Source organism: Erythrolamprus reginae, chromosome 3, assembly GCF_031021105.1.
Source record: "Erythrolamprus reginae isolate rEryReg1 chromosome 3, rEryReg1.hap1, whole genome shotgun sequence".
NCBI lineage: Eukaryota > Metazoa > Chordata > Lepidosauria > Squamata > Dipsadidae > Erythrolamprus > Erythrolamprus reginae.
The window spans coordinates 110624666-110768844 of NC_091952.1; the positions used below are offsets into that span (position 1 = coordinate 110624666).

The following is a 144179-nucleotide window of genomic DNA, read 5'->3' on the forward strand; positions in this document are numbered from 1 at the left end:
AATGAACGTTGGGCTATTCTACGCTTGCGCAAGCCCCTATTTTGACAGCAACCATTTGAGCTGAGTGAGAGGAGAGAACGGTTGCTGGCTTATTCTGTTGGTTGATCAATAAATCTGTGAGTAGAATGGAAGATCACGCCGCTCTGGAGGCAGTGTCTTCTCCTGCTGCAAGTTCCAAGGAAAAGGTCAAGGCCAAGGCCAAAGATAAGGCCAAGACATCTCACGCCCCCTCATCTTCTTCCCTTAAAGAGGCGGAAAGGCGTATCAAGGCCTTGGAACAGAAGCTGGAGGCAGCTCTTCATGTTCCCCCACCCATCCCTTCACTGTCCTTGCAGCATTTGGGCTTGGTCAGAGAACCCTCAATTCTTCAGGTCATCTCCAGACATTCAGAGGCCTAATCTGAGAGGGATTGGTCTCCAGACAGACAGACATCATCCATGCCTCAGGTTCTTCCTTCTCCAGGCCTCAGCATACCTAGGCCAGGCTCTACATCTCACTCAGTGAGGAGCATGCAAGGCCCAACAGCAACTTTCACACCTACAGTGGCAGGGCTTCGTGTACAGCCAGAGGCCTGGCAACAAATGTCCCCCATGCTGCAGGACATTATCACAAACGCCTATTCGCAAGGAATGGCAGCTGGGGTGAATCAATATAGTCAACCAACTTGCCCATTACAATCTAGGAACTTGTGGTCTGCTCCGCCCCCCTCAGGTTTGGGGTCTTGGACTGAAGAGTCTCCCTTTGAGGAAATTGAAAAGGAATATGATTTATCTGATGATGAAATGACCCCTGAACAGCCTGTTACTGCGGGGTTGTTCAAAGCATCAGTTTTTAGAGTTCTACTCCATAAAGCCAAGCAGGCAGTAGACTTACCTGGGCCTACCAAACCTGATGAGACCACTGGCGAGGCCAAACCTTCTGTGGTGTTATTTAAGGAGCCTCAACCCGAGTCAGACCACATTCCTTCCTCGGAAATTTTCTGTCAAAGCGTGAAGCGCCCCTGGCAATACCCGGCAGCTGCTTAAGGCCCCTCAGCCATGGAGAGGAAATTTTACACCTTCGATGAAAAGGTGGAAAAGCTTTTAGAATTTCCTCCCATAGATCAGCCAGTAATGCAGCTGATTTCCAAGGCTTTAGTTCCTTCTGAGATGGGTGACAGCCTTAAACCAGAGGACAGAAAGGCTGAGGTCCTCTTGCGCAAAACGCACCAGATGGCGAGCTGGGGGTTTTGAGCGGCGGCTGTTGCATCATTTTTCAACAGGGCATCGATAGTGTGGTTGCAGGAAATGCAAGCCTGACTAGGACCAGAGGACAGCCGCCTTCGGCAAGACCTAGGTAAACTTCTGGCAGTGGCAGAATTTTCAGCTGATGCCACCCTCCACGCAGCCAAGTTTTCTGCCCGGAGTATGGCAACCACACTCTCCTCCAGGCGTCTCCTCTGGCTGAGGAACTGGCCGGCTGATTTAAAATCAAAGTGGAATCTGGCCTCATCGTCCTTTCAGGGAGATAAGCTTTTTGGGGAAGCCTTAGAGCCAGTCCTCATTGAGGACAAGGACAAAAGAAAGTCATTCCCCAAGGCTTACAGACGCCAGGAGCGCCGGGCAGGCCCTTATGTGCGCAGACAGTACTTTCGGTGGGACACCTCTTCCAACGCAGGTCAGAACGCAAGACCCTATCCTCAGAACCAATACCACCAGAATACGTTCAGAGGAGACCGTGCGTTCTCTCAAGATAGGCAAAGAGGATTTCAACAGAGGCGCTCCTTTAGAGGCGGTCAGAGGGGCTTCAAGCGTACCAAATGACTTTGCACCCCAACCCTTAGGAAGCAAACTCCAAAACTTCAGTGCCTCCTGGTGGACCACATCCTCCGACAGATGGGCGTTGGCCACCGTATCTCAAGGGCTGCGCTTGGAGTTCCTCCATCCCCCACCAGCAAGATTTATCCAGTGCCCACTTCTGCGAGATCCACAGAGGAAAATTCAATTTCGTCAAGAGATCACTCATCTTTTAGATATTCAAGCGATAGAAAAGGTGCCAATACTAGAGGAAGGTACAGGTTTCTGCTCAAGAGTATTCCTGGTGCCAAAGTCATCGGGAGGTTTCAGAATGATCCTGAACCTGAAACATCTAAATACTTATATCAAGTACCGAAGGTTCAGGATGCATTCCCTCCAAACCATTCTGCCCTCTATCCGCCATCAGGATCTTATGACATCGATAGACTTAAAAGAGGCTTATTTGCATATACCAATTCTTCCAGCTCATCGCAGATTTCTCCGCTTTTACCTAAATGGATCTCATTATCAATACCGAGCCATGCCGTTCGGCCTATCATCGGCTCTTCGGACATTTACCAAACTGCTCGACATCTTGACAGCCCATCTGAGGTCTCAATCCATCAGACTACTGGCGTACCTGGACGATATTATCATCCTGTCCAGGTCCCACACCAAAGCGCTAGAGGATCTAGCTTTGACGAGACAAATTTTAGAATTCCATGGCTTCACCATAAACGAGGAGAAAAGTCATCTTCTCCCCACAACCAAGCTACTCCATCTGGGATCTATCATAAATACAACCGAAGGTATCGTAACCTTATCCCCAGACAGGATAGCAAACATTCGGTCGTTGGTTTCCAACATCCAACACCAGGATCGAGTATCTCTGGCCCTACTTTCAAAGGTGTTAGGGACTTTGGTGTCATCCATAGGAATCGTGCCTTGGGCTCGGCACCATATCAGGGCCCTTCAATGGTTTCTCCTTCCTTCGCAGAGGGCCAGAGTGAGTCACTCGCACAGATGAGTAAGGATTCCACGAGTGGTCAGGGAATCACTGCAATGGTGGACCTCCCCAGCCTTACTTCAGGGTTCACTTTTTCATGACCAGGACCGCCTTATTCTCATCACAGATGCGAGTCTGTCAGGCTGGGGGGCTCACATGGGTTCTCATTTGGCCCAGGGACTTTGGACACCAGAAGACATGAGCCCTGTAAATATCAATTACTTCGAACTCAAGGCAGTTTTCCTGGCCCTACAAACCTTTGCACGCTTGGTCCAGGGCAGACATGTCCTAGTATTGACCGACAACGTGGCTACCAGGGCTCACCTAAACCATCAGGGAGGAACAAAGTCTCACCGACTCATGACCTTGACTACGGAATTGTTCAACTGGGCCGAACACAGGTTGGCCTCATTGACCACAGAACACATCGTGGGGACCAGCAACATTCAGGCGGACTGGTTGAGCAGATCGGCCTTGGATCCCTCGGAATGGAGACTGGACCCTGGCCTATTCCAACAAGTAGTTCGCTGCTTCGGGTCTCCAGTGGTGGATCTCTTTGCAACCAACGTCAATACACAATTGGGGAGATTTTACTCCCGTTTTCCGACTCCGGGGGCAGAAGGGGTCAATGCTCTTTTGTCACCCTGGCCTCAAGGTCTGATGTATGCCTTTCCTCCAACATGCCTCTTGCAGAGAGTGTTGGACAAAATAATTCAGGAACGGGCAGAAGTGGTTGTGGTGGCGCCTCACTGGCCTCAACGCCCATGGTTTGCAGACCTGACGGCCCTATCAGTGACCTCCCCTTGGAGGATTCCAGATCAAGACATTTCCCTCAGCCAGGGGTCCATTCAACATCCGGACCCCCAGTGGTTCCAACTAGCCGTCTGGCATGTGAGAGGGATAGACTGAAATAGCAGTCGCTACCAGATAAAGTCATTAGCACAATGCAGGCTGCCCGTCGTCCCTCAACAACAAGAGTGTACCAAGCAACGTGGGCAGCTTTTTGTAGATTCTGTTTGGACCATCATGCTGATCCTAAGGAGGCGTCCATAATTTCAGTGTTGGAATTCCTACAATCGGGCATTGAACAAGGACTAGCTCCTAACACACTGAAGAGGCAGGTAGCCGCTCTTTCAACTATCATTCGATTGTCAGAAACCTGTTCTCTGACTCAACATCCGTGGGTAAGGGACTTCATTAAAGGTGCCATTAACACGCACTCCCCTCCAATACGGAGATTCCCGACATGGGATCTTTCTCTGGTCCTGCGGGCGCTTACCGGACCTCCCTTTGAGCCCATGAGATCTATTCCACTCCAATTGATCTCGATTAAAACCTTATTTCTAGTGGCGATTACGTCGGCCCGATGAGTTTCTGAACTATCCGCCCTGTCTATTAGACAGGATTTATGTATCTTTCATCCAGATAGGGTTGTATTGAGGTTGGATCCCTCTTTCATTCCAAAAGTGAATTCTGGGTTTCACAGGAAACAAGAACTTGTGCTCCCAGACTTTTGTACGCATGGCCAACATCCTTCGGAGCTCAGGTGGCACAAGATTGAAGTCAGGAGAGTCTTGAAGCTCTACATTAGGAGGACAGCACCTTTCAGAAAGACCGAGACACTATTTGTCTCTTTTGCCCAGAATAAGATGGGACTGGGTGTTTCATCTCAGTCTCTCAGTCGCTGGCTTAGAGATTGCATCGAGGAGGCTTATAAAGCACGATTCTTGTCACCTCCAGCGGGGGTGACAGCACATTCTACCAGAAGTGCAGCTGCATCGGCAGCTTGGGTGACTCAAGCATCCATCGAGGACATTTGCCGAGCAGCGACTTGGGCTTCTCCTTCTACCTTTATCCGCCACTATAAACTGGACTCTCTAGCTTCGGCGGAGGCTTCGTTTGGCAGACGTGTCTTGCAGCGAGTGTGTACCACTCCAACGACCTTGACGCAGCCTTTTCCCACCCAAGGGTTTTGATCTTTGGTATATCCCATATTGGACTCTCCTTCCAGTAGCACTGGAGAAGAACCGTTGTACATACCTGAACGGTCTTCTCAATGCTCTGGAAGGAGAGTCCAAACCCACCCGGCATGGTTTTTGGCCAGTCGCCGGAGTATTTGGGTTGTTTAAAGTTATATGTTATTAATGTTCAATAAATTCTTGTTGTCCTTACATTGTCTTTGTTTTTAAAACTGAGCTCTTGGGGGCTACTAGGGGGCGGTGCCTGCTAATTATTTAAATTAACTCAGTCTCTACCAATAGGATTGGATTTTAACCCATGTTGGAATCTCCTTCCAGAGCATTGAGAAGACCGTTCAGGTATGTACAACAGTTCTTTTAAAAGGTGACAGCTGGGCGGCGCCGCCCAGTGAAGCACCATTTGGGGATTTTTTCCCCCTTGCACACATTAATCGCTTTTACATTGTTTCCAATGGGAAACATTGTTTCGTGTTACGAACGGTTCGCCTTACGAACCTCCTTCCGGAACCAATTAGGTTTGTAAGATGAGGTATTACTGTACATGGCATTGCAAATGTTTAACCCCAATCCACGATCTGGCAACTGTTATAATTGCAGTAAATATGGTCATTTCAAAAACCAGTACAGGCCCTAGGAGGGGGGGGGCGCCCAAAAGCAACGCTTTAACCCTAGCACAGCCAAACCACACACTCTTTGTCCCAAATTCAAGAAACGGTATCATTGGGCAAATCAATGTAAAGTACAGCCTCAACCTCAGCCCCAGGACCAGGGAAACTAGAGTGGGGGCATTCAGCTAGCCCCGCACCAAAGGCTGAAATTTTTGATTTTGGGCGTATGCTTCTGAAACTGTGTCTATGATGACCCCTGGCCTTACTTATTTTTTACCTCTTGAACCAGAGCCTGATTTTTATTTTCCGGAAGCGGGTGAGGATGATCCATCTGGTCTGCCCCCCCATTGCCATTGATTGTATACCCCAGGAAAGAATTTATTACCCGTGGAGTCATAGCCTCTCCCTTTTTGAGAGATGCCGCAGACCTTGTCACGCTGAATATTGACAGCCCCAAAGACATTCAGAGACATTCAGTAATTAAATAGTTAACTGCGTGTGTGTTTTATTAGCTCCTCCTACTATGATGTAAAATCCTGCCACGTCATTATAGCTCACATCCATCTTTATCCTCCTCTCCATTTTAATTAAGTCAGTCCTGTGTTAGCAGCCATAATGTGAAGATGTATTTTTTATTTGTCTCTCATGACATATTTAATTTTCTACTTTTATGATAAAAAAAAATCTTGCTCTGACAACAAATGTCTGCTCTCTCAATCCATCACCTCCAGAATGATTTAAGGTTCAAACGGACTTTAATTCCCCTCATTCTGACATGGCAGCAGAGGTCAGTTAGTAATCTCTTTTAAATCTAAAAGCAACGAATCTCTGTAATGCCTGCCAAGCGTAAAAACAAAGAATTATTTACATAGTCCTTCTTCACCCAAATGTCAGAAGATCAGATAGAAGACATACAGTCTCTCATAAATAAAACTAAAGAAAAATGGTCTCCAACCATGGAAGGACAAAACTCTGATGAAAAGGAAACTGAAGCCGAACAAGAGCTTTTCTCTGCAGGAGACGAAGAAAGTGAAACACTCCAAAGTGTAAGATTTATAACCCAATTTCAACTGCTATTGTGAATGCTGAAAAACTAGGAGACAGTTCAGGTCAGCCGATTTATGACCCAAGCAACTTAGAGGCTGTCATGATCCCTTCTGAGTCATGTAGCCAGGCAATTTCCGAAAGCAGTGCGTCCGTTCAACATGGCGCCTCGCTAAAAGCAAAGATGAAACTGAGACATTCTGATGAACGAGAGTCTGTAAGAAGTTTAGCTAGCAGTCTGGATTCAATCAATGATATTGACAAAGTAAATAGCAGAATAGCATGCTTAGAACAATCTCTCCAAGATACCCAAGCCTGTGTCTCAGATTTTTATCAGCAGAGAGGAATTAATCTAGATGAAAAAGAAAAGCAAACAATGCACAGTTGTCTGCATGACATTTGTAAATATAGAAAACAATTAAATAAACTAAGAGATATTCAAATAACCCTATTAGAGAGAGAGCTGGAAATTCTCTCTGTCAAGCCACCAGTAAATGTAAACAAACCAGAAATCGAAAGTCTAAGTGCCACGTTTATAAACAAAGAAGAAAATCTCAAAAGTTATGCCGCAGCACCATCTGGTGGCCAAATTAAAAAAATTGCAGCCTGTTCAGAAAATAAGTTCAGAGAAATCTAAAAGTTATCCTGCAGCACCACCTAGTGGAATATAAGATACTAAATATAAAACTGTTTCTCATCTCAAACAAATACCATGTTTTATTCCAGATCAATCTTTGAAATATGGACAACACGTTGTTCATCATTATCCTTCAATTAAGCCACAAGTACCGCAAGCAAGCCAAGGTGCGCAGATGCAAAAGGACCAACAATAAGTTCCAGTTCTTCAGATTCAACCGCCACCGGTCCAAGCACCCCAGATGCCACAACCAGCAGCAGTACTAGCTGCAGCTCAAAGGCAAGCCGTTACTCTATCACCATTGAAAGGTGAGTCAAGATTTAAAAATAATGGACAAAATTATAAAACTTGGTTGCATGAAATAAGATTGATTTTACTTGCTGAAGGGGTAGATCATATGGCTTTTGATTCACCCTATAGACAGTGGACTGAAGAAGAAAGCTTTTAATACTAGAGCGACCATCTTGATACTTATGTCTCTCGACACAGATCTATCAGTTTGATTTCCACATGATATCACTGCAAATGACTTGATCACAGCTCTAGATGAACTTTATAGACCAGTTTCAGCTGAAGGAACATGCTTATTGTTTACTGAATTTTTTACTTCAAAATTAAAGCCTGGAGAGAAAATTGCTCCACACTTATCTAAACTTCTAGCAATGCAAAAGGATCTGATAGAGAGAGGCTATCAAATAGAGGACATACAGATGGCAACCGCAATAATCACGTCTTTAAATTATGAATGGAAAGATGCTATTACAAAGTATAATAACATACCTTTAGCTCAAAGAACTACATCCAGAATATGTAAGCTGTTAACAGAAGAAGAAGTGATTATGCAAAGTAGACTCAAAACTACAGCACCTGGTTACAAACCTACAATGAGTCACAGCTACCAACAAAGGGGCTACACTCCAAGATATCCACGGCACAATCAGCCTAGAAGAACAGATTTTCAACGCTCTCAATCTGGTGATTTTCAACGCTCTCAATCTGGTGATTCTCAATGCTCCCAATATCCTGCTCAGCTCAGAGGAACAGATCCTAGGGGTTCCAAAAGCAGAAGCTCCAGCAACTACAGATCATCTCAACGAGGTTCTAGAGGTGAGCCATGTCCTTACATCAATTCTTTCATCCTGAACAATGTTTGACAAAAGAGTCCACAGTACGACATTCAACATTTATGGACATTAGACAGCGGAGCAGCTTTTCACATCACCTACCAAAAAGAACTGTTCATAAAATTTTATAAGACTGATATTAAAGAATTACATGCAGTGTCAAATCACTTATGCAAAGTTGAAGGAGAAGGAACTGTCTACATAAAAGAATTAGACCAGATGATTCCACATGTTCTATATATTCCACAAGCTACAAGCAACATACTCAGCACATATCGCCTAAATGAAGATATAGGTTCCGAAGTGACTTTTAAACTAAGTGAAGGCTACATTGTCAAGAACAGAAGAGTCATTGCTACTGCTTTTCCAATCAGAGGTGTTTACTACTTAAAGCCAAATCCTCATGTAAAACGTGGTTTCAGCAGTTTTGATTTTGATGGGGGATCCGAATTTAGCCTATTTCTAAAATACCAGCTCAATTAATTTTTAAAATTAATTTTATCCCCCGTTTACAATCAAAACTATCCTTCCTTCTTTCCTCCTCTTTCTTTCTTCTTTCTTTCCTCTTTCATTTCCTCCTCTCCCTTCCTACTTTCCTCCTCTTCTCCTCTCCTTTTTATTTCTCTCCTTTGCCATTTCTATTTCTTTTCTTTCCCTCGCTTCTTTTCCCTCTCTACTTCCTCCTTCCTTCATCCTCTCTTCTTTTTTTGACCTTCCTCCTCTCTTCTCCCGTACTTCTCTCCAATCCCCTCCATTCCTCCATTCTTCCCACTGTTACTTTCAGTTATTTACCATCAAAAATTTATTTCTCAATATATTATTAAAGCAAGCAGATTTAATATAAATTAAATTGACAATAATAATCATCCTCATTTCTTTTAGTTTTATTTAATTTTATATTTCTTCTTTTTTTCAATGCTCACCTTATTTCTCCTCTTCTTCATAAGTTTATTGTGAAAAAGATGGTGCCCTGGTCTGGTCTTTTAATTTCAAGAATATTTTTTCTTTTTAATTTTTTTAATCTTTACTCATTTTATTTTTATACAAACCATATCACTAAAGCCCTTAAATTCTCATCTCTTACTATGTTAACCACTGATAAAAACCTTATACCTCTGTATTTCTATATAGTTTATATAAAAACCATTCAAGATAATTATTTAAACACAATTAAAAACATTAATACATTTAGTTTTTTTAATATCTATGTTATTCATCATATCTAAATCATTAAGAAGCCATAATCCTGGTTTTCATCTTTCACATTTATATCTTTTTCTTCTTAATTTGAGTATCAAAATTTCATTTTATTTTTAAACATTACGACTATATATGCCAATCTTATATGAAAACCACTTAAAATAACCAAACAGAGTTAATCACATTAGTACAGTTCAGTTCAATCAACTAGAATGCCTCTTCAATCTTTTTCTTTTGGTCCCTCCAAAATTCCATCTCTCATAACTCCCCCCCCCCATTTTGTTGATTTCTCTCCCCCCCCCCCGTTATTTCTGTATCTATACTTCCTTTTCTTTTTAATTCTTTTATTATCCTTTAAGTATTTGATTAAGTTCCCTCCAACCTCTTAAGATCTTCCCACTATTATATCTTTTATTTCTAAGCATCTAGAGGGGGAAACATCCATCCCCAAGGTCGACCATCAGATGGCCAATGTGCAAACACGCACTGGAGCTGACATAGGACAATGTCTTGTGTGCCCTCTGATATGGTTCTATGTGCCACCTGTGGCATGTGTGCCATACGGTCACTATCATGGGTATAGAGTCGCCTGCTTGAGGCAGCTGGATTAGAACAGGGTTGTCAAAAGGGTGGCCCTCAGGCCGGAGGCATCACTTGCAGTTCCGCAAATGGGCAATTGTCCTGAAACGTCATAAGCCCTTCACCATTCCTTCTCTTATTACTTAATAACTACAAATAACTGAATAAGTTTCAGGCCAATGTACTAAACTCTTCAGGCATCAAACCAATCAGGATGCTGTCCTGTTCAGAAGGGATCTCATATAGTTATTTTCCTTCCTGCCTGCCTGCTTTCCCATCTTAAAGCTTTGTCTAGATTATCACTATTGTTGATAATAAGTATTCATTGGTTGTGAATCACATGTTGCAATAGCTTATTCCATTAGATATGTCACGTAGTATGTCACTCATTTCAAAATGGCACAAGAAGTTCTGCAAACCACAACTGCTACTGATATGTTCCTTCTTTGTTTATTTGATGAGCGTGAGGCTAGTAGCACTAGAAGCAGCAGAAACAAGAGAAGGTTTTCTTGGGAAAATTGTATCTACCTCTGTATCCCCTTTAGCCAAAGAATTCAATTTAACTCAGTATTTTATTATCACAGTTGTTGAAAAAAATGAAAGAACATCATCAACATAGGAAATACTGTGGATTTTTTTTTCATTTTTTGTTTCATTTGCAAAATGAGATCCAATTGAAGGGAATCTTTGTATCTCAGGGCTGAAATGTGGAGTCCTTGGTGCTCTCTGAGGTTGGTTCTTTGCTTGCAGACATTTCATTAACTAACATCATCATCACCCTCAGTATGAAGGTTGGATCCCTATACCTACAGGTAGTCCTTGACTTTTTTTTTTTTGAAAAAAAAGTATTAGTTTTCAAATATATTTTTAAAACAGACAAATACCGACAAAGGTAGACAAGGAAAAACAACAAAACAAACAAACAAATAAACATTTTTTTTTATATCAGCAAACATTAAGTATTTCTGCATTGCTACATCAGATATGTCATTAAATCCTATTATAATATACATATTAATTAATTACAGTTATATTCATATTATTTCATACAATCACAAAGTCCCTATTCAAATCATTCATATTTACATATTTATATTCTTTATTTTACTAATCTTTATATCTTCTGTGATCTTTTTATTTCTATTTCTTAACTCAATCAATCTGTGCCATTTTGCCCATATTTCATGATATCCGGAATAGTTTTGTCCCCTTAATTCCATCATCAGTTTATCCATTTCAGAACAATTATATATTGTGTCAATTACTGCTTTTTCGGGGGGGGGGGTTCTGTATTTTCCCCATATTGGGCTAAGATAATTCTGGCCACAGCCGTAATATGTAATATTAAATATTTTTCAGCTTTACTATATTGTTTTTTTAATTATTCCCAATAAGAACAATTCCTGTTGTAATCATAGGTTCTTAGGCACTGAACGCTGGGATAAGATATTACTGGAGGGTGGTGTTTTAACCCAGTGGGTGCTGTGTATAAAACCTTTATTTCTCCTCTTTAGAAAGGCAGCAAGTCCAGGCTGAGTGGCAAGCTGCAGAATCCATGACCACGTGGAAAATAATTAACTTGATATACAGCATGAAGATAACGTAGAGTTAACTTACCATATAAGGAAAACATATGCCTTACAGTCATCCCCCAGCCAATCACCAGTAAATACACAATCCAGGCAAACGCTGTGACGGAGCTTCCATGTAATCATCTAAAGGGAAGTCACGAGGAGGTTGCCTGAATGGTAGTTGGGGGATGGTTTAATGTATGTGGCATTCATGGATTGGTTATTTTGTTCCACCTGACATAAAAAGTAAAATACAATAAAAGGAACGATCCCGATTCAATCGTGGTTGTCTCACTGATAAAACTTTCCCTGTTGCTTCCTTTTGATGTGGCAATTACGGCATCCTGTGCCTTCCTCAAGGTTGACCCGCTGGTGAAGGGCTGTTTTCCTTCAACTGGTGACTTTCCGACATGATCCAGATAAAGGACATGTTTCATGGTTTGTCCTGACTCACCGACGGAGAAGAAAGAAGAAAAATAATAATAAAGCATCAGCGCACTGAGGGCCGGCTCTGAGCCTACAAAGCACCCTCTTCCGTGAATATGGGATCTGAATTTTCTAAGTTGCAGATAGAGCATTTTAAGGAATTCAGGGAAATAACCAGGTCATCCATTTTAATTTTGAAAAATAATGGGAAAAATTTGCCTTTGCCTTCAAAAAAGGATTTAGTTCATTTATTAAAATGTTTACCAAAATTGTCCCTCTTATCCGGAAAGTGGCAGTTTAAAATGTTCAACCTGGATTAAATTAGGGGCGTATTTTCATGAGTCTCCTTGCGCCCCGCCCAAAATTCTTTCTACATGGCGGATAATAATGGAATGCCTCAAAATGCATGAATGTACTGTGAAAGGGGAATCTGAGCCCCCTCTGCCATATCAACCTGACTCTAAAAATCTCTCTTTAAAATTCTCCAATGAATCTGATATATTACTGGTTATGTCTTAAAATCCCTCCACTCCGCATGTTGTTATTCCAGTTCCTGCTGGGGCGGTGGCCAAGGGTTTACAGGAGGCTAAAGAGAAAGGAGACATAACCTTGGAGGAAATGTCACTTTGTGCACTATTGCAGACAGATGAAGGTGGCGCGCTTTTTGTACAATCATTGCCCATTAAAATAGTTCATGAATTAGAACAAGCAATTTCACTTTATGGGTTACACATATTGTTGCAAAATATTTCCGGTCTTTATTTAATGGGTTCTAATGACTGGAAAGACCTTATGCGAATGATTTTAACACCCATGCAGTATGTAGTATGGGAGTCTGAATGGAAAAGGGAGTGTGAAAAACCAGTTCTTACCCGGGGGGACCCTTACCCTTGATGAAATTATGGGATTGAAAGTTTTCTCTAGCTCAGTGTCTCAGATTAATTTGCCCTCTTCTGCCTATGGCCATAGTGGCCGTGCAGCATTAGACGCTCTTAAAAGAGTGGATGATGTTTCCCAAGCTTCCAGAAGTTCCTTTGCAAAAATTCATCAAGGACCAAATCAGCCCTATTCTGATTTTTTGGATGATTTTAAGAAATCGCCAACCCGATAGCACAGGAGGAATTAATTAAATTAAATAAATTAAATTAAATTAAAAAACTACCCTATGAGAGTGCAAATGAGGACTAAGCGGGTTCTTCAACCTCTTTTTTCTCGCCCAGATGCGGGATTAGCTGATTATCTCCATGCCTGCCGCATTGTTAGCACTAATGTATATAATATGGAATCCCTAGCCATGGCATTGGAAAGGTTTAACCCCAATCCACGATCTGGCAACTGTTATAATTGCGGTAAATTTGGTCATTTCAAAAACCAGTGCAGGCCCTAGGAGGGGGGGCCGCCCAAAAGCAATGCTTTAACCCTAGCACAGCCAAACCACGCAATCTTTACCCCAAATTCAAGAAACGGTATCATTGGGCAAATCAATGTAAAGTACAGCCTCAACCTCAGCCCCAGGACCAGGGAAAATAGAGTGGGGGCATTCAGCTAGTCCCGCACCAAAGGCTGAAATTTTTGATTTTGGGCATATGCTTCTTTCTTTTGGTCTCTATGCGTCTGAAACTGTGTCTATGATGACCCCTGGCCTTGCTTATTTTTTACCTCTTGAACCAGAGCCTGATTTTTATTTTCTGGAAGCGGGTGAGGATGACCCATCTGGTCTGCCCCCCGCTTTGCCATTGATTGTATACCCCAGGAAGGAATTTATTACCCGTAGAGTCATAGCCTCTCCCTTTTTGAGAGACCCCGCAGACTTTGCCTATGTTGCCCTTATTTGTCTTGTGGACACACCTTTAACAGTGGAAAAGGGTGAACTTGTTGCACAAGCAGTCCCAGTCCCTTTAGAAAGGGAACCTCAGGACTTCCATAGAAGCACTCGCATTGGTGCTGCTCAAATGGACTGCCTTACTGTTGACACTTGCATTTCAAATTCCCACCCTATTTTAATTTTTCAGTTGAATGGATGTTCTTTTTCAGGAATTCTGGACACTGGGGCGGATGTCTCCATAATTCAATAGTCTGAATGGCCATCCCAGTGACCCGTCATTTCCTCACCCGCTGTCCGAGGTGTGCGGGGTGTTCAGAATGCTCAGGTTAGTAAGGATTGGCTTACTGTCACTTCCTCTGAGTGCTCTGTTACTGCCCACATCAAGCCTTTAGTCCTACCCCTTCACGTTAACTTGTGGGGGAGATATCTGATTTCACAATTGGCCGGACGCTTGGTTTTGCACTAATGCCTCCCCCTCTCACTCACCCTGCTTGACTCCTCCCTGGTGTGGGTGGATCAATGGCCTCTTCCCATGGAAAAGTTAACTGCCCTTACTGCACTAGTGGACGAACAATTGCAAATGGGTCATATCGAACCCTCTGTGAGTCTTTATAATACTCCTGTTTTTGTAATTAAAAAGAAGTCAGGAAAATGGAGATTCTTGCACGATCTACGGGCCATTAATAGAATTTTACAGTCCATGGGTGTGCTTCAATGCAGCCTGCCAAACCCCAATCTTATTCCCCGAGACTGGGATCTTATGGTAATTGATTTAAAGGATGCCTTTTTTCCCATCCCATTACAGAAGAAGGATTGACAATTATTTGCTTTTACGGTCTTACCATTAAACAATTCCAAACTTTCTTCACGATATCAGTGGAAAGTTTTGCCACAAGGCATGATTAATAGTCCCACCATGTGCCAGTATTATGTCAATGCCATTTTACAACCTTTCAGATTGCAACATAAACAGCTCTTAATTTACCATTATATGGATGATATCCTTGTGGCCACCCCAGGACTACTGGGTACCGTCCAGCAGTTTTTAGATTCTCTTGTTTCTCTCCTAGGAATTGCAGGACTTCATGTCTCCCCTGAAAAAATTCAGATCAAGGAGCCCTATTTATATTTGGGTCATAGGCTCTTGGCAGCCAGAGCTGCTCCTTACTTGCCACACCTTTTTTTTACCGGACACAATCACCCTAGTTAAGTTACAACAGTACTTGGACGCCCTCAACTGGGCGCACGCGTATTTGGGTGTTTAACAACAGCTCAATTAACTCCTCTTTTTTCTGCTTTTTCTCTCCCTCCCTCCCTCCCTCCATTTCTCCTTCTTTCCTTCCTCCATTTCTCCTTCCTTCCTTTCTCCCTTCCTTCCCTCCTTCCCTTCTCTCCTTCCTTCATTCCTTACTTCCCTTCCTCCTTCCTTCCCTCCATTCACAGTCTTCCAATTCTCTCCCTGCTCCCCAACCTAATTTCCCCCCACTGGGGGTGGGAGAGGCTCCGCCGCGAATTCCCAAAGAAGGTTAAGTCAACTTAAGGGAAAGTTGGAGAGGGCGAGGTGAGAGCTCCAGTGTAGGCAGCGCCATCAGCCAAGCAACAGGCACGATGCTATTGCCGCTTTTTCGCCTTTTGCTTCTTCGTGCAGAGACAGTCTATCATCCAACAAGACTCCAAGATTCCAGGCCACTGACACCAGGACCACCGAGCAGTCCTGTAGATGCATAGGTGAATATTCAAAAGTAGCCTCTGGATGATCAGACTGAAAAATCAGGACTTCAGTCTTACCCACATTCAACTTGTGGACTTCAACTCCCAAAATTCCTTCTTCAGTCACAAGCCTTAAACTTGCCAGATTTGAAGACCCTTGCACTCCTAACTCAGCAGGTCTTCCAACTTGGAAGTTGGTCTTCAAACCTCTCAGGCAGCTTGCTTCAGGCAAGGGAAGCAGTGGCGGCTCCTCAGATAAAGGCTTGAAAGGCCCGCAATGGCTGCCACCTGCCTATGCAGAGTGTTGGGCGCGAACCCCCCATCTAGACATTTCTGCAAAAAGACTAGTAAGTGAATAACAGAAGACGATTGGGGTCGTATCTCCTGAGCCTTACAAAATTGATAATAGGTTGCCCAGGAGGCCTGATTGATGCACTTTGTCGCTGGTCGACGGGCAGCCTGAATGGTATTAATGATGTTTTCGGGAAGATGCTCTTTCCTCATGCGATCCCCATCAATTGCCACATGGCAACTCTCCACCATTGAGGGTGTGGGTGGACTACTGACTCCTGAGTGAGGGAAACCCAATGGTATGGAAGAAGCCATGGAAGGGTGATTGATAAGTCCATGAGGTCCGCAAACCATGTTCGTATGGGCCAGTAAGGTGCAACAAGTAGGACCTCTGCTCGTTCCAGGAGTATTTTGGTCACCACCCTGGGGATCTGGCAAATCATAGGGAAGGCGTATATTAGGCCCCCCGGCCAGGGAGATAGCAGTATATTGACCGGTTCTGCTCCCGGGGATGGAAAGTGGGAGAAGAACAGTGGAACCTGATTGTTGTAGTGCGTTGCGAACAAGTCCACCTTTGGTTTGCCATAGCAGCGAACAATGTCCTGAACCAAATCTGGATTCAGGCACCATTCCCTCAGGTCAAGTGTTCTTCAACTCAGCCAGTCCGCTTGTGTGTTCGATATGCTGGAGATGTGCTCCGTGCGAATCGAGGCTTGATATAGCTCCGCCCAAGTAAAGAGAGTGTGGACTTCCTGCATTAGGTGGCCCGACCTCGTACCCCCCTGATGGTTCACATGGGCGCGTGTGGCTACATTGTCCATCATAATGAGAACATGTTGGCCCTCGACTAGTTCCGCGAAGCTCAGAAGTGCTTGGAACACCGCCCGGAGCTGTAGGAGGTTCATATTGAAGTCCAGGAGGTCTTCTGTCGTCCAGAAGCCCTGTGCTACGGTAGAGTTGGAATGAGCTCCCCAACCCGACAGACTGGCATCGGTTGTGATAGTAACCTCCCGATGGAACAGGAAGGGTGAACCCTTGTGCAATGCCTCTGAATTCCACCAGGGGAGAGAATAGCGGACTTCTGATGTGATCGCCATAGCTTGTCTGGAATGGCTGACCTGTGCTCTCTGAAAGGGGAGCAGGAACCACTGCAATGGCCTGATGTGGAGTCCAGCCCAGGGTACGATCTCTATTCATGAAATGAATGTTCCTTGTAGTTGGGATAGGAATGCCAAGGCTACCTTGCTGCGATATTATAGATAAGTCACCATAGTCTTGATCTTTTCCTGCCATTCTGTCGAAAGGTGCACCTTGCAGACCGATGTATCTATCATGGTACCCAGGTACAGCAAGCGCCTGGTTGGTTCTAAGTGACTCTTCGTAGTTGATTGTGAACCCTTGTATTTCTAGGGACCTTATGGTGTCTGTTAGGTCTCTGCATGCCTGCTGTGGACTCCTGGACAAAATGATATCGTCCAGGTATGCCGTCAGATGTAGAGAACGAGTCCGGAGGTCAGCTGTCAGCACATCCAAGAGCTTGGTGAATGCCCTCGGGGCGTTGTATGGGAAATGCTGATCCTTGAAACAGAAGTGGAGGAAACTACGATGTTGTGGGTGGACCGGTACATGCAGATACGCTTCTTTGAGATCCAGTCCTGTTGTTGGATAGATGCCAGGATTGTGCACAAGAAGTGCATCTTGAACCTCTGATAGCGGATGTATATATTCAGCTGTCTAAGATTCAGGATCAAGCGACATCAGACAGAGGTCTTGGGGACCACAAAGACTATGGAGTAGAACCCCTGTCCCTGTTGTGTCTCTGGTACCGGTTCGATTGCCCCAATGTCCAGTAAATGGTGGACCTTTGGAGATAAAAGAGCCTGTTTCTGTGGGTTGGTCAGTGTCGGGCATTGTAGGAATCTGTTTGGTGGAGTCTGTAGGAAATTTATCTGTAGGCCCTGTGCTCCAGTGTCCAACGCCCAAGCGTCTGTAGATATAGTTTCCCAAGAGGCGGTGAAGAACTGCAACTGACCTCCAATGGGAATATCGTCTCAGAGTCACTTTGACCTATGACATCCACCTCGATTTGTCCCCCAAAAGGATCTCCAGGGCTATTGGAACTGTCTGTTCCGATCTCCAAATCCAGTTCTATCTGATCGGTATGAAGCCTGGTTATAGGACTCTTGCCCGTAGGACCTGACGACCCGGCGGCATGGCAGTGGCTGGGTCAACCCAAAAGGGCTGTCTATGGAAATAATAATAATAATAATAATAATAATAATAATAATAATAATAATAATTCATTAGATTTGTATGCTGCCCCTCTCCGAGGACTTGGAGCGGCTCACAACAATACAATATACAAATTCAATATTAAAAACAATTTTTAAAGCCCTTATTAAGAACAATCATGCAATCCAAACAAATCACACATAAAGCGGAACAGCCAAGGGTATATCAATTTCCCCATGCCTGGTGACTATGTGGGTTTTCAGGAGTTTACGAAAGGTGAGGGTAGGGACAGTCCTAATCTCTGGGGGGAGTTTATTCCAGAGGGTCGGGACCAACACCTCTGGGTCCCACCAAACGACATTGTTTTGTCAACGGAACCCGGAGAAGGCCAAGTCTGTGGGACCTTATCGGTTGCTGGGATTCGTGCGGCAGAAGATGGTCCTGAAGGTATTCTGGCCCGATGCCATGTAGGGCTTTATAGGTCATCACCAACATGGGTTCATCCTCCTGTCCTGTCTCCGGGAGGTCCTCAGAAGGACTTTCTTTTTGTCTCTGTCCTTGATGAGGACGGTGTCAAGGGACTCCCCGAAGAGCTTGGCAGTGTTGAAGGGGTAGCAATGTCCACTGGGCTCAAGTGGTGAGTGGGGGAACACTGGCCAGCAGGTTAGTTGCAGCCAGTTTATATACCACCTCGAGCTGTTCCTCAAGGGCCTTTATACGTTTTTCAGCCCCTTTCAAGGCTGAGGAGGCCTGTGAGCTCTTACTTTTAGTCTTGGAAATCTGAGCTCTGTCCTTATCTTTGGGTACTATAACCATGGCAACTGTCTCACCCAGACTGAATTGTAGGTCTTGAAACATCGTTGAGGAATAAAGGCTAACTGTCATGAACTGTCAGAGGAAGATCTCACATAGTGTCATACCCAGCACTGTCAGAAAATGGCTGTCCATTGTTAAGAGACCATGTGCGTGCGCCCGCCAGGCTACTGCCCTCAAAATGGTGCCTATTTGCCCTGTAATGAGAGGCCTCTATGAGGCCAGGCCAGGCATCAAGCACCTCCTCCGTCCATCTCCTGGCAATGTCCCCAAAATGGCGGTCACTATAACAGGTGTCAAAACACCTTGTAAAAATGAGTGCTGTTTTCGGCATTAGAAACACTGCCCTGATATTGCCGAGGGAATGGCGGGCAATCTTTCTGGCCTGCAGGGGCTTGGCGGGGATCGATCAGAGGCTTATCTGGCCTCCCGATTCCTTATCTGATGCTCGCTTGAGGCTGTTGTGATGCAGAGCATTCCACGTTTCAGCCAGCCAGGAAGTACGTCTTCGTGATGTCAAAGCTCTGCCCATGAAATTCCCTATTGGGATTCTCCACCTCCATTTGAGCCTCCTGACCGACTGACAGCTGCACGGCTCTTCTGCAAAGGTGACAGCCGGGCGGCGACGCTTCTTGGCGTTCTCCCGAACCCGAACGCTGAACCCGAACTTTTGCCAAACTTCCGGGTTCGGCATTTGGGAGAACGCCGAGAGGTCCCCCGGCTGTTTTGGAAGGTGACAGCTGGGTGGCGGCGCCCAGCGGAGCACCGTTTTTGCGATTTTTTTTTTGCTTGCATGCATTAATCGGTTTTACATTGTTTCCTATGGGAAACATTGTTTCATCTTACGAACTTTTCACCTTACGAACCTCCTCTTGGAACCAATTAAGTTCGTAAGACGAGGTATCACTGTAGAAGCAATTTTTCCCATAGGAATCAATGTAAAAGCAAATAATGTGTAGGTTTGCAGAAAGAAATAAAAGCTCAGAATTTGGGTGGGAGGAAGAGAAGGAAGGAGGACAGTAGCTGCTGAAGGAAGAAGATGAGGTGAGGGGAATCAAGAAAATCCAAAACTTTAAGGATTAAAAAGAAATAAGAGGGACTCTGAGGCAGCGAGGAGGAGCACATGCCTCCCATACACCCGGTGTGAGGCTGCCTTCCATACACTGCACCAGAGAGAGAAACCCAGGGGGGATGGAAACTGGCCGGGCCTTTGTGCCGCTCTCAAATTTCCTGGGAAATTTTTCCAGGCTCGGGTTCTTAAATAAAAAAATGGTTCTTAAGAAGAATCTTGAACACCCGGTTTTTATCTAGAAAAGTTCTTAAGTAGAGACCTTCTTAAGTAGAGGTATCACTATATATTTTTTGTATGAGGTAGAGGAGCCGTTTAATAATAGTAGTCCTTTTTAATTTATCCAAGAGGGAACATCTGGATATTGAATCCAGGGCCTATTTAAAGTCAAGAAGGGCCACAAAAGGAGAATATGTCCTTTAAACGTATATTTTTGTATAGTTGGTAAAATACCAAAATATGATCAATTATTGACCTTGCTTCCCTGAATCCATTTTTTTTTTGTTTTTAATTATGCCCTCTGCAATTATCCAATCTTGAAGTTTGCTATTTAGGTGCTTAGCATGCAACTTGCTATCAACATCAGTAGATAGCAAGTTGCAATCAGGTACATAATTTTTATTGCTTTTTGTATATAGGTACTATAATTGCAATTTCCTAATCTCTTGGCATGCAACCAGTCTGATCTATAAATGTAAAGAGAGATGCTAATAGGGGTTTCTATCAGCTAAGGTTCTTTTTAATTATTTCTGCCAGAACATAATCAGCACTGGGAGCCCAATTAACTTTAAGGGATCCGATCAACCGTGATACCACTTGTGGTGTTACAGCAAGCCAGTAAGGGACTGGGTCCAGATTGATCTGACTCTCATTCATTTCACAGGCGGAGTCCGTAATGTCAAAAAAGGGAGTCTTCTACCCTATTAATTTGTGCCAGGACTCCTTCAATGCTGCACTTTTCCTTTCTTTTAAAAGGGCCATATATTGAGCCTTCAGACATTTTAGGTCGGTGATGACGAACCTATGGCATGGGTGCCACAAATGGCACACGGAGCCATATCTGCTGGCACGGGAGCAGTTGCCCTAGCTCAGCTCCAGCCACCTGATTTTTTGGCTCACATAGAAGCTCTTGGAGGGCGGTTTTGGCTTCCAGAGAGCCTCCAGGGGGGCAGGGGGGCATTTTTACCCTCTCCTCGACTCCAGGGAAGCCTTTGGAGCCTGGGGAGGGTGAAACACAAGCCTACTGGTCGCACCAGACGTTGGGAAACAGGCTGTTTCCAGCCTCCAGAGGGCCTCCATGGGTGGGGAAAGCTGTTTTCGTACTCCCCAGCAATTGAATTATGGATGTGGACACTCGCACGTGTGATAGTACACGTGCATGCTCTTCCAGCACCCAAAGAAAAAAGGTTTGCCACCACTGTTTAGGTAGTGAATTTGATCTTCAGATGGGGAATTTTTACTTTTTCTGTACTCCCTTATTATACACCTTGTTCAGTTGTACACAGTCTTGATCAAACCATTTATTCTTTATAACTTGCTTTCTGGACTGAGGCAGTGTTCCATTAGTGGGAACTGATTTCAGATAGGCAATTAAAGCTTCAAAACTATCTAAATATGATCCTTAACATTTATTTTTTATGATATTTGCATACAATTCTAGAGTTTCTGAGGCTTGCATCTATTTAATGACTGTAATTGCATTTTCTCAGTCCATTTAATTCTAACCTGGATATTATACTTATCGAGCTTTTGTGGATAGTTAGATCTCAGAAATTTCCAGTGGAATGTCAGTTACAATAACTGGATATTGGTCATTTTTTAGTTGTGAGTCTACCTTCATTTTCCATACAAAATTCAAAAGATCAAATGATACTATCCAATAATCAACTGTAGATTTTCTTCCTGCATTCCAAAAGGGTAGTTATATTGTCGGGACCCTGCTTATGAAGCAGTTAATTATATTAAGTGTATCGCTTTATTTACTTTAGTCTTTCTAAACATTTATCCTAAGATACCTTTAAGTGTTCCAAAAAACAGAACACAAAGAATTCTGACTCATTATAGAAAAGTGTCAACTTTATTACGATGAAATGTAATATAGTAATTTTAATGAAGATTTTAGCATGCATAAATAACCAAACTGATTAAATTTGTATTAGATATCACTATATTAGGATTTGCTAAAAAAATTAAATTCTTTGAATTGAACAAAGAACCTCTCATGAAGGGAATAATCAATGTAAAATGTTAATATCTGCAGATATGGTTTTATTTTTTATTAAATTTCTTGATTGCCCAACCCTATAAAAAACTGGCTTCCCAAAGATTAATAGAATCAATATTTTATGTTAATATTTGCTATTTAGAAAATCCCAAAGTTGCTACCAGTTTGTTTAACAGGGAAAAAAATGATCCAGTTTTGACTGTGCAGTACATGCTATGAGGACTGCTGGGCTGCTGTAAGACTATGCTAGATCTCTGATAGACCCTATTCCATGTTTTTGTCTCTGCTTTGCATAAAATCCCAATAGTTGAACAAATATGTATATGTGACAATGAGGAAGTTGAAGAAATATCACATCTTATTGCGCTACACATTTTACAGGGACATCAATGTACATTCTTCTTAGATTTCTAGAGAAATCAAATAATTTCTTTGCAACCACTTCATTATTTGAATCCATGGACCATTCGTGCTGTGGCAATTTTTTGTGCTTCTGCAATGATAATAAGAAAAAACTGCAGAAAAAGTAATTGCTGCCAACCTGCCTTTCATAGAGGACCTGTATGCTGTATGGGTCAAAAAGAAGGCTGTGTAAATATTTGCTGACCTCTTACATCCTGGACATAAACTGTTTCAACTTCTACCCTCAAAACGTCGCTACAGCGAACTGCACACCAAAACAATTAGACACAATAAGAGTTTTTTTCTTGAATGCCATCACTCTGCAAAACAAAAAATTCCTTCAACTCTGTCAAACTATTTACTAAGTCTGCACTATTACTACTAGTTTTTTCTCATCATTCCTATCACCCATTTTCCCCCACCAATTGACTGTATGACTGTAACATGTTGCTTGTATCCCTAAAATTTTTATTAATGTTGATTGTTTCCTCATTGTTTATTTGATCCTTATGACAATCATTGTGTTGTACCTCATGATTCTTGACAAATGTATCTTTTATGTACACTGAGAGCATATGCATCTAGACAAATTCATTGTGTATCCAATCACAATTGGACAATAAAGAATTCTATTCTAACTGGTAAAAATTCCAAAAAAAATATCCTTATTCTTATTAACACTTTGCTTAATTATTTTTGTTAATAATTTTTAGAGAACATATATTTTAATGTATAGTTTTATTATACACATGGTCCTTAACTTATGATAACAGAGCCCAAAATTTATGTTGCTAAGTGACACATTTGCAAAGTGAGTTTTGCCCTATTTTATGCCTTTTCTTTCCACATATGTTAAGTGAAGCACTGCAGTGGTTAAATTAGTAGCACGGTTGTTAAATGAATCTGACTTCCCCGTTGACATTTGCTTGTGAGAAGGTCACAAAGTATGATCACGTGACCATAGGACACTGCAACTGTCATAAATATGAGTCAGTTGCCAAGCATCTAAAATTTGACCAGGTGACCAGGATTGCTGCAATTGTCGTAAGTGTGAAAAATAATGTCATTTTTTTCAGTGTCATTGTAACTTTGAACGGTCAGTAAATGAACTGTTGTAAGTTGAAGACTACCTGTATTACTTTTATCAGTGCTAATAAAGGAGAACATTTGTAGTTCAGGGATGAAATGAGGGGGGTCCTTGGTGCTCTAGTTCCAGCTTTGATGATATTACCTTGTTAAGGTAATGAAACATCTGCAAGAAAACAAGCAAGCTCAGAGAGCACCATGGGCCCCTCACTTTTACCAGTGTTAGATAAATAAATGGGATATTATTGTAATAAGGTGTTTATTGAGTATATCATATTTGATTTATTTTATACTTGCTAATATATAATGCACTTAGTCCTCTTTATTGATCCTGGTTGTATTTCCTATTGTTGTTTTATATAACTCATTTTATTATTTAATGTTGCTGGTCATTGACCAAATAAAAAAAATCAAATAAAAAATTTCAAAATTTCTCATCTGAAGGAAGCCTTTGGTTGTCAGTGATAGTCTAACTGAATAAACTGAAGAGCCCTGTGTTTTTGGATTGATGTAATTATAATTATTTGAAAACATGCATACTGTATTACATAACTACATGCCATTTTCAAATGAGAAAAAGAGTCTATCATTGATTTAACACAGGCTTATATCTTACATAATTTTGTAGCAAAAGCAGAAACTTACAGAATCTACAGGTACAAGATTTTTTACAATGCAGTTTGTGAAAATGGAATAAGACAAAATTATTCTTAGGCTATAGGAAAACCTGGTCTCAACTTCAACTTTGCAGTCTATTAAACTTTAAGCAGAAAGATAGAATCTAGTATTATAATTCCTTACCTTGTTATCCACAATCACAGTATTTTCCAAAAGGATTTTGATGCTTTAAAAAATTCATTACACAAAGTTGGGTGGGCCTGAGCAACAAGATTTCCCCCCTTAAGATAGAATCTTGATTTCCAATAAATCACTAGAATTGTTAAAGGTCTAAGTTTTTTATAGATTACCAGCTTCTCTATAAAGGAGAAATTTTATTCTGATATTGAATCACCTATAACTTCAGTAATTCTGATTAATAAATTGCAATTTTCTCATTATATAAACAGACTTATACAATACATTTTGTATTGCAACGTATTTTCTTCTTGCTCCCTTTTCTTCAGTCATTTCATCTGCAAACATTTCTCCCGAGGGATGAAGTTTTCCGGCCATATAGGTAAGACTACATGGGCTATGTGACTCCACAAGCCACTCAACTTGTCTGTATCCATGTAAGACTTCGGTGTGTCTGAGTTAGTAAATTTAGCCCAGAGGAAATATTTCACTCTCTCCTCAACTTGCAATAAGGAAAAGCTCTTATTCAAGGACTCCCCATCCAGAAGAACGGTTAATAGTAAAGCCACATCTTTAAATGCTGCATTTTCATGGTCACAGTACTTGTAAAAAATCAGGGTGGAACCTGTGGGCAATGAGTCAAACCGATGGACTACCGCCGCTTTGTTACCATTCTCGAAAGCAGAGCTCAGCTTTTCATCGACATTAAGTTTGACAACATCACTATCTTGAGCTCTTGTGCTGGCCCCATCAATTTTAATCGTAAGTGCACCTTGAGAAGATGAGAAAGCATCAGCAATCTGGTTGCTTAAACACTTCAACACATCTTCAGCTGGTTCCAAATGAGGGTGAGAAGAATTTAGACGTTTCTCAAAAGTACCTTGGATTCTGTTCCAAACTATTGCGTCTTGACTTGGATAAGTGTTCCTGAGCTCTTTCATTTGTTTTTTTAAATGTTTGTAGAACTTTATAATCCATTTCAGAAACATGAATTGGTGAATGCCAAAATATATACCATCCACCAGCAGCAATACAAGTTGCAACAAATATCACAATTGCTGTAAGTGAGGATCTTCTTTCAGGTTTAGAAACTAGTACACATATGTAAGAAAGGAAGAAAAAAACCCTTCAGTAATGCATTCATATTTTATTATAATAAGTATATATCTTTATCTATTTGAGTCTTTCTAAACATTTATCCTAAGAACTTAAGAACACAAGTGTTCCAGAAAACAGACTGCAAAGAACTCTAACTCATTAGGAAAGTGTCAACTAAACATTTCAGTCAAAATAAAGTGTACAGTGATCCCTCGATTTTTGCGATCTCGATTATTGCGAAACGTTATATCGCGATTTTTCAAAAAATAATAATTAAAAAATACTGCACGGTTTTTCCCATCCAATGATGTCATATGTCATCACCAAGAGTCACTTCTCTCTCCCTTTCTCTTCCTTTTTCTCTATCCTTTCTACCTCTTACTCTTTCTTTCTCTCCCTTCTTCATTCAATTTTCTCTCCCTCCCTTTCTCTCTCTTTCCTTTCTCTCCCTCCCTCCCTGTGCCTGCCCTGCACCACCCAACAGGGACGGACAGCCCCCGATCGTCGGTTCGTCGCCTCCCCCACAGAGGGAGATTGGGCTGCAAGGGCAGTGGATCCGCGTCCCCAGCCACCGGCTTGGATTCCCCTCCCGGCGGCATTGGGCTGCCCTGCATCGCTCACCTTCTGGGGGGGCTGCTTTGGCGGGGAAGGAGGAGTTTGGGGAGAAGATGAAGGCAGCGGGCAGCAGCTGAGGCGAAGCGAGGCGAAGGTGGCGAGGAGCGGCGAATCCACCTCCCCAGATCGGGCTGGTGGGGGCGGCAGCCACCAGAGGGAGATCGGGCTGGTGGGGGTGGCGAATCCACCTCCCCAGCCGGGCAGTGGCCGGCCGAGAGAACGGGAGAGCGGCGAGTGAGCGAGCAGCCGTCCGGGCAGGCGGGCGAGCGGCGAATGGCGGGCGAGCGGGTGCTGGGGGGGACGGGGCAGCCGACATTGAAAGCAATCTGTCGGCTTCCGAACTCCCCGGCTCCACCATCTGCGCATGCGTGGCCATGAAAAAAAGGGCACGCATGTGCAGATGGTGTTTTTACTTCCGCACCGCTACTTCGCGAAAAATCGATTATCGCGAGGGGTCTTGGAACGGAACCCTCGCGATAATCGAGGGATCACTGTATAGTTTTTTCTGAAGATTTTAACACACATTACACAAATAACGAAACTGATTTAGAATGCAGTCCATTTATCACTATATATAGGTTGTTGCTAATATATTGACCAAAGAACCTCTGTCATGAAGTGACCTAAACCTATACCCTCCACAATCAATGTACAATATTAATATCTGAAAATACAGTTGTACTATTTATTACATTTCCAGATTGCCCAACCCTATTAACAAAGTGGCTTCACAAAATTAAAATAACTCCATAAAAACAACAATAATAAAACAACTACCAAAGAGAACAAAATAATCTCTTCAGTTCAAAAGGGCTTACCAATCACTCTTAACCAAAGCCTAGGAAAAAGCTGAGATTTTAAAGAACAATTGAAAATGGGCATGATCGAAAACATGGATCTCGGAGGGGGGAAAATGTTATCGCACAGCATAAATGGAGTAACAGAAAAAGTTGTCCCTGGTTTCCTCTTAGTGACACTATTTTGCAATGGGACCTGAAAGAGGTTAATGCTGTCAGTGCACACAAAGCAGATGGGCACTTACAGGAATCGTGCAGTCTCTCCATTATTATCTATAGTAAAATGAAATGGCTTTATAAGTGATATCTACCCAGAATTACATCCGGTAGCCAAATAAGGGCTAACTGTAAATTGCATTCTTCTATGCGCTTGCTGTCCCATATGTACTTCATCTGATCACTAGTTGCTTCTCTCTGGCAATTGAAATCTACTTATTAGATTGTATTCCTAGTCTTTAAAATAGAAAAAGAAAGTCATTCTGCATAACCGAGCATATACTGAATTTGTCTCAGTATAGAGAGTTCCAGATTCTTCAGATATTTCAGACATGAGTGCATGTAGATTATATCGGTTACCACCATACAGTGTTCTAAAGGATTAAAAATGAGTCTTACTTTTTAAAGCAGTCTGTAGATCCTCCTTCTGTGGAGCACTGAGCTTCTCACGCTTTGTGATTTTGTGATCCCTTAATATTATGTCAGCCTTTGCTATTTCAAAATCTGGGTGGAGCAAGAGATAAATACATCACTTTCAATAACTACTTTTGCAACTTTATAATATAAAAGGTTTTCATTGGAAACAAGCAATAGTAAAATCAAATTTAAAAATAATTTTAATTTGAAGCCATTTGAGTTCATTTTAACATAATTTGTAAAATCTTGTGTTTTAATTCTTAAAGGAAAGAAACTATCCAGCTTTGACTGTACATGACATGAGGATTTCTGGACTTCTGTAAGACTGTGCTAGATTAAAGTGACCAGATTTTAAGATTGGGAAAAAAGGACACCATTGGGGGTGGGTGGCTGGGAAGCTAGAAAAATTTCACCAAAAAAAAAAATCGCAAAAAAATAATAACTTTCTCTCTCTTTCTTTCTCCTGCTCTCTCTCTCCTATCTCCCTTTCTCTCTCTCCCTTTCTCTCTCTCTCTCTTTCTCATACACCACATACAGGGGTTGAAGTAGGAGTGGGAGGGTGCTGAGAGCAGCGGCACTGGGCAGTCAGCTGCGAGCAGGAGCTCTAGGGCGGAGGCACCGGGGGGGCGCGTCTGGACGTGATGCTGGACGCCATACATGCTGGTGCTGTGCTCGGCATGGGTGAGGGGCTAGCACTGGCCTGTCAGCATGTATGGCGTCCAGCAACACGTCCAGCTGCTGCCATCGGTGCCTCCGCCCTGGAGCTCCCACTTACAGCTGACCGCCCCGCCGGCGCTCCACAGCTACTGCCCAGTGCCGCTGCTGCCGGCGCCCTCCCGCTTCTACATAAACCCCTGCTTGGTGCCGCCACCAGAGCTGACCAGCCCCGCTCTTCCTGCCACCCGAGAGCTGCAAAGTTCACCTGCTGCCGCCGGGTGTCAAAGCTCCTTTGTTCAGCACCCATTTTCCCCTCCCCCCTCTGTTGCGGTCTCTTATCCCCGCAGGGTGGCAGGAGGAAGAAGTCCTCTGGGCATAACAAGAGAGGCAAGGTGGCGGCGGTGGTGGCTAGGCTCCTGAAGGAAAAGAAGGTGGGAAAAGTTCTCCCGCCCTTAAAATGCCCCTGAGGAGTCCCTGCGGTGCCCGAGCAGCTGCGGCTTCTGCCCAGGCAGCGGCATCCCTTCCAAGCCTCCCCGCTCCAGCCCGCCCGGTCCAGTCTGGCTCAGAAGCCCCGGGTGTCACCCGGAGAAGATCCTCCGAAACACCCCAGATGCCTGCAATGCACAGCCGAGGCCGGGACATGACTCGGCTGATGATATTTTGGAAACCCAGTGGGACGCGGAACAAATAATTTAAAAGCGTGACTGTCCCCCGGAAAGTGGGATGTCTGATCACCTTATGCTAGATCCCTTTCAGATCTTATCCCATATTTTCCTCTCTGCTTTATATAAATAATCCAACAGTCAGCTTGATTTGGTTGTGACAAGGTTCCAGCTTGTGAGATAAAGAAGGATTATTGAAAGAACTTGCTGCTACTCTGACAAGGTGGTTATCAACTTTTCAAAGCAAACTGGGGAGGAAAATGATAGTTAGTAGATAAATAAATAGATAAATGGGATTTGGGCCTTATTTGTCCAGGCAGAGGGGAAAAGATAGTATAAATGATCCTGCTTTGCAGAGGCTGACGCTCTTTAGGACTATTCTCTATTTATCCAAGCATAATAGGAAGTAATCCTGTTAAAATGTGGCTTTACATGCACAGGTATCTTACACCTTCTCAATCGTGGGCCCCCTCTCAAATATTTTTGTGTTTATTTAAGAAGTTGAAATAGGGGCCACATTTCGAAACATATGAAAAAGTTTTAAAAACATATTCTAATCCAACTATTCTAAAATCCAATCAGTTTAATTAAAAAGAGGCTTGTTTGAAATGTTATATATCTTACCTCTAATAGAGTAGTTTAACAAAGGAATCTCACAAACGCTGCTAGCCAGCTGTTGCAAAACTCTGTGATGTACCAAAACAAACTAGCAATCTTATTAGGCTTCCAGAACTACTTTGTGGTAAAAAGCATTGTAGACTTCCCAAGCTATATATGCCATACAGTTAAAAGACAACCAAAGAAGTTATACATCTTTTTAGATTATTGAGGGTAAAACCATAACTTGCTACGATTCAGACAAAACTGATATAACTGAGATTAGATAATCTGATGAATCATGGGAATTATGTATTTGTTTGTTTATTTATTTATTTCACTTCTATACCGCCCAATCCCGAAGGACTCAAAGCAGCTATCTAAAAAACAATAGTTTGTTTATTGTTATTGTTATTGTTGCTGTTGGAAGGGACCTTGTAGGTCATCTAGTCCAATTTAATTTAAGCATTTAACAAATCTGTGAATTTCCTTTAGAACAAAAAAAAATCTTCACACTTAAAATAATTTGGGGGGGGGGAAACAGACTTTTGTTTGATTTTTAAAATCTCTACTACACATTCCTTATGCCCATCTTTGAAACTATACCAGTGCAATACTAGAGATTTACTTTTGAAGAATTACTTCAAAACATGCAGAAAACCAAGAGAACAATTCATTAAACTGCCAGGATTGAACAGCTACTTTAATGCATATAACACACAGGATATCTTTGCATTTCAAAGATACTCTTCCAAAATGAACAACTATAATTCTTAGAAAATAATACTATAACCTCTAGAAATGAATGAAAATATTTTAGGACTGGATCTGCAGATAGGCATTTTTCAAGTTTTGAATTTACCATTTTATGATGGAACATTTAAGTTAATACAAAATGGCATTTACATTTTTTTAAATTTAGAAAATAAAGTTATAGCTTGTTATTCAATTCCAAAAATAAGTAACACAGAAGAATCAATAGAAGGCCTGCTCTTTATTATCATTTAAAAACCAGTCAACCTATTCTCATTTTCTCCTAATTTTTCAATTTTCTCATGGAAAAAATACTAAGCAAAGAAATTTTTAAAGGAATGACATTTTACCCTATAATGAAATATGACATTTTTGCCTTTCTTATCTTTTTTACATTAACTCTTCTTTCAAGGATAGGGAGAATGCAATTCCCAAATATTGAAAGCAAAACCACACTAAAGCAAAACCTTACTATTAGTACAATGTTGGGTTCAACCAATTAAAAAAAGCAAAGGGTACCTTTCAATACATGTCATTTAAAAAGACATTTAGAAAAGTACAGTAATAATACAGTGGTACCTCGTCTTACAAACTTAATTCGTTCCGTGACGAGGTTCGTAAGAAGAAAGGTTTGTAAGATGAAACAATGTTTCCTCTAGGAATCAATGTAAAAGTGAATAATGTGTGCAATCCCAAAACTCACCCCTATTGCCTTCTTCCTGGCCGCATTCAGATCCTTGTTCTGGGGCGGGTGGAGGGGGAGGGAGAAGACAACGCAGGCTGCCTGGAGGAAGTCTCGTTGGTGGATTGACACATGTGGGAAGCTGCCTGGCAGCTTGTCAATGGTGGTTTTCCACCCGAGAGAGAAAGAGAGAGGGAGGGAGGGAGAGAGAGGCTGACTGCCTCTCTTTTGCAAATGAGCTGAGCCAGCCCCTCCCCTCTCCTCCTGCCCCGCTGCCAAATTTGTCCTGAGAGGCACTGCAGCCGCCTTTTTCTCTGGGCTGGGGCAGCGCCTCTCCTCAAAAGCCCCAAGATAGGGCTGCTGGGTTCCGCTGCCCCTGGACGCGCCCGGTGGATTTGCCCGAGGAAGAGAGAGCAGCTGAGGAACAGGCGAACACGGGGTTCTCCGTCCGTCATACACACACAGAGAAGGAGGGCAAGAGAGAGGGTGAGAGGGGGAAAAAAGAAATGGGGAGAAAGAGAGGAAGGGAAAGAGAGAGGTGTGTGTGTGTGTGTGTGTGAGAGAGAGAGAGACAAAACCACAGTTCTCCCCTCCCCACCCGTGCACCAGCTTCACCTTGCTAAATAGGGTCTAGCACCTGAGGGAGGATGAAAAATTTAACGGCCGAGGTGGAGGTGGGGAGGGAAGGACTGAAATGCAACGAAGCGAGGCTCGTGAGGTAAACTCCAGTTTCTCAGCATGGACCAGCAAAAGGCAGCAGCGGGAGGGAATACAAAGAACAACTGGAGAGATGGAGCCACACTCGGATACCTAGGCTTTCTGAGAGAGAAAGAAAAGCAAATAGAGAGGAAGGAGGACAGAGAGAGACCCATTTTCAAGAGGGGAGAAAGAGAGAAATGAGTCCTGTTTTCCAAAGAGAGAAAGAGAGGCAACTGGGTAGGAGAGAGGAAGGAAAGAGCCCGGGCTCTCTTACTGCGCGTGCACTCTCTTACTGCTGCAGGGATTCCCCTGCCTTGTGACTGCCACCGCTGGGATTTCCCATTTGCTTGCCGCCCCCGCCAGGATTCCCTGCCTCTGGACTGAAATGCCTGGGATTTTCCCTTTGCTTTCCAGCAGCTGGGCGAGATGCCTCCTCCTCCTCCTCTCCTCCTCCTCCGGAGCCCGCAGGAGAGAAAGAGGGGAAAGAAATAGTCCCATTTTCAAGAGGGGAGAAAGAGAGAAATGAGTCCCATTTTCCAAAGAGAAAGAGAGGCAAATGGGTATGAGAGGGGAAAGAAGAGTCCTGTTTTCAAGAGGCCATTCTTTCTCTCTTTGGAAAATGGGACTCCTTTCTCTCTTTCTCCCCTCTTGAAAACGGGACTCTTCTTTCCCCTCTCCTACCCATTTGCCTCTCTTTCTCTTTGGAAAATGGGTCTCATTTCTCTCTTTCTCCCCTCTTGAAAATGGGACTGTTTCTTTCCCCTCTTTCTCTCCTGCAGGCTCCGGAGGAGAGGAGAAGGAGGAGGCATCTCGCCCAGTTGCTGGAAAGCAAAGGGAAAATCCCAGGCATTTCAGTCCGGAGGCGGGGAATCACGGCGGGGGCGGCAAACAAATGGGAAATCACGGCGGTGGCAGTCACAAGGCAGGGGAATCCCTGCGGCAGTAAGAGAGTGCACGCGCAGTAAGAGAGCCCGGGCTCGGATTCGGAAGGTGAAGATGGTTCTTAAGAAGAGGCAAACAAGTCTTAAACACCGGGTTCATATCCTGAAAAGTTCGCATGAAGAGGCGTTCGTAAGACAAGGTACCACTGTATTTCTAACCTAATGACAGACATAGTATTCTCAATCAGAACTATATATCTGCTATAATTTATAGTGGCAGATCATAAAAATAAACACATAATTAATATAAATATTAAACCAAATAACATACATATGACAGAGCCCAACATTAATAAATACCTTGTTTTCTGTGCTTTAATTCTTCCAAATTCTGCACTGAATCTGAAAAAGAACCTCAAAAGGAGAACAAATGATCATTTTAAAAGATATAATCTAAGAGGTGTCACGTCTTCTTTACTACAGTATGTCTAAATTCAAGAACAGATATTTATTAAAAATATTTATTCACCAATTACAAAATTCCATCCAAAACTAATTTGCTAGTTAATTAAACCAGCAAAAAATAAGACAAAACACAGCAACCATGTATACTTAAAACAGCTTTATTAAGATACAAAAAATATCTATAATATCTATAATAAAAAAAGGAAATCTTAATCTAGGAATTGCCAAGATTAATGACAGTAGGATGTCTAGCCATGCCCTACACTATCTTTATTAGTCGAATATTCAGGTATTTAAACTCTTTTTAACCATTTATTCAAGCTTTAAGAGAAAGTAAGTTCTGATTTATGAACACAACATGAAGATTGCATTTTTTGAACAACAAACAGAAAGCTCTACTCAAAGGAAAAAAGAGTGAACAGGATTGTAAGAAAAATAAGGACAAATAGATATTTGAAGTTTGTGACTAGATGATTTTAAACACAAGCACCAATAGTTTAAGCTGCTTCTGTCTTAAAAAGGGAGTGGTGGTGGTGGTGGGGGGGGAGATGGCAGGTCCAAAACAGCACTAAGATCAAGGAACAGAGAGAGGAATTGGGAACAGTTGCCAAGAGGTTATTGACATAATCTAGGCATGCACAAATAAAATCATACATTCCTCTGTGTCTCATAGAGACCACCAGCAATATGCATCTAGGGCAAATTACCTACTTTTGTTATCAGTTCAATAAGTGACTGCAAAGTCACCCAATTTCAGTTCCATAAAATACACATTGATTAAAAGAGATGCCGGGAGATGCATTATTTTCACCTCTGTTGTAATATTACAAGGGCTACAAAAGCAGTCTTGACCGATGACCATAATGGAACTTGCTTAACAACCTCCACTCCCTGCTCTTTTAGCAACAGTGCGGTCATTCAATGACTGAGCTGGTCATTCAGCAGGGCAAGTCTCAGGGTTTGGAGCCTCTGCTCCAGGCCTTCCCAACCCTGAGACTCTTCTGTGCTTCACTTCCCCTTCCATGCAGGATCCCCTCAGCTTTTGGGCACGCTCCTCCTCCCATTGGGTTCTCACAGGCCTTAGGCCTGCTTCCCATCCCACCAGGTCCTAGAACCTCCACTTTGCTTACCTATCAAAGATCTCTTGAGCTCAGGAGTTCAGGGCAGGGAAGGATAATTTCCTATATAATAAGTCACAGTTAGTGCAAGTTCAAAAAACCCGCAATATTCGATTTAGTGAGAATTGTAAATTGATACTAAGTGACATTTAATGTGATAAACATTTAATGAGAGTCTAGTGTTTGTGCAATTAAACCAAGCAAATGCATAGCGACAGTTTTAGATGCAGCTAATCTTTATTTGTGCAAAATGGGAGAAAAGAAAATTCCTGTCAGAGGAAAATAGTACAAGTTTAAAACGAAGAGGTCCACTATTACGTTAGAGCAAAAAATTGTGCATATGAACGCTGAAGGAAAAATCCATTGTGTATAAAATAATTTAAGTTTTATTTTAAGAATATCAATATTTGCTGTCTGTAGTTTATGTCTTTAACAAGATTAGGATTTCCTGTTTTTCCTTATCTTGTGACTGTCATTTTGGAATCTGTTTTTAACAAGATAAATGTTTGCTAATTAACAAGATAAATGTTTTCTGATTAACAAGGTAAATGCTTGCTGTTTACCCAATAAACCATATAAGGTGCTATTCATCTCCAGGAGAAAGAAACAGGATGTAGACCATATTTAGACAAGGAATTCTGTGTACCCCTATGATAGGTTGAGGAATTCTATGTACCTTTGTGATTTGTAAAACCTATATAATCTGCTCTTTAGCTTCTGTACAAGTGTCTCTTCCCTTGGGAAGAGTACCCGCTTTGCAAACAGTTTTTTGGTGTACCCAGAGAGAATAAACATTTCTGTTCTCTTTGTCCAAATGTTTCATGTGAACTTTTTCATAAAATTTCAGCGCACAACTTGAGGCTCTCCGGGATTCCATCCTGTTGGCTGTCCAGGGAGGAGCGTCTCTAGGTGCACCCTGTCCCATTTGGACAGAGGACGGCCCTCCATGGATAGGCAATTGGCTCTGGTAGACCCGTAAAATTGGCTAAACGAGATCACTAGGACAAGGAGACAGAAAGAGGAAGAGACAAAGAGAAATAATAGAAGGCCCCTCGAGGACCGGGCAACCCTGTGCACAGGTCTGGTAAGTACCTGTAATTTGCTATGGCATTTTACAACTAAGGGACTACTTACTCAGACGGTTATTGGGCCGGTAGGCTAGGTTGTTTGGAGACTATTGAGTGTGTGTGGTAAGACGTCCTTTTGAGGGGTCCTATTAGAGGATCTGCAGGACGATGTGAGAGTTGACTCCTGATTTGCGGTTCCATCCTCCCGTGAGGGAATTGGCCAGAAAAGGAGGCACGAATGTTGGTGAAGTGTGAATTGAAAGTCTCAATAGTGGGGAACTCCAACAGGGAAATCCTAGTGGGAAAACTACCATTAACGTCCAAGGGCAAGATAATTCTTTGAAAGGTGGGCTAGGTAGCTTGGAGACTAAAAGATACTCCAATCTCTTAGTGGTAAAACTGCCTCGCGTGGGCTAGGTAGCTTGGAGACTAAAAGATACTCCAATCTCCTAGTGGGAAAACTTCCTTAAAAATCTGAGATCAAGAATTAAAGAAAATAATGGGAAATAAAGAGTCTGCAGACATAAAGAGAAAGAGAGAGAGGGAGAGAAAAGAGTCTGGTTCAGACTCTGAACCTGAAGAGAAAGAGTTGCTAAAACTTTTATTTAAGGAAGTAAAAGAGTTAAAGGGGCAGATAGCCCAGAGTTAAAGAGTTAAAGAGCTCTGTAGTAACAAAAGGAGGAAAGTTAGATTTTGAAAATGCCTGGAATCAACAAAGTCTGAAAATGCAATTTTTGAATTGGTCATTTGATTTAGACCCTCCAACTACTATGCAGATTTCAGGAGAATGGAAATTCCCCAAAACATCAAGTTTACTCCAAGTAAGAAAAGAGGCTGAGTGATTAATAGGGGATTTAACATAATAACGATGTGTAGAATTGGATTGATTGTGATATGTTTTGGCTGGCCAGCAAATGAATGATGTGTGTGTTTGTGTGTAGAATAGAACTCATTAGCTTATGAAAAAGCTCCCTGGAATAATTGTAGATTGATTTGTATGAAATGGAATTTTGATATGAAAATGATGTATACAAGCAGTAAGAAAAAGTTGGTGTGAATGCATTTTTGATTCTTTAAAACAGTAAGCTGTAACAAAATGTATGTTATTTTCTAAAGCTAGAAGGGAAAAAAAATGTTGAGAGAATGATGAGTGGAGAAAAGTATTACATTTCTCTCTCTCTCTCTCTCTCTCTGTGTGTGTGTATATTTGTTTTCGTAGATTTTCACGGGTACAGGTATGACGGTCTTGGTATATTCGGGTCCAATATCCAACTTGAAAACCAGGGAGTTTATCAAATACCATGTAAAAACTGCCCAGCCACATATATTGGACAAACAAACAGGAGAGTAAATGCACGTGTTGCAGAACATAAGAATGCATTAAAGAAAAAAGAAAAAACCTCCTCCCTTTTCCAACACTTCAAAACCACAGGACATGAAATTGATTTTGACAGTACCAAATTAATTTCCAAAACAGAACACTACAGCAAAAGAATAATCATGGAAGCCATCGAGATAGAAAAACATCCCCAAAATATGAACAAGTGGGATGATACCTCTCGCTTACCAGACATCTGGAAACCAGCGCTCAAACATATCCCAGCCACAGAAACCAGACTCAGGACACACATTGTAAAGCAATCAAACAGCCTGCAAGTTCTAACTACTCAGGACATCACGCCTAATCTACAACCATTAACTAATCAGCATACCTCAGCTACATCAACAACCCCAATTGTTACCCCTCTGACTCACCAGGAAGTTTCTACACAGCAGGCAATTGCTGAGCCATCAAACCACACCCAGCCACCAGTATTTATAGAAGGAAGACAGCTAAGGTCTCGCAGTGTTCGCCTGAGAACAAGGACAGAAACACCAGCCTGAAGATGATGAGTGGGACCTCATCGAAACGTCGCCAGAAATTTCCAAATCCTACACGGGAAGAAACCCGAATATACCAAGACCGTCATATATATATATCCCAGTAAAGGAAAGGGTGTGGCTAGCTGATGAGGCCAGAACAAGGCCGAAATGGGACCATCCTAGTCTCCCTTAATTTTAAAATTCCAGCTAAAAAAACATTTAACATATATATATATATATATGTAACATTTTCCTTGTCAAGGATTCTTTTGTCTTGAAGGAGTAAGAGAGAGAAAGGATAGCCCCCCCTCCCCCTTTGAGTGTAGCTGCTCGCTTTTAACAGTTCCCCCCCTCACTCCCCCTTATCCTTGCTTGAGAAAGGAGGGGTCAATGGGCAGCTTATTCATAAAGCCTTTAACTGTTTGGATTTGATTCTTTTTTTTAAAAAAGATAATTTGAGGTTTTTAAAAGAATTTTAATTAAACAAACACACACACACACACACACACACACATTTATATGGAAAATATTTTGAAAATATTTTGATGTTTTAATCTATTATAATTTGCTTCCATTTGAATGGAAGTTGAATCTGATTCATTTTACTAAAAGCAGAGCATTAACTTAGAATACCTATTAAGATTGTTTTCTGAAAAGAAAAGAAAAGAAAGGCAAGGGCTGTTCCTTTTTTCCCCTTTTTATGTCTCTGTGTGGGACACATTGTTTTTAAAAAAATAAATTAAAAAAGAAAATAGAAGACCTGGTGCTGCACTTTAGGGCTTTTTTTTTTTGTTAACAGCACAAGTTGTTGCCCTTCAGAAATTGTTACAGAACTAGTTTAAATATTTTCAGTGTTACTGAAAGAAAGCATAAAATTAATTGTTGGAGGAGCTGTGGTAGTTAGCACCTCTCTTTTTGGTCTTGAACCGAAAAGCCAGTATAAGGAAGATGGATTGAAAGAGTTTGAAATATGAGAGAATACTTATGGAGCAAAAGATTAGTGTTAACTACTTATGTTAACTTGAATCCAGCTTAGTTTTTAAGAGGAGATTTGGAAGAATCAAATAAAATTAATGAGATGAAGTAATTAAATTACAGACCAGAGTTAGATCTAACTTGATGGATGTGTCCTTGAGAAAAGGAAGAGAAGGAGTTGCACTAAATCAGGGGTCCTCAAACCATGGCCTTTGGGATAGATATGTGCAATGAATGCTTGTGTTGCTGCAGAGTGTCTCCCCCTTTTTTCCAGAATGGAGAGGAACAGAAATTCTGACTTGGGGTCTGCTTCAGTCTCCTGGTGCAGGGCTTTGGATGGCCTGAAACTGGCTGACCATCTCAGCCCACCGAGCCTCCAGGCTCCAGTTTCTGGCCTTGCACATCTGCAGGTCTTCCTTCTGCTTGGAAAGCCTATGCTTGTAGTCTTCAGTGAGGTGCTTCTGCTGAGCCTCCTTCTTAGCCAGATCCAATTTGAACTGAGCCAGCTGTTTCGCCAAATTTTTCTTGTGGTGGCTGCTTAGCTGCAAAAACTGTTTCCTGTTGCATGGGCAGGTGAAGAATGGCTGGGAGGGAAGAATAGAGGCTGGTGAGTTGTCTCTTGATGTGAGTGACATTAAGTTGGCCACGCCCACCCAGGTGGTCATTAGGCAGATCATATTCATGGTCAGCAGGATTTAAAATTATGAATTTAGTTGTCCTTGAGGTCTGATCTGTTGGTGAATCCTGATCCAGAGCTCAACATGGAATAATGATCAAGCTCCAGATCTAGTTTCCTTTGGAGAAATGGCTGTGTGATCTGGAATTGGGAGAGCTTCCAGTGTCTTAAATTACACACTGATTATTATGGGATTATCTAGTGTCTCTATGGGTCCATTAGATTGGTCTGTCTTAGATGATGGATTCATAGGTTTCAGGGGAGCTGGGTAGTTGTTCCTGCACATCTGTTTTACAGTCCATCCAAAGACTTAGTCGGTTGAAATAAGAGAGGGGTTGAGGTAGGTAGCAACCATGCAATATCTCATCTTGGGAATTCTGCCATTTCCCATGGCTTATGAAAAAGCTGAGGGAGATGAAAGGACAAAAGAAATGTCTAGAATATTGCTGGCACTCAAAAAAGGATAGACTTGACTAAATATGGGTTAGAGCTCTATTAAGGTCTATCATGTGGCTGTGAGGATGACAAATCCTTCTGTACCCCTACTGCATGCACTAATAGTTGCTCCATGGTCATGTTTAGAATGGCACAAGACCTTTTCAATAAATGGGGTTTGAAAATTGTTTTGTAGAAACATAAAGAGAAATTTGTTCATAATCTGTTAGGGGAAAAAATGCTCAGATAAGTTCATAGTTAAATGCCAGCCTTGTTGCAGGTTCAGAGCAGATGCCTGGGAAGGAATCCTATTTGGGAGCAGTTTGAACTGTTGGACCTGACAAAGTGGACTAGGTACTTACGTTTGGGAGTTCAGCCATCTCTTCTATAAATCCATGTCCCTTCTGGCTCATTAAAGAAGCCTGTATGAGATCTTAGGCACTGCTTAATACTGGACAATTTTAGTCCAGTATTTAACCTTGGTTTGGAAATGTGGTTGAGAAAGTTTTGCATAGCTTCAGATGACCTTGTGTTTGGGAAATAGAGCCAGCTGCTTTCTGAATTGAAGGGAAGACTTAAAACTGGATTTCCCTGCATTTAGTCTAGTACCACTGTATCTTGCTGGCTCTCTCAGACATGAACTATGGGTGAATGATTATAATGAGATATGGTTATCTTTCTTATTGTTTATATTATTTATGTTATTTATTTAACATTTGTAAATATATGATAAATAGATTATTATTGAAAAGGTTATAGCTAATATTTAGAAATTACTGGAAAAACAGGGAAGAAAATTAAATAAACAATTTAATTATTCTACCTTTTTAAAATTTATATTTAAAAATCCAGTTTATGAAAAATAATTTAGGATTACAATACTTTTAAGTATACCTAAATATAAATGCAACATTATGGAAATCATCAGGAAAATATTCTTGAAGAATTGATTTAGACAATTGGATTCTTAAACTGATGCTTCATTAACTTACACACACAGCTAGGAACAGGTTCCCATCCTTTCTCAGTGCACACTATGGTTTCATCGATGGTATTTTTTGTAATTTCAAACCCCTCTTTACATTCCTAGTGAAGTTCATCTCCAGGAAAGAAAATAGATTTAGTTGTGGTGAAGGTAAAATCACATTCAGATGGCTTTAAGCATGTCTCTGTGGAATCAAAGAGTGGATATTATTAGTCTCACTGTTCTTTTCTCATGAGTCTGAGTCTTCTCACTAAAGAATGGCCTCTGAGATACAGGCATATGCAGGAAGCAAATAGTGACTTGCTATAAATAAGCTCTCACTGCTTCATACTAATGATTTTGGCAAGCAGGGTCAGTTGCTTTTAACCAGGTTAGTCGGGCACATTAGACAATTTGGTCTTACAGGCACTTCCATGATTCTAGCACCTGAACACATATACATAGTTTTTCAGGATTGTGCTGTAGTTGTGGCTACCTACACTGTAGACAGTAACTATGTGAGCACTTTGTGTTTTTCAGCAGTTTTTGCTTTTGAATCTGAAGTGAATTTTGTGCTTGATTATATGTTGTGTAGAGAACATGACAGGTGCTCAATAGATTTTCTTGCCCTTTTACAAGTTTAAGGATAAATAACTCCCTCTGTAAATGGAAAATCCATAATATATGTTTTCTGTTTGCATCTAAATGTTATTTGTGGCATCAGCTCTTGGGATGACAGGAAATAAAATGCAAATTGTATGTTTACAATAAAAGTGTACACATATTGAGATTGCAAGTTATTTTTTTCAAGTCATGAACAAGAACAATAATTTTATACAATGAGCCTAAACTTACAAATTATTATATCAGGCTATTCTTCATAGAATAAGGTTCTATGTCTTTGTTTCAATCTATCTTCCAATGGAATTGTATTTACTTACTGATACATTCAGGCTCTGGGCTCCATCCTTCTGCAAAGCACTGAATCTCTGCCTCAGGATCTCCTTTTGGCGTTGTATAACCATCATGACAATTATATTTGGCTTTAGCACCAATCTGAAAACTCTGTTGCCATGATCGAAAATTCCCATTCAATATAATAATCTTCTTACACATACGAACAACTTCTAATGGAAAAAGACAGTATAGAATGTGAATCCTTCTGTTTATAAAATGCAAAATCTTTATAAAAAATCTGGAAAATCAGTGGAGCCAGAGGAAGATTGCCTCTTTTCAAAATCATGAATAAATGGGCTAAAAGGCTGTTAAGAAAAGCTGTATAAAATACATTGAAAAATCCATAGGTAGATTGAGTGGGGAAATTAATGTATCTGATTAGGCAGTTTCACAGCTATTTTCTTATGGAAACCTAGGGCATTTAATTTGTCCTTTAATCATATAAAATAAATCATGCTGCCATATAAGATATATATATATATATATATATATATATATATATATATATATATATATATATATATATATATATTCCATATTTTAGTGGCTGATCTGCGTCTGTATTGGAATTCTTACATGTGGATCATGGGCTGAAGATTCTCACTTGTGTTTTGAATGTCCTGTATTCTGGTTCAAATCCTTTGGAGTTTAATGGGTGACAATATCAGGAGATTTGGAATTTATTTACTTATTTATTTATTTATTTATTTATTTATTTATTTATTCATTCATTCATTCATTCATTCATTCGGTTGGTTGGTTGATTGGACTTACATGCTGTCCCTCTCCGAGGACTTGGGAAGGTTTAATCTTTTTAAGATGCTGTTGACACCCAAACTTATTAATATGCAACATCTCTTGAAATTGATATGAAAAGATATATAATTTATATGTGAATCAGGAAAAGATTAGAATGCACAAGGAGAGTTTTGAAAACTCCAACTACATTCTATTTTATATGCTGTTACAGTGCCCCATCGCAAAGGAAACCACATATGGACTAGGGCAGTGATGGCGAACCATTTTTTGCTTGGGTGCCGAAAAAGTATGCACTCATGCTATTGCACATGTGCGAGTACCCACACCCATAACTCAATGCCTGAGGAGGGAAAAAACAATTTTCCCTGCCCCCTGGAGGCCCCTAGAGGCCGGAAATGGCCTTTTTCCAAATTTCTGGTGGGCCCAGTAGGCTTGTGTTTTACTCTCCCCAGGCTCCAAAGGAACCGGGGGAGGGCACTAATTCTCTCTCCCATCCCCGCAGAGGCTCTCTGGAAGCCAAAAATGCCCTCCCAGAGCCTCTGTGTGAGCCAAAATTCAGCTGGCCGGCACACACATGCATGTTGGAGTTGAGCGAGGGCAACAACTCACATGCTAGCAGATATGGCTCTGTGTGCTACCTGTGGCACCCGTGCCATAGGTTCACAATCACTGGACTAGGGTTTTTGATCCCTAAAACTGCAATGATATATTTTGGCTAGGTGTAGGGACACATACAGTAATAGAAATAACATGATACATTGCATTCTGTTCATTTATGTGAACAGAAGTTACATAAGTTAGCATGATGCAGGGGTGGGTTCCTCCTGGTTAGGACCAGTTCTATAGAACTAGTGGTGACTTGCTGGTGATGTCGTTATGAAAGAGAGAGAGAGAGATTCACCTCACTTACTTCATTTGCAAAACACATCCAGAGTCCACTTTCTGCCACACATTTAACCATAACTTCTATACATTAGAATATTACACATGCTTTCGGATGTTTTTCCCTAGCTTGCACATAACTGGAAGGGCCAGGAAATGTTGCCTTTAACAGAAAGGAAAATTTAATGCCTCTAACAGTGAGGAAAATTGCCAGAAAGGAAGAATTTACTAGGACAAGGTTGCCATCCAGAGGAAGGCAGAGATAGTCCTTGACCTATGACCACAATTGAACCTAAAATTTTGGTTGCTAAGCAAGAGCATTGGTAAGTGAGTTTCACCACATTTTACGCAATCCATTACATTTCCTGGCTCTTATAATAGTCATGTGCAAGCTAGGGAAAAAACATCCGAAGGCATGTGTAATGTTCTCTCACACTCTCTCATTCCCCCCTCTCTCTCCCTCTCCCTCCCTCTCATTTCTCTTTCTCTCCTTCTCACATCTCTCTCTTTCTCTCTCTGTCTCTTCCTCTCTCTTTCTCTGTTTCTTCACTCTGTCTCGGTCTCTGTCTGTCTGTCTGTCTGTCTGTTTGTCTCTCTCTCTCTCTCACACACACACACACAAACACACACACACACACACACACACACAAACACACATAGCCTGATTGCAGGAGTAGAAAATCATAGCAATAGTCTGAGTTATTCTTCTCCCCACCCTTTGCTTCTTTTTGCTTTCAGGGTGGAAGGGAAAACCAAATAAAAATGGGAAGGAGGGGAGGGAAATGGTGTCTAGCTGTAAATAGGAGAAAACCATTTTGTCATCCTATAACATATTGTGGTTTTTATGGATTCTCTCATGGATCACCATATCTGGTACTGAACAGTTGAGGGGACCCAAGCAGAGTGGGTTCTAATTTACCTCACTGCTGGCTGGCGTCTTCAAGATGGTGACCGCATGCACAGGGCCGGAATTTTATTTTATTTTTTATTTTTTTGGTTTGGCTGCATGTGGTGAAGCAGCTGCAGGAGGGATTTCTCCCCCCTGTGGCGGCTTTTTCTTTTATTCCCTGAGACCCTTCGAGGCACAGATCGTTTGGAGGATGACGTGGACAAAGAGGGACAATCCGGGCACTGATTGGCAAAGGCATTTTAAAATAGGTGCGAAGGACACCCTCCCTATCAGAGATCAAAAGCGCTCGTCTCAGCTATCACCAGTATGGCAGGCCCGAAATCACAGGGAGCCATGGCAGAGGGAAGCAAGTGAGACACACAGATCTTTCCAGCCCACTGTAACCTGATATCGTATGCTGTATACTGTGATTTTTCAATAGAACATTTTCCAACACTGTAAAATATAAACTTTGAAAAAAAAAAGGAAGAGATAGCTTCATAAGGAGATCGTGGGAAATTGCCTTACAAGTTATGAGGGGGAGGGGGAGAAAAGGCACTGACTTTTTACTGTATTTAGAACTCTGATCTCTCTGGAATAAAAATACAGATCTCCAAGTGGAGCTGAAAACTCTCCCCAGGGGCTTTTCATATCATCACACTGTACTATATAAACCATATAAATCTCAATCTGAAATATTTGAACTGCTTGATTTGTTTGAACTATCAGATCGGGTTTGCTCTTTTCTCTTAGCCGTGCAGTTTGACAGGCAGCTGTGAACGGAAGTGGCCAGGAACAGAAAGCAAATGGGAGGCTTTAAACTGCCGATATAAGAAACATTAAGATTTTGAGTTTGTCGTGTTGCATAAAGACTTGGAAGAGACTGTAAGGACTTTAAGAAATTAGAAGAAAATATCCTAAACAATTAAAAAAGGAAAGAACTTGACAGGAGAATTATACTGGAACTAGGTGGCGGGGATTGTCGAGAGGCACCATACTAACATAGATCACTCTGTGGAAGAGATCCAAAACTGAGACATTAGAGTAATGGAAGAAACATTTAAGCAACGCTTCGAACTATAAAACTAGAGAAGGAGAATCTACAAATTGGAACTTTGTTACTGCACTGAGAAAGGAATTTGGAACTTTGGAACTTTGAACTCTGAAACTTAGAGACCCTGAAAAATTGAAAAATTTGAAACATTGAAACATTGAAATTTTGAACTTTGAAACTTCACTGGTACTAAAGAAGAAGAAGTAATGACTCCTTTTCACTTTTGATTTCTTCTCTTTTTCTTCCTCTGTCTTATTATATAGAATAAGTTTATATACTGACATTTACATTGTTATTATTATAGTATATATTTATCTACCTTTATTAAGTTGTGTTTAAGATTTACTTTCATTTTGAGTTTATCACTGAATCCCTCCTTTGTCATTTCTTTTATTCAAAATTAATAGATTTATTTAGATATAAGTAAGATATACATAATAATTAGAATAACTTAGTCTTATATAGTCTTATATATTATAGCAACTTTATAAAGTATAGCAATTTTGGTAGACACAATTAATTATAATATATTGAAAAACTGTATTTACATTGTTATATATTGTTTATAGTATTTGATTGGTATTAGTAATTTTTATAAACTTTAATCTTTATATATTATTTTATGAATTACAAACCTAACTTTAGTAAGTATTTCTTATGATTATATGGAACAGAATCTATAGTATTTTAGAAAAACAAAACCAAATCATAAAGGAAATGGCCAACTACCAACCTAGAGGGAGCAAAAAACCAACCTCAACAACATCAGGGAATACAGCATCTCCAGCCTCACAGAGCCAAATAGATGAGATGTTAAATGCAGAAAAAGAAAAGGAGGGAACCCTATTAATGCAGAATATGAACAGCACTTTAAACATAATGCAGGAGACAATGATGAAACTGCAAGAACTTATTACAAATAATCACAAGGAGTTGAAAACTGATATATTAAGATTGGAAAACAGACTGGAATCAACCCAATTGGCAACACAAAAAAATGAACAAAAAATAGTAGTGGTGGGGGAAAAAATAGAACAAAAAGAAAAAAAATAGAATATGTTGATCAAAAAATAAAAGACTCCCACAGAGAATTAGAAAACTCCTTCATCCAACTCGAATTAGAGAGATGCTCATATTATCTGAGGTTCCAAAATGTAATTGAAATAGAAAATGAAAATCTAGGGGAAATAATGACAACTATTGTGACGGGGATGTTACAACTTAGTAAGGAAGAGGTAGTAAACGAGATGGATGAAAAAAGATGGCAGTCTTTATGGACCGGCACTGACCAATCCAGTTCAGTGACATCATCAGTGGGTCACTACTGGTTCTATGGAACTGGTCCGAACTGGGAGGAACCCACCCCTGCTTCACTGACAACAATTAGAGAATTGTCATATTTTAAGACTTCTATAGAGTTATAAAATTGTGAAAGTATTTAGAGCACAGGCGTAATTATTTTTATACAAATGCTATCAAACACACACACACAGAGATTTTTAAAATGTGTTTGATGCAGTGAATTGTTTTAGTTGCAAGATATATATTAAAATGTATTATCACATACCGGTAATTTTGATGTTTACTACCTTTTTCTTTTTTACTGTTCCTTAATAATTGCCATTTATTCATTTACTTTATATTTGTATACTTCCCAATACAATTTATACTAGGCCTCAGATATTTTTTGAAACAAACCTAAATCTCCTTTGCACATCAAAACACATCACCGTGTCTTCAAAAATAAGAAATATAATGAAAACATTTTTTAATTGTTAACAAACTTCATCTGAAATATTTTTCTTCAAATCAAGTCACCTTTTTATTGAAAATATTAAATACATCAAATATAAATATATTAAATATTAAATAGAAAGGTAGAAAATTGTAATATTCTTATTTTGCTTGTGCATTATAGACCTTGTCCCAAAATAAAATCATGATTTGATGTTAATCTTACAGGATAATTACTTTATACATATGTATAGGTATTATGATTAAACTGTTCATTATAAAAAAAGAAAATATTAAATATATCTAAGCAATATAAAACATTAAGTTTAATAAATAAATGATAGGCACATAGGCACAACTATATGTATATACATAAACTTTACCTTAATTCCCAGTCACAGCACAATTCCCTGTAGAAATATGGATCTCTTTTCCTCCCTGCTGCTAAATTATCACTAATTCTCATTTAGAAATACATACATACATACATACATACATACATACATACATACATACACACATACACATACACATACACATACACATACACATACATACATACACATATATATATATATATATCAAAAACATGTGACACATACATATACACACACACACACACACATATGCATGTGTGTGTGCAAGCATACCTGTGTATACATATACAGCATAAGTGCACATATACAGCATGGTAAGCAATTTCAAGTCAGGCAATTTTAGTTAACCTTCCTAAAACCTACCTGGCTGGATACATCTTGGAGCAGGTGACCACCCATTTTTTGTGCAAGTAATTGTTGATTGCTGGTTTGCAGGGGAATATCCACGATCACAAGTAAATGTAATGTTGTCACCTTCTATGTACTTTTTCCAGACATTATAAATGGTATGACCATGATAAAAACGTACATAAGGATCACACGTTTCTAAAAGCAAAAAAAGAGCAACATGCTTACATCCAGGGCCGCTGATACATGGGTACTACTGGGAGCCCCGTACCGGGCCCGGTGATTAGAGGGCCCCCGCATTAATGCCATCAATCAGAGCTTCCCTTTGGTAAAAGAAAAATAACCCGGATGAATGGATGTGAGGGAAACTCGAGGCGCCTTCCCAAAGCAAAAGAAGGGAGGTTTGTTGTCGTGTGGGGCTGGTCTTCAGAACCCGGTTGTAACTTATACCAGCATTTCCCAACCGGTGCGCTCCTGCTCGATGCCGCGGTTTTCGGCGCTCTCCTGCTGGGCCCCAAAGAAGAAAGGCAGGAAGAAGGAGAGCTTCATTCTTCGCGCCTTTTTCCCGCCTTCCTTCTTTGGGGCCCAGCAGGAGAGCGCCGAAAACCATGGCATCGAGCAGAAGCCGGGGGACAGCTGTGAGCAGGAGCCCCAGGACGGAAGTACCACCAGCGGCTCGCCCAGCTGGAACTTTCCTGGTGTCGGTGGCAAGTGTCCTTTGTGGCCCGGTGGGAGGGCACTGGCGGTAGGAGGGGGTGGCTTCAGCAGCCGCAGGCAGTCGCGGGGAGATGGCGGCGATGAGAGGGAGCTTCAGGTGGCAGCGAGAGGGAGTGCTCTCTCTCTCTCAGCTGACTGCAAGCGGGAGCCCTGACGTGCGGTTGGACGTGCTGCTGGACGTCGTACATGCTGGTGCTGCGGGCCTGGCATATATGGTGTCCAGCAGCACGTCCAGCTGCTGCCATCAGGGCTCCCGCTTGCAGTCAGCTGAGAGAGAGAGAGAAAGAAAGAGAGACATATAAGAGAGGCAGAGAGAGAGAGAGAAAGAAAGACATAGCAAGAAAGAAAGACAGCAAGAGAGGCAGAGAAAGAGAGATAGAGAAAGAGAGAGAGAAAGAGAGACATAGCAAGAGAGGCAGAGAGAGAGAAAAAGAAAGAGAGACATAGCAAGAGAAAAAGAGAGACTTAGCAAGAGAGGCAGCGAGAGAGAAAAAGAGAGACTTAGCAAGAGAGGCAGAGAAAGAGAGACAGAGCAAGAAAGAAAGACAGCAAGAGAGGCAGAGAAAGAGAGATAGATAAAGAGATAGATAAAGAGAGAGAGAAAGAGAGACATAGCAAGAGAGGCAGAGAGAGAGAAAAAGAAAGACAGACATAGCAAGAGAAAAAGAGAGACTTAGCAAGAGAGGCAGAGAGAGAGAGAGAGAAAGAGAGAGAGAGAGAGAAAGAGAGAGAAAGAAAGAGAGATAGCAAGAGAGGCAAAGAGAAAGAAAGAGACATATAGCAAGACAGTGAAAGAGAGAGAGAAAAAGCAAGAAAGAGATAGCAAGGGAGACAGAGAGAGAGAGAGCAAGGGAGAGAGAAAGACAGAGGAAGGGAAGGAGGGAGAGAGAAAGAGAGCAAAAAAGAGAGGAAGAAAGAAAGAGGGATGGAGAGAGAGAAAGAAGGGAAGGAAGGAAAAGAGAGAAAGAGGGAGAAATAGAGCGAAAGGGAGGAAGAGAGAGGGGTTTTTTGTCCAAACTTTTCTTTAGCCCGCCCCCCCCGCCCCCCTTTCAATGTTCCCCAGGATTTTGAAAATATGAATAATGTGCCGCGGCTCAAAAACGGTTGGGAAACACTGACTTATACAACGATAGAATCCCTGTATTATCAGAGGGTCTCCAACCTTGGTGACTTTAAGACTTGCGGACTTCAACTCCCAGAGTTCCCCAGGCAGCTTCACTGGCTGAGGAACTCTAGGAGTTGAAGTCTGCAAGTCTTAAATTCGCCAAGATTGGAGACCTCCTGCTCTATCTACACTGCTCAAAAAAAATAAAGGAAACATTAAACAACACAATATAACTCCAAGTAAATCAAACTTCTGTGAAATCAAACTGTCCACTTAGGAAGCAACGCTGATTGACAACTTGGAGTTTATATTGTGTTGTTTAAGTGTTCCCTTCACTTTTTTTTGAGCAGTGTACTTTGAAATTAACTTGGATACCACGGGCTCGTTCAGACCTGCGTTCACCGATGGGCGTAAAAACTAGATCGAAAAGGATATTGAGATGTGAAGCGATATGAAATTGTATTTGTTTGTTTTTTAACAGCTCCTATTTTAATACCACTGATAACTACACAACCCCCTGGATAATTAGAATAGAATAACAGTGGGAAGGCACCTTGGAGGTCTTCTTGTCCAACCCCCTGCTTAGACAGGAATCCTACACTACTTCAGACAGATGATTTTTTTTTAAAAAAGTAGTTATTATGTAAACATTAAAAAAATAAGATAGTACATAATCTATCATTTTACAATATACTTATTTGTTTGTTTAAATTTTGTATTTTCATTTTATAAAACAAGCAACAAAACAACATAACAAACACCCCCCCCCATCCCTTTTCAACTGTTATCCTCACAGTTCCTTCTTTATATAGTTATATGGCCTGTAACATCAGCGGTTATTACAGTGATCCCTCGATTTTCGCGATCTCGATCTTCGCGAAACGCTATATCGCGATTTTTCCACCCGATGACGTCACTCTCTTCCTTCCTTTCTCATCTTTCTTTCTCTCTCTCTTTCTCTATCTTGCTTCATCCTCTCTCACACTCTCTTCCTCCCTCTCTCATCTCTTTCTTTCCTTCTCTCTCTTTCTCTATCTCTCCCCCTCTTGCTCTCGAGCGGCGGGCGGTGGGCGAGCGGCGGGCGGGCATCAGCTAGGAGCCGAAGATCGGAGTTTCCCCTTTGCATGGGCGGCGGGGAAGACCCAGGGAAGGTTTCTTCGGCCGCCCAGCAGCTGATCTGGTCGGCAGCGCGGCGAGGAGCCGAAGATCGGGGTTTCCCCTTTGCGTGGGCGGCGGGGAAGACCCATCTTCGGCTCCTCGCTGCTGCTGCGCTGCCGAGCAGATCAGCTGCTGGGCGGCAGAAGAAACCTTCCCTGGGTCTTCCCCGCCACCCACGCAAAGGGGAAACCCCGATCTTCGGCTCCTCGCTGCTGCTGCGCCATCTGCGCATGTGCGGCCATGGAAAAAAGGGCGCGCATGCGCAGATGGTGTTTTTACTTCTGCAACCCTACATCGCGAAAAATCGATTATCGCGAGGGGTCTTGGAACGGAACCCTCGCGATAATCGAGGGATCATTGTATATGATTATTCTATAGTTCCAGTAAAACTAAGGTCAAGTTGTTGCTATCATAATCTTATGAATAAAGTTAATTCTGGGAACATCGGGTTTTATTTACAGCTATTTTCAGATGATTATCTAACATCTTCTTAAAAACTTTTAAAAAGTAGTTTTAAAATGGCGGGGGAGGGGCAGACACTTAGGCTGTATGGGCCCCCAAAATTCCTGATGGCGGCCCTGCTTACATCATTTATGGTTCTTGGAAGACTATTCATATTCTGCATGATATCTAATTCACAAAGATAACAAGGTGTGCAGAGAAGAGGAAGCTGATGAAGAAGAACCCTATTTTTCTGTTTATATTTTATCAGACTCTTTTACCTCTCTCATTTAAGGCTTTAGCACACTTTTTTTTTGTGCAAACTGTAGGCTTCAAAACAACCTTTAGAGTCGCTTGAGAAGAGACAGCAGTGCAAGCATCAGCCTAGCAGGCAAAACAACCCAAGAACAGGCTGACATCTCTGTAGGATGTTACTTCATTAAGGTTAAAGTAAGGTCAGGACAACATCTGACCTGTTTTCTTTATACTTGGCAATATCTACTACAAAGCGGAAGAATTACTTACTGAAACACTTTACTTCTGGGACATAACGGGAATTCCTGCATGTTGCTGTTTGCTTGTTTGCAGGCAGAAAACCAACAAAACAATGGAAATGAATTGATTGTCCCTCCCATTTTGGAAATCGGTCCGAAGTCATTCTTCCATTTTCTATATCTATATAATCACATCCTTTTCCTGAGGAGAAGGCATAGGGGGGGGGGAGTAAGGCACTCCCCAAATTCAGAATATTCTATCAATTCATTTGCTTTGCTTTATTCTGTGCTAGCATCAGAGATGAACCTGTTATTAAATGTTATAGTTTGCTCTAGTGCAATATCAGAATCTGATCTGGATTTCTGCCTTGGATCTAAAGAGAGAACAGAGAGTGACAACGAGTGATGTGGTCATAAAAGGCCCTTATTGCTTCTGCTTACAATCTGTGAGGGCTGTGGGGAGAATGGAATGATATTGATTTGACATCTTCAGTCTTATACTGTAAAATGGGACAGAACTTCTTTCTATTGTTTTATCACTGCACTTGGATTTATCAAGCATTATGATTCTTGCTGTTTTTGTTATTATTATATTTTCATCTTGCCTTTTCATAAATAAGTCAAGGTAGCAAATATAGCTATACTTGAGAGGTGGCATTCAGCCAGTTCAGATCAATTCAGGTGAACCTGAAGTGGCAACCTGCCCAGGAAATCCCATCCTATATCGCTGTGTTTTTGATGTTGCATGCATGTCTTTATGGCACATGTGAGGGAATTGCCATGCTGTTTGATGTTGCATAAATGCATAGATGGTGCAGTTGAGTGAATTGCCATTTTTTGTGATGCAGCGCGCATACACGGATGTGGACTGCACTAATATTTCTGGTACTGGGCGAACAGGTTGCTACTAATGTTCTGTCTAATATTTTTTTGTGTGTGGGTGGAAAAGTATAATGTCTGAGTGGCACATTTTCATGCCTGAGCACCTGATTTTTTTTCACAGATGTCAGCCAAGACAACTTATTGTGTAATTATTTGGGGCTCGGTGCTGGGGCAGAATAAGGTCCCTTCCCACTATGCTATTCTGTTATTCTGGTTGCCTAATTATTGACATCACTAGCTTACAAAGATTCCAACTGAAATTAGCATGATCAATAATTTAAAGAACAGAAGACTACAAACAGACAAACTTAGATCAGCCGATCTGCAGGGGGAAAAACCATGTTAAGCTTGTTTATATCTTATTTGTTAACCAAACTAATTTATGAGTGGAAATTATAGATTTAAAAGATATATTTGCTCCAAACTAGTATATTATGTTCACAGAAGGCTTCATTTTAACAGAAGGCTACAATAGTTTGCATGTTTCTTTGGCTATAAATGCCAATGTCTTGCTAAATATCAGTCTAGTCAAGTATCATACATTTGCTGATTCCTCCAGTTCAAAGTTTGGAAATGTAAATTAACATATTACTTAATGTTCAATTTTATAAGAGCTCTGTTTTAAGAGAACTGTCTGAGACAGCTTATCTACAATTTTGTTCAGGAAACTCTCTTTACTGCCCAAAAGCAATATCAGTAAATTTGACTAAGCCCAACATTTATTGCAAAAGCTGAGTATCTCAATATACCTTTTTGTGACAGTTTCCATCATTTTGCAACCTGGAAGTGAGCCTGGAAGTGAAATCTGAGGCATCTCTCTGGCCACCCCACCCCTCCCCAAACAAACTCACTTGGAGCAATTTCTCTGGCTCCACATTTTGTGCCCGGTTCCATGCTAAAACAAAGAGATCCTATCATTATTAATCTGAACTGGACAGAAGGTTCATCCAGATTGCAATAATCTGAGCTAATGATGGAAAAGTCTCAGCTATTTTCAATTGATAAATTATGGTTACTTTAGTCATGTTTTATTCAATTAAACAATTGGTTTGGCTCCGTGGGAAACTTACCAACCTATTCCATAACAATAACAATTGGGGGATACTTAATCATTAATTGTAAAATCTTTCTTCTACAAGATGATATTTATCTTGTATAAGAAGAAACCACACTCTCTCAAATAAAGTAAATATATTCATATTAATTATGTAGAACAAATGATAAATGCCAAAATTCATACTATTACAATATTATCCTAATCTTTGTATTGTTTTAAACTCTTGATTTTTATAAATCAAATAGTTATCATCAAATTTTACTATTGTTATGTGCAAACCAACATACAAACCAACATTCACTCAGTTCAAAGGGAGCTTGCCTTTAATCAAATCTCATATAACTAACTTATAAGATATATTTGCTTATTTCAAAAGGAAGCAGTATACAGAGAATTCACTAAAAACAAGAAAAACAATCAAAAGCCGAACAAAAATCTGCAGTACTCATAATATTCTGTTATATATTGTTATGTATTGCACTGTACAATTCCTTGAAGCAGTCTGGCTGTGTACAACTTTGCAGCATCAGTTTATGTGGCGCAGGGACATAAGGACTGGTTGGGGCACAGAGTTGAACATTTGAGCATGATCCCTGTATAAAAGAAGAATTCTAATGATTTGTGACATGTTGATTGTAAAATCATTTTCAGTTACTAAAACTCAAAAGTCAGCAGGACTCACATTAACAATCCTCTTGGATGTGATGATTAGTTGGAAGAAAAGGTTTAATTACACAGGGTTAAGTATGTTCCCATTTGAAGTAACAATATTTATTTTATTACAAAATTACCTCTTTTGTTACTAGAAATGAATCAAGTTTAAATAGGTAACTTATTTTACTTGTAAAATATATCGCCGGCTTGCTTGAAGGGACTTCTATTTCTAAGCAGTAGAGAAAGCCACAGCCACCTGAAGCATCTCCCTTTAAGAAAGATTTCATTTTCATGCCCTTTACCTTCTGAAAGTCCCTTCTACCCTCCCGCCCCTTCTCTCAGTGCCTCTTTTCTATGTAGAGGAGGAGCTGCATTCTTGTGGCGATTGGTTTAGCCTGTTGCCAACCGGGCAACTGAGGGGCGTGGCTAGGCATGAGCCGGCTAGGCTCTAGCAAGAGCAGAAGTGGCTGTCCAAGTCAAAGCTACATTGTTGCCAGAGACGTGATGTTTCCTTCCCTCCCACCCTATGCATCACGACTGTGCAGCATTAGAAAATGCTGCATGGCAGTTTGTTGTTGGGTGCACGGCCGCGTGTCCACACAGCTTACAGGGAACAGTGGTTGCTGTTTGTTTGTTTGTTTGTATATAAACAAACAAACAAATAAGCCCTGAAGAAAACCTGCACTCCAGAAAATGGTGTTAGAAATATTAGTCACAGTTTGCACAAAGTGAAATCTGTCAATATTAGCCTCAACTTGCACATAGTGGAAACTGTCATAGCGGAACGTGTCATAGTGAAATCTGCAATCAAGAATGCAGTTGCACAAAGGACTATTAAAGCCTAAGAGGTTCAATTTGTCTACTAGATACTGGGGAATGATTGGATTAAATGCCAAACTGAAGTCAACACATAGCATTTGCACAAAACTGTTACTTTCCTTCACATGAGCCAAGCCCAGTTGAAGAACAGAAGAAATAGCATCCTCCTCTGTGGAAAGATTTGAATGGTAAGCAAACTGAAATGAGTCAAATGCTTCAGGAAAGCTACATACAATAATGTCCTTTATCAGCCTCTGAAAACATTTCATAAAGATGGATGTAAGTGCAACCGGACGGCAATCATTCCAGTGGTGGGATTCAAATAATTTAACAACAGGTTCTCTGCCCTAATGACCATCTGAGTAGGCATGGCTGGGTGGTCATGTGACTGGATGGGCATGTGACTGGGTGGGCATGGCCCACTCGATGTCATTCACATTGAAGGGTGCCTGGCCTTGCATGGCCTCTCCTCTGCACGCCCATTCCACCCCTCCACTCTAACCCACTCCTTGTCATGCCAAGCTGCTGTGGAACCTCACTAAGTAGAACCATCATTCTTAGAGTGTAGGTCATTCTGCCAACTGTGAATCTTTTAACAATTGTGTTATCTAGCTCTTCTTTTACCATTTTGTGAAAGAGAACCAGACTGTTTGGAAGTCTTGTTATATTATGTCTGTAGCTAACCAATCATCTATTGCACTAACAACTTTATCAAAGGAGAAGATAAATCTAGTTTGAATGACATTAAAATTTGAGTATACTGGTTGGGTTCACAGAAAACAGTGAACCACAGACAATTATTTTTTAGCCTATTATAAGGAACCCAATCATAATCTTGTAACAAGTATTTTTTTACATTCATGATTTTCCCTCCCCATCTTTGAGGTGAACTAAATAGCTTTTCATCACTTGGTGATTCAAAGTAGTTTTGATCTTTCCCATACCTACTCTACTTCTAAACCTTTAACCCTAATCCTAATCCTGTGCTATATAACTTCCATAATCTCCAACCAATGTACCAAATAATGAACCAACCCACCTACCAGTTCTGGCTTTGTGTGATGAATTATACAGGTCAGCCAACCCAACTAATTTAATGCAAAAAATGATTTAGCTTAAAAAATACTAACAAATACTGCCATGGATTAAGTTATGCCTTGCAGCTCTCCTGGGCATGTTGTCTCTAGATATTCTCAGTTATCCAGATTGTCCCAATCATGCATTTTCAAAAGGAAACTTTGCTTCTAATCCAAGAAGCTTCTTTAGTTCTGACCTAATGGTGGAGGACAGAAGGATTAATATTCCTTGCAGTCATTTAGTTTAATAGGCGTTCCATACAGTGCTGCAGCCTCAGTATAGCCTCTATTACACCTAAAAAGCCTTATATTTTTGCACACAATTTTCACATACAAAAAAAGAAACCCCACCCACAGAGACCAGTTTCAAGAGAAACCATTTTTTGAAGATTAAACTCTTTTAAAGCAATCCTGCAGCGGCTCTCTAAATGGCCTTCCTTTCCTGTGCTGAGGATCCGAATGAATCCTGAAAACCAAAGGGCCTTTCTCTCTCCTTTTAGGAGCAAAAGGGCTAAAGGACAAGAGAGGTTGTTTTTTTCCCCTAAATGACGTGGTTTGCCCAGGACACTCCTTTATACTTTGGGGGTTCCCCTTCCCCTCAACAATATGTAGCATTGTGCTTGCATGCCCTGGAGCCTAGCTGCAGCTGGAGTAAATCAGTATTAGGTAGCTAAAAATGCCAAATACCTGGTAGACTACAATAAACCATACTATTACTAATAAAAACAAATACATACAAAGGCAGCATTGGGAGGACAGCATAAGTCTTCCGGCATACAAATCCAATTAATAATAATAAATAAGCTGAAAAAACAGTGATCCATGTAGTTAGCTGCTGCAAGAAGATTGCACAGATGGATTACCAACAAAGTTATGACAAAGTACTCATAATGATGCATTGGAAGATTTATTGATTTATTTACTTGGATTTCTAGGCTGCCCTTCTCCAAGGGATTCAGGGCGGCTTACATAATAAAATGAGTACAAAACACAGAGTTTCAAAAAGCCAAGTATAAACCTAAAACCTTTTATTGGCAATAAGGCATTTTAAAATGCTGGAATTACTTGTTAGAATTTTGATTATTTGTTTTAATAAATACCACTGAACCTGTTAGAATTTGTGCAATGTTGAGAGTTAAACTGAACATGCCACCTACTGGTGAATGGAATAGAGATTATACTCATATAACCCTGTGGAAAATACTGATAAGACAGTGAAGAAAGTGGAAATAAATAACACCTGCAGGATTGCTATGCTACCTACTGCTCTATATTATACTTATCTACTTCATGATTACTGGAACTCTAATGGTGAAAACACAGAAGATAAATTGACTTTCAATATCAGTAGTTATGTTTGACCTTATAGAGTGGATTGAAGGAGACATTTGGAAATCTTCCTGGATTCCCTAAAAAGAACTAAATTCACTAATTATGAGACATAAAGTATTCCCTGAGGAGCAACATCAAGATTGAGTCAACAATTTCCATATTGACTTTCTGAGATCAAAGATAATTGAGAAACTGGGGCTACTGAGCTATATTTAGACTTATCAAAGGAAGAGAAGATGTTTTAGTTGGGGGAAATAAGTGGGTTGCAAAAAAAATGGTGTCGATGTTTCAAAACATTTATGATGTTATGATAAGGAATCACAGGGAAATAAAGTATTTAATGCAGTGGTTCTGAACCTGCGGGTCAGGAGCCCTTTGGGGGTTAAATGACCATTTCACAGGGGTCTCCAAAAACCATGAGAAAAGACAAATTTCCCTTGGTGTTAGGAACTAAAATTTCTATTCTGGCACCTTGAAAGATATTTTTACAATCCGACCAATTAGGCATTTACAGTGGGTATGTCTCTCTCTAATCTTCCTGTCAATCAGCTTAAAGCTCTGTTGGGAGAATTGGCACTACACTTGTGGTTGGGGGGTCACCACAACATGAGGAACTCTATTAAGGTTTCACGGCATTAGAAAACTTGAGAACTACTGATTTAATTAATAACATAAGTGTGAAGTTAGAAAGTGTTCTACAAAGGATAATAAATAATGATCAGAAAGCCCAGGAAATAGAGGAAATAATAGAGAGAACAGGGGAAAAGATAGAACAGACAAATCAACCAATAAAACAAGAAGATATGGAGAAGGCAATAAAGACTTAGGAAATAATTCAGGGAAAATACATGCTAAAAGACCAAAACATGATTCTGGATGAACAGAAAGATATTCTTGAAAATAAAATAGAGCCTTGGGCAGATCCTCTTGAGGCAGTCAAAAATAGTAGAGATGGAAGAAATGCTTAGGTTAAACAGGAAAGATGTAGATAGAGATGAAGACCCAAGATAGGAATTTGGGAGACAAGTCAAAAACAAATAAGAATTAAAATATGAAAATAGGCAAGAAGATGGATAAATGGGCAATGATGGATAAAATCTTTTATAGCACAAGATTGCCCTTACTAGGAGTTAGAATAGAGACAGAAAGAAGAAATAGGGGGAATAATATTATACATATTTCTATATAATATATTAAAATTACCGTATTTTTGGAGTATATGACAAATTGAAGTATAAAATGCACCTTAGTTTTGGGAAAGGAAAATAAGGAAAAAAATTCTTCCTCTGCCTACCACTTATTTGTCTGGCCAATGTCCTTAGCCTGGTCAACTTCAACACATGAGTTTTTTGGTTGTGAGCATGCGCACGCCCTCTCTCACTTCACACATACTGCATTGGGTCTGATAAGTATCTTCAAAATCATAGCTAATCATTGGAGGGAGCTCGAGTGAGTAAAGCAGGTGACAAATGGAAGCAGTAAGACAAGGCATCAGATATAACGGGTTGCAATTTTGGGCTCTGCACCTCACATTTTCAGTCTCCAAACACTCTGTTTGAGAACCATTCAAGGCTTCGGGGATCACCAAATCACATTGCCGCCAATCGCCACCTGAAAATGCGATGTGACTGAGGAGAAAAATGGGGCACGTGGAGGCCTAAAATGCGATGCATGGGGGTGGCGATTGGCATTGATGTGCTTTGGTGATCCCTGCAGCCTTGATCGGCTCTCAAATGGAGCATTTTGAGGCTGAAAATGCAAGGCATAGATCCCAAAAGCACAAGACATTGTCTGTGGCAATCTCTACAGCCAGGAAGAGAATGTGTGGAGGCCGAAGGGTGGGGGCCAGTGGGTGGGTGGGGCTACATTCGGAGTATAAATTTTCAGCATGTTTTATGGGGGGGGGGGAGTGCATTTTATACTCCAAAAATACAGTAATAGCTAGATATAAATATTAGATTTTGAAAGATGGCAACACTATGAATGTTTTAATGTTATTGTTATTGTCATTAGAATGGTGGATTAAAATGCTGAACAATTAAATAATGAAGGCCAATATTTTAACACAAATGATGTAAGTAACAAATAATACTAACACTACTACTTGAATTCACTGGGATGATACCCTGATGCCTCACTGTTCATGTATAGATATGGATGTATGTTCAAAAATAATAAAGAAACAAAGAAACAAACAAACAAATAAATATTTTTTTAAAAAAAATAGAGTTGTAAGTAGTTTTGAGTGAAATTCTTGCATATTGGATAAAATGACCAAAATTGAATATCTGGTCATAAATGTCATATTGATATGCAAAGCACAAATTAAACAGCAATAATAATAGCTCTTAGACTTATATACTGCTTCATAGTGCTTTACTGCCCTCTCTAAGCATATTACAGAATCAACATATTTTCCCCAACACTCTGGGCTCTCATTTTATTGATCGTAGAAGGATGGAAGGCTGAGTCAACCTTCAGCTCATCAAATTCGAACTCCTGACAGTGAACAGTGAGAATTCTAACCACTGCACCTCCACACTTCTAAATGGAGAAACTTATGATCAATTGATGCAACTTCCTGTTACTCCCATTTGATCCTGAATATAGAATCAAAAGCTGCCTTAAGATCAGTGACGGCAACATACATTGTTGGTTGAATATTTTTCAAACAATGCTATAGGACCAAACATTGGTGCACATATCTTCTCTAATACCATTAAATAAATAAAGCAACAAGCAAATAAAAATTATTTATAAACAAATGTCTGTATACCAACGAGGAAATTAATTTGTTTGTGCAGTTGTAATACATTACTCTTTCCCTTTTCTCTGTAAAGCTATGCATACCATACTGTAATGATCAATGTTTCCAGCTGTTTAGCAACTTTAAGCACTGTTGGGCTGCTGCTCCAACCTGGTAGGAAATTTCAGGATGTGCACACAACTGCTGGTCCCTGAAGTGCACATGTGTGCCTCCGTGTGAGATTTGCCTTCTTCACATGCACAGCAAGCAAAATCTCAAATGAGGATTCTCACATAAGCGAGATTTTGGCAATTTTTGACGATTTTTGCTTCTGCACATGCGCAGAAATCTCACTCATGCACACATCCACGCATGAGATTTCACTTGCTGCGCATACACAGAAGCTAAATCTCATGCCAACAGACAATCCCGCACCCCCTGGAAGCACACACACTCACTACACCCTCGGAGGGCGCACCAGTAGCACTAAAGACAAGCAGCCCTTCACTGACTTTCATCCTTGTTGTTTCTTTTATTCAACAGAAGGTTCACCAGCCTATAATTTGTATTTATTATTTACCAAGTGAAAATAATACTGGCCATATATACCTCTCTTTTATGACATGTATATCTATTTGCCCATGAGTTGGCCTATAATCTTGGTTATTCTTCTTCATTTGATAAGCAAATGTTACACATTTTGTTTAGAGCATGTTACTTGCATGGTTCCCACATACTGTATCTAAAAAGACTCTGTTTAAGATAAATTTGTAGAAATGCAATGATGCAATTTTATCTATTCTGCTCTCAGAAAAAGTGATGGTGAACCTTTTTTTGCTCGGCTGCCAAAACTGTTAAGTCGGAAGGAACTGGAGTCAAAGTCGCCAACAACAACAGCTTGTTAACTTCTGACAGGAATGACATGGTGAGGAATGACAACTCAATATATAGCCGGCGCAACAGTAAGACCGGCCAATTGACTAGCCAGGAATCTCCCACGACTTCTTTAACAAGCCAGCAACAGTATAGCAACCAATCAGACTGCGCAGTAACCCCAACCAATTACAACTCAGTATGAACATAACACTCTTTTCCCCTTACATTGGCACATGCGAAATTGGCGAAGTAGGCAGGTCTACACCAGACTCGCTCAGATCAGCAAAGAGGAGACACGCCCTGGGGCCTGGCCAGGCCTGAACTGCCCAACTGGTTGTCAGCTGTGGGAGAAAATCTCTGTGTCACAGACTACCCCAAAACAGCTGGCATAAGGAGACACCTCGCATGCCCTCAGATATGGCTCCGTCTGCCACACTTTATACAGAATTAAAAATATCAGCCATTCTACTTTCATTGTAATGTACAGTAGTTCTACTTACTGCTACATTTTGGTGGAGGTGACCATCCATTCTTTGTGCATTCAATCACTTTTTCTCCATTATCTGGTTCAAAAGTAAATCCAGTGTCACAACGAATTTGAATTAAATCCCCATCCTGATACATAGTTCTTTGAGGTCGGAAAGTACCATTAGATATTCTTGGAGAGTTGCATGTAATTTCTAAAGAAAATAAATAATGCATTGTATAAAAAAGGAAAACTCATATTAGATTGTAGTTATTGCTTTCCATAAGTATAGATAACAATATCATTACTAGTTTTATTATCTATATACCGGTAGCACCAAAAGAACATGTAAATCAATAGACATACATACTGATGGGCACGAATAACTTAAAACTACTATTTTAGAATCTAAAATATACTGTGAAATTAGTCATTTTGATTAAAAGTGCTTTTAATAGCCTTGTATTTATTTGAAAGATCATAAATAAATTGAGAAAGTTGTTACTAAAGATTCCCTTTATAATCTCAGAAAATGTATCTCCCATATTTAACTCCTTACATAATTTATATAAATAACTATGGTTAATCTTATCAAAGACTTTATACACATCTAATTTCAAAATTCTCAATTTCCTGTTAGTTACATGGTAGCATTGTGCATCACAATGACAGCAGTTCTTATTGGTTCACTTATCTTCCTTCCCTTTACAAACCCATATTGATCTTCCTCAATGATTTTTGGCAAAATATTCTCAATTCTATTCTATCATAAATATTTTATAATCCTGATTTGCCAAACTGATAGGATGATAGGAACCAGGGTCCCTTAAATCCCTGTCCATTTTCAGGATGATGACAATCTTTCACATCCTCCATGTCTGTAGGATATTATAAGTTTGAATGGAACCCTTTGATGAATAAGAATTGCCACACCTTTACTATTTTGGTTACCCCAAAACTCATATATCTATTTCTAATTATTATCAAATATAAGTTTATCACTACTTTGATGTTGTTTATGTATTTCTGTTAAAACCATAATATCCACCCGATTATCCCTGGCCATCCTTAATATTTTATAACATTTCAAATTCGATCCCAATCCATTCATATTTAAAGCCATAATAGTCCAATCACTCCTTATCTATAATTATGTTCCTTTTTCCTATTTGTAATTTTCCTAATTTACTTATTTTTCTCCTTTTTACCCTGCTCACACACACCCACCCCAAGATCCTACCACCTTGATCCCTCTCTCCTCTAGGGAAGGGCAACAAGTTGAATACTTGTCCTTCTCTGAAGGCACCAATCCTGATTACACCTCCACCATCTGGCTCCCTTAATAACAATTTTTTAAAGTCCCCTCACTCCCTTCCTTAATTCTTCCTTTAACATTCAGTTCTTTTTGTATTCTGCTATTCCCTTCCCTCCATAAAAAGAAGAAGGGAAACCTGACAGAAAGAAGGCTCCAAAAAGCAATTACAAAAAAGAAAGAGTCATTGACAAGTCTTCACTTCAGCAATTTCTTCAATTTCTTGGTTTTTTCCCTTTTTCTCTTCTTAAAGCTGCAATATGTGCCTCTAGGACCCTCAGTTGTTCTTCTCTTCCCTTCTACTCCAGCTTTGCCTGAAGGGTATCCTCTGGAGTTCTCCTTCCACTTGAATCAGTTGTTATAGTAGCCCTTCTTCCTTCAACAGCTGCAACTCTTGCCCCACTGGATTCTCCGCTTTCTCCTCTTTGATCTCTCCATTCTTCAAATTCTATGCCCAGTTGTTGCAACAAATTTATTCCCTCCTTAAATGTGTGCGCTCTATACATCTGATTTCCTTAATACACCAGAATGGCTGCAGGAAATCCCCATGTAAATTTGACAACATTCCGGAACAAAAGAGTTATAATTGGTCTCAATGCAGTCCTTTCTGTAGAGTCGGCCTAGAGAGGTCCCTTAAAATTCTTATCTCATTTCCATCATATTTAAGATCTGCCATCATAAATGTTTATAAAGCTTTTCAGTTTTCCTTTCACTTGCAAACAAAACAACAATATCTCTTTGTCTTTGCGGGTCTCTGTGGCCGATACTTCAATGGGCCCGCTCAATGTCTTGTTCATCACTATCTACGTAATTTGCTTTGAGCCCTTGTTGAATTGCCTCAAGTAATCTCAGTCCTTCTCCAAATCCAGGCTTAAAGTCATGAAAATGTAAGTTACGTCTCCTCTGTTGATCTTCTAAATTTGCTATTCTGAAATTTTGTTGTTTTATAATATAGAAACATAGAAACATAGAAGACTGACGGCAGAAAAAGACCTCATGTTCCATCTAGTCTGCCCTTATACTATTTCCTGTATTTTATTTTAGGATGGATATATGTTTATCCCAGGCATGTTTAAATTCAGTTACTGTGGATTCACCAACCACCTCTGCTGGAAGTTTCAATCGTGTCCCCCCTTTTCCTTCTGTCCTCCAGACTATACAGATTGAGTTCATTAAGTCTTTCCTGATACGTTTTATGCTTAAGACCTTTCACCATTCTTATAGCCTGTCTGTGGACACCCCCACTGTAAATGCCAGATTGGTTGGATTGTAAAAATATGTTCCAAGGCACCAGAATAGAAGCTTTACTTCTTAACACTATGGGAAATTTGTCACTATGGGTTTTAAGCAAACCCTGTGAAATGTTCATTCGATCTCTAAAGGGGTCCCAACTGCCAGGTTGAGAACCACATGGATAATTCTACATTATTCTACATGGATAATCATGCTACAGAAATGGCATGTATGCATAAACAAACCAACATATCCACAAAGTTCTTCTGATACTTGTGGTGGAACTGCTGGTTCTGTGAAAGATGGAACTGTTAAAATTGTGAAACGTCCCTCATTAGACATTCACTCCTCTACTAGTACCAAGATCAAATGCAAAGCAATGTTTTCTAGCTGTAACTCAAAAAGTTCCTACATTCTTGTTAGCAACTACATTGGAATTTCTTTTGGTCTTCATATGTTAACAGTTTATAAATCTCTTAAAAACCGAAATCTGTTCTAAGTCAGGTCTGAAGTTTATTGTCGGCAAAACTAATTACTGATTACATTCAATGATATATCAGATTTTTAAAGAGATTAACAGAGTTGGAAGGGACCTTGAAGGTCATGCAGTCCAACCAATTTAATACCACCGACAATACTGCTACCCTTCAAAAAGACCTTGACCACGTAGCAGAATGGTCTAAAACCTGGCAACTTCAAATCTCCACCACTAAATTCTCTGTCTTACACATTGGTAAAAAGAATCAGAATACTAAATATAAACTTGGAGGAATTGAACTTACTGATAACCCTCAATCTGTCAAAGACCTTGGAGTACTCATATCCAATGAGTCCTAGAGCCCACTGCAACAACATTGCCAAAAAGGCTTTAAGAGTTGTTAACCTAATCCTATGCAGCTTCTTCTCTGGTAATTTTGAACTGCTAACAGGAGCTTACAAAACATTTGTCAGACCAATCCTAGAATACAGCTCACCTGTATGGAACCCACATTGCATATCTGACATCAACACAATTGAGAGAGTCCAGAAGTATTTCACAAGAAGAGTCCTTCACTCCTCTTCTCACAACAAAATACTTTATTCCACCAGACTTGAAATTCTTGGTTTAGACAACTTACAACTCCATCGTCTCTGTTCCGATTTAATTATAGTTCATAAAATCATATACCAAAATGTCCTAGCTGTTAACAACTACTTCACCCTCAACCGCAACAACACAAGAGCATGAAATTGATTTAAACTAAATGTCAACCGCTCCAAACTTGGCTGCAAAAAAATGACTTCAGCAATAGAGTAATCAACGCCTGGAATGCACTACCTAATTCTGTGGTTTCTACTCCTAACCCCAAAACCTTTAACCTTAGACTATCTACAGTTGACCTCTCCCCCTTTCTAAGAGGTCTGTAAGGGGCGTGCATAAGCGCACCACTGTGCCTACCGTCCCTGTCCTATTGTCTTCTTTTGTTACTTTTTATCATTACTTATCTAATGTTTTATTTGTACAAATTATCACTGTATAAACAAACAAACAAACAAACAAACAAATAAATACCCCTACCCAAGGAGAACCTACATCTGCCTTTACCTAGGATGAAACTCAGAATCTCCTCATTGTGAGGCAAGAGCTCACAGCAGCTGGCTTATATTATTATATTATTATTATATGTAGATATATTACCATACATATTGATGAAAATATCTCAAGGATACAATGTGGAAGTTTTTGAAATAATTTAGCCATGAAATGACCATAGGCGTGTCTTTCATTGCACTACTCCCTTTCCAGCAATCTGCAGTCCTTCAGGTTTCTCCAATTTCAACGATATCCTGAAAGTTTCCATTGGGCCCTTGCCAAATTGAAAAGTGCAGTGCATCCAGGGGTAGCAGGACTATGAAACTAAACTTTTTAAAGTCACCTTTGCATTTAGGAATCGCTGGTGGTTTCCCATCACAATGGATTACAAAAGTTGACTGGGAAGAATTTGCTGCCAGGACATAACCTGTTATACAGGTGAGCTCAATAGAATGACCATGTTGCACAAATATATTTTCAGGTGCATCTAGTTCATCTTTAACTTTTGTCTTCTGACTTTCCAGTTCAGTCCTGGGGATCACACAGGGATCTTACATGAAAAAGAAAGGAAATTCTGTCAGGTTCCAAATGCATCATATTATCATTGCAAAATTCTATTAGTAGAATTTAGCTTTCTTTTTCTTTATTTTTTATACATTTTTTTATTTTTTCACACTTCACACTTCACATCAATACATACATACATAATACATATATACATACATACATATATGTATATATACAGTACTTTATTATCTAGTCAGACATAATAATCTTACCCATATCAAGTTGTTTGTCTGTTTCCCCCATTATGTCATGTCACTCCCCTCTGTCTTACCTCCCTCCTGTTTCTCTACCTTCTTTCTCCTTCTCTTCCATCTTCTTCCTACTTCCTCTTCTCCTTCCTCTAACTTCCTCTTCCTCTTCCTCCTCCTGTCCTCACCTCTCTTTTTTCCTTCTCATCCTTACTTCTAATCTCCTTCTCTTTCCTATCTTCATTCTTCCTTCTCTCCTCCTCTCCTCTATCTTCTCCTCCCCACTCTTATTTCTTCCCTGAGTGTATCCATTTGTAATCTATTTTATGGTTAATAGACAAGCAACTCTTCTTTCGAGTTTTTCTCAACCTACCATACTAATATTAATCTTGTGTCTTTTCTATGTCAAAACCATTACACATATTAATTATTCTATATTTTATACTACTTTACTGCTACCTCCTAAATACATAATTTTGTGACCTGGTCTCACATCTTTCACCAATGAGAGTTTCCTCCTGTTTCAGTTGGTGTAATTTATCTTCTAGCTTTCATCTACTACCAATTTCACTTCAGAAACAGAAATGAAATTGAATATAAAGGAGAACTGATTCAGGCAAGCCCAATTAAATGATCTTTCCATGGAGAGAGCATGCCCAGATGCCGTGGTGACAGAGTCCCACACACTCCACAGGGAAATCCTGAATCCCTGTTGCCTGGGGTTTTGGTTCTATCAGAACCAAGCCAGAACTCCCTTGCAGGGGCAGTGAAGAAGGGGACGTTGTCAGTGATTTATTTTGGGATTGGCATACCCCACAGAAAGCCAGCTTGGGGACTCAACCAGCAGTGGAAATCAGCTTATTTAAGCTGTCCTAGTTGTGGTGGCTATGTAACGCAAAGATTGGATTGATTTTGAGAGTTGTAAGTCATCTGGGAAGGAAGGAGATTTAAGTGACTTAAGACCAAAACCATGAAAAATAAATTACCCATAAAAATAAGAAAGCTACAATCCAAAAAAAAGTTTACTGTGGTATAAAAATAAAGCAGGCTATGTTACAACATTAAAAGCCACTATAAAAATGTGTATCATCAAATAAAGAATGAATGTACCAACTATCACATTACTTATTTAGTTATGATAGGTTATAACTAAAACCCATGATGAGGAAATTTTGGACTTAAATAAACCATGAATTAAGAAGTTATTGTTTTAATCTATATGTATTTTTACTGTTTTATTTATGGAAGAAATATACGAAATTCTAAACAAAAAAAGAAGGAAATTTTTAGATTGTGTGATAATGCCATTTGCTGGCAGAAGATTTTTGTTTGTGAGAAGCTGCATATTGACTGCACACCAGTGTTTGTTTGTTCAGCTATTGACCTTGAAGTGAGAACATATCTGAATCAGCATAGAATACTGGCTATTTTGCCTCCAACTATGATAAAAAAGAAAGGGCCGTTATTGGCTGGAGGTTTGAACTCCGAACAAACTTCAAAGCTTATAGTAAACATCAAAATGCCACCCCGAGGCTTTGGAGAAAGGTGGCATACAAATCTAATCAAATAATAATAATAATAATAATAATAATAATAATAATAATAATTATTATTATTATTATTATTATTATTATTATTATTATTATTATAAAATGGTTACTGTATCTGGGAACGATTAAAGTGACTTTTACTAGGCTGTTGGAGAGATATTCTTAGACAGCTGGATTTATTGTAAAGGTTTGCCTCCTCTGATACGGATGGTATGGATATGGAGGATTTTATACCTTTCTTTAAAGACTTTTGTAAAGATGTAATGAGAGATCTTAAGGAATTTAGAGATGGAATTAAGGAAAAAATACAGGGAGCCTTGGATACAAAGAAGGCTTCCAAAAAAGATTGCAATAAGGATAATTGATTCGCCAATTGTTCAGTTCCGGTAGCAGCTGAGGAAGATCGGGGAAAAGGTGAGCACTGCTGTGAATGATGGCTAAAGCATCTATAAGACCCTTAGAAATCCTTTTATCTATTCCTTTTTTTATCTTTGGGAATTACCTGCTCATTGAGGATCTGGGTTTGGAGTTGGAGGAGCCTTAGCTGCCTAGAAACTGATCATAGATTTGCGTTGGTAGTAGTTGCAACTCTGCAGTGCTGGAAAGATGGCAGCCATGCAATGGAGAACAGCTGAGGAAACAAGAGGCAGTGAAGGAAGCACACAGAGGAGCTGAGAAAGACCGTGGGTATCTGAAAGACCAGGCTGCACCCCAAACACCCCCACTAGAGATGCTTCTGAGAAAGCCATTTGTGGGACCGGCAGGTGAGAGTGGCAGAAAGAGTGGCAAGGCAATGGCAAGGATGGCAGAGGTGAGTGGAGACACAGGTGAAGGCAGAAGACGGAGCTTGCGGTGCCCTCGCGGGAAGGAGGAAAGCCCCAGGCAGACCTGACCAGTGGGAGCAGCTGGAGGAAGCAATGGGGGCACAATTGTTAAACATTTATATGTTATTAGCAGAAAGTTTGATTATAAGTAAAGTAAAGGCATGGAAGCTTAAATGAGAGGGATTGCTGGGATTTGATTATTACGTAATAATTGATGTTTGTTTTTATTTTTGGTATTATTATAGGTATTAGCTAATGTAAGTAATATAATAATTGATAAAACATAAGACTGTTAGGAATTTATATGAAATAAAAGGAAGAAATATAGATAAATTGAATGGAATGTATCATCAAAGGGATATAAATTGATATAATTGATTAAGCTTAAAATTGGTAAATATCTCTAGGTTATCAGAAGAAAGATTGACAATAATGAAAGCAATTGTTATAAGATGTATAAATATATGTAATCTGAGTAATATTAAATGGATTTGGATTTGGATGAAATTTAGAATTAGTGAATACATATTATGCCACTAGGAGAAAGTTAAGCTAAAATGAAAATGAATGGAATTAAAATGAATGATTAATTTGGGAATTTGCTCCCCATTAGATATGTTAGTAAACAGAAATTACATGTAGAGAATTTATAATTTCAATATAAGTTAATGTGGCTTTATTATTGGCTAAGCGTTTTCAGTTACTAAGAAATTAAATAAGATTGGAAAGGAGATACTATGGCTTGGATTTAAGAAGTTAGAAATATTATATTAAACACATGAAGGAATATTAGTGGTAAATGTAATTAAAGGATAATTGATTTATCTGGATGAGGACTTAAGCAAACACATACTGAAGGTTAAGAGCAGTAGTGGGTTCCTAGCGGTATGGCTAATTGTGTGCAATTCCACAGCTCTGGCACACAAGCGTGCATTTGAGCGAAATTTTGTTTTCTGCACCTGTGCAGGTAGAAAAATCTCACACGGGGACACCCATGTGTGTATATTTTGGCGAGGATATTTGCTTCTGTGCATGTGGAAAAACACATATACATGCATCCCCATTTGAGATTTTGCTACCTGCATGGGTGCAGGAAGAAAAAATTCACTTGAATGTGCACTTGCGCGCCAGAGCCATGGAGCTGCGCACAATTAGTTGTACCAGTAGGAACCCATTACTGGTTAAGATATAATAGAATGTACAGTATATTCTTTTAATAATACTGTATTTAAGAAGATAATTGTTTAAGCTGTATTGAAGGTATATGATGTTGTAAGCATATTTTTTTAATGGTGGAGAAAAATAAAACACTTTTTTTTTTAAAAAAAAAAAGATCTTTACGCAAGAGAGAAAAAAGTTAGTGAATTTTAATAATTAGAAATGCTTCTGAAAATTGAATGAAAATTTTCTTTCTTACTTACCAAGGCAAACAGGCACCTTTGTCCAGGTCCCATTGTCACAAAAAGATCTCTTCTGGCCTTCCATGGCATAGTAGTTTTGGCATCTAAATTCTACTGAAGAGCCAGATTTATACTGCTTCTCAGATAAAGTAGTAATGTCTCCATTCTCAATCCTGGGTGGACCACTGCAATTTTTTCCTCTTTCTATTAAATAGGAAAAAAAAAACAATAGGCCAGCTGATTTGTTGCTGACGTTCCTTAAAATAACAATTGCCCAAAATATAGTTTAAAATTATTAGTATTTTTAAAGTGGAATCCTTTCATAAGTTATTACTTATTTATTGTATTTGTGAAACTCAGAATCTGCCACTCAGTAGAGCCCAAAATCATCCAATGCTCATGATCTCTTTCTCTCACACTCACTCTCTCTCTCTTTTTGCTGCACATTGATACATAGAGCATCGATTGTGCTCTATGTTGACCACGATCTTGACAGAAATATATGATGTAATAGTATGTAGAAATGATCTCGGGACAAAGGGAAAACCAATGCAGCCAAGGGAACCATCAGAAAAAGAATTAGCCTTTGCCAGGAATAGACAGGGACATGGTTGAGAAGAGACCTTCCCAGTTTCAAGGGCTGTAAAGGGCATTGTGGGAAAGGAATATACTTTGGGATTGCAGAATTCTATTAATGTAACTATAGAAAACTATAGACACATAAACACTCCCTATTAATAACTTAAAGGATTAAAAGGATAAACTTTAGTTAAAGGAAAATATTTAGTTAAATTAATAATTACACACAGATTGAGATGATAAAATAACTGCATAGCAATATTATTATTTTATGTTTTCTCATTCCAGTGGGAAAAAAGTAAATTAATACATGCAGGATCAGTAGTTCTCAGGCTGTTATATGTAAGTATTTCATACTTTATATTTTGTTGTTTCATTTGTTTTAAACAACATGCTAATAATTTATCTGCTTTTTCAATTTACATCATTTTACTATTATTTTATAAATATGTTTCTTAGAAGAAATGTTTCTATCAGATTGATAAGACACGGAATTTAGACTTCCATTTATAAACAGAAATAGCACTTAGACTTATATACTGCTTTACAGTGCTTTAAAAACCCCTCTAAGCACTTTACAGTCAGTATATTGCTCCCAATAGTCTGGATCCTCACTTCAGTGATTTTGGAAGGATGGAAGGTCAAGTGATCAAGTGAGAATTGAACTTTTAGCAGTGGGCAGTCAGCAGACATAACCTGCAGTACTGCATTCTTGTGTGTATGTTTGCTTTTAATAATGGGTTTTTTAGTGTTTTTTAAATTATTAGATTTGTTCTTACATTGTCTTTGTTATTGTTGTGAGCCGCCCCGAGTTTACGGAGAGGAGCGACATACAAATCTAATAAATAATAATAATAATTCTAATTCTAATAACTGCACCACCATGGCTCTTATAAATGATGATGAAAGGATAGAGTGACGATGTTAAAATGTAAAATGTGAAAAATACCTTCTGGACTAATTTTTTTGCAGGACTACAAAAATTATAATAATCTGAAAGTTAAATGTCTTCAAACAAGGAATAATAAAATATCCTTCATCACCCAAATCTATGGAATTATTAATTATCATAAATCATAACACAAGTCAGATAAATATTAACACGACTATATGATAAAGTCATCCAAGCAATTTCAAACAAAAGAGATTTTTCATCAATAAATTATAGGGCTCCTTTAATGCTATGACATCAACTTATTTTTGTTGTGAGTGATCCTCGACCAACTCTGGTAATGACAGATTCTGAGGAGGATGAGCCAGATGCATCTTGGTACCCTGGCCAGTGGTTGTGCCAGCTGATGCAGAGAGTAAGAGTGAGGGAGAGATGGATTCGGATGAACCTGGGAGACCATCAGAGGTGGCAGATATGCCAATGACAATAGGGTCTGACTTAGAGGAGGAGGAGGAGGAGGAGGAGGAGGAGGAGGAGGAGGAGGAGGATCATGAGCCTTTGTTATATGCCTGCTTTAGAAGACTAAGAAAAAGAAAAGAATACTTGTATGGGAAAAGGAAATAGTCTGTAGTTTTTTAACTCTAGGGCATTTTTGACCTCTCCCCATAGGTATTTAAGGGTGGCTCATGGGAAATTCAGGGTGGAGTTTCAACATTATTTCATGGAGTCATTTAAGGTTTGGGGTTCCAGCCATGTTATGCTAGCCAACTGTTATTTCTCTGCTAAAACCCTTGGAGTAAAAGTACCCTGCCTGCAGGGAGTCTGGAAAGCTATAACTGTAAATCAGTGGAACTGAAGAATCTTTATCTCATAAAGGAATGTGCAATTAGCTTTGATCTCCAGCAGCAGCTTAGCCGCTGGACTGTTATCTGTTAACTCCTCTCCCTGAGAAGCTGCCAAGATGAACTCGCATGCATGAATGTAGCTTGTATAAATGAAATAAAATAAATAAAAAGGTTGATTTGAAATATCAGTGAGTGGACTCCTCTTTTGTTTTCAATTTTTATACAATCTTTGACATTTTTGAAACATGTTCCTATGACTACCAGTATTATACATATAGGGAATCATAGTTCTTAGCTGAAGTTCAAGTTTTTGGATTGAACCTTAGACACAATTTAGAGGTTTTCAAAAATACCACAAAATCCTTCCCCAATCTGATGTATGTCAGGCTTCTTGTTTTAGATTACAACTACTAAAATTCTAAGCCAAGATGTGAATGATGTCAATGAAGGTTAAATCAGCTTTAAAAGAATGCAGCTTTAGAAACAAATGTTCATGTTCAATATATTAAAATTATTTTAATCAGTTACAATCCCATACAAATCAATCATATTGTTATCATGCTTACCAGAGATACATAAAGGCAAATCCATATAACCGTCAACACACTTTCTGACTGATGGAACCACAAGTACGCTGGGTGAGATCATCCAAGGGCATGGGGTGAGGTATCATCAGTATGCAGATGATACCCAGCTTTACATCTCCACCCCTTGTCCAGTCAGTGAAGCAGTGGAAGTGATGTGCCGGTGCCTGGGGGCTGTTGGGGTCTGGATGGGTGTCAACAGACTCAAACTCAACCCGGATAAGACGGAGTGGCTGTGGGTTTTGCCTCCCAAGGACAATTCCATCTGTCCGTCCATCACCCTGGGGGCGGAGTCACTAACCCCCTCAGAGAGGGTCCGCAGCTTGGGCGTCCTCCTCGATCCACAGCTCACTTTAGAGAAACATCTTTCAGCTGTGGCGAGGGGGGCGTTTGCCCAGGTTTGCCTGGTGCACCAGTTGCGGCCCTATTTGGACCGGGACTCACTGCTCACAGTCACTCATGCCCTCATCACCTCGAGGCTCGACTACTGTAATGCTCTCTACATGGGGCTACCTTTGAAAAGTGTTCGGAAACTTCAGATCGTGCAGAACGCAGCTGCGAGAGCTATCATGGGCTTTCCTAAATTTGCCCATGTCACACCAACACTCCGCAGTCTGCATTGGTTGCCGATCAGTTTCCGGTCACAATTCAAAGTGTTGGTTATGACCTATAAAGCCCTTCATGGCACTGGACCAGAATATCTCCGGGACCGTCTTCTGCCGCACGAATCTCAGCGACCAGTTAGGTCCCACAGAGTTGGCCTTCTCCGGGTCCCGTCAACTAAACAATGTTGGTTGGCGGGACCCAGGGGAAGAGCCTTCTCTGTGGCGGCCCCGACCCTTTGGAACCAACTCCCCCCAGATATCAGAGTTGCCCCCACCCTCCTAGCCTTTCGTAAGCTCCTTAAAACCCACCTCTGTCGTCAGGCATGGGGGAATTGACATGTTCTTTCCCCCTAGGCTTATAAAATTTATGTATGGTACGTTAGTGTGTATGATTGGTTTTTTAATTTGTGGTGTTTTTTAAATTAATTTAAATATTGGATTTGTCTTATATTGTATTGCTATTGTTGTGAGCCGCCCCGAGTCTGCGGAGAGGGGCGGCATACAAATCTGATTAAACTAAACTAAACTAAGTACATATCCTTCATTACACTGAAACTGCAGATTCTGATTACTTTGAATAAGCCGAGCTTTTCTTTGACTCCCAAACAAAAACAAGTTCTTTGCTGCTAGCTGTTGTTTTGTGACAGTGCAGGGCGCTAAAAAAAACAAAAACCAGAAAGAGAGGTAGATCTTGTCAAGGGAGATAATTTATCCATTGGTTTCCCTCTGTTCCACTACCAAGAAAATCAACCCTGTTTACCAATCACAAAGGATAATTCCAGGTCAATATCAAATAAACTAAAATAGATACCAATATTAATGACAAATAAGTTTGGATTCTGCTATAGACTTTTCACAGAGGACTGGCTTGTAGGGGCATGAACAAACTGATGATGTTAGTTCTTTCAAACTAAGAACAAACAGCCCAATTCAAAATCTTCTGCAAATTCATTTTGAGTTGGTTGAATTGTAATGGAACAAAATTTGAGAAGGCTGGAGTGTTACATATTCTGTTGAAGTATGATGCAAAATTTCTCAATTTCTAATTGGCTGGACATCATAGCAACAGAATTCACTTTCCTACCTTATTAACAATTGATATTATATCCATATGTAGTTGAATTCCAGTTTCTCAGTTTCCTGATAAGTGAGCACAAGCTTCTAATTGAATGTTTTTTAATTATATCAACAAATTTGCTTGCTCATTCAAGTAAAACAGGAAAATTAAATACTGTTCATTTTTCCAAATTTCAAAAGAGAAACCTGACACCAAGACAGTTTTGGCATGAGTAAAACCTTTATCCTAATTCCAGTTGTTTTCTTTTTAAATGGCAGCCCTATTCTCCTATTGGATAAATTTTGAATTTTCTTCCAGGTCTTCATTAGTCATAGAAAGCATGAGGGCTTACCCAAGCATTTTGGTGGATGAGGTGTCCATTCTTGTCTCTTACACTGAATCCATTCAGGTCCTTCCAAGACATAGCCAGGATTGCACCTGTATTGCACTCGGTCATTTTCCAGGTACTTGGCTTTCTCAGTGCTGACAAATTCCCCAAAGTCAATCTCATCTGGTTCTTCACATGCTGAAAATAAATTTACATTAAATCATCTTACCTGCTTTGACAAACTTGCTCTTCCTATTTACCCTTATTAGAGGAAAAGATAACAAATTTCCTTTGTAGACAATTATTTCCCACTTTTGTCTAAACTAGTAAACCAATACTTGCTACACACTTAATCCACACTACAGATAGTCCTTGGTTCAAAGGGGATACTTAGAACTTGGATTTGAAATTACAAACATTGCTCACCCCAATTGTGACATGACCACATTTGGATCACTGGGCAACTGGGTTGCATTTATGGTCATTTACAATGTCCTGCAGTCACACGACCCTCTGTTATGACAGTTTTGCCAAAAACCAGCAGCTTTTGGCATGCCACAGTGAATCATTGCTTCTCTTAATAACTATGGATTTATGTAATGACTACAGTAATTTGCTTAAAGGCCAGTACAAAAAGATCATAAATTTGTCATGTGAGTTGACTCACTTTAAGACCATAACAAGTTATGAAAGTGATAGGTTGGCTTCACTCAAGAACTGGTGGAGGTAATGTGCCAGTGTCTGGAGACTGTCAGGGTCTGTCAGACTCAACCCCGACAAGATAGAGTAGCTGTGGGTTTTGCCTCCCAGGGACAATACCAACTGTCATTGATTTTTTTTCTTTCTTTTCCCATTGAGTTGGAGGTGATTTGGACTGGAAGGCTGAGTTGGCTTTTCTAATATTAGGTATATATATCAGGTGGTGGTGGTGGGGAGCATCATTCTGATTGGAGAGCACTAAATACTCCCTAAAAGTAAATAAAATATACAAAGTCTTCCTGTTAAGATTGGCTAATGCTTCACTACATTTATACAGACTAGCGTTTTGTTTATATAATGTACCCTTCATATGTATTGATCTACAGATCACCTCCCTTGACTTGAGTTGTGATATATTAGTGTCGCAATGAAGCACTTTACTCACTGAGCATTTTGTGAAACCTCTTAAATAATATGTTGGCATTGTTTTCACTGAGATGGCTCCCTTTATTAACCTTTGTCTTCACTATCCCCATTTTACAAGGAAGGGAATTTACCATCCAGTGTCAGCCATAGAGGCCATCATTTTTTTTAGATCTTCAGGGCTGCCAGATTTGGTGGGTGGACAGGCTGTTGGAAATGGGAAAGGGGTTGGGTGGCAATGAGGCGAGTTACATAGTCCTAGCAACATTCTTTCCCTGGGAATCTAGGACATTCAGTCTGCACCTGGAGAGACATCACTGGGGAACAACTCCAGTTAGGATGGTGACCTGATTGGGCCATGTGATGGACATGTGGGTGTAAGGGAAAGGAATGACTTTCCTATGGGTGAGGAAAACCAAAAAGACTTTCAGATCTCAAATGTGCCAATATGATATCACTAATGAAATGGAACTTTGAGGAAATGCCTGCCTTGGAGTCTTACTTGGTTGGGGGTGTTACATGGAACCCTGACATCCAGTTTCTTCCCCCTAATATAGTGAGACCTCTTCAGGTGATATCAGGGGAATAGCCCATCTTAAAACTATAGCTTTGAGTGTTTTCCTGTCACATTTCTTCTCCAGTTTATAAATCTCTGAAGTGGGAATGCAATCTATTTTTTTAACCTAGACATTCGTGCATTCAGGAGCTCCAAAAAGCTTTTGTCTTTCTTGCTTTTCTTCTTACATGGATCCATCTGCATGGTGGTGACATTTGCCATCATAACGTCTTGAGCAGACCCCTCTGCTAAAAGAAGTCCTTAGAAGGAAGGAGGAGCTTTGTTTATTAACAATCACAGTCCAATGCCTTCCTGCAGGAATTCAATATTTGGACATCAGTTTTACATGTACATATATCCCTGTTTGCAGCTTCCTTCTGCCTTCCTTCTTCCCCTTCTAATTATTTCTCTTCTCTGCTAGAACCCCACACACTTCCATATCACATTTCTGGATTCCAACCAGTGGTGGATTCCTATCAATACAATAGGTGACTCTGCACCAGTAGCAGCAACCAGATTACGCAATTTGTGCACAACTGTTCCGGTGCTGGTCCATCAAGCAGCGCCATTTTTTTTCTTCATTATTTTTTGCTTTTTTGCTTTCTGTGCATTCCTAGGAAGCAAAAAGACACTGAACTCTCATGAGGGGACCCTCGTGCATGTGACATTTCAGTGCCTTTTTGCTTTCTGTGCATGCACAGAAGCAAATTGTGCAAGGGGCACATGCACGGGCATGTACACAGGTGCACACAAATGAATAAAAAAGGTACATGTACGTGCTTCAGCCACTGCGCATGTGCAGGAAGCTGAAGGGCATGTGTGTGCACACGTGCATGTACATGCTCCCCGACACTGGAACATTCTATTGGGCTGCAAATGGCTGCCCCTAACTGGGTATGCCTAATTGTGTGCAGTACTGCAGCTCTGCCACACGAGTGCATACTTGAGCAAAGTTTTGCTTCCTGTACCTGTGCAGGTAGCAAAATCTTGCAGGGGACGCCTGTGCGGAAGCAAAAAACCTCATCGAAACATACCAGAGCTGCAGAGCTGCATGCAGTTAGACGCATCAGTAGGAACCCACTACTGTTACTGTCGACCTCTCCCAATTTCTAGGAGGTCTGTAAGGGGAATGCATAAATGCACCACTGTGCCTACCGTCCCTGTTCTACTGTCCTTTAGTTTTCTTTTATCACTACTTTTTACTTATGTTATGTTCATACAATACATGTTTGACAAATAAATAAAGTAATCATAATAATATTATTTTAAAAAAGCAGGCCTGAGTTTTTAAACTGCAGAACTTCACAGCCACCTGTGGCTGAGGCATTAGCAACAGCACTTGTGTGGAATCACAGCCTGTAGCTAAGACACAATTAAGGGTTTCTGTGTAGAATCACAATTCTGCCAAATCTGAACATGGCCAGTGACTATGCTTGCTGCCCCCCACAGTTCTGGTGGGGCAGCAAGAAGGAGGAAGGAGACTGCTGCTCCACCGGACTACAGCAAAAACATCAAAATATAGGGGATTTTTGTACTTAGTTCAGTGGTCTATTTTGCAATCTCGGAAGGGTGAGCACTCCCTGTTCAAGAAGATCCTGATGCCCTGCTTCTCTGTGGCATTTTTTAGCTACTTTTCACCATGGAGATATTGTAGATCGATCAGCTGGGGCTCAGAATATGGCAACTGCTATTTAGAACAAAGCTGCCTGCTGCCTGCCACACTTCTAAGAAGACATGAGGTCAAGAGAGCAAAGATAAAAACTGAGAACTGAGCTAGACAGCTGGATTTTAGCCACTGAGCCAGACGGTCCTGGGATGCTGTGGCGCCGAATGGTGGGGGTGCCTGACGTCGGAGGGACTATTGGACTGGGGGTTGATGCATGAAGCCGGAGCAGCGAGTGCCGAAGGAAAAGACTGTGGCAAAAGAGGAAGAGATGCCGATGGCAATGCCGATGCTGGGGGGAATATAATAAGCTGCACCAAGGCTGTCTGGAACATATGAGGAGTCTATGCAGAGCCACGGACAACGCGGAGCATGGAGAGGTGGAGATTTTGCCCGGGAAGAACAGCAGACATTGGTGGGTGACTGGGACGACTGGTAGGAGCCAGGGGAGATGCAAAGACAGAGGAGTCTGAGGTAATAACAATCAAACCATATGGACACGATCTGGGAGTTGGAGACTTGGACACTTGGACACTTGGACATTCACACTGAGCTCTTTCAGAACTTAATTGACTCAGAGTCTGGCGCCATCTTTCTGTTGACTGCTTAAAGAACTGCCGACTAACTGTCTTTTTCCCTATATTTTACATTTTTTATGTTGTTCTTTAACAATTCAACAATTTAGTATCTATAGTTTTTTATACTTATTTAGTAATTTATAGTGCTAATTTATTAGGGGGGGTTGGTGATGGGTGTCTGTGATTATTGGAATGATTGGGATTATATTTACCGTATGGATGATTAGGGAATGAATGGATACAGTATGGATGAGATTATAGCTTACCTGGTGACAGGAAGGCAAGGGGCTTGGGGGAACCTATCCCTGGGTGGTAGAGGGCTGGGGAGAAGCAGATATGACGGGAGCCATGGGGAAAGCCATTCTGGAGGAAGAAGGAAACGCTGATTGAAAGCAATCCCTTGTTCTAGCACCATGAGCTCATCTCAGGGTATTGATGACGAGTGTAATCTGGGCCCTGGGCTCAAGCTACTCAACACCAGGTTGGTGGTTAACAAGGCTCTCCTCATCCAGGACTTCTGGAGGAGGAGGCTGACCTGGTATGTATGACTGAAACCTGGCTGGGACCAGAGGGAGGAGTTCCTCTCTCTGAAGTTTTCCCAGCCAGGTTTCAAGTATGGCATCAGCTGTGACCCCAGGGAAGGGGGGAGGAGTGGCTATTATAGCCAAGGAGACTTTTTGCTTACGTAGACTCGTTGCTCCCGAGATTGCGGGTTGTGAGTCCTTCTTTGTGAAGTTGGACCTAGGGGTTTAGGTGGGCTTGTTGCTCACGCACCTGCCTGCCAGCTGCGTATCAACAGCCCTGCCTGTGCTGCTTGAGGAGGTAGCCGGGTTGGTGGTAGAATACCCCAGACCTATCATCTTGGGGGACTTTAATCTACCGTCACTTGGTGAATCCTCTGGACTGGCACAGGAGTTCATGGCCACCATGACAGCCATGGACCTGACTCAAGTAGTACAAGGCCCAACTCACGAGGGGGGGGCACATGCACCTGATATGATATTTCTCTCGGAGCAATTGAACAATGGTCTGAGACTAAGGGGCTTAGATGTTTTGCCTTTGTCATGGTCAGACCAATTTCTACTATGGCTTGACTTCAAGGCTCCAATCGTCCCCTGCAGGGAGGTGGAACTGAGTAGGTGGTTCTGCCCCAGATGCCTGATGGACCCTGAGGGCTTTCAGAGGGCGCTTCGGGTTTTACCAGATTCACCCATGCACAGTTTGGCAGAGTTCCTTGCCGTGGCCTGGAACAAGGCTGCGACAGAGGCTCTTGACTGGATTGCGCCATTGCAACTTCTTTGTAACACTAGACCCCAGAGAGCCCCTTGGTTCACAGAGGAACTCCAGGAATTGAAACGCCAGAACAGAAGTCAAATCTGAGTCTGATCAAACACTTGTAAGAGCTCACATTAAGACTTACAAAGTTGCACTCAAGGTGGCAAGATGTGCATATCATGCTGCCTTGATTGCATCAGTGGAATCCCACTCGACCGCTGTGTTTAGGGTGACCCATTCCCTCCTTAATCGGGGGGGGAGCCCTTGCTGAGCACTGCCAAGGAATTTAACTTGTTTTTCGATGATAAAGTCGCTCAGATTCGGACAAGCCATGACTCCGATTGGATCGCAGTGTCAGCTGACAACGAGTCAATCGAGGTGACTAGGGCCTGTCCTTGTCTACCTGTCTGGGAGGAGTTTGACCTGGTGACACCTGATGAAGTGGACAAGGCCATTGGAGCTGTGAGTTCTGCCACCTGTTTACTGGATCCGTGTCCCTCTTGGCTGGTTTCAGCCAGCAGAGAGGTGACACAGAGCTGGGACCCAGGGGAAGAGCCTTCTCTGTGGTGGCCCCAGTCCTCTGGAATAAATTCCCCCCAGAGATTAGGACTGCCCCCATACACCTTGCCTTTGGCAAACTTCTGAAAACCCACCTATATCACCAGGCATGGGGAAATTGACATACCCCTAGCTGTTCCATTTGTGCATGGTTTGTTTGGACTGTATGATTGTTTTTTATAAGGGTTTTTAAAATTGTTTTTTAATATTTGATTTGTATTTCATGTATTATTTGTTGTGAGACGCTCCAACTCCTCGAAGAGGAGGCGGCATACAAATCTAATAAATTAATTAATTAAGTAATGAACACCCACTCTGCAGCCACATGCGTGAGTTCATTTTCTGCAGAACATCTTCAATGGATTAGTTTGAATTTGTATCATGGCAAATTTTGGTTAGTTCATTAGGAACATATGACATAGAATAATAGAGTTGGAAGAAACCTTGGAGGTGTTCTAGTCTACCACCACCCTGCTCAGGCAACAGACCCTATACTATTTCAGAAAAATGATTGACAGACTCTTTTTTGAAAAACTTCCAATGAGGTAAGATTTATATTAGTTGATTGCTCTCAACACTATGAAATTTCTCCTAAGCTCTAGATGGCTTCACTCCATGTTTAGTTTACATCCATTGTTTCTTCTCTTTTCTTTTGGTGTTTTAAAAAACAGTTTGACCCTTCATCTTTGTAGGAGCCCCTAAAATATTGAAACACTGATATTGTGTATCTTGTAATCCTTCTTTACACTAGATTACACATATCCATTTCCTGTAACTGTTCTTCATAAATTTAAACCTCCATTCCCACAGCCTAATAATTTCTGTTGCTCTTCTCTGCACTTCTTCCACAGTCTCAACTTATTTTTGTGCATTGTAGTGACCAAAACTGGATGGAGTATTCCAAGCGTGGTCTTACTACATTGGCAAAGTGATTCCAGAATTTCAAGTGATCTTGATTCTATCCCTCAATTAATGCAGGATTGCATTGGGTTTTTTGGCTGCTGTGGCACACTATTGTCTCATATTTAAGTGATTGTCCACTTGGACTTCAAGATTCCCCTCAAACTTACTGGCTTTAAGCCAAGTTTCACCTAGGCTACATTGAAATTCATTTTGTTAGATAGGGCCCAATGATCAAGTCTCTCAAGATCTTTTTGGATGGAGCATAATAGTAAGTAGGTAGGTAGGTAGATGATAGATAGATAGATAGATAGATAGATAGATAGATAGATAGATAGATAGATAGATAGATAGATAGATAGATAGATAGATAGATGAGATCATTGATGGGCTACCATTCTTGGTGCCACCAGAATGGGGCTGGGAGCACATGCACGCGGGAGCATACATGTTATGGCATTCAGCTTTTATGCACGCAGAAGAATCATGCATGAGGACACGTGATTTCTGGTTTTTTGCTTCCCCAAATGCACAGAAGCAAAAAAGCTGAAAACTGCAAAAAGTAGGTAAGTAATCCCTGACTCATGGCCGTGCTTCCATTCCTCACACCAGTCCTGCCACTTGGAGCCCAGCTTCCCCACTCAGCTCGTGGCAGGACAAGGGGAGGGGAAATGAAGCCGGGGCACTCGCGGCATGACAGGCACAAGGAGGGGGGGAAAATCTGTCTACCAAAATTCATCTGGCTAGCATCCTTAGTCTGGTCAGCTTCAGCACATTATTTTATCCCCTGGTTAGGGCTGGAAAAACATTATCCTTTTTAGGGACCAAAAATGTGCATCTTATACTCCAAAAAATACGGTACAGAGCTAGAGCTAGAGCTAGAGCTAGAGCTAGAGCTAGAGATAGAGATAGAGATAGAGATAGAGATAGAGATAGAGATAGAGATAGAGATAGAGATAGAGATAGAGATAGAGATAGAGATAGAGATAGAGATAGAGATAGAGATAGAGATAGAGATAGAGATAGAGATAGAGATAGAGATAGAGATAGAGATAGAGATATAGAGATAGAGGAGATAGAGATAGAGGAGATAGAGATAGAGTGATAGAGATAGAGAGACACAGACAGAGACACAGACAAAGACACAGACACAGACACAGAGATAACTTGATATATATTACACAGACACACACAGACACACAGACACACACAAAATGGCTCATTGGGAAATGAGGCATTTCTGGCCTCTAGAGGGCCTTGAAGGGGAAGGCCATTTTTGCTCTCCCCAGGCTCCTAGAAATGCTCTGAAGACTGGGAAGAGCAAACAGAGCACACAAAAAATGTTCAACTGGAAATTCACAAATGGAACTGGCCTCCAGGGAGTGGGGAAGCCTATTTTGGTTCTCCCCAGGCTCTGAAGTTTGGGGAGAGCAAAAAATAGGCCTTCCCCGGCCCTCCAGAGGCTAAAAACAGGCTCTTTCCTGACTCCTAGTGTTGCAAATATTCCTGGTCAGTTGGAGGATGATGAAGAGCTTGAGGACTCTGATATAGATAGTCTTTATGAATTAGTGGTAGGCCCTGGGTTACAGGTATTAGAACAGGTGGGAGGCCAGCCAAAGGATGTTGCTATGAGTCCAGAATCTAGCAAGGAAGAGACAGACATTCGCTGGGTTAATCCTCAATTCAGAAGGGTCCAAAAATGCAAGGAACACGTGTTAGGAAAAAGATATTAAGGGGAGGAATGGGTTAAATACTGGAGTGATGTATTTGGCACATCAGGGGGCCAGTGGGGAAGAAGGGCGAAGTTTCAATGTTGTAGTTCCACAATGAAACTTGTTTCAGTTTGGCTCCAGAGCGAGTAAGTTTATTCTGGTTATTTTGCAGTCATTCCTGCTGTTTTTGAATCATGCTGTAAATACATAAATCTTGGGAGATGGAGGAGGCTTGAAGGAATGCATGTGGAATGTAATTAAGAGAGATAAAGGGAGAAAGGAATGTGCCAGTCTGTATTGCATTTTGAATATGGAAGTGAAGAGAATAAAAATGGAGTTTCTTTGTTTATGAAATACTGCATTCAGTAAGCGTTATTTTTTAATAACTAAAGTCCTACCAGAAACTAGAACACCTAGTAGGCCCAAAGGCCCAAAAATTAGTTGGCTGGTGCACACATGCGAACCATACCCAGTGAAGGGCTACCAAATTTTTTACTACCACACTGTGGGTGTGGCTTATTGAGGACACCCTGCATTTTCTTTCAACATCTTTCAGTTCAAATTGTGAGTTCTGAGGTAGAGCTCCATTTTCGCTACTCCACAGTGTCCCCCTCCCAATCCAGGCAGTAGCCCACGCCTGGTCATAACTTAGCTCAAGTGCTCACCAATATAGCTCTATATGCCATAGATTCACCATTGCAGTCCTAAAAGATAGTATTATTGTGAATTAAGATATATACTTTTGTGTGTATCCTGATGCAAGAATAACTAAGACAGATCTTTAAATTTTCAAACTTCTAACTCATGAAGAATCATTTTCTTGGCACAGAAGACTACAGACACTAAAGGCATGGTTCCTATAGAATCGGTATTCTTAAAATCACCTCACTTGGAGGGAAGAGAGAAAAATTGAGACAAAGTTTAGATGCTACAATGCTAATAACATACTATTAGTTAAATTATGATAGAACTGCGTTCAATAAATACATTCCATTTTTATACCTGTTCTACTGTTATACTTTTGAGAATATTTTTGTTATAAAAATAAATAAACCATTAAATACAAATACCTCAATGAAATCAAACAGTGAACTTTCACTTCACTTTACTTTTAAAGTGGCATCATTAGACATGGCAATCATTTAATTATTTCATATCAAGTCCTTTATTAACTGAAATAAAGTTCCTCAAAACCAGTGTGAATTTGCAATACTGATGCAAAGTATCTTGCTATTCAGAAATCAGTTGAAAAATATTGTACTTTAAAAGTGGATTGGAATTATAAACATATTATATTCTTAAAGAATCCAGCAATACAATTTTGCAGAAAGCAACAAATGAAAAATGGAACTCTTTCTTTTTGCTAAAAGTATCTGTTCCTTTAATGAATGCATCAGAAATTATTTTCTTTAGCAACACTTTGATTTCTCTTCTTAACTTACCATTTTGAGAAGAGCAACCTGGACAGAAAAGCAGCAACCAGGAGCAGCCAGCCCTTCATAGCTCTTCAGGCAATGTGTGAACCAGCAAACCTCAGTTTAGAGGTTTGGCTTTGTCAGCTGATTTCTCCCTGCTATTATCATCTCTTCCTCTTTTTGTGTTTATTTGTTTGTTTGTTTGTTTGTTTGTTGTCAAAGAAACCAGGAGGAGGTAGTATTACTGGAATAAGAATATGATCTTGACAGGTAACAGACAACTCCACAAGAATTTTGTGAATAAACAAATCAAGCAATAATTTAGTTTTTCAGACAGTCCTTCCATCTCTTCAGAAGGAAAAATCACTACATGTGTTCCAGGGTTTAATAAATTATGAGCCTTCCCTAAATCTTCACTAGCAGCAGCTAATAGCAAAATTATTATACAGGACATATAATAATAATAATAATAATAATAATAATAATAATAATAATAATAATAATAATTTATTAGATTTGTATGCCACCCCTCTCCGAAGACTTGGAGTGGCATTTATGAATGAAAAATTTATGAAAAATTCCCTGATAGTTTTCTCATTCTTGAGGTTTTAACACTGTATTTTTATTGTAACCCATCCAGAATCAATCATGTGAGATGGACAGTGTTGAAATTTGATTAAAAATTACCTTTTTTTAAAAAAAATAAAATTTTATTGATTTTTAAAAGTTTACATAAAACAAACATATAACAGTGCACAGTGCATGTGCCCATCACCTAACAATAACACACACCCCATCACCCCCACCACCCATACAAGAGGATTCAAAACAAATTTAATTATTTATCTGTTATTCCTTGGCTCTATCTTGCATCAAGTATTACTAAAAGAGTGATTGCAATTTATTTTTCATATTTACATCACAGATTCTACTTAACATATAATCTTTTACCTTATTCCATCGCACCATCAACTTCTCCAATTTGTTCTCATCGAAATTGTTTAATCTTATTTCCATGATTTCAAAATGTATGTGGTCCACCATGTACCAGTACCAATTTTGTAATGTCCATTTTGTAGAATCTTTCCAACCTAATACCATCACCGCTTGGGCACTTTCCAATGCTGCGGCTTTGATTTCCTTGAATTCTCCTAGTTCCCTATATTTAATTAAAATTGCTATTTCTTTTGTAATTATCCAGTTAATGTTTAACATTTTGTTAATTTCGTTCTTCACTACATTCCAAAATTTCTGAATTTCTGCACACTCCCAGAGCATATGCATAAAAATTCCCTTTTCCTGGCACCCATGCCAACATTTACCCTTCTCTTTTCCCTGGAAGTGTGCAATTTGTACTGGTATATAGTACCATTTATGTAAAATTTTCCTTCTCATCTCTCTAACTCTCGTATTTTTAATCTTATATATATTTTCTATTATTTCTTTCATTTCCCTTTCATCTATTTGTAAATCATCTTGCCAGCATCTTGTCAAACTTTTTGTTACTTCCTCTTCCATCTGCAATAGCATTCTGTATATATTGCCGGCTTGTGCTTTGCTCTCATTTATCTTTTCTCTTATTATTTTTTCTAAGCAATTTTCTTCTCGTAAGAAAGCTTCTTTATTCTCACTTTTATTTAAATATGTACTTATTGCATTAATCTGCAACCATTTCTGTTTACCAATCCACCATTCCAATCGAGTTCTGCTGACTCTTCCATCTTTCTCATATAATTGTTCAATTCTCGTTATCCCTTTACTATTTAATACTTTGATGATTCTACTTAAATTAACATCATCCCCTATATTCAATACATATAACGTTGATAGCCTGGATACCCTTATTCCACTTTTCCTCTGCCATTTATACCATATTTCTAAACATGCTTTAAAAGGATCACTTAATTTACTGGTTTCTATTCTACTCCAATTTTTAAATAATAATTCTTTGTTGTTTATATTATTGATTTCTTTTTCTAACTCTACCCATTTCTTTTCCCCCCATAACTGTAGTTCCATTAACCTTTCCATTTGAAACGCATTTCTATATAATACTAGGCACGGGCTGCCCCAACCTCCCTCTTTCTCTTGTGCAAACTGCCAATGCTTCCTTATTCTGGGTTTTTTGTCTCCTTCAATCCAATAACTTAATTTGTTATCCCATTCTCTTAGTTTTGCCTCAGGAAAACTACCCGGTAGAACCTGAAACAAATACATCATTTTTGGTATTATCATCATCTTAAGAGCTCGAATCTTGGCAATTCTTCCTAACTTTTTACCCTTCCAATTCTTTATCTGCTTCTGGATTTTTTTCCATATTAAATTATAATTAGCTGTCCCCAAATATTTCATTTTTTTGCAACCTAATTTCAATCCTGATATTTTTTGTATCTCGATTTGCTCTTTAGGGCCAGTATTTAAGCATATTATCTCTGATTTCTCTATATTAACCTTAAGTCCAGATTGATCTTTAAATTCCTGGAGCAATATCATTATTCTTTTCATCATTTCTATTGGGGTTTCGGACATCACTATAGCATCATCTGCAAACAAATTTAATTTCAATTCAAGTTTCCCTATTTGATAACCTCTCCATTCCTTATCGTTTCTAATTTTGTTTGCTAAAGTCTCAATTGCTAATGCAAATAACATTGGGGATAGTGGGCAACCCTGCTTAGTTCCATTCTGAATTTTAATCATTTCTGTTCTGTTACCATTTACTCTGATTTGAGCTATATTATCCTTATATATTGCTTCTATAATTCTATAATTCTCCCATATTTAAATCTTTACATAGTTGAAATAGGTAATCGTGGTTAACTTTATCAAAAGCTTTATAGACATCTAATTTTAGAATACTTAGTTTTCTTTTGGTATTGGTAGCATGGTGTAAAACATTGACCACATTTCTTATTGGTTCATAAATCTTTCTTCCTTTAACAAATCCGTATTGATCTTCTCCAATTACTTTCGGTAAAATATTTTCCACCCTGTTTGCCAATATTTTCATAAATATTTTATAATCCTGATTTAATAAGCTGATAGGGCGATAAGAACCTGGGTCAGTTAAATCACGATCTGGTTTTGGGACCGTTATAATTTCTGACATTTTCCACGTCTGTGGAGTTTCAAAAGTCTCCATTACATTGTTAAACAATTTTTCCATATGCGGTAATAATTCATTCATATACATTTTATAATATTCAGCAATAAAACCATCTGGACCTGGGGCTTTAGCAGGTTTCAACCCTTTAATAACTCTAGATATCTCATCATTTGTAATTTTTGCATTTAGCATTTGTCTATCCTCTTCCTTTAATTTCTTTTTAACCTCTATAGTTTGCGAAATAACATACTCTTTTTTGTATAAATTCCCATAAAAATCTCTTATTATTTTTTCCATTTCTAGATTACTACGTTTAATTAGGCCTTCCTTATCTTTTAAAGCAGAGATGTGGGATTTCTCTTTTCTTTTTTTCAGATAATGTACCATTTGCTTCATTGATTTATTACCCCATCTCCTAATTCTATGTTTTATAATCATCTTCATTTTATTCCATTTTTCTTCGTCAAGTAATTGTAATTTCTTTTTCTTAAGTAATAATAGTGAATTCCATTCTCTATTTCTTGTAATTTTTAAAGTTTCTTGGATTAAATCTATTTCTTTTAATAAATTTTTCCTCTCAGCTTCCCAAGATTTCCTAATAAAAGCTTCAGTACTAATACAATTACCCCTCATAACAGCCTTATGTGTATCCCAGACTATTGTTTGTTTACTCTCACCTGTTGCATTAGTACAAAAGAATCCATTCAGTTCCCTTTGTAATTTAATTCTATTCTCCTCATTAGCTGAAACCAGAGGGTTGTATCTCCAAATCCATTGTTTCCTACAGGTCTCTATCTCAATCACTGCTAGGAGAGGTGCGTGGTCTGATAACCAGATACTTTTCACTTCCACTTTCTTAAGCTTTGCCTCATCTGTCTTATTAATTAACATATAATCAATACAACTAAATTTATTATGTCTTGCAGAGTAGGTGTCTCTGTTTACAATATCTTCATGTAAATCCGTCATATTGATTTTATTTAAGTGTAGCTTTTTCTTTCCCCCCCTCCCTGCTGTTAATTCCAGGTTGAAATCGCCTGCCAAAATCACTATACCTTCCACAAAATTATCTAGTTTCCATTTTACATTTATTATAAATTGTTTTGCATTTACATTAGGAGCATAAATTACCGCTAAGGTTACTAACTTATTTTTTATTTTCCCCTTAATAAATAACATTCTGCCATCTTTGTCCCTTTGAATATTAATTAATTGAAAATAGACCCTTCGATTAAACAAGATGGTGACTCCTCTTGAACTAGTTGTCCCTCTCGACTCATAAACTTTCTGCCACTCACTATTTGTAACTAATCTATCTGTTTTTTCCCTTCCTTTATGAGTTTCTGATAAAAGTAAAATATCAACTTTACTGTCCCTAGCCAGCTTCATGATTCTAAAATGCTTTTTCTGTGATGAAAGACCATTTACATTCAACGATAATAACCCTATATCACCCATTTACATAATTTTAAATACATTTCCCCCTGTTTTTTAGTTACCATGAATCCCCACCCTAGTGCCCCTTCCCTAACCCCCCCCCCCCGCCAGGGGGAGGCAACGAAAAAAACTTTTGTTATCGAGAGGCATTCCTAGATCTGCGTTCCACCAGAAAGCTCCCCCCTTTCTCCCCATTTTGCAACGTATCAAAAGATTCCCCCCTCCTTCCCTCCTCTCCCTTTATTAGTTAGCGAAGAAAACCAAGAAAAAAGTACACCAAAAAAAGATTAATTAGTTGAAAATCATAATACCATATTAGCAAGTCAGCTCAGTTCAGTTTATTATTTTTTCTTCTGGCGGGTGACCCTTGGCTCGTCCCTCTTCTCTTTCTCTTTCTCCTGGAGAGAGTCCAGTTCCTTCTGGAGTGCTGCGATCTTCTCCGCCCTGCTTTGTTCTGCTATCCAGATCGGTTGGAGCATAAACAGCTCACCCTCTGCTGCTTCTGGCCGGCTTTTCGATGTCTGTGCCTGGGACTCTCCATCCGGATTTAACCCCAACTGATGAAGTAAATTTCTTCCCTCTTCCAATGATCTCGCCTGGAAAGCCTTGGAATCTTTAAAAACAAATATTGTAGCTGGATAACGCCATGAAAATTTAATTCCATTTTCGTAAAGTTGGGAGGTCACTTCTCTCATCTGATTTCTCATCCTGAGGGTCTCAGCAGACAGATCTTTTAAAACGCGTATTGGAATAGCTTTGTAACGTAAGTTTAGAATCTGCTTCAACTCTTTGAATATTTCTGCCGCTCTCCTTTCTGAGGCAAACCTTACGATAATGTCTTTTGAATCCCCTCAGTTCCGGGATCCAAAAGCCCAATGGGCTCTTTCAAATTCTTGCAGGTCACATTTAACCTTGTTTTCATTGAACCACTGAAGAATTTCTTGAATAAGATGTTTGCTCTCCGCAAAATCTTTAGGAAAACCCCTCAGACGAAGATTAGACCTACATTGTCTGTCTTCCAAGTTAATGTTGCGGAGCTCCTGGCGAGACTTCCCTGCCTCCAGTTTCCCAATTCTTTGATCTTGTGTTTTGGATTGTTCTTTCAAGTCTGCCATTCCAGCCCCAACGACCGATAATTCCTTCTTCATATCTTGGAGCAACTGTCCCATGTCAGCAAATGCTTTAAGCAACGAATCCATCTTTCCTTCCAACTCCGTAGTAGACGCCATCTTTCCTTTGTTCTCGCTTCTTCACTTACACATGTTAAAAACTATTGCTTGCTTCAACTTTTAACTTCTTCTCATAAGGTTTTCAACAGCTTTGTTCAATTCGCTTCCTCTCGATCCATTTTCACCAAGCTAGAGAGGGTTGTCAGGGGTTAACTTTTACTTTTCCTTCTTCACATGAGGGAGCCTTCTCTCGGTGCGTCTATCTAGGGCGACGCATGCGCAGATCCCCCGATTAAAAATTACCTTTGAAGACTTCCGGGGGCGGGGCAGGGCCGGTGCGACGTGCAAACTTGGGGCTCCAGGTTTGTACTCGAAGTTTTCGTTCGTTAGCCGTGATAACGGAGACAGCTCCTCACGGTCGAGGGTGCTAAAGAAAGGGGAAGTCTCAAGGCAGGAGCGGCACGCAAAACCCCCCGGGCAGAGAGGCGGATCCCCGTGAACGGGCGGAAAAAAAGTTGTGGTTTACCTCAACCCGAAGGCCTAAAGGCCCGCCACAGTAAACTACCACCAGGGAGTCGAAGCTACAGGCGGTGTAATCAGCGAGAATCAGCAGAGCGCAATAGTAACTTTCCGTTATTTAAACCAGAAGGTGTTGAGGTTACCTTTGCATTGAGTGTTGTGAGTCTCCTGGAGTGCGGTAAAGCGGTGACTGTTGTGTTTAGAGCGTGAGTTAAAGAAAGCAAAAGGAAGTCGGAGTGAGTGAGAGGAAGTGAATGGTGGGAAGGTGGAAAAGAAGGAAGTGAGGAAAGATGGCCAGACTTGACTTCTGTGTGTTTTGCCGGCAACCGGAGCAATAAGTGGAGGAGCAGCGTTTGCAGCGTATGTTCGGAAGGAAGAGTGGCGAAACAAACACATACAGAAGAGGAGAAAGGCGTGGTGGACGAGGAGAACGAAGGAAGGTGGAGAGGCAGTGCGGCGGAGCAGCGGACGAGTGGTGGCGTGAAATAGAAGGAAGGAGCGGAGAGGGTGAAACAGAAGAAGATTTGCTGATTTATTTGCCGAGTCATTTTGCCTCTTTTGAGGCCGGGAGAGCAATCGGGGGGTTGTGAATCAGTTGTGCAGCGGAAGGCAATGGAAGTGACGCAGAGGGAACGAGAGCCGAGGAAACAAGAAGACATCAGACGCCGAGGAATGAAGAGGGACGACGAAGAACGCACAAAAGAAGGAGGATTAGCACCTTAGCTCAGCCTGGAAAGTGGATTTTTATCAATTACTCCTATACTAGCTTTTTAGTTTGTAGCTTTTCTTTTCTTCCTCTTTCTCTCTTTCTTTTTCTTCTTTTTCCATTTCTTACCTTTTAACTGTTACCAAAACTTGCTTACTTATTAATTAGAGCATCTTAAACAACCTATATATTTCATATTTCAAATATTGTAAATTATAAATCTTCTTAATCTTAATCCCTTATTACTAACTGTTATTTAACTGTGATCATTATTAACTATTAATTATTGGTAGACTTAATGAATTGTATTTATGACAACATTTGTTAACATTTAATATTTAATATTTAATATCTATTGAAGATTAATTTATTACTCATTAATAGTTAGTAGAAGGTATATAAGTATAAGCATAAGTACATAAGTATATTAAATATATAAGCACAAGTAAAATTTCTAAGATTACAAAACCATATTTAATGTTACAAATTGATATATAAGTTATATAACCTACAAAGTCTAGTACTTTAGATGAAACTCAATTAACTGTTTCATGCATTCAACTTGTTTATAGTATATGCTGTACATCTAGAAGATTTGAAAGACAGAACTGACTGGGAATAGTGGTTTATCTGAGACCAGAGGGTGATTTATTGATTGAATTAAAGCATTTAACAGTGTTAATATAAATTATACATAAAACTATTCACTTAGTAAATTTTACCAGAAATTTGGGATTTAGGATTTGAGTAGTAAAACATTTAAACATTTTAAACATTTTAGGATGAAATAAAAAGAAAAATTTAGGTACATGGTCTGAGGGCAAATGGAGAAGTGACTTAAACTTGTAAATTTGCATAACAGAAAAGAGTCAATCCAATCCATAACTAAATACTTCTAGATAATTGCATCATTCAAAAATGAATCTTGTACTATTAACTCTACAAGTAAATCCCTTTCAAGTATGTCAACAACCTTTACTAAAACATCTAAGAAAGCAATTATTGCAGGAAGCCCGAACATCCTCAACTTGAAACAGATCACGGAGATGGCCTCTATAGAAAAACAAAGCCAACTACCGACCTTACATTCAATCCAAGCCTCTCTGGATCTCATTCAAGAATTTATGGCAAGAAGTCAAGAAACTTCCATTGCAACACAGGAAACAATGGTTAAAAACCAAGAAGAAACCAACAAAAACTTTGAGAAGATGGCAGATAAGATTGAAGGCCTAGAGGCAAAAATGGGATCTGTCCAAGAAACGGTCAACAACCATGAACTTAGAATTAGAAGCATGGAAGCCAACATAACAAAAACGGATAAAAACATCGTTCTTGCCGAGGGAAGATTAAAGGCGGAAAACAAGGATTGGAAGGGGCCGTAGCGGTTCTAGAGATGGAGAAAGCCTCTTATTACCTTCGTTTTCAAAATGTCCCTGAACAGGCGGATGAAGATCTAACCTCCAAAATGGTAAAGATTATATCGGAAAATCTGCAGATAGATGAGGAAGAAGTGAAAAACCACATAGACGAGGTTTTCAGGATCCAAACCAACTACGCCAAAAAAAAAAAAAGTTCCAAGAGAGGTACATATTCGTTTCACGAAAAAAACTGCAAGAGACGCGATCTACAGAAACACCAGAAACGAACAAATACTGTATAATGATAGGGAAATAACTATACTGAAACAGGTACCCAAAAGAATTAGAGAGAGGAGAAGAGAGTTCCACTTCTTGACCGCCAAACTGATGAGGAGAGAAATTCCCTTCAGATGGCTGATCCCAGAGGGTTTGTTGGTAACTTGGAAAGGCAAAAAGTATAAGATTGACTCTTTCGAAAAAGCAGATAATTTTATTTTACAAAACTTGGAAGGAGAAAACACATTTGGCCCTGAAGGAGTCCCTCAGACCAGACTAGAAGAAAGTGAGCAAGGACAACAAAGTGCAGAAAGTGAGAAAGATCTCAGTTCTAGAGAAGAAAGTAGAGTGACAACAAGAGCAACAGCAAAAAGGAAGTAGAAAGGAGAAGTACACAACACCAACTACAGCAGAGCACACACTTAGATATAGATAAACAACAAACAATAAATACAGAAAGGGAACTACAGCGAGCAAGCAAATAAAAAGTTAACTAAAAAGAGCTTTGTTTGTTTGTTTGTTTTTTTCTTTTTGTTTTTTTCTCTCTTTTTCTCTCTCTCCGTATTCTTTAAAATAAATATGAAATTACTAAAAATTTTCTCAGTTAATATAAATGGACTAAACTCAATTATAAAAAGAAAACAAACGATTAAACTTAAGAAAGAAGAAGCAGATATAATCTGCTTACAAGAAACACACATTAGATCACAAGAGCAGAATTTACTTAAGAATAAAAAATTAGGGAAATTGTTCACGGCGCTAGCAGAAACAAAGAAAGGAGGCATAGCGGTGTATGTAAAAGAGAGGCTACAACCAGAACTAATGTATGCAGATCCAGACGGAAGAATACTCAATCTGAAAATCAAAATTGGCCAAAGTCCTGCAGTCTTGATGGTAATATATGCCCCAAACACAAACCAATCAGAATTTTACCAAAAAATAAACGATCAACTAACACAACTAGAAGGGAAAAACATGTGTATATTAGGAGACTTCAACGCGATCCCTGACAAAAAAAAAGACTACAAAACAACAACAAAAAAAATTCAGGATAGGAAAACTCTACCTAACAAATTTTTTGAACTAACAAGAGAATTTAATCTTTTGGATCTATGGAGAGAAAGTCATCAGGGGAATAGAGAATATACTTTTTTTTCAAACCCACACCAATCCTGGTCAAGAATAGATATGGCCTGGGGTGACCTGAACATGGACAAGTGTATAGAACAAGTGGAGATCGGCCCCAATATATGGGCAGATCATCACCCAATTATAATTAAGATAAAAGAACCAAAGAAAAACTTTCAAAAATGGTCCCTAAACCAATTATTACTTAAGGAAAAAAACTACACTGACCAGGTAAAAAGAGAATTAACTTTTTTTCTTAAAGATAACTGGAATGAAGACACTTCTATACAAAACCTATGGGACACCTTAAAGGCATATTTAAGAGGAATCACTATTTCATACTCCTCTAGAGTAAAGAAAATTAAAAACCAAAAAATTAAAGATTACCTAGCCAGAATTAAACAATTAGAAACAGATTTACAACAAGATATTTCAAATGAGAAACTTATAGAGAAAAAGGATAAATTAAATCACCAAATTAATTTAATGGCTCAGGATGAATTATCATGGAAACTAAAAAGGGCTAAATTAGACTATTTTGAAAATTCAAATAAGCCGGGTAGATGGCTAGCATACAAACTTAAAAAAGAAGAAAATGAACGATATATTCATTCGCTAGAAGATAGCAGGGGAGAAAGACAATCCATGGTAGAAGGGAAAAAACAAATTGCCACTGACTATTATACAGAATTATACAAAAGGGAAATAAAAACGCTAGAGGAACAAAAGATGTATATAACAAAATCCGAACCGGGAGAACTGACTGATAACGAAAGAAAAAGGTTGAACAAAGAAATTACGATAACTGAACTGGAGGAAACAATTAAAAACCTGAAAAACAATAAAGCCCCAGGTCCAGATGGTATCATTTGTGAATTCTACAAAGAATTCTCCACTGTTTTAGGAGACCTCCTACTAACACTTTATAATGAAGTCCTAGAAAAAGGCTTAATGCCTAACTCTTGGACGGAGGCAATTACGAGTTTAATTCCTAAGAATGAAGAAGAGAAGCATAGAATTCAAAATTATAGACCCATCTCCCTGCTAAATGTGGACTACAAAATTTTCATGAGTATAATGGCAAACAGACTAAAAACAGTTTTAAACAACAAGATACATTCGGATCAAAATGGCTTTCTACCCGGTAGACACATTAGAAACAACACGAGGATAATATTAGACGTTCTAGAATTCTATGAAAAACATTCAGACAAACAATTAGCTCTCATCTTTCTAGACGCCCAAAAAGCCTTTGACAATCTAAATTGGGGATTCATGATAGAATTAATAAAACATTTGAAATTCGGCGCCAAATTCATTAGAATGATCGAGACAATTTACTACAAACAACACACAAGAATCGCAATTAATGGGGATTTAACCGATAGACTTCAGATTGAAAAAGGGGTTCATCAAGGCTGCCCATTATCCCCGCTATTATATATCCTTGTTACAGAAACCATGTTAAGACAGATTAGAGCCAACTCTAAAATAAGAGGATTGAAAACTAAAGGGCAAGAGTTCAAATTACAGGCTTATGCTGATGACTTAGTCTTGATATTAGAAAACCCACTGGAATCGTGGAAATACATTATGAAAGAGGTGGAGGATTTCGGCAAGGTAGCAGGTTTAAAAATAAACACTCAAAAAACTAAAATTATAACCAAAAATATGACAAAAGAGCAAGAAAATAATCTGGAAGAAATTCTGGAAATTAAAATAGTTAAAATAGTCAAATACTTGGGGATTTTACTCACAAAAAAATGTAGCACCATTAAAGAAAATAATTATGAAAGATTATTAAAGACAACTGAGAAACAATTAAAAGATTGGGATAAGCTGCAAATTTCACTACTAGGCAGAATAGCGACAATCAAAATGTCAATACTGCCGAAATTCTTGTACCTCTTCCAAACAATCCCAACAAAATTAAATAATCACTTCTTCAATAGATTGAATAAAATTACTTCTAAATTCATATGGAACAACAAAAGGCCCAGGATAAGATTAAAATGGCTACAAGATAGAACCAAACAAGGAGGTTTGGGGTTACCAGACTTTAAGATATATCATTTAGCATCTAATTTACTATGGATCAAAGATTGGATAGAGCTTAAAGCAGAGAGAACACTGGCACTAGAAGGCCATGACATGCTCTCTGGTTGGCATAATATGTTATGGAATCAGCACCAAAAGATTCCGACCTATTTCAAAAATCACATGATCAGAGATGTCTTAATAACAACATGGCTCAAATTAAAAAAAGACCATTATACAAAAATACCTAGATGGTATTCCAGTCTGGAAGCTCTTACCCACCCGAACATTACAGAATTAAAAAACATGATAACTTACAACCACTTACTAAATACAGAAGGAAATATAAAAACAAAGGAAGAGTTAGCAGAACAGAACATAATTTTGGACTGGTGGCCATGCAGGTTAATATTTTCAAAATGGCAAAAAGACACTAAAAACGAAGGAATATTGGCACAGGACACACCCCTTGATAAACTAATATTAGGAAGGGAAAAAAAATTTATTACAAGAATATACAGCTACTTAATAAATTATGAAATGGAAACTGAAATATCAAAAGACCCAATGACCAGCTGGGCAAAGAACTTTGGCTACAATATTCATATAGACCAATGGGAGACAATCTGGAATAAGAACTACAAAATCACTAAGTCAGTACCATACAAAGAAAACATTATAAAAATGTTCTATAGGTGGCACATGTCGCCATCAAGACTAGCACAGATTTCCCCCAAAACCAGACCAAACTGTTGGAGATGTTCAAATCCCTCTGGAACCTTCTTCCATATCTGGTGGAGCTGTCCCAAAATAAAAAAATTATGGAGCAAAATAAAGTCCTGGATATTCGAAATTACGGGCATTAATCTCTCATTTAAACCAGAGATCTTTTTATTAGGAATAATAGACACAAAAATAAAGAAAACAGATTACTATATAATCCAACACATTATAACAGCAAGCAGAATATCAATAGCTCAAAACTGGAAAAGGGAAGAGGTACCATCAGACAGAGAAATGATTAAAAAAATATTCGATTGCGCCGAGTATGACTCCTTAACACGAAAACTGAAAGACAACAAGGAAACAAAAAATATAACCACATGGGACAAGTTCTACAACTGGATCAATGAAAGGGAGAGAGCTATAGAAGGGAAAGGAAACAAAATACAATAAAACAAATTATAAAAAGATCAAGAACGGGGGGAGAAAGGGAGAAGAACAAAACAAAACAATTTATTTGCTTGCTGACACCTTTTTTTTTTTTTTAGGATAGAAACAAATTAGAACTATAACAATCATAATATTAAACACATTATTTAGAAAAGGAAGTTTTAGACCAACGATTAAGCAAACTTTAAGAAATATGATTCCGCTGACAGAATAGCCGGGAAAATAAAAAATAAATATAGCTGCAGATTGGCAGAGGGGGGGGAAGGGGTTGTCTTATGTTCAATGTTATTGTTAAATGTGGTTTGTTCGACCCTATTGGAAACAATGATCAGATGCTTATGATATGAACACCTTGTCTTGTCAAAAAAAAAAAAATTACCTTTGAAATCTATTTTGCATTTATGATGTCAATAATAGGAAACACGTGTTGCAGATATGCAATACATTTCTTAACTAACTCTGGAGTTTTACAAACTTCAAGCAAATATAGTTAATCATTATCCAATCATATCAGGGAGACTGTTGATCTTAGAACTTGTTTTTCTCACCAAATTCTGCAGAACTAGAGTTAGGTTGTATATCTATAAATATCCAGAAGGTCAAAATATTATCAACTTCCAGAGAATAGAAGAACAGAGGAAATTTAAAAAGATGTTGCCTCCTTATCAGAATTATACAAGATCTACCTTTCCCTTCTTACTTAGATTTGTATAAGAAGTATTCTTTTCTGCCAATTCTATCTATTCTTTCTGAAGATAACAATATGTTTATTATCTATTAAATGTAGTTTGAATTGAGTCAACAATATCTCATCATTTTTTCCCTTTATTGTAAACAGTGTTTCTCCTTCCCAGTATTTACAGAACAGAGGAACTGGCCAAGGCAGCAGTCAAAAAAGAGGAGCCTGAGATCAGGCCCAGAAAGTAGCTTGAGAAAAGTATCTACAGTATAAGGATTCTCAGTCATCAGGGTTGTCCCAAAGTACTTTTCCAAAAGGCAACTGGACTTTCCCTTGAAAACATTTTGTTCCACATCCAAGAAGCTTTTTAATTCTAAGCGAATTGTGGGGAATGGAAGCATTTATATTCTTTGTAAACATTTTGTCATTATCACTCTGAGGTTTGGTTACTAGCTCTCTTTCTGGCACCTTATAGTGCCAATTTCTACTTTCTGCAGCATTAATATCTATATTACATTGAATGTGCATGTTCATGGCTCAAAACTGGAAAGAAGTTATTAGTGAAGATCAGCTTGTAAGTCTGTTGATTGAAGACGAACTAAACCAGCCATCAGTGTTTTATTTCTACAAAAAATAATTCTCACAGGCTTATGAAGGGTATAGGCATGTCGTGGATACGTCCTTCATTCCTGAAAAAGGGAATTCACCATACCGTAACTCCCCTCCCACAAATTTATTTAGACCATTAAATATAGAAACATAGAATATAGAAATATAGACTATTTTCATTTTTCATTCTACCAAAACAACACTGAAAAATAATTGCATATTTCTTTTAACATTTGATTTTATTGGCAATTCAGAATTCAGAGGACATAACTAGAACATCAGAAAAGTACCCCTATATTCCAAATCAATTAAATCTTCAAAAGATTTGCAACTGCTGCCATTACCATTGGCTCATAAAAAATTGTGAACTTCTTGTTGAAATGGTAATATTATGGTTGGCTCTGGCCCAGCTCCTGCCCCAGGGAATGTGGAGGAGGATGCATGTCCTAGGCCTGTTTTGTTGCCGACAGAGTCAGGTAGTGCAGTTTCCTCGGACGAAGAAGAAGGTGGGGATGACTTGGAAGAGGGGGGGCTTGGCACACAGCCCAGGAAGCCAATCTCCATTATCTTTGGTCGATTCGGATGACGAAGTGTTAGACCCACGCAGGCGCAGAATTATGGATCGAAGAGACCAATTGAGGAAATATTACAGGAGATAAGAGAGGCCACCTGTGTTTGGGTGGGGCTCCAGTAATTAGAGCTGCTGATATAAATAGCAGCGTGCTAGTTTGTCCGTTGTGGAATATTATCTGATTGTTGTTTCTTCAGGACCGTGCCTGGCTGTTTCCAGACTTTGTTTGTTGATTTTTCATGACTTTGAAACCAAAGCAGAGCAAAGTGTGTGTGTCTCACTTCGTGGGAGAAGGAGGGCTGTGACGTTTCTTCACAGCTGCTAGTTAAGTACTTAAGGACTTATTAAGGGGATTGTACAGCCTACAACATTGTTTTGGGATGAGTGCTCTTTGCAATACAAAAAGGGTGCTTTGTTTCTTTTGAATTTTGTGATAAAGAACTTTGTTTTTGAATTTTCAAGTGTGTGTGTCTGAAATTTATATCCTTGAATTTTCAGAAGACTCATACCATAGAGCCCGGCAGAACAGGTAATAGCAAACAAATCAAAACAGTTTTTTCCCGAACGCCATCACTCTACTAAACAAATAATTTCCTCAACACTGTCAGACTTTCTACTAAATCTGCACTTCTATTCTACTTTTTTTCCTCATCATTCCTATCACCCATTTCCTCCCATGTTGACTGTATGACTGTAACTTGTTCCTTATATCCTAAGATTTTTATTAATATTGCTTCTTCATTGCTTATTTGACCCCTATGACAATCATTAAGTGTCGTACCACATGATTCTTGACAAATGTATATTTTATTTTATGTACGCTGAGAGCATATGCACCAAGACAAATTCCTTGTGTGTCCAATCACACTTGGCCAATAAAAATCTATCTATCTATCTATCTATCAAGCAGTAGTGCGACTTTTCAGGCAGTCCTTCCAATACTTCTTCAGAAGAAAAAACCTCCACTTTCATTCCAGTGTTGAGCAATTCTGAGCTTTTCCAAAGTCTTCAGTAGTAGTCGCTAACAAGAGAATTATTATATATGACTTTTATGAAAAATTCTTGGCAATGGAAACCATGTTCTCATTCTTCCATGTCTTAAAACTGTATTTTTATTTTATCGTAAATCACCCAGAGTGAAAGGGCTGTGAAAAGGGCATTGTAGAAATTCAATGATAAATAAATAAAATTTGATATGTCATATCTATTTTATATTGATATCAATATTTATAGATATCTTGAGTATGTAGATATCCAGTTTTTTTCTTAAATTATTCTGGAGTGGATAGTCTAAAGGTAATGTTTTGGGGGTTAAGTGATGATATTACAGAGTTTGGTAGTGAGTTCCATGCATCAACTACTCAGTTATTAAAGTCGTATTTCCTGCAGCCAAGTTTAGAGTGGTTTACTTTAAGTTTGCATCTGTTGTGTGCTTGTGTGTTGTTGTGATTGAAGCTGAAGAAGTCACTGACATGAAGGAAGTTGTAGCAGATGATTTTATGGGCTGTGCTTGGATCATGTTTAAGGTGATGTAGTTTTAAGCTTAATAAACCTAGGATTGTAAGTCTAGCTGCATAGGGTACTCTGTTGCGAGTGGAGGAGTGGAGGGCTCTTCTGGTAAAGCATCTCTGGATATTTTCTAGAGTTATTATGTCTGAAATCGGTATGGGTTCCAGACAGATGAGCTGTATTCAAGGATTGGTCTGGTGAAAGTTTTGTATGCTCTAGTTCAGTGTTTCCCAACCTTTTTTGAGCCGCGGCACATTATTCATATTTTCAAAATCCTGGGGAACATTGAAAGGGGGGGGCAGAGCGGGGGGGGGGCGGCTAAAGAAAAGTTTGGACAAAAAAACCCTCTCTCTTCCTCCCTTTCGCTCTATTTCTCCCTCTTTCTCTCTTTTCCTTCCTTCCCTTCTTTCTCTCTCTCCATCCCTCTTTCTTTCTTTCTTTCTCTTTTTTGCTCTCTTTCTCTCTCCCTCCTTCCCTTCCTCTATGTCTTTCTCTCTCCCTTGCTCTCTCTCTCTCTGTCTCTCTTGCTATCTCTTTCTTGCTTTTTTCTCTCTCTCTTGCTCTCTCTCTTTCACTGTCTTGCTATATGTCTCTTTCTTTCTCTTTGCCTCTCTTGCTATCTCTCTTTCTTTCTCTTTCTCTTTTTTTCTCTCTCTGTCTCTCTTGCTATGTCTCTCTTTCTTTCTCTTTCTCTCTCTCTCTGCCTCTCTTGCTAAGTCTCTCTTTTTCTCTTGCTATGTCTCTCTTTCTTTTTTCTCTCTCTGCCTCTCTTGCTATGTCTCTCTTTCTCTCTCTCTTTCTCTCTCTCTCTTTCTCTGTTTCTCTTGCTGTCTCTTTCTTGCTCTGTCTCTCTTTCTCTGCCTCTCTTATATGTCTCTCTTTCTCTCTCTCTCTCAGCTGACTGCAAGCGGGAGCCCTGACGGCGGCAGCTGGACGTGGTGCTGGACACCGTATATGCCAGGCCCGCAGCGCCAGCATGTACGACGTCCAGCAGCACGTCCAACTGCCACCGTCAGGGCTCCCGCTTGCAGTCAGCTGAGAGAGAGAGAGAGAGCGCTCCCTCTCGCCGCCGCCATCTCCTCGCGACTGCCGGCGGCCGCTGCAGCCATTCCCCCCCGCTCCTCCCGCCGGGCCACAAAGGACACTTGCCGCCGACGCCAGAGAAGTTCCAGCTGGGCGGGGCGCTGCCGGTACTTCCGTCCTGGGGCTACCACTCGCAGCTGTCCCTCGGCTCCTGCTCAATGCCGCGGTTTTCGGCTCTCCTGCTGGGCTCCAAAGAAGGAAGGCAGGAAGAAGGAGAGCTCCATTCTTCGCGCCTTTTTCCCGCCTTCCTTCTTTGGAGCCCAGCAGGAGAGCCGAAAACCGCGGCATCGAGCAGGAGCCGAGGGACAGCTGCGAGCGGGAGTCCCAGGACGGAAGTACCGGCAGTGCCCCGCCCAGCTGGAACTTCAAGGCACACCTAGCCCGGTCTCGCGGCACACCAGTGTGCCGCCGCACACCGGTTGGGAAACACTGCTCTAGTTAGTAGTGTGAGATTACCAGAGCAGAAGCTACATAGGATTAAGTTAACAACTCTTGAAGCCTTTTTGGCGATGTTGTTGCAGTGGGCTTTGGCACTTAGGTCATTTGAGATGAGTATTACAATGTCTTTTACAAAGTGAAGGTTGTCTGTAAGGTATTGTTTATTCAGCTTGTATTTGGTGTTCTGCATCCTTTTGCCAATGTGTAGGATAGAGCATTTTTTGGTTGAGATTTGGAGTTGCCAGATGTTTGACCATTCAGACACAACATCAAGGTCTTTCTGGAGAGTAACTGTGTTATTGGTGGTGTTGAAAAACTTTACATCATCAGCGTGAGGAAGACGCCCCAAGATATGCATTTTTCTATATACCCTACAAGTGTTCTTACAACAATCCCATACATCTTAAGTGCCTTTATAATGTTAAAGTTTTACTAATGGTCCTAATCAGCAGTTCCACATTGCAAAAAGATCATAAATGAATAATTAATATTAATATTATGCATTTATGATCTTTTTGCAATGTGGAACTGTGGATTAGTAAATCAACATCAACCTTGACGTTGACGTTGATGTTGATATTGTTTTTGATATTAATAATAATAATAATAATAATAATAATAATAATAATAATAATTTATTAGGTTTGTATGCCGCCCCTCTCCGAAGACTCGGGGCGGCATACAAATCTAATAAATTATTATTAGTTTGTTCTAATAGTCTGTACTTTCCTCGACTTCCTCTTTTCCTTATCTGTTTCTTGAGCAACTGACTTCTGGAAATATACACACATCAGGAATTGGGAAGTGAAACATCTGAAGACTAAAATATCTATCTATCTATCTATCTATCTATCTACCTATCTATCTATCTCGATAAATATAACTATCATAAATCATGAAGCACATTTATGCTGCATTTATCCTTACTTTGTCAATATTCCACCATGTAATTATATTTTTCTGTTGATTTTACTTTTTTACTTCCCCCCTTTGTATGCACGGGAACATGTAACCCAGATCATTGGTCCACGCAATAACACGGTTGTTTATCCTACTTTTCTGAAAAGTTATAAGAATGTAACCAAAAGTGTTAACGGTTGTTCAGATTTTCTTGTCTTAATTCTGAACCTTGCATGCAATAAACCTGAGTTACTCCACCTCTCTCTATTTCCTTGAACCTATAGGCTTGTTTTTTCTGCAACAGATGAAGAGAATGCAGTTGCTTGCAATGTGATTGTAAAGGTCATTTATATAGAGTATGGAGAGTGTTGGTCCAAATATGCTGCCTTGGGGTGTGCCTCTCTTAACTGGGATTAGATATGGTGCTCCCTATTTTGACAACTTGTTGTCTGTTTTATAGGAACCCAGTTATCCAACTATGGAGGGATCCTAAGATGCTGCCATAGGATTTGAGTTTTAGAAGTAGTTTGTCATAAACCATTGAGTCGAACGCTTTAGAGAAGTCAATGTAAATTGTATCTATTGATTTGCCCTGATCAAGATGTGTAGTCCATATTTGTTTGTTTGTTTGTTTGTTTGTTCGTTAGTTCATTCATTCATTCATTCATTTATTTGATTTTTTATGCCACCCTTCTCCTTAGACTCAGGGCGGTTTACAATATGTTAACAATAGCACTTTTTAATAGAGCCAGCATATTGCCCCACAATCTGGGTCCTCACTTTACCCATTTCGGAAGGATGGAAGGCTTAGTCAACCTTGAGCCGGTGATGAGATTTGAACTGCTGACCTGCAGATTTAGCAGTCAGCTTTAGTGGCCTGCAGTACAGCACTCTACCCTCTGTGCCACCTCAGCTCCATATGTTTTTGCAGTGAAGGAGTTGCAGGTTGCAAGATAATTTTTTTCTGAAACTGAACTGTTTGTTAGAGAGTAGGTTGTTAGTTTCTAGGTGCAGGGTAATTTATTGGTTTATGATTGATTCCATGACTTTTCACAAAATGCGGCATAGTGAGATTGGTCTGTAGTTTTCAACTAGACTAGGATCTCCTTTTTTGAAGATGGGAATGACTGTTGCTTGCACCCACAGCTTTGGTAGTGAGCTGGTCCTGAATGATTTTTCAAAGATTATGCTTAGTGGTTCAGCTATGGCTGTGCAAAGCTTTTTTAAGAAGTATGCACATAGACCATAAGGCCCAATTGATAGAGAAGGTTTAAGGTCATGTAGTGCTTTTCCAATGCTGTCTTCTGTGAAGTCTATTTAAGTTAAGTCCTTGTGAGTATTTGAGGTGCGATTAGTGAATTTTGGGGATGAACCATTGCTGTTAACAAAGACTGAGCCAAAGAATGTGTTGAAGAGGTTAGCTTTGGTTGATTCATCATAGTATTCTTTGTTGTTGGGTCCTTTTAGTGGTGGGATGGGTCTTGAGTCCTTGAGCTAACTAAACAAGTAAATAACTAAACAAGTTATTATTTCTGAGCTGTTTTTCTCCCCAGTGTAGCACTTCCCTAAAAAGTGCTAACTGCATGTTAACTAGTTCAGTTTTGTTGTCTTAGTTGATTGGAACCATTCACCTGGCATTGCTACTGATACCTTAATCAGGTTTCAGCTAAAGGCTTCTCTTTGCCTTTGAAATTATTCATGAGTTGCACTAGGTAAAAAGTGCAGGCCTTCAATGTATACTTCCCTTGGTGTGCATGCTTACTCTCTTCCCCTCAAATGAACACAACTATAAACATTCTCTTCTTGTGAATTATCCCAACAGCAGAGTGAATATTCCAAAGGGTGGGGAGCAGGATTAAAGGCTACAAGATCAGCCCTTTTATCTGGCCTCATTGTGAGTCAAGTTCCAGAAAACTTTCCCTCCATTTGGGCATATGGGGTCATATCCATCTGATGCTAGAAAGCATGGGTTTCATACTCTATGGTGACGTGATGTATCAGGACATTTTGGGATTTTTTGCCTCTGTGTGGGTATGGCTGCTAAATGAGGGCTCCTTGTATAACATTACCTGCATCAGCCGCTGACCTATGGTAATCTAGCAAATCAATTAATGTTTAGAAAAGGTCATTGAGATAATATCTTACACTTCTGTATAAGTTTCCACCAAATAGATCTATCACATTCAAGAAGAACACATGAAATTCCATATGAAGTTCTATTCACTTTATTCATTAAAGGAAGCATAGCTTTGTTAGTCTATAGTAATAAAAAATGAGAAGGGATTTGGTAACATCATGTAACAATTTAAAAAAAAATCGCAATAATTTCAGTTGGTAAAATCTGTCTTTTACAAAGTAGGGTTTCACATTTGGATCCACTGTTTACTATTGTACACAATCCAGCTTCACATGGTTATATTAAAGAGAATGATATATGATTTCAGACATACATCTTCTGGTTTAAAGGGTGCTGTATATGTCCTGTTGTTCATTTACTTAGATCTGTAAAATAAAACATGAACAGTAAGTGAGAAATAAATTTGCATCTGTACATTTTTATAAAATTATTTTTTAAACTCATTCATATGATCTGCAACAGAAAGCAGCCTGCAATAATTTTTGAGATGTCAAACAACATGGGCAAGACAATTCTGAATATCAGCGTCACTATGTTAAAATCAAATGGTTAAAACTATTCAAGAACTCTAGGCCATTTTACCACTGAGCAATTTCTATCATTTTTAAGATTACTTTTGACAGAATGACATGTAATAAACTTTAAAAATTTATTAGGCATTCTTGATATTTTGGGAAATAAGCTCTGGCAGTCAGAATGAACTCAAAACACCAACATTTTAAATATAGGAATGGGGAATTAGATGTAACCAAACTTTAATTCATCCTCACAGGGAATACACTTGAGGGAAGATGGAACACAAATGCAGTGAATAAACAAACTCACAGTATTCTCAGACAACACAGCCAATATAAGAATACTGGGAACTGTAGCACAGCAATATCAAGAAAAATATAATTCATCTTATATTTATATAATTTTCCAATAAAATCTCCACTATATATATATTTGATATTTACCTGTCCATTTCTGCAAAATTTGTATTTCATTAATACAACTTGTATTAATTGCAATTTAAAATGCAAACCCCATCATACAATAAGATTCCTGTGATCCAAATGAAATTCCTTCTATTCAGAGCAATGGAAAGAAGTTCTATTGGGAATGGGATGAGGGACAAGGAGGAACAAACTTCACCCATCATTTCATCTCTTCTAATCTGATGCTGACTCCTGTCAGATTCCAAAACTGAAGAGATCCCCCTCTCCTAAGAATGAAATGACTGAAAAGTCTAATTTAACTTCAATGAGCTATTTTCATTAATTTCATTGTGCTCAATGCAACCAATTTAATCAGAAAGCAATTAATTCTTAGGCTGGGTCTAGAAGGCTTTTCTCAGACCCTCTGGATTATCTGACATTTTCAGCTATCCGACTATCAGCCCACTTGTTTATGTCAGATAATTGAGACTCTACCGTACACAATTTATTTGTGCAGAGTTTGGACAGTTAGTAATGGAAGATAAGTAATAAAAATAAGAACGCCTTGTGGGGAAATAACGTTTATCCAAAAGCAATTACTATTCATTTAAATACAGATTTGACTTTAGGTATTAAGAAGATAATGACTTATATTAAGCGATTTTGGTTATCTTTCGCTTTGTCATCTTTAGAGTTGGATAGCCATCTGAACCAAAATAAAGATATGTATAATTAAAAATCATATACAATAATATATATAAGCTGTGATATAACAATACTGTTTACCCCACTCCCCTCCCACTTCTCTTTTCTGTACTCCCATCCCCCTTTCCCCCTGTTTTACTCCTTTTTGTATAAACCAATAAAGTATATTTTTAAAAAAAATTAAAAAAAAGAAGAAGAAGTTAATGACATCATATTTTCTAAAGTTGAAAAATAACAGTAGGGAACACAGTAGTAATCATTTTCTGCCTATCAATTGATCAAGCTGCATGATAAACTTCAAACTTCTGGCAGAGAAAATGCAGAGTTAGCGGGCAAAATTGCATTCTAACCATTGTGCCACCGTGGTTGTGTAATCATACATTAAATATTACATGTAAAATAAGATATCCCATGAAATATTTCTAAGCTTAGAAGAAATGGAAAAATAGTTTGAGCAAGAAGACTCTCTGAAATAAATTGGACCAGACTGATTGATTATCTATCACTGAATGATTTTCTATTGCCTGCAAGAGACTACTAGACCCAGCCTAAAATTAATTGCTTTCTGATTAAATTGGTTGCACTGAGCACAATGAAGGGTCTAAGAAAAGCCTTGAAATCACTGTGAATTGGAAATGCATTGAAGTTTTATTGCAGTAATGTTACAGTGACAACATTATACTAATGTATAAAGAGTTCAGTCCTCTCAAAATGTAAATAAATCAGTGATCCTTCCCCATCGTGGCTGCCATGTTTGGGGGCATGTCTGAGGGCACGGAAGTGCCTACAGCCACGCCCCCAAGTAGCAGCGATGTCAGATAATCCGGAATGTCAGATGACGGAAGGACGGATAATCGAGACTCTGCTGTACTTGTATTGGATGTTATCCTATCCATGTCATTATTGAAGTGATGGTAGGTTTGCAACACAACAAAACCAAGAATAGAAGAAAAAAAAACAATTAAAAATTATTAACATTAAAATTAATAAAGATGGACTAAAACTAGAAACCAATAGATAAGCATCATAGGGGCAGAACCTTCTTTCTTAGTCCACCAGTCACTTATTCATTTTATTATTTTTTATTAATTTTGTTTGTCAAACATGTACGTGTACAGGTGTAGGCAGAAACATAAACATAAGTGAACCAAGAGGAACCCACCTCTGATATAGAGCATATATAGCCCTTTTATTATTATTTATTTATTTACTTATTAAATTGATTTGTATGCTGCCTCTCTCTGAGGTCTCCAATTAATATAGCTAAAAAAAATTAAAAACTCTAAAACTCCAAAAACCCACTAATTCTACCACTGATATCTCTACCCTAGTCAAGGATGCCATGGAACGTGAACAAAAACGCCAGAATGCTATCCTCTTTGGTCTTGATGAAAGTCATGAATCAGATATAACAAGAATAAGAAATATCATCCACCAACATCACTCACATGCACAAACATTCGCCCAAGAAGACATTTTGGAAGTTACCAGAATTGGACCTGAGCACAAGTATAACGATGGCTCAATAGCTCCCCGCTTGTGCAAAGTAGTATGCAAAACTGAACAAATAAAACAGCAATTCATCAAGACCATTAACCACATTGCCAGAAATAACAAGTCCTTCAACAAACTCAGATCCAGACAAGATCTTTCTCTCCTCCAACGTATTCGCTCTCGCGAACTACGGGCAGAACTCAGGAGACGCTATGAACTTGGTGAAACAAACCTTTACATAGATTACCGCACAGAAAGCATCAAACCCAAAACCCATAATTCTCCCCACATCTTCCGGTCTAACTTTCAACCTACCATCTCACAACATCAAACTGACACCTGCCAGACCACCATCCCACAACAACAAATGGACAACCCTACCACCTCAAACCAAGAATAGGAAAGCATGCCCCTTACTTCCTCTGACCACCCCAAAACCAATCCCCAACACAAGACCAATCTCAAATGTAAATTATTAAATGCTAGAAGTTTAGTCAACAAGATATCTGAATTCCTCCTTCTACTTGTCCTCCATTTTTGATATAATTTTTATATGCGAAACATGGTTAAATGCTTCCTACCCAGACTCCATTATCACATCAAAAAACTACCATGTTTTCCGCTCAGACCATGAATCCCGCAGAGGAGGCGGAGTAGCTATATTTTACAAAAAATCGCTGAACCTAAAAATCCTCAAAGTTGCACAGGATTTATTGGTACCGGAAACTATTGTGTGTGATTTATTCCTAAATACCACAATTCGCTTCTTACTCTGCTACAGAGCCCCGGACTACGACATCGAACATGCTAACAAATTATCCACATTACTAACGTGGGCAACCAACTGCCCATACCCCATTATCTTCCTCGGAGACCTCAACCTACCACACATCAACTGGTCCTTAAATGAATGCAGCACGGAAACCATCCATTCTACCGTATATAATACCATCACCCATCTGGGACTCGACCAACTAGTAACTAAAAATACGAGAGTTGATAACTGTCTGGATCTCATCTTCTGTAACAGCAAAAGTACAATATATGGCTTACAAATAACAGAACCATTTTCCAACAGCGACCACAGCATGATAAACTTCAGTCTCAACTTAAGCCACACTATGAACCACCAAAATAATACAACACCAAAATTCAATTTCAAAAAAGCGAACTACGAACTCATTGAAGCCCACCTCTCAACATTAAACTGGAAAACTCTATTCTCTGAATGCTACACTACTGATGACCTCTATAACACATTCCTACTCGAAATGAAAATTATTATCAGACTCCATGTACCTCTAACATGTACCATAAACAAAAAAAATAACCTCCCCATCTCAATAAGAAAATTACAAACAAGAAAAAAATATCTCTGGAGGAAAAACAAAAAAGGACAAGTTTCCAACTTCAAAAGCCGATATAAAAGCATTTTCAATCAAATAAAAGCAGAATGCCTTAACTACTACAGCAAACAAGAGGAAAACCTCCTACGCACCAAATCTAATAGAGCTTTCTACAACTTTGTCAACAATAAACTCAAAGACTCTAGACCAATCCCACCTCTCAAAGGACCCAACAACAAAGAATACCATGATGATTCATCCAAAGCCAACCTCTTCAACTCTTTCTTTGGCTCTGTCTTTGTTAACAGCAATGGCTCATCCCCCAATTTCATCAATCGCACCTCAAACTCCCTCAACGACTTAACCCAAGTAGACCTCACTGAAGACCAAGTTGAAAAAGCATTACGTGACCTTAAACCTTCTCTATCAGTCAGACCAGATGGTCTATGTGCATACTTCCTAAAAAAGCTCTCCTGTGCCATAGCTGAACCACTAAGCATAATTTTTGAAAAATCCTTCAGAACCAGCACACTTCCTAAGCTATGGTCGAAAGCAATGGTCATCCCCATCTTCAAAAAAGGAGACCCCTCTCTTGTAGATAACTACAGACCAATTTCACTATGCTGCATCCCATGCAAAGTCATGGAATCAATTATAAACAAATCAATTACTCTCCATTTAGAAACTAATAATTTGCTCTCTAACAAACAATTTGGTTTCAGAAAAAATCTATCCTGCAACCTGCAGCTCCTCCACTGCAAAAATATATGGACTACTCATCTAGATCAAGGGAAATCTACAGATGCAATTTATATTGACGTCTGCAAAGCCTTTGATTCAGTGGTCCACGACAAACTACTCCTAAAACTCAAATCCTATGGCATCTCAGGATCCCTCCACAGATGGATTACAGCATTCCTGTCAAACAGACAACAAGTGGTCAAAATAGGAAGCACCATATCCACCCCCGTCCCAGTTAAAAGCGGTGTTCCCCAAGGTAGTGTACTGGGACCAACGCTCTTCATTCTCTACATCAATGACCTTTGCGATTACATCGCAAGCAACTGTGTCCTCTTCGCTGATGATGTAAAACTCTTCAACACCACCGATAACACAACTACTCTCCAAAAAGACCTTGACGCTGTTTCTGAGTGGTCTAACACATGGCAACTCCAAATCTCAACTAGCAAATGCTCTGTCCTACACATTGGGAAGAAGAATCTGAACACCAAATACGAACTGAATAATCAAATTATCACAGATAATCCCCACTCGGTTAAAGACCTTGGTATACTAATAACAAAAGATTTAAGTGCCAAAGCCCACTGCAACAATATAGCCAAGAAGGCTTCAAGAGTTGTAAACCTAATCCTACGTAGTTTCTGCTCTGGCAATCTCACACTACTTACTAGAGCTTACAAAACTTTTGCCAGACCCATCCTCGAATACAGCTCATCTGTTTGGAACCCATATAGCATCTCAGACATTAACACCCTTGAAAATGTTCAAAGATACTTCACCAGAAGAGCCCTTCACTCCTCCACTCGAAATAGAATACCCTATGAGACTAGACTTTCAATCCTGGGCCTAGAAAGTTTAGAACTAAGACGCCTTAAACAAGATCTAAGTATTGCCCACAAGATCATATGCTGCAACGTCCTGCCTGTCAGCGACTACTTCAGCTTCAACCACAACAACACAAGAGCACACAACAGATTTAAACTTAATATTAACCGCTCCAAACTTGACTGTAAAAAATATGACTTCAGTAACAGAGTTGTCGAAGCGTGGAACTGATTACCGGACTCCATAGTGTCATCCCCAAACCCCCAACACTTTACCCTTAGATTATCTACGTTTGACCTATCCAGATTCCTAAGAGGTCAGTAAGGGGCGAGTACAAGTGCACTAGAGTGCCTTCCGTCCCCTGTCCTATTACTCTCCTATATCTCTTCTTCTATTATTTCATGATATACTCTATTCCTATATATATATATGTGTGTGTATATATATATATTCTATATATTCTATTCCTATATCTTCTTTTCTATTCTTTCTTAGATATATTTTACTATGAGTATCTCCTCTATAACCTTCATCATGTATTTTACTATGTGTATATTGATATACACTCACTAAAACCCTCATTGTGTATTGGACAAAATAAATAAATAAATAAATAAATTTAAAATCATTCATTCCCATTCAAACCTACTACACTCTACACTTGTTGGCCAGGGGCTGGGGTCTAATGACCTCAAGCCTGCTGGCACAAATAGGTCTTTAAATTTTTACAGAAGGCGAGGTGGTGGTGGAAGTGCGAATTTCTGGTTGGAGCTGATTTCAGAGGCCTGGGGCCCCCACAGAGAGGGATCTTCCCCTAGGTCCTGCCTGGAGAAGGTCAACTTTGTTGGACCTAACCAGTCGCTGGGACTCATGCGGCAGAAGGCGGTCCCGGAGTTAATCTGGTCCGATGCCATGTAAGGCTTTATAGGTCATAACCAACACTTTTAATTGTGTCTGGAAACCAATAGGCAACCTGTTGAGTATATGTAAATAGTTAACTGAGGTAAAAAGGCTGTCTCCGGGCAGAAATTGTAAAAAATACAAGGTCGCGTCTGATTGGACCAGACGCATGACAGTTCCTTTTGGCGCGAGCCACAAACAGTATAAATAGAGCTGTATTTTCCACTGACAGCTCAGACGAGTTCCATGCTGGAGTCACTTTTCAAAAAGAGCTAATAAAGGAACCGTCTACCGAGTACTTGTCTGGTCTCACTTCATTTCACTGGCGACGAGAACCGAAGAAACCACGCGTGCAGGATGAACAATCTCCAGATCGGCCGGGCTCCTGACTTTTTCGACCCCGAAAAGTCGTCGTGGAGCGCCTACATGACAAGATTCGAAATCTTCCTTGAAGCGGCTGGAATGGGAAATGCCGAAGCCGACAGGAAGCGGGCTATTTTTCTCAACTATTGCGGTCAAGAAATCTTCGACCTCGTGCAGACTCTAACCGACTCGCTCCCGGCGAAATCCGTTCCCTGGGACGACCTACAAGCAAGACTCGCAAATCACTTCAAGCCCACGAAGCCAGCCGTGGTGTTCCGACACCAATTTTAAAGAATGGCTCAACGGGACTCCGAGTCCATCAATCAATTCGCTACGCAGCTTCGAACGGTGCTGTCAAAGTGCAAGTTTGACAGTCCAGAAGCTCGCCTCACCGACGCCCTTATTTTTGGGATGAAAAACTCCACCGTCCATAATAAGCTCCTCACCGAGGACGAGCCTACACTCCAAGCTGTCATTAAGTTAGCTCAAACCGCCGAGGTCGCCGACGCAGCTGCCAAAGAGCTTAAAGAGCACGAGAAGAAGGAAACCGTCTCCAAAATCGCCTATTCTGATCTCCAAGCCGAGCCTTCCGACGACCTCAGTCCACCAGCCAGCGCCGACGACACCTGTCTCCTATTGCCAGCAGACCCATCTAGACATCCCAGATACCCTCGCCCTTCCACCCCCTGCTCCGGCTGCCAAGGGAACCACCCACGACAACGCTGCCCCTTCCGGGATGCCATCTGCCGCCGCTGCAACTGGCGCGGCCACATCCCCAAGGCTTGCAGAGCCCCCCTACCCGAGGAGTCCTTCTCCACTCCTCGGCCACAGAGATACAACAACCAGGCACAACAACCGCAGGACAACAGGTTCTCCAGAGGCTCAAACCGGAGAAACTACGCAGCTGCTAACTGCGACTACTCAAGAGGTAACGCACAACTTTACGTTAATAGCACAAATACAAGGCAGGGGAACAAAATTGTAATCTCCCTGCTCCTCAATGGCAAACCATGCAATCTAGAACTGGACACAGGGTCTAAATATTCTATTATGCCTTGGGACAAGTTTAAAATGTATATGCCTAATCTGCGTAAATCTGACTTAACGCAAACCTCATTGGTAATTAGAGATTTTCAGGGAAATGTCATTCCTGTGTTGGGAGAAGTATATGTGCCTGTACAATTTAAAAATGTAAAATATTCTCTTCCAATAATTGTGGTTGCGGGGGCTAAACACTCTCTCCTTGGTCTAACTTGGATGTGCCCTTTGGGCATTGAAATCTCAGGGGTTTGTATGGTTAATGCTGATACTGATATTCCAAACTTTGTAAACAAATTCCCAGAGGTATTCAGCCCCACTTTGGGTACTTATAAAGGGACCCCTATCTCTTTTTCTATAGACCCTAACGTTCCCCCGGTCAGACTCAAGCCTCGAAGGGTCCCTTTACCTCTTCTACCCAAATTAGACCAGCAGCTAGATAAACTCATATCTCAAGGCATACTAGTCCCTGTTGAGCAAGGGCCATGGGAAACACCCATAGTCACGCCACTAAAACCAGATGGCTCCTTAAGGGTCTGTGCGGACTATAAATCAACACTAAACAAAGCCCTCCAGCATCACCCATATCCAATCCCGGTGGTCCAACATCTCCTTCATTCACTAGGAGAGGGGAGGGTTTTTGCAAAAATCGACCTCGCGCAAGCATTCCAACAACTTCCGGTCGATGAGCCTACATCTCTGGCGCAAACCATTGTGACCCACAGGGGGGCCTTTAGGTGCACAAGGTTACAATTTGGGGTAAGCATAGCCCCCGGCATATTTCAAAGCTTGATGGAGCGTTTATTGGCGGGTATTGAGGGAACTATCCCCTACTTTGACGATATACTTATTTCAGGACAAACCCAGTCACAACTGAATCAAAGAATCTGAGCAGTATTGCAGAGGCTACAATCTAAGGGCTTAAGGGTCAAAGCAGATAAATGCGTATGGGGGACTGAAAGTGTTGAATTCCTGGGATATAGGATAGATGGTAACGGCATCCACCCCACTACAGAAAAATTAAAAGCTATAACTGAAGCACCCGAACCAAACACTAAGACAGAATTACAAGCGTTTTTAGGCCTTCTTAATTTTTACTCTATCTTTTTGAAACAGAAGGCAACGGCCGCAGAACCCCTACACCGGCTGCTTCAGAAGGGAATTCCCTGGACCTGGGGCATACCTGAACATGAAGCTTTTTGTCAAATTAAAAAATTGTTGACCTCCAAGAGCGTGGTGGTTCAATATAGTTCAGTATTGCCCCTAAGGCTTACGTGCGATGCTTCAGCTTATGGGGTGGGTGGGGTATTGGCTCATGTAATGCCCAACAATACAGAAGCCCCAATTGCCTTTTTCTCTAGAACTATGACCTCTTCTGAAAGGAACTATAGCCAACTGGACAAAGAGGCTTTGGCCTTAGTAGCAAGTGTGAAAAAATTCCATAACTATCTTTTTGGGAGGAGGTTTGAATTAATCACTGATCACAAGCCCCTATTAGGTCTTCTGGCTTCTAACAAGCCAACACCTTCTTTCATGTCCCCCAGACTAATTAGGTGGGCATTGTTCCTCTCAGGGTACCAATATGACCTAATCCACAAAGGGGGAAAGTCAATAAATCATGCAGACGGTCTAAGCAGGTGCCCCATGGCTGAATTAGTGGAAGACCCAACCCCATCAGAAGATGTATTGCTTTTAGATTTTGAAGAAAACCCTTTGACTACAGCCAAAGAGGTGGCTGAGCACACCAAAAAAGACCCAATTCTGCAAGGGGTCATCAATTGCATACAGAAGGGTTGGCATGGAGACCCTGAGGAAGCACGGTTAGCAGATTTTAAAACTAAGAGGTTGGAATTGTCATACATGAGGGGTTGTATGTTATGGGGTGATAGAGTGGCCATTCCTGATTGTCTAAAATGAAAAGTACTCATTATGTTGCATGTGGGCCATCCTGGCATTGTCAGGATGAAAGTTTTGGCCAGGGGACATGTGTTGTGGCCAGGCCTAGATACCGACATTGAACAGTGGGTAGCCAAATGTGACCCATGCCAGGAGTCATGACCTAATCCCCCTAAAACTACTCCAGCAGAGTGGGAGAAACCCACAGGGCCATGGTCAAGAATACACATCGACTTCGCAGGCCCAATGGGGTCTCAGTACTTCCTAATTGTAGTAGACGCCTTCTCTAGATGGGTTGAAATAATAGCCATGCATAATATAACCACATGTGCCACTATTAAAGCCTTGTACCATTTGTTTGCAACTCATGGATGTCCAGATTTACTAGTCTCTGATAATGGGCCGCAACTAACAGCTAGACAATTTGAAATGTTTCTGAGCAATTTGGGGGTCAGACACGCACTCATATCCTCTTACTCGCCATGGGCTAATGGTCTTGCAGAACGTTATGTTCGCGTAGCAAAGGAAGCACTACGCAGAGCAGGTCCAGGGGAAGTACAGCAAAATTTAGACCAATTGGTCAGTATGTATTTGCTAAAAATTTTGATGGGGGGTTAAATTGGATCAAGGGAAAAATAATACAACAAACCGCTCCAAAAACGTATTTTGTACAACTTGAGGATGGCCGTATATGGAAACGGCACATTGATCATTTGCGAGGGCGCATTGAATCAAACCGTGAACAAACCGCTAACATGAATTCTTCCCCCCAAGCAGACTTTTGTACACAGCCTGATTTGTTGGATTTACAAATGGACTCACCCGGACAGGAAAGGTCCTCCGGCGACACCGAGCCGACTTCATCTTATTCAGAGGTCGGTACTCTGCCTGCATACTCGACTCAGCAGGCCAGAGCCCCAACTCGGGCCCAGCCGCACTCAGGAGCTAGCAGCGAACCGACCTCCACCGTGGAAATTCCGGACTCAAATGATCTGCGCAGGTCAGAGCGAGCCTCGCGCAGACCAAGCAGATTGGAGGATTACATCACATGGCTCACTGATTGACATTACTACAAACTAAGGAGGGAGGGGTGTTGAGTATATGTAAATAGTTAACTGAGGTAAAAAGGCTGTCTCCGGGCAGAAATTGTAAAAAATACAAGGTCGCGTCTGATTGGACCAGACGCATGACAGTTCCTTTTGGCGCGAGCCACAAACAGTATAAATAGAGCTGTATTTTCCACTGACAGCTCAGACGAGTTCCATGCTGGAGTCACTTTTCAAAAAGAGCTAATAAAGGAACCGTCTACCGAGTACTTGTCTGGTCTCACTTCATTTCACAACCAATGCAGTCCATGGAGTGCTGGAGAAATATGGGTATGCCTTGGAAGACCCATAACTGTTTGCGCAGCTACATTCTGGACAATTTGAAGTTTCTGAACACTCTTCAAAGCTAGCCCCATGTAGCGACCATCACAGTATTCGAGGTAATAATGGCATAAATGACTGTGAGTAGAGACTCACTGTCCAGATAGGGCTGCAACTGGTGCACCAGGCAAACCTGGGTGAACACCCCCCTCGCCACAACCAAAAGATGATAGTCCAATATCAGTTGTGAATCAAGGAGGATGCCAAAAGTTGCAGAGCCTCTCTGAGGGGGTCAAAAGTCCCCACCCAAGGTAATGTATGGACAGATGGAGGTGTCCTTGGGAGGCAGAAACAACAGCCACTCCATCTTGTCAGGATTGACTTTGAGCTTGTTAGCAGCCATCCATAAAGTAACAGCCTCCAGTCACTGGCACATCACTTCCACTGCTTCACTGAGTGGACATGGGGTGGACATGTATAGCTGAGTATCATTAGCATACTGATGACAACTCACCCTGTGCCTTTGGATGATATCACCCAGCCTGCCACCTTATAAAGACACAGGTCAAAGCAGAAACACAGAGAAATAGTTTTAACATCCATATACCAACCTTGATCTGATGCTCAGAGAAAGACAAAAGTAGCATGTACAATATGCAAAGAACCTGATTTATTCCTTAGAATACAGCATACATATATATAGAGTTGCCACTGATGATTAATGGCAGCAAAGAAATCCTTAAACCTGAAGGTTCTCTTGAACTACTTCTTACACTTTATCCATAATGTCCAGTTTCTTTAAAATAAAGGCAAAACTGAGCATACAAACAAAGACAACGTGGGCGTGTTTGCCATTTTCCATCTTCACACTTTATTTTTTGTGGGCCACAAAGAAGGAAATATTCTTGACACTTAAGGCTAATTTCTTCTCCACTCCTGTAGATTCTCATCTCGGCTACAATGATGGAATTGGGAATTTGAGGTGGTGGAGGACAGATTCCTTTCACAAAACACCTTGATTAGAATTAGAGCTGAAAATTATCTCATTTCTACTTTACCCAAAGAAGATAAATCCTAAGTATTTTCTTATGAGGCTTTTTTATGTCAAATCTCTTGTCTACTGTGATTGAGAATGCCATAATCACAAAATTCTAATTATATTTATATGATACAATTATCAGAGCTTATTTAAATCAGATTTTCAGTTGAGTTATAAGATGAAATTTGCTTATTTGTGGGGGGAGGGGTCAATGGCCATGGCAACACGGGGCTACTCTCACTCTCTTGAGGGTAGCCCCGAATCCCCACCATCCGGGGCCCTTGGTTCTGCTGAACCAGGCCCGATCCTCCCCGAAGGGGAGTTGACATAGGGGACGCTATCGGGGGCCAGGTTGGGGGTCAGCAAATCCCCACCAGGCGAATCGACCTGGTCTCGCGCTGGCAGTGGCGCGAAGTCAACCAGGCTGCAATGCCTGTGTCAACACTAGCCGTGGAAGACAACGCAATGCAGGAGATTGAGGAAGAGCGGTAACATCTGGGAAGAGAATAAATATAAAGCATTGGTGAGGTGAAGATATCTTAAGCTGTGTGCTGGTGAGTTTGGAGTGCTAAAGAAATTTAAAAAGAAATGTTGGAAAATTTGTTGCGATCAGAATTGGAATCGCCGGAAATGGATTGCAGCAGCTGCTCGAGAATGAAGGCATACAGCAACAGCTTTAACTCAGCGTAATGCCTAATATTTTCTCTTCTTCTTTTTTTGAAGAGCTCTAAAGGCTGTAAAAAATAGGGAATTTGGATTTGAGACAATTTGGTTTGTATTTGGACTAGTGTTTTTGTTTTTGTCAAAATTATTTCCCTGCATATTTAAGGAAATGATGTGTCATTTTTGAACACGATTCGCCAGCTTTGATTCGAGGAGCTATCGCATAGAAGAGACTTAGACACTAATATTGTTATGGAACAGAAGAGCCCAGCAGAGACATTTTATAAGAACTTTTTAACAAAATAAGCCATCATATACGTGATTCTTTCTAGCTGTGATATCTACACTTGGTGATACAGTCGTAGAAGTCCTACGGAGTTCTACGGAGTTCTATGGAGTTGGAATTTGAAAGATATCATTAGCATTAATATTAACAGTATTATTTCAAAGGAAGTAAAAAGGACAGTATTATTTGAAGGAAGGAAACCTGCAGTGATATGGATATATTATGTGGCAAGACATCTTATTTTTACAAAAAATTATTTTTATTAACTTTAGATTGGACATAAAAGGACTTATATTTGGACAAAGTATTATTGATTTGAAGTTGTTTGAGAATATTAATACCATTTGTTGTGTTTGGGCTTGGGCCAGCCGTTGCTCCCACAGATGGGAGAGGTGTGGCACAAAGTGAGTGCAAAAGCCTGGCTGACAGCCAGGAAGACGTGGCAGACAGCCATGAGGATGAGGGCACTGGTTCAGAGGAGTTGGCAGACAGCACGCAGGACTCAGCAGACAGCCCAGGGGATTTGGCATGCAGTCACTCAGATAGTATGTCTTCCTTGGATTCCTCTGCAGACCAATTCATAGACATGCGTAGCCGAAGAGCTATCCAAAGGAGGGCTCAATTAAAGGACTATTATCAGTGATCAGAGTAGCACCTGGGCTGGGTATGGTTCTTATACTGAGGGCTGGGTGTGGTTCCCTTAATGAGGGCTAAAGGTATAAAAGGGAACAGAGGCACAATGCAAACTGTGGCTATTTATCTGTGTTGGTTTGTGGATCCTGCTCTGAAGTTTCTGTTCCGTGCCTTTGGATTTCAACCCAGCTTTTTCAGTCATGTGGGAGGTGAAACCTCTGGGACTTGCTGTTTGCTCTAAGATTCAAAGGACTCCTGAAACATTTCTGCTCCATGCAGGTTGTCTTTGTTTGCTATTTCCTATGTTTTGTATTTGGGCTGATTTACGCCTTGCACTACAGTTTATTCCTGATAACAAGGACTGTTTTGGTTAACCCTTTTTTGTTTGTTTAATACAACTTTGCTGATTAGAACAGCACATGTGTGTTTGATTTCTTTTCCTTGGACTGTTACTAATTGCCTAAGCCCAGTCAGGCAGAACACCATTAAGGGAAAGTGCTCTTTGAAAAGATGAAATAATATCACAGTTTTACAATTATATTAAGATGGGGACTATGTGAATTAAAATGAGTTTAGACTATAAGAAAAGTATAATATTAAGGGAAATGTATTTCGGTTTCAGGATTGCATGGTTTGAGGAAAGGGGAATTAACTAATATGAACAAAGATACTTATGTTTCATATGATGTGAAAACAAGAGCTTTATTAGATTTAAAAGAGTATTCCTTGGGTAAAATTCAAAATTAAAATTTAAAGTATAAATTTTGAAATTTTGAAATATGGAAGTACTGAAAGAATGAATACAGAGATGGGTTATGGGTTTTTTTTTGTTTAGGAAGATTGATATTAATGATCATTATAAATATACTGATCTACAAGGATGAGAGAAATGGAGTAAAACCAGCATTGAGTTAGCGAAAAGAATATAAGAAAATAATTTTAGGGAATTTTAGGGTATAGCCAATAGGTTTTTTATTAGCTATAATCAGCATGGAATAAGCATAGAAAATAGAATTAAAAATGCAATGAATTTAGATGGATAACTAATGAATTATTTCTTGATGCAAAGTATTTTGAAATAGAATTAAGATACTTAACTTACTGATTTAAAAGCATAAAAATATTTAATCTAGAAGATAAGGAAGAGTATGTTTGATGTATTTTTTGAAGATGATACTTATACAATATACAGACTATTGATAATATATAGACTAAAGACTACTGATAATATATTTTAGGGACCACTAGAACACTCAGATTATAATTTTTGAAAAGTGTACTAATTTATAAAAAGTTATAATTCAATTTGGGGTTAAGAGGGGGAAGCTTTCTTTTTTAATCTATTGTGATCATTATAATTAGAATAGGGCATGAGAATTCCGCTGGGTATGCAGCAATAAAATTAGAGTAGGGCACAAAGATATATAATTTGATTCCAGTGGGTTTTTAGAGAAGTTTCTTTTTCACTGATTAAAATATTTTTGGTAAGAGAAAGTATTATAAAAGTAATTATTGATTATAGAAATTATTAAATTATAGAAAATATAGGCTACAATTTTAGAAAGGCATACTAATGCTTGAAAGGGTATAACTTTAATTAGGATTAAAGAAAGGGAATTTCTTCTTTTTAGCTATTGGGATAAATATATTTAGGCTAGGGCATTATGATTCCACTGGGCATGCAGCGATAATATTAGATTAGGGCATGAAGATTTAGTTGGGTGTGCAACATTATATTTTGGAGTTAATTCCAGTGAGTTAATAGGGAATCTTTCTTTTCTTTTTTCTCCCCCTCCTCTTTCTTTCTTTAATCTCTTTTTTATATACTAGATGGCTAATTTGGGTGAGGGGGTCCTTTCCGGCTCCTTACAAGGAGGCACTTGTGCTCCCCCTCCTCAAGAAGCCTTCCCTGGACCCAGCCGTACTTAATAACTATCATCCAGTTTCCAACCTTCCCTTTATGGGGAAAGTTGTTGAGAAGGTGGTGGCGCTCCAGATCCAGCGATCCTTGTAAGAAGCCGATTATCTAGGCCCTCAACAGTCAGGTTTCCAACCAGGTTACAGCATGGAAACTGCTTTGGTTGCGTTGATGGATGATCTCTGGCGGGCCTGTCACGCTGTGTATTGCCAGCCCCAGAGATGTTCAGAGATATTCAGTAATTAAATAATTAACAGTGTGTATGTTTGTTAGCTCCACCCATTATGATGTAAAATAATTTCCTTTCTTCTCCAAAGACTCCATCTTCTTCCTTCTTTTGTCTTCAAAGATGTAGCATGCATAGAAGATGCCTCTGATAGGCATTAGATATATTTTGTTATTTTCTTAATAAAAGTAACTTCATTTGAAAGCTGTTTCTCTACTTTAATCCATCAACTCTCAGATTTGATTTATTGTAGTCCATGCGGGCTATAATTTATCTACTAAATCTGTCAGGGCCTGGGACAGGGGTTTATCCTCTGTCCTGGTGCTTCTTGACCTCTCAGCAGCTTTCGATACCATTGACCATGGTTTCCTTCTGCACAGGCTGGAGGGGTTGGGAGTGGGAGGCACTGTTCTTCAGTGGTTCTCCTCCTACCTCTCCATCCAGTTGCAGTCGGTGTTAATGGGGGGTACCTCAGGGGTTGGTCCTCTCCCCCCTGCTATTCAATATCTACATGAAACCGCTAGGTGAGATCATCCAAGGACATGGGGTGAGATATCATCAGTATGCAGATGATACCCAGCTTTACATCTCCACCCCTTGTCCAATCAACGAAGCAGTGGAAGTGATGTGCCGGTGTCTGGAGGCTGTTGGGGTCAACAGACTCAAACTCAACCCTAATAAGATGGAGTGGCTGTAGGTTTTGCTTCCCAAGGACAATTATATCTGTCCATCCATCACCCTGGGGGGGAAATTATTATCCGCAAATTGGGTGTGCTCCTTGATCCACAGCTCACATTAGAGAAACATCTTTCAGCTGTTGCGAGGGGAGCGTTTGACCAGGTTCACCTGGTGCACCAGTTGCGACCCTACTTGGACCGGGAGTCACTGCTCACAGTCACTCATGCCCTCATCACCTCAAGGTTCGACTACTGTAATGCTCTCTACATGGGGCTACCTTTGAAGAGTGTTCGGAAACTCCAGATCATGCAGAATGCAGCTGCGAGAGCAACCATGGGCTTCCCTAGGTATGCCCATGTTACACCAACACTTGGTTGCCGATCAGTTTCCGGTAACAATTCAGAGTATTGGTTATGACTTATAAAGCCCTTCATGGCACCGGACCAGAATATCTAACTAACTAACTAACTAACTAACTAACTAACTAACTAACTAACTAACTAAATAAATAAATAAATAAATAAATAAAATGTCCTGTCATATTGCCAGCGCACCTAAAGATGAAATATTTTGTGCTAGTTTCTTTAATGTGAAGTTATAAATTATATTAATCCCATGATTAGAAATAATGAGAAGTATGTTTTAATTAATAATTTGATTAATGGAAATTGGTTTTCTAGAAAAAACATCTGGTAGTTCTAAGGAAGATTCCTGAGGTTTAGATCCTTATTAAGTCTGAAGATTTGTAGAAAAGGAATGCTAAAAACATAATTTATTATTTATTAGGCTTTATTTTCTGCTAAAAGTAATTAATGGATTTTTCATGAATAATAAGGAAATAGTTGCATGTATCCAACATATTTTTGTTTCCAGTCATGTTAGAAGGAGGAGGAAAGCCAAGGTGCTCGGTGACCAACTATGGCGTTTTACCATCAAAAACAAAAAAACAACCCACCAGCAGAATCAATTTAAATAGTTTGTAAGGCTTACATCCAGCCTGGCAGTGAATGTGCTCCACATAACTGCTGAAGGCTTGGGGACAAGAGGAGCCAAAATAACTCCCCAGAAGCTCAAACACTGAATGCTAAAGATTTACCACAAAGGGCTGTGGAACATGGCATCCAAATGCATAGGCGAATAAGTGGTCGACTAGCCGAGACAGAGAGCCATGAGCCTTCCCTCAGTAATAACTTTCATGCTCGAAGACTGTAATGTTTTTTTGATCATGCAAGTTATTTGAGAGACATACAAGCACATTGAGATTGGTTTAGATGATGAGACAGATGGCGGAGGTGAGGGTGACCAGGGGGGGACTGGGTGAAGGCTATAGAAACTGTTGCTTCTCTTTTGACCATTTGAGGCAAAATATCAGATGCCAGGGACCAGACACCATTGGGAGAGAAACAGCAAAGTGAGGAATTTCTAACTACTGAGGGGTTAACCCTGCCATTATTCCGCCACATTCTATGCTGCTTGTGATCTGGAGAGAATAATGTGCATTGTTGGGATGAATAAACTGCAGTAGTCCTTAGATGAGGAGTGACCTGGATCTTGGGGAATCTATCTTGAGGATGTTTACCAAGGACCTTGGACTCATATGGGTATGGATTGTAAAACCTGGCACTCCCACCATCACCTCCCCTTCCCCTTATGGATCTATTCTTCCAGCTTACTTTTTTAAGACTGAAATGGATTTTACTGTTGGTATTTATATATATTTTATATATTCCTTTAGATCAGAGAGAAAGGTGTTTGTTTTTCCCAGAGGAAACATAATGGTCCCTGCTTGAGAAGGCTAAGCAATTCTAGCAGATATCTAGTAGAAACCAGCCAGAATAGCACTGAAAATAAACACTTAAAAAAAGTTATACTGGTAAAGACTAGACCCAGACAGGCCAAAACAAAAACAAAAAACTTTGCACTGCTGTGCTTACATACTTTACATCATTTGTAAAGTATACTTTACATACTTTACATACTTTACATGGAACTTGCCTAAGCTATCTACATTCACCATCTCTTCTCTGGAGTGGTAAAAGAGCCCTTCAGGAAAGACAATCTTTGAGCTGATTTATTAAACCAATGACACTTTTTAAGTGCCTGGTACACTGTGAATAAGAGATTTTGAAGTCAGAATCCTGCTGACAAAAACTGTTTTGAAAGTTTACATATTACAAAAAGATTAATGTTTGAGGTCATACACATGATATTTTAAGACATGTGAAATCTCAATATTTATATAAGCCCCTCCAAATTCCTCATTGATTCATCTTCCTTTTTCCATTTCTAATATCAACATAGGATTGAAAAAAATACATATGCATGGATAACGTTTTTTAGAACGCAAACACAGGGTTGGCATTTCAATAGAAAAAAGTACTATTTCTTACCTTTGCAAATAGGTAGCTCAAACCATTTCAAATTTTCACATCTTACTGTATTTGGCTGACTAATTTCAAAACCTGAAAGGCAGTTATACTTCACAGTTTCATTAGGAAAAAACATTGTGCGGTTTCCAATTTCTACTATAACATTGACAATTTCAGGAAGAGATTTACATCGTAAATCTAGAAAGAGAAACCATAGGAAGTTTTTTTAATGAAAGAAATAAAATATCATAAAGACATTTCTATTGTTTCTGTATAGGAAATCTCTTTTAATGAAACATGATTCAAAAAACAAATCTCTATGCTAAAAACAGCTGCTAGTGTAGAACTACTTCTGAAAGACTCAAGTTGTTGCCAACCCTTCCATCGTAAGCAGCTGCCTCTTGGTCATGTGATGCATAATGGAGTGTATAGAGCAGTGATAGCGAACCTTTTTTTCCTTGGGTGCCGAAAGAGCGTAGGCGTGCACTATCACACATGCACGAGTGCCCACACCCATAATTCAATGCCTGGGGAGAGCAAAACAGCTTCCCTTGCCCCCTGGAGGACCTCTGGAGGTTGGAAACAACCTGTTTCCCAACTTCTGGTGGGCCCAATAGGCTCCAAAGACTTGATTAAGTCTTTGGAGAGGGGCGGCATACAAGTCCAATAACAATAACAATAACAATAACAATAACAATAACAATAACAATAACAATAACAATAACAATAACAATAACAATAACAATAACAATAACAATAACAATAACAATAACAATAACAATAACAATAACAATAACAATAACAATAACAATAACAATAACAATAACAATAACAATAACAATAACAATAACAATAACAATAATAATAATTATTATTATTATTATTATTATTATTATTATTATTATTATTATTATTATTCCCTGGAGCCAGGGGAGAGTAAAATCTCCCTCCCCACCCCCTCTGAGGCTCTAAGGAAGCCAAAAACACCCTCCCAGAGCCTCTATGTTGGGCAAAAATCAGCTGGCTGGCACACACATGCACCTTGGAACTGAGCTAGGGCAACAACTCACGTGCCAGCAGATATGGCTCTGCGTGCCACCTCTGGCACTCGTGTCATAGGTTTGCCATCACCGGTATAGAGCATATACATCCCCTATGCTCGCCACCATATACAGACACAGGTCAAACCAGAAATAGTTTTAGCATCAATGTACCAACCCTTATTTGACTCTCAGAGAGAGAGGAAGGCAGCATCTACAATGTGCAAAGAACCTGATTTGTCGCTTGGAATACAGCACACGCATATACAGAGAGGCCACTGTGGATAAATGGCTGTTAAGAATTCCATAAGCCATGCTCTGAATGTTCTCCCGCACTTTTTGCTTCTTACACTTTATCTGTAATGTCCAGTTTCTTTAAAATAAAGGCAAAAATGAGCATACAAACCAAGACAGCGTGGGGGTGTTTGCCATTTTCCATTTTCACACTTTATTTTTTGTGGGCCACGAAGAAGGAAATGTTCTTGACACTTAAGGCTAATTTCTTCTCCACTCTTGTAGATTCTCATCTCTGCTACATTGATGGCATTGGGAAGTTGAGGTGGTGGAGGACAGGTTCCTTTAACAAAACATCTTATAATTAAAATTTGATTAGAATTAGAGCTGAAAATTATCTCATTTCTATTTCACCCAAAGAAAATAAATCCTAAATATTTTCTTAGGAGGATTTATGTCAAATCTCTTGTTTAATCTCTACTGTGATTGAGATGCCATAATCACAAAGAGATTTAAATTCTAATTATGTTTGCATGATAAATTATCAGGGCTTCTTTAAGTCAGGATTTCAGTTGAGTTATACAATGAAATTTGCTGCATCCAGTTGGTAAATGGCTACGTAGCAGAGCCGACAAATAGTCTTTGTGGTACTCTTCAGTTGTTTGGTAGCTTTCCATACATTTGCCTATGATATTTTTCTCTCTTTGGCAACTGAGGATGGAGATACTTGTGATCTCATTTTTCTTGACTGTTGATGTCCCCATGTGAGGCTAGGGATGTAGTTTTCGGTACCACAGCCCTCATAGTCTGCTGACCCATAGGCTTCTATCCTTACCCCTACCAGTCAGTATTTGCATTATGTTTCAAAAGATATTTGTTTGTTTGTTTGTTTGGCAATGTTTTACAGGTAAACATTTACAGTAAGAATTAAACAGCATGCAAAAATTAATCGCTTTCAAAGTTAAATAGCAAGCGGATCAGCACCTTAACAATACATCTAAAATACAGGGCATGCAATTAATCCATAAATATTTTGTGAAAGAAATCAATTTGAAACATTTTTCTAAAGAAAAATGCTATTCTAGAAAGCTGGTGCTACTACTGAGAAATTGTGGTTTTATAATTTATATCTCATTCCTCTCCCCTTGTTTCATGGAAATTGAGCACCTTGTCCTTGGCTGACTGTGACTTCCAAAATATATAGATCAACACCTGGAATTGATACTGATAATCTTTTGGAAACCAATGAATTTCATCAGAAAAGGATATCGATAGAGAAGCTACATAGACTTTCCTTTTTACCAATCCTACAAAAATGCCAGGATTGACCCAGACCCAACTGGGGAATGAAAAAAACAAGAAGTATAGCTTCCATCTTTTCTATTTTTATTATCTTTTCTTTTCTGTTATCTGCTCTAACATTTGAGGTGTGTATAAGTGCACTAGTGTGCCTTCCATCCCCTGTCCAATTGTCTCTCCTTATCTCATTTATCTTTTCTTCCTTTCAAATTATACTTTTATATCTTTTCTTCTATTCGTTTCTTTAGTTATATCACTACATATCTATTCTCTTCGATGTGTATTATGCATTGGACTAAATAAATAAATAAATAAATGAAGGAAGGAAGGAAGGAAGGAAGGAAGGAAGGAATAATTCCACCCATCTGTTTTTTCACAAACTAATATTTCAGGAGCACATTTTAAACTTTCTGTTTCTTCTGATGATTATCTTTGCTGTCACCTAGTACTCAGAATTCATCCTTAAACATTACACCTAGAAACACTCACAAAACAGCCATTAAGGTCAAAACCAATTCAACAGCCACAAACTAAGCTACAACAATATCTAATTACATTAAATACCAATGATATGAGTCATTGTTGCAAGATCTGTATACTTTAAGGCCACAATTGATGAAGCAGATGGAGCCATCAAAACTTTGCAGCTGTGACATTAATACAGTAGTTAAATTTAACTGTATTGATCTTTGACACCTATAAAAATGTTTTCAGGATTGATCATAAATTAGATTAAGGTAGACAAGCTGATATTGAACTAGACTATGAAGAAAGTCCACCAGTTAGCACAAAGACAGGTAACCAGCTGAAATTATTCATCTAATCCAGGCAAAGTTTATCTATTCATCACAATATTTGCTCTTCTATGAACTGAACAAAAATAAGATTTTATTAATGTAAATATAGTTAGGAGGTATCCTAGATTATCACAATTTTGGAAAGGAATGAAGATGAATGCCTTGTAACCTGAATGTTAAAATATTTAACATTTTATTTTAATATATTTCTTATTGATTTATGAGGGGGAGTTACATTTATTGTAAAGTTATTTTGAAATTAACTAGGAGCAATATAATGATCCAATGGTCTTCTTAAGCAGCAGAAATTCTGAAATTTATTCCAGTGAAATTTTTTACCTTGCCAAGAAACTGATGTAGATGCATGCAAGTACCAAAAATCAAAGACAAATTCCATATTAGATTTGCATGCTTTTATTCTGTGTAAATTCAGTTCAATTGCTTAAGACATGAGAGACTCAAAGCAAATAACGTTGTAATGTGACAAATGAAATTTTATCACTGAACTTAGATTGTTGCTTAATGGGGAAAAGTGGACAAAAGTATACTGTCCAATGCAGACTACAACACAACTGTGTTACAACTGAGTTGACCCCTGAGGTGGAGCTGCTGCTGTGAAGGGAACAGAATAGTTGCTGGGGAAGAAAATAGTGTGGCTTCTTACCGATATGCTAGGTGACTCTGTTCTGGTAGCAGCTGCCAGACTGCACAATTAGCACCGGCGGACTTACCCGCCGGTGCCTTTTGCAGGAGGGTCGGGACGACACAGGACACATGGCGGCCGCCATCTTGGATCTCGGCTGAAGTCTCGCGAGATTGCGAGACTTCGGCCGAGAATCAGGCCAAGGTGGCCTGATTGCTGATGTGTCCGGGCGGGGCTTCCAGCCCTATAAAAGGGCGTGCAGGCCCGGGCTCGGCCTGCTCACCCGGACCACGTCAGAAGAGCAGACACTTGGCTGTCTGCTCTTGGAGCCTTTTGCGGCGACCGCGTGGAGACGGCCGTCATTTTGGAAGCCTCGTTGGAGGCTTGAGTCGGCTGCTGCTCGTTGCGAGCAGCTTGGGAAAGACCTTCTTCGGCCCGTCCATGGCCTGCGGTTTGCCCCCTGCACAAGGATGTCACTCAAATTCATGTCGCCATTGTGAGAGCCTCATTCGGAGGCTCGTGGAGCGGTTTGGGGGGCTTCGGGTCCGGCGGGAAGGCTGGGCCTTGTGCCGTTTCGGCTGTTGCCCCCTCTATTTCGTCTGGGGGGAATCGTTCGGGTCACCCCCTCGGGCGCATGGGAGGATCGGGTGGAGGGCTCGCGTGTGCGCCCCCCGGGTTCGTGGCCCCGGTACGGGGGGCAGTTAGGCCCTTGGCGGTGGCGCCCTGCTGCTGCGCTGCCTGTTTGGGCAGAGGCCAACTGCTGCCCTCTTTTTGGGGCCTGGGCGGCCCCGGTGGCTCTACTGTGTAAAAATAGAACGATGGTGTCAAACAACGATAATAATGATAATAATAAGATTGATAAAATTAGGGTTGACATTAATATCTGGTCCAACATTACTTATTTAAATATTTTAGTAGCCCAGCCGGTAGCTGTGCCCAGGAGAGTGATGAGGCCCTCGGCCTCGGCCAGGGCTGCCCAAGAAGGGACCCCCCGGGGATTGGACACTGCAGCCAGAGGTTCATTCTCTGCCTTAAAGGCAACGGTTGCAGGTTCAAGTCCCAGTGAGGGTATGGCTAGCAGATGAGGCCAAAATAAGGCCGGAATAAATCTACCCTAGTCTCCCTTAATCACATGAATCTTTTGGGGGGTCCTGCTGGTGGGACTGGGGTTGGTACCACCCGGTCACAGTTCTTGAGGGTTTTTTTCGGGGGGCACCTGTAACCAGGTTTGGCCCCCCGCCGGCTCCTACTGCGGGGGCAGAGGCCCCTGGGGCAGCTTTTCTGTCCCCGCCAACATAGGCCGTAGTGCCTCTGCCCCTTTTGATGGCTTACCCATCAGGGCCGGGGGTATTAGGCATGGGGGGGCCACCACAGGGTGGGACCCGTTCTCCGCATGTCGGGTTTGCTGCATGGGGGGCGTGTTTTCGTTCCTTTTGCAGGTATAGGCATGCCTGTGGGAACGGTGGAGACCCCCATGCCACGTCCATGTGCCCTTGCCCGAAAAAGGGGGGAGACAAAGGGGGGGAGGTCCACCTAAACCGCCCCCCATCAGCTGGGGTAAAGGGGCCCAGCCCAATTAATTTTCAGGCTTTAGAGGGTTGGTTGGAGGACTACCACCCTCGCTCGAGGGCGGATGCTCTCTTGCTAGGCTTTTCTCAGGGATTTAGGATCCCTTACCTGGGGGGTTAGGAAAGCCTTCATGTCCGACAACCTTAGGTCGGTTGTGGGACATGAAGACATTGTTAGGGAAAAGATCCGGAAGGAGGTGGCCGAGGGCAGGGTCCTTGGGCCCTTCCCTGAGCCGCCCTGCCCGAATCTTAAGGTGTCCCCATTGGGTGGTCCCCAAAAAAAGGCGAGTGGGAATTTAGGTTGATTCACCATTTGTCTTTTCCAAAAGGGGAGTCAGTGAATGATTTCATTCCTGACGAACTTTGTTCAGTCCGGTACGCCGCCTTCGATGCGGCCGTGGCCATGGTTAGGAAGTGTGGGGTCGGAGCCCTTATGGGTAAATGCGACATTAAGTCGGCATTCCGGCTCCTCCCCATACACCCGAAGACTTCGAGCTCTTGGGCTTCCATTTCGAGGGTGGTTTTCATGTGGACAGGGCGTTACCCATGGGTTGCTCTGTCTCCTGCTCTCTTTTGAGGGTTTTAGCACCTTCTGGGAGTGGGTGCTCGGGAGGTGCAGTGGTCCGGGTTCGGTCGTTCACTACCTTGGTAATTTTTGGTGGCTGGGCCTGCGCATTCGGAGCAATGCTTTGCTCTCATGCGGGCCTTCGAAGCCCTTTGCGCTCAGTTGGGGGTGCCTTTAGCCCCCGAGAAGACCGAGGGCCCTGCCACCAAGATTACCTTCCTCCGTATTGAATTGGACTCGGAGGAGCAATCTTCTAAATTGCCCCTGGATAAATTGATTAAAATCAGGGGTAAGCTCGATACGGTTCTGGGCTGCAGGAAGGTCACTCTTCGGCAGCTCCAGGAACTGGGTGGGATACTTAATTTTGCCTGCCGGGTCGTGGTGCCGGGCAGGGCCTTTTCTAGGAGGTTATTTTCTGCAATGAAGGGGCTCCGTTTGCCCCATCATCGTACCCGCTTATGTGCAGGGGTCAGGGCTGACCTCTGCATGTGGCGGGAGTTTTTAGACCGATTTCATGGGCTGTCTTTTGGGAGGCACGAGCTTCTTTTGGAAGCTGAGTTGCAGCTCTGCTCCGATGCCACGGGGACTTGTGGTTTTGGGGTAGTGTTCGGTGACCAGTGGTGCTGGTCGGCTTGGCCTCCGGAATGGAGTGCCTCTTCATTGGTTAAGGATTTAACCTTTTTGGTGCTCTTCCCCTGGATAGTGGCCCTGGAGCTTTGGGGGGAGCAGTTTAGGGACAAGACTGTGCATTTTGGGTGTGACAACCTAGCGGTTGTCCATGTTGTGAACGCCCTGTCCTCTGAGAGTGACAGGGTCATGCGGCTTGTCCGCCATTTTGTGCACAGGTCTCTGTCCCTAAATGCATTGTTTTTGGCCAGACATGTCCTCGGGTTAGATAACGGGATTGCTGACACCTTGTCCCGTGGTCAGTGGTCCAGGTTTTTGGACCCTGGCCCCGTGGGCACGTGCGTCGCTTGAGGCTTTCCCGACCGCCTTTGGAGCCTGGGTGGGTTCCCGGGCAGTGGAGAGTAGAGGTCTGCTGGGCTATGGCCCTCTCTGGGGTGCCTGGCACTCTGGGGGCTTAGCAGCAGGCGGGTAAAGAATTTGGGGATTTCAGGCGGGACAAGGGTTGCCCCTATAGTTGGCCTGCCCCAGTTGTACTCCTGGCCATATTTTGGGTCCAGCTTAGGCAGCGTGGCCTTTCAGTTAGGACTCTTAGGACCAGGTTAGCCAGCCTCGCCTTTATGTCCATGGCGGGGGGGGGCTTATTGGTTGTTCTGGGACTTCCGCTTCGGAAGAGGTGGGTGGGCTGGGTGAGGAGTCTCCTCCGTCGCTAGTCAGGCCCTGACGGTGTAGCAGCTGTCGCTGATTAGTCAGGTTTTCGGCAGTCTGTGCCTCTCTGTACGAGGCCCGTCTTTTTAGGGCAGTGGCTGGTGTCAGGTTTTGCGGTGCCCGATGGGTTGGCAGGGCCAGGGCCGTATTGCAGGCTGACGAGTCACTCCGTGCCTTCCAATTTTTCGCTTTAGTCTATCTGGGTTCTAGGGTCCAGGGTTTGGCCAGGCCAAGTGTGGATCCCGCCGGATAGGGAACGTTGTTCCGTATCGGCGCTGCCACTAGTGCGGTAACGGCCTTCTTGATACGGAAGATTAGGGGAAGTCGACCGCGGGCAGTCAGCGGCCTGTTTTGGGGTACGAACGGCCTGTTGAGGGTCCGGGGTAAGATCTTAGCCCAGGTTCCCCTTTTTGGTCCCCTTCTATTCAACCACGCCAGGATGCGACCGACGGTGTTGCTTTGGGGTCATTGAGCGCTCCACCGACCACTCAGCAACAATGGTACCATCGGGGGGTGTCCCTGCCGTCGTGGCGGATGGGTCGTTGCTGTCTGGTTGGGGAGAAGGGGTGTTGCGGTGGGACGGGTGTGTCTACTGCTATGGCTGGGAGGGTGGCATCCCATTGCTGCGCCCAAGTACATTGCTGCGCCCCGGTGGTACTGGGAGGGCGGCATCCCATTGCTGCGCCCAGGTACATTGCTGCGCCCAGGTGGTACTGGGAGGGCGGCATCCCATTGCTGTGCCCAGATACATTGCTGCGCCCAGGTGGTACTGGGGGGGCGGCATCCCATTGCTGCGCCCAGGTACATTGCTGCACCCAGGTGGTACTGGGGAGGCGGCATTCCATTGCTGCGCCCAGGTGGTACTGGGAGGGCGGCATCCCATTGCTGCGCCCAGATACATTGCTGCGCCCAGGTGGTACTGGGGGGGCGGCACCCCATTGCTGCACCCAGGTACATTGCTGCGCCCAGGTACATTGCTGCGCCCAGGTTGTACTGGGGAACACGGCATCCCATTGCTGCGCCCAGGTACATTGCTGCGCCCAGGTGGTACTGGGAGGACGGCATCACATTGCTGCGCCCGGTTTGGGGAGAGGCGGCATCCCATTGCTGCACCCCGATGGCTGGTCTTGCTCCTTGGGCAATGACCGGTACTTGCTTGGGGGTCTGTGGGGGACCTTCCAGGCTTGCGGAGTGGCTTCACGCTGCGTGGCCCGCCATGCATGTGGTGTGGTCTTTGATCCTCCCGGGGATCATTTGTGGGTCGCCATTTTCCTTAGGGCCCTTCACCGGGTTAGACGGGGAGTTATTTAAGGCCCTGGGTACGGTAGTCGGAGAGTTAGGCGGGGTGGTAGTGTCAGACCAGAGGAACACCGTTTTTCTTACAGGACCTGCAGCGGTCTCTGCGTGAGCTGGCGCAGCTAGAGGGGGGAGTCGGGGGGCCAAGATAGAGATCTGACCCCCGCTCCGTGGCAGGTTAGGGGTGGAAAACTGGGTGGTGGTTTAGCAACTGCGTGTTCTCCGTTGGGCATCTTTGGGGATGATTGACAGGTTCTCTCCAAGCTTGTGGTGGGGGCTACCTGAGCAGTTGGGGGGAACCTGTCTTTGGGTCCCGCACCTTTAATTCCCCTGTTAGGGGTTAGCCAGCGGGACCCCCCCCATGCAAGTGCATGGCAGGGTCTCAGGTGAGCGGGAATGGCGGCTGCTAATTACAACACAGCTGCCTGCCATTTGCTGCATGTTGCCATCCTTTGTAACCACGCTCGAGAGATGGGGAGATTCGGAGGCTGGAAGAGAGCACCCCTCAACAAGAGCCTGATGCCCTGCTGCTCCAGAATGTCTGTCGGGTGGTTTTTCGGGTGGTTTTTCACTGCGGAAGTACTACCGAGAAGGCTGAGCACCAAGACTGGAAAAGACAACTGGACCTTCGTTGCTAAATCTGTTCCTGGGACGCTGTGACGCCAAATGGTGGGGGCGCCCTACGTCAGGGGGACTATTGAAACGGAGGACATTGTGCTGGTTTGAAGCCGAAGGGACTATTGTGAGAGGAGATGCCGCCGAGGAAGAACAGCTGACATTGGAGGGCGACTGATACAAACGACAGGAGCAAGGAAAGACACAAGGTTAAGAAAGTCAGAGGAAATAACAACTAAGCCTTGTGGACTTGGACTGGGGGTGCTGGTCAGGGGTCAGGGCCAGTACTTTGTTGATTTTGTTCCCCCAGAAATCGGGATAATTGCCAAGTGGACGATCACGATCATATTAGACACTTAAGAAGCCTTCAGAAGCCATTTTTTGGACTTTGACGCCATCTACTGGCTGTTTTCTTAAGAGCTGCTGACTGACTCCTTTCTCTATATTTTTTTCTTTTTTAAAAAAAAATAGTTTATTTATAAATACAGTGATCCCTCGAGTTTCACGATCTCGATTTTCGCGAAACGCTATATCGTGATTTTTCCCATGATGACGTCACTCTCTTCCTTCCTCTTGCTCTCGAGCGGCAAACAGAGGGTGGGCGGGTGAACGGGCGAGCGGCATTTGAACGAGGCGAGCGGCAGGTGAACGAGGCGAGCGGCGGGTGAACGAGGCAAGCGGCGGGTGAACGAGGCGAGCGGCGGGTGAACGAGGCGAGCGGCGGGTGAACGAGGCGAGCGGCGGGTGAACGGGGCGAGCGGAGGGTTAACGGGGCGAGCGGCGGGTGAACGGGGTGAGCGGCGGGTGAACGGGGCGAGCGGCGGGTGAACGGGGCGAGCGGCGGGTGAACGGGGCGAGCAGCGGGTGAACGGGGTGAGCGGTGGGTGAACGAGACGAGCGGCCAGTGAACGGGGCGAGCGGCCGGTGAACGGGGCGAGCGGCCGGTGAACGGGGCGAGCGGCGGGTGAACGGGGCGAGCGGCGGGTGAACGGGGCGAGCGGCGGGTGAACGAGGCGAGCGGCGGGTGAGTGGGGCGAGCGGCGGGTGAGCGGCGTGATCGGCATGTGAACGGGGCGAGCGGCGGGTGAACGGGGCGAGCGGCGGGTGAACGAGGCGAGCGGCAGGTGAACGCGGCGAGCGGTGGGTGAACGAGTGAGCTGCAGGTGAACGAAGCGAGCGGCGGGTGAATGAGGCGAGCGGCGGGTGAACGAGGCAAGCGGCAAATGGCGGGCAGGCATCAGTGAGGATCTGAGGCGGCGGGGAAGACCCAGAGAAGGTTCCTTCGGCCACCTAGCAGCTGATCTGCTCGGTAGCGTAGCAGCAGCGAGGAGCCGAAGATGGGGTTTCTCCTTTGCGTGGGCGGCTGGGAAACCCCAATCTTCGGCTCCTCGCTGCTGCTGCGCTACCGAGCAGATCAGCTGCTAGGCGGCTGAAGGAACCTTCCCTGGGTCTTCCCCGCTGCCCACACGCAAACCCCACCATCTGCGCATGTGCTGCCATGAAAAAAAAGGGCGCACATGCGGAGATGGTGTTTTTACTTCCTTAACCCTACATCGCGAAAAATCGATTATCGCGAGGGGTCCTGGAACAGAACCCTCGCGATAATGGAGGGATCACTGTATGATAAAAAGGGAGAGGGGAATGAAGGAAGAGATGGGGAGGAAGGAAATGTTAGGTAGGGCAAGAAAGGGAAGATAAGGGAAAGAGTACAAAGTCAAACAATTGTGATAATACATTGTAGTACATTATAGTACATATAGTTTATATACACATGTTTCTTGGAAGAAGTATTCTATTTCTTTATTTCTTATTTCTTATATGTATACGTTAAGTCTTGTTTTGACAAAAATGTTATATTTCCTAAGAAAATTGTAGACATACAATAAGTAGAAAGTAGATAAGGTTGTATTAGCAAAAGAAGGGGAGGAAAAGGAGAAGAAAAGGGAAAAAAGAAAAATCTGCGTTTAACGCAGACGTTTTTAGGGACGACTTTTGTCAGGAAGTAGTATGGGGAGTATATAAATAGTATGATAAATAGGTATAGAAGTTGGTTATGTTATTAGAGGTTGTTAGTGTTATAGTGTATATTGAATTGGTTGAAGACAGATAAAAAGAGATATGATGTGAATTTTATTGCAAATTTAATTGGTTTTTGGTGCTCCATTTTTAAATTGGTTTGAAATTAATTTAAGTGTTCGAAGGTGCGGTTGGTAGGTTGATGAAATAGCGATTTTATAATAAGTAATTTTGATATTTTTTTTGTGAAACCCATTTATACCAATTTTCCCATATTTCATAGTATTCTGAGTCATTTTTGTTTTGTGCTTCCATTGCTGTTTTAGACAATTCAGCGCATTCTATAATTTTTGTAATTATTACAAAAAAGGAAGGTATTTGATCGCGTTTCCAAAAGGAGGCATAGGATATTCTAGCTGCCGTTATAATTTGTAGGATGAGATATTTTTGTGGCTTAGTAAGGTTTTGCCTAAATATACCTAAAAGGTAAAGCTCAGGTTTAAGTGGAAGTTTAATTGACATGACTTGGTCGATTAGATTTTGAATTGTTATCCAATATGTCCACCATGTGTGGTAATATGTTCCCGGTTTAGTTTTGCATTTCCAGAAGGTAGGTGAAAAGTTAGGGAACATTTTGGATATTCTTGCTGGGGGCAAATGCCATCGATAAAACATTTTCATCTGGTTCTCTTTATAGGACATTGCCATTGTCATTTTGTAATTTAGTGTCCATGTTTTCTCCCACTCAATTAAGTTGATCGTATACCCAAAATTTTGAGCCCAGGCTATCATGCAAGATTTGACTTGTTCTTCAGGGTTTTCTTGTATTAGTAAGTAATTATATAATTTTGAAATCATTTTTGTAGAAGGGCTGAAAAGAATCGTATCTATTACATTGTCGTTTTGGAATCCAAATTGTTTTTTGTGTTGTTCGTATTTCAATCTATGTTAATTCCTTGGTCATTCAATTGTTGTTTGGGTATAAGAGCATTTGATTTGTCGAGTAATTGATGGTATCTCAAAATTTTAGAGTGGGAGAAAAGGTTAGGGAAAATTATTAATTCATTGGGAGATATCCATTTTGGTATTGAAATATAGTAATTTTTTTTAATAGTAAACCAAATTGCTATTATAGTTTTACGCAAATAATGATTTTTAAAGTATTTGGGTATTTTATGATAGTCTGTTGTTAAAAAAGCGTGCCACCCAGCAAGAAGATCGAAACCTTCTAGCGTTAGAAGTCTAGTATTTTGAAGAGTGATCCAATCTTTTATCATTGTTATTATAGTAGCTTGGTAGTAAATATAGAAATCCGGGAGTCCAAGTCCGCCCCTGGATCTATGATCTTGAAGGTTTTTCAGTTTTATTCTGGCTTTTTTCTTTGTCCAAATGAATTTTTTAATTTGTTTGTGTAAGGTGTTAAAGAAAGATTTCTTCAAAATTATTGGGGCAACTTGAAATAGATATAAAAACCTTGGAAGAATATTCGATTTTATAGCAAAAATTTTCCCCATAATAGATAAATTTAGCTTCGACCATCTGTCAAAATCTTGTTGTATTTCTTTAAGAAGTCGTTCATAATTATCTTTTTTAATCGTGGAGTAATTTGAGGTCATCCAAATTCCTAAATATTTAATTTTTTTTGTGGTTTTAATTCTAATTCGTTCTTCCAAGGAAAGTATATCTTTTGGTATCATGTTTTTTGTCAAAATTTGAGTTTTATTCCTGTTAATTTGCAGACCGGATATTTCACCAAATTTATGTATTTCATCAAATAGAATGGGTGCTGTTTGTATGGGATCTTGTAGGATAAATACAATGTCGTCTGCAAAGGCCTGTAATTTGTAATGTTCTTTCCTGATCGTAATACCTTGAATTTGTGGATTGTTTCTTATGGTTTTCAGGAAAGTTTCTATAGCCAGAATAAAAATGAGTGGGGCCAAAGGGCATCCTTGGCGCACACTTTTGGTTATAAAGATTGTATCTGTAATATCGTTATTGAATAGGATTTTGACCGATTGAGTAATATAAATGGTTTTAATTAAATTGAGAAATTTGGAGCCGAAATTTATGTATTCAATTTGATTTATAATGTAGTGCCATTGAAGACTGTCGAAAGCTTTTTTTAGATCCATGAATATTAGTGTAACTGTTTTGTCATAGTTTTTATCATAATATTCCATGGTATTCAGTATGATTCTTGTATTTGTGGAAATGTTTCTTGCTGGCAAAAATCCGTTTTGGTTGGGGTGAATTATTTTGTTTAATATAATTTTTAGTCTATCCGCAATTATAGATGTAAATATTTTATAGTCGGTATTGAGCAGTGCGATTGGTCTGTAATTCTCCAGAAGGTGTCTATTTAGAGTATCTTTAGGAATAAGAGTTATGTAGGTTTCAGACCAGGACTTAGGTAGTTTTGCATGTAAGAGTGCGTTATTGTAAATGTCTAAAAGTATGGGTGCCATTGTATCAATGTGGTATTTGTAAAATTCGGATGGGATTCCGTCCGGTCCTGGGGTTTTATTGTTTTTTTGTTTTTTTATTGCAGCCTCAACATCTGAGATGGAGATTGACTTATTTAAAAGTGTTCTTTGATCATCTGTTATCATAGTTTTTTGTTCATTTGTTTGTAGATATTTCTATAGAGAATCAGCATCTAGATTTGAGGCTTTATAGAGTTGTTGATAAAAATTTTGGATAATTTGTTTTTTATCAGAATTGGACGTTTTTAAGTATCCAGAAGCGTCAGCTAAGGCGTCTATGTTTCTATCAGATTTTTGTTGGGCTAGTTTGAGTGATAGCCAGCGGCCTGGTTTATTGGCGAATTCAAAATATGTTTGTTTTGCATTTTTAATTTTTTGAGCAATGTGTTGTTGTGTAATTAAATTTATTTCGTGTTTAATCGTTTTTGTTTCTAATAGAATTATATTATTTTTAGGGTCGCTGTGAAGTGCTTTTTCGGCTTCTTGAAGGGATTTATTTAATGCGTGAAGTTGAGCATGTTTTTCTTTATTCTTGTTTGCTGTATAGGAGATGTAGATACCGCGTATATAAGCTTTGGTGGCATCCCACGCTATTTCGTTGGGTGTCTCGCCGTTGAAGTTGATTTTAATAAAAGGGGGAATATCATTTTGTATTTTATGTTGGAATTGTTTTTGATTTATAACTGTTGTATACATCGACCATCTGTGGGGAGTATTGTGAATATTGTCTCTTATTGTCAATAGTAGAGGGTTGCGGTCTGCCCATGTTGCATTAAGTATTTGAATATCAATAATTTGATTTATGATTTCTATATTAGACCAAGCCATGTCAATACGGGAACAAGTTCGGTGAGGGGGAGAAAAGAAAGTATATTGTGTGGATTCAGGATAAAAATATCTCCAAATATCCTTTAAAGCAAATTCATAAATTATTTGTTTAAAGGTTGAAGGAATAATATTGCGAGTACGGTATTTAGAATTGCCTTTATAGTCTTTGTTTATGTCCACTATTGCATTGAAGTCTCCGATTATTATAAAATTGTTTAAATCTAATTCTAATAATTTTTTGTGTAGATTCTTAAAATAAATAGATTGCTTAACAGATGGTGCATATATTGTTATTATATTTATTGTTTTCTTGTTTTGTAGAGTTATTTGAACAATTAGTAATTGGCCATTGTCATCAATGTGTATTAATTTTGGAGAGTAATTTTTTTTAACGTATAGGGCTATGCCTCTCTTTTTTTCCGCAGCGGAAGCACAAAGGATTCAAATTTGGGGATAGTTAAAACAGTAATCTCTTCATTTTTAATATGAGTTTCTTGCAATGAAATTATATCGTAATTATTTTCAAACAGTTTGTGGAATATTTTTCGTCTCCTTTTATGTGAATTCAGACCATTTATATTAGTTGAGAATAAAGTAACTTTGGTTTGTTTGTTATTGCAGTGTAGGTTCCTTGGGTTTCTCTCTCCTTGCTTCCGTTCTTGCCTGAGTAATTGGTCATTTTCTGATTGATTCGTCATTCTGGCTTTGGGGTTCTTGGTCCTTGTTTAGTAAGTTATCGTCGGAAGTACTCTCTTCGTTTAGAAGAGTATCTCTAGCATCAAACTCTTTCAGAGCAGCCTGGTCCATTTTCAAAATGTGGGCATAGAAATCTCTTGCGTCCTCAGGTGAAGAGATTTTGTATTTTTTATCCAGAAGCGTGACTGTCATACCTTCTGGTATCATCCATCTAAATTGTATGCCTTCTTTGTTTAGCTTAGTAGCTAATGTTTGGTATGGTTTGTGCTTCTCCCTTACCCGTCTTGGAATTTGACGAAGAATTACAATGTCCTGGCCTTGATGAGTAACTGAATTGTCTTTGGAGGCGTTGTAGATTTCATCTCTCATTTTCCTTCTAAGGAAACGTACATGCACCTCTCGGGGGAGCCTATTTCATCTGGCATATGAGGTGGAGAGTCGGTACACCTCATCCATTTGCGCAGGAATTTCTTCGGTAGGTTTGTCAATAATTTTAGCTATTATAGTTGCTACTGTGGCAGGGAGGTCTTGTTGGTCAGTTTCAGTTATGTTTTGGAAACGTAAAAAGAAGGCTGATTTTTCAAGTTCCAACTTTATGAGGGACTCTTCCAGGGATTTATTAATATGTTCTGCTTTAGCTTCTGAGAATTGGAATCTAGTGTCCATCCTATTAGCTAGATCTTCAATAGTAGTTATTTTTTCTGTGTTTTTCGTGATTGTTTCATAAACGACTTCCATTTGATCTTCTAGCTTAGTCGTACGTTCTTCAAGGTGACCCGTGTGATCTTGGATTTTCTTAATATCCTCCCTCATTTCTCCCATTGTTCCTTTTAGAGAATCAAAGTTAGTGTCTAATGTATCTTGCATCTTATTCATCTTCTCAAATAAGGCATTTAATGTTATAATTGAAGTCTCCTGTGATTGCTGGAGAGGTGTTTTGTCTGACAGTTCTGAAGGACGCTGTTGTGTTGAAGTTGGAGTTGCTGGTTGGTTGGCATTTTTCTTCCAAGATTTCATTAAGGTCGGTTGGTTTGATGCAGACATTTTTTATATTAGGCGAAAATCGTTACGACAGTTGTATAAAGTATATAAATAGTATGTAAGTAGTAAAGTATGTGTATAATGTATTAAAAAAGTATATATGGTGTGATCAAAAGTATTTAGTTTAAAGCAATTCAGGTAGGGTTGAAAATTATTGTATATATATTAGGGTTTTAAGAGTAAAGTTAATAAAGAGTTGTTTTAAAAGTAGAGTTAGTAGAGAGTTGTTAAGGAAATATCGAAATTTGTTACACTTAAGGGGTAGCAAAAGTAAAAATATTTATATTGAAGTTTCAAACAATCAAAAAATTAATAGTCAATTTAGTATAACCCAAATAGTATTGTCTCAATATACGAAAATGGGAAAAGAAAAAAAAATAGGAAGAAGTAATAATTCAATAATACAATTATTCTATATAAGAGATAAACAATCAATCAGTTAAACAGTTAGATCTTTTGAATCAATTAAATCAATTAAATCAGTTAAATCTTAAGACATTAAATTACTATCTATCACAGTTTATGGAATCAATTAAATAGGTCTAGGTAATATTTGAAATTAACTAAAGATAATTAATAATAATTAATAATAAGTTTTAGAGTCTGGGGTTAATGTAGAGGAAACCTATCAAATCACAATATAGTCTGTCTAAGTAATTCAGTAAATAAAGTAAGTTTTAGAATGTCTTGTATATTACACAGTTAAGTAATTAGGATTTATCAGTATATATAGTCAATAATATGTTAAAGTAAAAAAGAACCAAGAGTTCAAAAATCAAAAATGCAATTCAAGGATTCAATTCATTAATTCGAAAAACCAGTAAAGATTAGGGCAATGTTCTGTAGGGTAACAGGTAGGGTAAGTGACGTTGGATTCTAATAATTTTAGTTCAGTTCAGTTCTAGTAAGTCTTTAATGGAGAGATATAAAGTCAAGGAAGTAGAATCAAAGCTTAGTCCTAGCGGAATAAAAACTGTAGTTGTTCCAAGTTCCAAGGTGAAGAAGAGAAAGAGTGAGTAAATTAACAAATTCTTCAGAGGTTTTAATATACAAATGTCCAGAAAATATCCAATATCCAAATATTCAAATGTTCAATTTCCAAATGTCCAAATGACCAAAGATATCCAAAATGTTCAAAAATGAGTAAAAAAAGAAAAAAGGAAAATTAATCCACAGATGTAAAGTTGGAAAGAAAAATTAATCCACAGGTAAGAGCGAAGAGAAAACAATATATAAATATATATATATATATATATATATATATATATATATATATATATATATATGAAAAATAAACCTTGGTTATTTATTTAATGTGGGGGAGAGGAAGTGGAAATGGAAAGGGGAAAATTGGCAAAAAAGAAAGAAAAAAGGACAAAAAATATGGAGAAAGAGGATAAGTGGTAGATGGGAAAATGGGATTGGGGGCTTCCGGATGGTCTTTAAGTTCTCAACTACTTTACTTCTTTCCAAATAGTCAGGATGTTATTTCGAAGACAAATAAAAGCGGTGTTTATTTCTTTGGGGGGTTTAAACTTTCTCCTACCTTCAAACACGTTACTTTAACCTTCTCCCTTGAGAGTTTCAAAGTGTAGTCAATATAAGTGGGGCGAATCAGAATCACAAAGAAGAAACTAAGCAGAAATATCGTTCTATAAACCCTCAAGTGATTTCTGCAGAGTCATCGCTGCCATCATCGCCAACTGTCAGTAAGATCGCAGACCGAAGTCGCCGCCTCTTGATGTACTTCAGACTCGAAATGAGTCGGGATGGTGACCTTCGCAAGGGGAATTTCAACACAGAAACCTCAAAATCCAAAAACCGTCCTTAGTCCTTCTGCAGCAAGCAATAGCACCCCCAAAAGTATTTGTCGTTTCCGTGGCTTCCAAAGTAAAGCAGAGCGCGGCGCTTCCGGATCAGCAAAAAACCCACTGATCTCTTCGGTTGACGATTTGGACGATATCCCGCTCCCGGGGGGGTCCGCCGAGCACCCCCGGGTGCACAAGAACTTCCCCTCAAAGACCTTGGGCTCTACGGGTCTGCGGTCGCCCGATAGGGCTATCGATCAACACAAAAAGCCAGGTGTAACCCGGAGAACACACAGCAACAGCATCGCACCACAACCGGAAGTCTTATCTTCTCTATATTTTTTCTATATACAGTATATATACATATATTTTTCCCCTATATTTTTTATATTTAGCTATTTTTATATTTTTATCTTAAAATCTAATTAATTTAATTAATTAATTGGGAATTGTATTTTATCTAATTTATATTTAATAATTAATTGGGTTTTTAGAATTGTATTTTATCTAATTTATATTTAATAATTAGTTGTTGGGTTTTTAGTGATGGATGTTTTTAATTATCAGATTGAAAGGAACAGAGTGGATAGGGTTGGATGGGAGGGTGGTAGGGATGGCATGAGTGAACGTGATTATTTTAGTAATTATTGGAATGAATGGATTACTGTGAATGAACATGAATGGGACGGGAGTGATAGATGGAATGGAGTGGGTGGGGGGGATTATAATATGTATGAAATGAATGAATATGATATGAATGGAATTTTTGGCACACCTGAAGCTGGAAGGGCAAGAGGGACAGGGACACTTATCTCTGGGGTGGCAGAGGGTCAAAATATTCCGGTCTTGCTGGGGAGAGGCAGGTATGGCGGAAGCCATGGAGCTAGCCGTTCCAGGGGAAGGAGGGATCGCTGCTTAGTAGCAATCCCTTCTTCCAGCTCCATGAGCTTAACTCAAAGCACTGGTGATGAGTGTAATTCTGGCCCTGGGCTCAAGTTGTTGCTACTCAATGCCAGGTCGGTGGTAAATAAAGCTCTCCTCATCCGGGATTTAATCCTGGATGAGGAGGCCGACCTGGCTTGTGTGACCGAAACCTGGCTGGGCCCGGAGGGAGGAGTCCCTCTCTCTGAAATTTGCCCAGCTGGGTTTCGGGTATGGCACTAACCTCGACCCCAGGGAAGGGGGGGAGGAGTGGCTATTATAGCCAGGGAGAGTCTTGGCCTGCGTAGGCTCATTGCTCCAGAGGTTGCGGGTTGCGAGTCCCTCCTGGTGAAGTTGGACTTAGGGGTTCAGGTGGGCTTGTTACTCACGTACCTACCTCCCAGCTGCGTGTCAACAGCCCTGCCTGTGCTGCTCGAGGAGGTGGCCAGGTTGGCGGTGGAGTTCCCCGGACTTATCGTCCTGGGGGATTTCAATCTACCGTCGCTCGGCGGTTCCTCTGGACTGGCACAGGAGTTCATGGCCACCATGACAGCCATGGACCTGACTCAAGTAGTTCAGG

General features: G+C 40.4%; 1 protein-coding gene, 1 long non-coding RNA gene and 1 pseudogene across 2 annotated transcripts; all 3 read right to left on the minus strand.

Annotated features, from left to right (window-relative positions):
- Positions 1 to 23903: 23903 nt before the first annotated feature.
- LOC139165375 (torsin-1A-interacting protein 1-like) lies at positions 23904 to 34930 on the minus strand (annotated as a pseudogene).
- Positions 34931 to 38731: 3801 nt separating this feature from the next.
- LOC139165376 (complement factor H-like) lies at positions 38732 to 76293 on the minus strand. Its single transcript, XM_070748565.1, has 8 exons — positions 76260 to 76293; positions 74418 to 74591; positions 69525 to 69707; positions 65318 to 65524; positions 60891 to 61070; positions 47049 to 47231; positions 40975 to 41160; positions 38732 to 38775 (listed from the first exon to the last, which is right to left on the minus strand). The coding sequence occupies exons 1-8, from the start codon at positions 76291 to 76293 to the stop codon at positions 38732 to 38734; spliced, it is 1191 nt and encodes a 396-aa protein (XP_070604666.1).
- A 28786-nt stretch (positions 76294 to 105079) lies between these two features.
- Positions 105080 to 124603, minus strand: LOC139164358 (uncharacterized). Its single transcript, XR_011558611.1, has 2 exons — positions 124436 to 124603; positions 105080 to 105372 (listed from the first exon to the last, which is right to left on the minus strand). It is a non-coding gene; the product is annotated as an uncharacterized lncRNA (long non-coding RNA).
- Positions 124604 to 144179: the final 19576 nt, after the last annotated feature.

Coding starts and splice junctions, on each gene's coding strand:
- LOC139165376 (XM_070748565.1), bottom strand. CDS start 76,293: ATGGCAAATGTCACCACCATGCAGATGGATCCAT. Junction 69,708..74,417: donor TCATCCACCAAAATGCTTGG/GTAAGCCCTCAT, acceptor CCTATTTAATAG/AAAGAGGAAAAAATTGCAGT. Junction 41,161..47,048: donor TCCAAGATGTATCCAGCCAG/GTAGGTTTTAGG, acceptor TTTTTCCATTAG/AAGTTGTTCGTATGTGTAAG.